Source organism: Mytilus californianus, unplaced genomic scaffold (genome assembly GCF_021869535.1).
Source record: "Mytilus californianus isolate M0D057914Y unplaced genomic scaffold, xbMytCali1.0.p SCAF_6, whole genome shotgun sequence".
NCBI lineage: Eukaryota > Metazoa > Mollusca > Bivalvia > Mytilida > Mytilidae > Mytilus > Mytilus californianus.
This window is the reverse complement of record NW_026262712.1, coordinates 32,376,687-32,484,500: the sequence shown is the minus strand read 5'-3', so window position 1 is coordinate 32,484,500 and position 107,814 is coordinate 32,376,687. Positions and strand designations below refer to the sequence as shown.

Sequence of the window (107,814 nt, the reverse complement as noted above, 5' to 3'; positions counted from 1 at the left end):
TGCTATAAGTAGTCTAACTACTGTATCACTAGCTTTTTAACACTGAGTTTGTGAGTTCGGATTCCGCACGTGGCAGATGCGCTCGACTCCAATCTTATATGAATTGGATTGTCAGTCTTCCTACCGAAGGTTGGAGGTTCTCTCCGAGCACTCCGGCTTCCACCACCAATAGAAACTCAAGGCCACGAAATAGCACAATAGTGCTGAAAGTGGCGTTGAACACTAATCAATCAATCAATCAATAAACCTCTTGCCAGACATTTAAAATGGTTCTGATCGTTCGTTAGTGATTCTCTCTTCCCACCAAAGACCTTTATATTATTTGAAGGTTTCCTGTTTAAGGTACAGTAGAAAATATTTCAGCATATTAAGCACGAAAGCAAACTGACAATTGATGCAATTGGTGGCTTCTGCAAAAGAGAGAAGAAAGACACCAGAGGGACATTCAAACTGAGAAATCGAAAACAAACTGACTACAAAGTTAGTCTACCAGGATGAATGAACTAGAGTTTATACTGACACTTAAAACAATTTTCAAGGGTTCTTAATCGCGTAACCAAATCTCACATGTGGCACAATTCATCCAATGTATCGTTCCTAGAAGTGGTAACGTATTTATTCATCACGCACAGTCAACCAGAGGTCCAACTATTACAATGTTTTACTGCTGGACGCGAGAAGAAAAAGGATAAAATTATTTCTATTTGCAATTCAAAATGATTTGAGCGACATAAAGAAATAGTTTTGATCTTTTGATAATTGTCTGATTATTATTTCTTTCTATTCATTCACTATTGGATCTTGTGATTTTTTGTACATGATATTGTACAGTCAATCCTATTACGCTTCACTGTTGCCTCTTCGTAAATGCACACTTCTTCTAGTGGATTAGTCTTTGGCTTTGTTCTTTTTTTTCTCTTAACAATTAGTGCAACTTAGTGGCTTCTGCAAAGTTGGCCTATCAGGATGAATTGTGATATCTAGTTTTTTTTACTGACACTGGAAAATGACGTAATGGTAGATAGAGGGGATGACTTTTGCCCTGAAACACGACTGGAACTTTCCCATCAAACAGTTTTACACGGGTTCTTAAACACGTTACCAGATCTTACACGTGGCACAAGTCATCCGATGTACCGTCCGTTCAGGCGGAAATGTATTTATACATCACGCGCAGCAAAACAGAAGCCCAATTTTTCAGTATTTTTAATGTCGGACGCGAGATATAAAAGAATGACCTCATTTCTATTTTCCAAGTCATAATGGTTTGAACGCCATTAAGAAATAGTTTTGACCTTTAATGTTTGTCTGATTATTATTTTTTTTTTCATCACTATTGATTCTTGTTCTCGCTGTTGCGTCTTAGTAAATGAACATTTCATATCTTCTAAGGGGAATATACTTTGGTTTGAACCTTATTTTATGTTAACAGTGGAGACGTTGGTTTGTGATTTCTTATCCGTTAATAAGAAAAATGTCATAAAGTAGTTTTTTTAAGGCAATCGCTATATCCCATGGAATCTTTGGTTGATTTGTACCACTGCGATTTGGGACAGCGACATCTTTTAGTAGTATTCCCTCCTTAAATAGTGAACATATTTTTTGTCTCAAATAAGAATCAAATAAGAAAAGAAAAAAAAATGCTTTTGATGTTTTAGCGATGGATTTGACAGTAGTGGAAAGGAACTTGCAAGGAATAAGAAATCAAACAAGGACATTGGAATTTGCAAGCGAATATACTGCAAAAAGAATATCGCCTAATACTTATTACTCTGAACAAGTTTGCAAAATAAATCAAATCAATAATAAATGAGTCAAAATACCCAGTATACAGCCATGTCTTCTAATACAAATTTAATTTGGTGTTCGATATGCTTGTAATATTAGCCAAATATCAAGATCAAAAGAGATTAACTTCAACGAGAAATGCACACGAGATACAAATCAAGTGTATCCCATTCACGGAGTAGAAGGAGGTGTTCCCTTTGTCTAATGCGTGGTATATAAGTACATAACGTTATCAAATGCAATCCATATTATGTTATACCACAGAAAAAAAATTGTAGCAATAACTTAAAATACTATTGAAAAATACTTCAGTATTGGTCTTAATCTTTGTACTTACGAATATAAACTAATTGCCGGAACCATAATGATCCCTTCCACTTGTCCTCGAATGTATTAACATCACCAAATTATACTTATCACCAAATTTGTACTTAGATCACCATCTTAAGTGTATTTCTCCGCTGTTAATAAAAAATAAACAAAAATTGCTGACCTCTGGCTTTAATACTATGGTCGACTATGAGAACCTCTAAGTATGGCAAAATGGCAAACGTTACATTGAACTAAGTGACATACCGGGCACCCCAATCCCCATCCTATACTGACATCTTCGTGTGGTACTGTGTATAGTAGAGATCATTCAACCTGCAATTGTGATATCTTTGAGATCTCTAAATTTGGCCGGTCGGCAATAGGCAAGTTAGACTATGTTACATACACGGTAAATCCTCAATCAACCCAATTACGCAAATCTCGTCACAATTTAAGGTGTATGTGGTACGATATATCGAAGAACTATGCAATGCCTACCTCTACCTCTAGAACTATGACCCAGGTTAGATCATCTAAGTATGGCAAGTAGGCAATATTTGAGTCGGTCGGGCAATATTACATTTGTGGTACATCCCTAACCCCATCAACCCTATACTAATGACTCGTGGATATCTAGTGTTTATTTGTATGTTATTGTATATTTTGTACGATAGAAGTTAAAAGCACATCTGCCGCTACCCCTGGTAATATGGATAACATCTTAGTATGTCAACTTGACAATTGTCAAGTAAGACTATGTGACTAACCGGGTATGCCCCTCATCCCACCCTTTATTGCCAGACTTGCAAGGAACTAGTGTTTATATTGTACGGTGCAAAGTAAGGGTCTCTTGTACAATGACCACTTAAAAAATCTCTCAATATGTCCAGTAAGAAAAAGTTTGTTACAAGTGTTAAGTTGGTCTATTGAATCGATATAAAAGTTACTTACCCCCTCCCCCCCTCCCCTTTACACATTCCTAATACTTCCAGATTCATTAGGGTCTATGGTATTTGTGTTACAAAGCTAAGTAGGTTCATGGCTTCCTCTTACTCTGGTACCATGACCCACGAGGAGAAAGTATTATACAAATAAGGAGATGAGGTATGATTACCAATGAGACAACTATCCACCAAAGTTAAAATAAAGTGGATGTAAGCAATTATAGGCGACCGTATGGCCTTCAACAATTAAAAAAAAAAACCATATCGTAATGTCGGCTATGAAAGACCCCGACATGAAAAATATGAAACAATTCAATTGAGAAAACTAACGGCCTAATTAATAATACGTTTATATTAGTACGTCAAGTCGGCAATAATTAAGTAGACTATGGGATATACCGGGTATCTCCCCCCCCCCCCCCCCTGAAAAACAAGCTTCCAAGTTTGAAAAGGTCAAGGTTATAGGTCGTACGGTACCTACTTCTACGTCTAATACAGCGGCCCATGTGGGGAATATTATACTACCGGTATGTCCAGTCTGTAATAATTTATTTAGACTAATTGACATAAATCTATCATCTCACCAAATGCAGCTAAACTCGTAAAGTTCTAGGGTAGCTGTGTTACGGTGCATAATACCTGTCAACTGAACCGGATTTTGCAGGTCACACCCGGGAATTTTCAAAAAAAGAGCTCAACCGAGATTTTGCTTTAGTTGCCCGGGTGATCAGATAACCCGTAATTTCGGTATTCGTGATCGTTTATGACGTATGTGGTACGATGCATATTAGAGGTCATTCCAACCACTGCCTTTGGTATCATGAGTAACGCGGAGAATCTCTTAGTATGGTCAGTTTTTTTTTGGAAGTCCATTCATTTAACGCTTTGTTAACAAAAAGTGTGAAATTACTGGACAAACGAAATTTCCACACTTAATTGAATGTGAAAAACCGTATAACCTCTCAACCTGACCTTTTGCGACTAAAATGTTAAAATTTCTTAACACATCGAGTCTTTTGCCTATGTTGTCAATATAGCAACATTATGTAACTTCATTGAATATTGAAAGTAACCAAAGAAAAATATCAAATTGAAATTGCCTTTTTTTTAAGTTGTTAAAAATATTCTTTTGTAACTTTCCTAGTCATTTTGTGTTATTTCTTTACAAAAAAAAATTTGATTAGAACAAATATTCTAAAAAAAAATTGTCACACGTAAATTTAAGTGACATAGATTTTCAAAGAGCATTTCATTAGCAATGCATAATTTCAATCCAAAAAAGTTCAAACTATGTATGTTATATTTCCAATTATTACTTTCTTTATACAATATCATTTTGTCATAAGAAAACGATTAAATTTTACAGGAAACAAGGTTTAAACATATTTTGTTTTCCAATTACAGTGAGCACAATCCTAGAAAACAAAGATACTACTTTTCTCACCTTGGGATTATCCAAGTCAAGAATGCAGCATCCAAAGCAACTACTAAAACAGAGAGAACAAATCTTTAAAATGATTTTTTTTGTGCCAGCTGGGTAAAGTTAATGACTTTAAATGACTTCTACATCCCCACATAGCACGTGGCATTCAGGAGTAAAGGGGAAAAGATCAACTCTTGATCAGAATAATTTGACCGAGTAGGGACGCATTTCTTCTTGCGGAAGGTTTATACCTTGTCAAATAGCAAGTTAAGAAAAAAACTGTTTCAGCATGTCAGTGTATTACAAAACATGTTTCTTATCATATTCAAAGTTTATCGTTCTGAAAATGTTTGCTATATTTGCTGCCTGATATTAAGCAGTCATCAATCAAATAATTTATCCTTTATATATTTCAACTTCTGGAAACTCTACCCTTTTTTTTTACTACCAACGAAACATATAGAAAACTTTAACATTAACGCTACAAGTTTAACTGTTCCAAAATCGAATTAAACGTTCCTGAGAATACAAATGTATGCTTGTAATATTTGCAGCTGGGTGTTGAACAGTCGTCAATCAACCAATTTATCGATTGGATATATGACTGTTGCGGACTAAAGTTCAATATGTTCGACTACCAAGGAACATTTAATTAGTTTTCTGAGATAAAGTGAACCGGGTAGCATTTCAACTGTGAAGGAATCCTTTGATTTATGAGGGTCTGGATTGGAGGGGATAATAATGTATTCTTTAAATTTGTAGGTCTATTTTCTTTTATCTTTAAAAAATAATTCTTATTTTGTAACATTCTAATGAAAATGCTTATAATTTATAGTTTCTGTAATTAGATTTCATAATTATATACATCGTTTGTTTCTGTAACCAGAATTGCATTGACTATTTTTTTTTTTTTTAATTATTCTTTATACTTTTGTACCCCATTTTTTATGAAATTATTTAAATGAAACAAAATAAAAAAGGGATTCAGTCATGTCATCTGATATTGATTGATTGATTATTATTTAACGCCACTTTCAGCTTTATTGGCTATATACTATAGCAGCGGTCAGTTTTTGTTAGTGGAGGCAGCTGGAGTACCCGGAGAGAACTGTGGCAAACCAAAGAATGAGTTAAAAAAAATGATACTGATTACAGATTAAAATAAGTGATATACAGAATAAAGAAATCATGTAATTACAAAAGCAAAATAACAGTAAAACCATTTTCATGAGAATTTATAATATGATTGAAATATTTGCTAAGTTATGTTAAACAAACAATTAAAAATCTAAAAAGAGGAATTGTTAAGCAAATAACAATCAATTCAAGACGAAGACCGTAATTGGAATGTGTTATATACACGAGACAGTCTAAAATAAAATATTCAGTAACAACAAACACGAGAAAAAGAGCAAATTATCCTTCACAAGGAGTATATGGACAAAGTTTGACGAAACATGTTGAATAAGGGATATCTTGCAAAAAAGAGACATTAATTGTAGTAGTCACTATCTTAAACAACTTTTTACTAAAATATTGCAAGAAAATAATCATTGACAACACCATTTGATTTAAAATGCATTTGTTTCGGCAAAACTTTGCTCTTAATCGGCCTCTGTACAGAAAAAAATCATCAAAATCTTTGGTAAAATTGATTGAATCATTTTAAATCGAATAAATTCCAATGTCATACTTTTATTTGTATTTATAATAATTTACTCTTGATAGTTGTGCCGAGAATGGAAACATCGATTTCAAACATAATTACTCAAAATTAGCTTAATTACCTCAGTTAAGGCGATTGGAATAAGTGACGCAAAAGCTGACCGGATTGTAGAATAAAATAAAAGAAAATTAAGTTTTATCAACAAAAAATCCACCAAAAGACCGAAATGACGCACAAGATGACCACTAACACTTAATAGAAACATTATTTAGGACGATATCACATCTAATTCGAGATAACCGATGCGTCACATACCCTCAAACAACGTTTGTGTTGTATTACGAGAGTGTCTTTTTATCATTCGGAACACTTCAGATAAATTGATAATTAAAACGACTTGAGTTTGTCAATCCTACTTATTAGCAATATTTGTTTTCACAAATTTTAGCAAGATTTCATCAGCTGACAATCAAAACGTGTAAATTAATTTGAACAGTAAATATAAAGATTCATATAAAACATAGGAATGTTTTGGACATTTCCATTATCGTTACGACTCGTATATACTTCACCACTGCAGCAGGAACCAGCTAACAACATAATATCGTAAGTAAGAATTTTATTTTTTTTCATTTTGAGATGATTTTTTTTTAAATAATCTATCTCCATCTTAGGTAAAAATATAGTGTTTTTTTTCCTTTGTTTATTTATAAACATTTGGATAATACGTAAATAAGAAAACAACCACATTTAGGAGAGTTCCGGAATAGTTGGTGGAGATAGATAAATTTGTATCAACGTGACATTTTTCTATGCACATGCCTAGTTTTTTTACACGGGCGAGTAAGGCAATTGAAATGTAATGATTTAAATGGATTTACACTTAAAAAGTGGACCACGCTGCTCTAGTTTGACCGCATCTCCCTGTTGAAAACCAATCGTAAGGTGACATCGACCATATATTAATGTTTTCATGCAGACGGTATTGTATTGGTCCCAACACTGTATAGACCTTTGACGTTATCACGTGACGTCTGTATGTAGAATGAAACCCGACATGGTAAAACAGACTATCTCTGAACTTAAAAATAATTACCGAAGACACGGAGATTTATTATAGCATATTGTCTCAAACGATAAACAGATCGTCAGACCATACATCCAAACAGTCGACTTAAACTTTGATTAATAAAATAAAACCATCTAATATCAAAATATATGCTCACAAAAAAAGCATCAATACCAGGCTGATAATTTCTTTCGCCAAATGCGCGTTTCGTTTACGAAAAAAATATCAGTGATGGTCGAATAAAAAATGTTTAAAGAATAAAAGAAAGTATAAAGTTTAAGATCATGGAGGGCCCAAAATTCCAAATTGTTTTGCCAAATACAACCTCGGTAATCTATTCCTGAGGTATAAAAATCTTTTCTATTTCGATTAGTTCGAAGTTTTGTGAACAGTTAACTTAAAATGATGACCATATCAATGATAATTCATGTCAACAGATGTACAATGTAATATTAGAATTTTTAATATAAGGGTGATGGGCAGAAACATTTGTTTTGCGTGTATGCTTGCTACTTTAATATTTAAGACTCTTACATAAAAATTGTTTTTGTAACCTTTTAACAAAGCATATTTTATAAAAAAAAAAATCCATTTACCCTTCAGAAATGTGTTTCACAGCCCCTGCTTAAAAAAATTCTTTGAAAGGATTCGGAAAATAATAAAACTATGCCTCACATCTATATTACATGTATTCAATAAAAGTATAATGTCGGTGAAAATAGAATATTTGTATCTTGATTCTTTGAAAACAGAGATAAACGTGAGGCTTGGCGAAAAAAAAATGTTCTTCATATATTCAGAAAATGAAGGTATATTTCTATTGTTTAATTGAATTTCATTGTTTTTTATTTCTCATCGTAGTCTTATTTTCGAAACAAAACAGGAAACAGTTAGATATCCAACTAGCTACCATTCAATATATTTGTGTATATTTACTTTGTCTTTTTTTTCTTTTCTTTTTAGTAAATAGAATTTCTATATATTTTCACTTTCATCCATACTTCTTACAATAGCAGTAATTAAGCATAGGAACACATTGAATAAGTGAAAATAAATTGATAGTTAAAAAAAAAAATTACGGAAAAATATTAAACAACGGAAAAGGGGGTTAATGCCCAAAGCGCCTGTTTAAATTCTGGTGTGAAAAAAATATCTGGAATATGAACGACAGAAAATCGTTATGGTCAGATATATAATCATCTGTATAATATTATAATTCATTTATTTTCTATTTTTAGAAAATGGCACGAAGATTGATCGTCGCACTTATCTTTCTCCAGATGATCATAGCAATATCAGCAACGTGCCAATCGAACTGTGGTCGTTCATTTCAGAGAAATTTTAACAATTGTTTGTCTCGAGGAATTATGGTTTCGAAATGTAGGGAGAAAATAACAGATGCGGTCGTACATTGTTTCAGATTGTGTGACTTTAAACAAGGCTGAATATTTCTGTATTCATGATGTGCTGACATCAAGAGGCATTTTATGGACACGATATCTCGTTATATCTCGTTATGTGATGCATGAACTCATTTGTTGAGATTATCTTAAAATCTTGTTTTAAGTTATTTATTGAAATTTCATCAGATTTCATAAACGATTTTATTTTGTTGCGACAATTCATTGTTTGAAGATAATTGCTGTTATTAGTATACTTCTATGTTTAAAAATGAATGTTCTTTAATAAAAAGTTCCATTTACTTATTTTAATAGTAAGTTTGATGAAAAATATCATAAGAGTTGACCAGGATTTTAAAATATCGCCAACCCGTAACTTATTTCGTTCGTCAGAAAAACCCTTGTTTAAGTAAGGCGTTCGTTTTTTTTCTGTGCAGGTTGTTTAATACACAGCCATGTAACGTGTTCATGCAGGGTGACAAAGATCTATGGTATACATTTTGTAGATAGGTTTAGATGGGGTTTACAGAATAGAGAGAAATGGTTAAAATAAATAATGAATAGAGAAAAATGAGCAAAAATAAAGAATAGAGAATAATAAGTTGCAAAAGTATAAAAAAATGATTACAGAAATGAACGATGCACAAAATAAAGAAAGCATGCACCAAATTACATGAAAATTTAATAATGTAATCATTTTCATGAGAATTTTACAGAATAAGCGTTATTTTTATGGTAACGAAAAATTACCTAAAAATTGAAAGAATACAGAAACTAAGGGCCCCCAACCAGAACCTCATAAGAGTCATAAGACGGAAGTACGTGCGCACGTTAAACAGGTTAAATCTCACACCATGGTGTGTTCGTCTCAAGGCAGGCCATATTTACCATGTGTTGTTCATTGTTGTTTGTTTTTTCCTGACTCTTTCAGAGGAGTCTGGTGTTGGGTTTGATGTAGTATGTTGAATTGTCGAGAATTATCAGCAATTCTTGTTATTTTTTATTTTATATATAGTATATAATAGAGAATGGAATAAACAGACACAGCAATGCTCACAGTAAAACCCAGATCGGTCAATTCCATTATTAGAACAGGCAACAGAAGAAACTAAGCTATGTCTACATGTAGACTGATTAGAAACAGGATATCTGTATATCAAATCAAAATATAATTTTCCTGAATATGCATGTAGTAGTATCGGTGGGCATAGGGAAGATACGTTCGACGCTTCCTGTTGGAAGAGAGCTACGCTCTCTGTGGACGAAAGAACCAGTGAAACAACTCTTTAAGGTGACCTGTTGCGAAGCAAAACCCCAACATACCCCCATTTTCCAAAGGCAGTAGAATAATCCGTCCATTTTCGGACAACCCACTTTTCAGAACTTAATCGTATGATTTATTTGTAGTGTGTCCTCGTCCTAAATATGCATGATGTATTTGCCACTGGGTGTTTAGCAAACTACAATCAATCTATTGGTATTTGTTTTGCTTTTAACTGTATGTTTGCTGTCTGTGTTATTGGTATTATAGAGGTGTGTGGTTTTAATGATATGATTTGTATTTTACGTCCTTATTTATATACCTCTTGTCTATTTCACTAATCAAGATAAATAGGGGGGGGTTTAGATATTAAGAATAATTTAACCCCGCGACATGTGCATATGTCTGTTCTATGCCAATAACTTCATCGATCCTTTGATGATATTGGATGGATATATAAAATTGAGAATGGAAATTGGGAATATATCAAAGAGACAACAACCCGACCAAAGAGCAGATAACAGCCGAAGGCCACCAATGGGTCTTCAACGCAGCGAGAAAATCCCGCACCCGGAGGTGGTCCTCAGCTGGCCCCTACATAAAATTGTGTAGTGGTTCAGTGATATATGCCTGTTTCACGTCCAGTGTCTAATTAAATGCATCTTCAGGACAGGAACATGATAACAGGATACGAATATAGACCCTGCTTTGTTCTGTACCCACACGCTGAGCCGCATTTTTTAGTGTGCTAGTATACAAGGTAACAGTCCAAATGAGACAGATCACCCTAACCGGACGCATTATTCTGACTCCGAGTCACTAGTCTTCACACTTACTCCTAAATGCTGCGTGCTTAGCGGAGAAGCAGCAAGTACCACTTCATACGTTTTTAGTTTGATCCGGACGGTGACCTCCGGTACTCAAGGCCGAGGATATTGGTATTGAAAGCCAAGTATTAAATAATCGCCTGGTACCCCGATTTTCTGACACCTCAATATATAGTACGACATCGTATTTGTCCAACATGTCACACCACTGTGATATTAGAAAATACACTTAAAAATTATGTGTGAACTTTGCTATTGAGCCACTCCAGCTGTTTTTCAGTGTAACAAAATAAACGGATTATATCATGTTATCTATTTCCTCTAACTTAGAAATTTCCTTTATATATGAGGACATCAAAAAGATACAAGGAGAAGTCTATGCGATAAAAGCACCACACTAAAAAAAAACTTGAGAGAACACATTTTAATTAAAAAATAAAAGAGGAAGGTTGTAAATGGTAAGATTCACTACTTATACGGAAAGTCGTATGGAAAATGGTCTCACTGTGACTTTGAAATGAAGAACAGGAATAAAAGCACTGTTCCTTTGCTTTGTGTGTTTTTTTTTTTTTTTTTTTTTTCCTTGCATGTACTGATTTTGTGTCATGGATGGATACCTCATACGTGTATCCTTTGTACTTTTTTATCAAATTAAAGTATCATTCTACAAGAAAAGAAAGAAAAATTGGTCTTTCCAAGCACGTTACAATTTCATTCATGTACGCTAAACACGCGAGATTACAGATCGTTAAACTGAAACATAAAGACGGCAATAAGATACTCTACTATAATCGAAAACTGCTCAGTTTAGGCATTCAAATCAGGTTAATAGTATGATATCGTGTTGAATGCTTCTTTTTATAATTTTATTGTGTGCAAACGCGTTGACGAAGCACATTTAGAATGAAGCGCGGAAGAGTCATTGGAGTTAACAAGAACACCACATCTTCTTTTCATTTATATAGATTCTTATTTTATTTCTTTCATTTTGACTTTTTTGTATGTAGTTGTTGGTTTGCTGTCTACTTGCCGTTTAACTAGCTATCACCTTTTATTCATATCAGTGGGAAATCTAGTGACAAAATATTACCTCCCCTGTAAACACTGAAAACTAGATCTTTACAATGATTGTCCAGTTTTTACAAGGACGCTATCAATCATAAATACAAGAGAAAACATTCTGGTGAATAGTTAAAATACAAAAAAGTTGAAATAAAAACAAAACTTTCATTTAATGTTATCATTTCCCTCCTTAAATAGCAAACGACGAGTACAGCAGACTATGGGAGCTTAATGTAAAATTGGTTTAAAATGTTACTATGCTGATAAATTCCTGAAGTACCAACTTCAATTTATTTTTCTACTGTCTGTATACCTCTCTGGAATATGCCAATTATCCGTATGTGTATGCAGCTAGATCAGAGAAGTTCAGGGAAAAAATACAAAGGAATCGATTGATATGCAGCAAAGATTGGCACTTTTGAAACTGAGTTACTAAGAAAATTCAAACGAACCTCATCCCAATGGAAACATTGAATGCGAATAGATCGTACAGACCGCAAAAACATGTATAAAAATCGAAACGACCTTTTCTTAAAATTGCATAAAGAATAGTAAAAAGATACCTACTTTATAAAAAATATTTATTTTTCATTTTTTTAACCTGCACAGACAAGATTGACAGACAGACTTTTAAATTGTTATATTCACGAAAAGACAATATTTCTATATTAAATGCTCATGTGACAAGAGCAGACCGGTGTACTCGAAAACTTAGATGTGAAAAATAAGTATATTTTAGGAAATTGTAACATGTTAAGGACTTTGTGGAACACTTTGAAAATTGGTGACCCGAAAGAGCTTTAGATTTTGTATGCACATGATTTTTTCCATTTGTTTTATCAATATGCAGCAAAGAATACCGTTTTTTAGATTTCAGTTTCGCACGCTTCTAATGTCATTATCTCGATAAATGCTGAACATAAAACATCGTGTATTTGCATATATATTTCTTATAGCACAGTCTACCAAATAATTTCTTTAAAATGTACAACTGTTATCTAAAAATGACTTTTGATCAGTATCGTCACCGGCATTGTTTTATTGTTGATTTTCTCGACATTATCATAAAAAGAATCAATTGTCTTTTGTTCTCGTTCACTAGATTTCCACTGATATTGTAGGTTAATTGCCGTTTAATTTTAGAGAATTTAACGGTTGCCATTATAGATTTTTCGTTCAGCTTTTTACATTCTTTTGAATATGAGACAATACAAATCTAATTTCTCATTTTCTCGGTACAGTGTTAATTGATTTTATGATTCATAAATATTGTCTGTCTTACTGCTATTATGTGATTACCCTTGGTTTCCCCTTTTTATTGCTTAAAAGGATAGTGGCGGGAAACATTTTGATTAAAAAAGAATAAACTATTTAATAAGAAGGTGAATAGTAAATCGTCAACATAAGTTTGTGCAAAATTACATACTTTGTGGAATTTTCTGTATGGATTGATACTTAAAACATTTAAATGGTTATGAAAAATGTAATCAAGTTGTTCTTCCTTTTAAATTACATTTTTATTACATGCTTTTTATAAACAAATAATAGAATATTTTACAGATGAATTTTATGCTAACAGTTAAAATTGATTATTTCTAAGCGAAAATGAAATTGAAAATGAGAAATGTTTTTTGTATATACACGTAAAAATATATAATCAGTAACAATGTTATAAATTTACTAATCAACGCCTTTCTTCTATTTTAAGAAAATACTAATTTTGTCATATTCTTCAAAGATCTCCTTATTTGAAAATACAAGTGTATGCCAAATACATGTATAGGTCATAAGTTGATTAATTACTTACCTCCTTATTAAGTTATGTCCAAAATATCATTGCAAGCATGTTTATCTAATTAAATCCAAAATATACTACAAGTGTTGATTTATGTAATTGAGCACGCGCGCTCTTCCAAACACCTGTTATAATTAATATCTAAGAAACATAATTATGTTTTAATTTGTTATTAATTAAAAGTCATAATCCTGAGTTTGAGTCTACTTTACTCGTATTAAAGCAACAAAGTAATAAACTCAACGAGATCTCCTTTGGTATTAGTTACACAAACATAAATATATATATAAAAAGAAAACATTAACCATTATACTTCATAAAAACTTGAATCAATATAAACTACAAAAATACAAAGATTATCAAAAGAGTACTTCTATTTGCAAAATGAAAGATAACATGTTGCTCCAAGAAAATTTGAACACAGTTGTTTCTGGTGTAGATGCATTGTCTATCTTGTCGAAGATTGTAAGTATTTATTAATTTATCTATATTTTCTTATTTACAAATACTGTACAACTTCGGATTTATTATTTTAGATTGAAAGAAAAGGCCTAAATATATTTATAAAAAATGTCAGGTGAAAGTTTAATATAAAGTTTGAACCAAATTCTACACTAGTTTCCAAACAATCCAATGACTCCTTTTTTTCTTAATCTTATTTGATAATAAGATTAATAATAATGTAATTGAATTTCTACATTCTTTATAGACTGATATGAGTGCATTTTCCACGCATATCTAATACTGAATAAGAGTGCATTTTCCACGCATATCTAATATTGAATAAGAGAAAACTTTTCCAACAGATATACGATTAAGACATTATTTTTTTCCACAAGACTTTAATTTTTCTCTATAATTTCAATATCTCAATATATTTTTTTCATTTGTTCCATAGGTACAAGGAAATGAACCATCACTCGAAAAGGATGAGGTTACTATGGAAACAGTTCTAAGACATCTATCAGCTGCCTTGTTGTCATCCCAGAAGAATAATTTGGACACTTCGAGCCATGTCACAAAGGAACAAACTAAAACAGACGTCTTTCGGAACAACATTAATTCAACAGAATGCTTCAGTACCGATGGAAACGACATTGACACAATATCACAAATGTCAATGGATTCAGAACCATGTGACAGCGATGACCAATCAGAACCGGAGATAGACTACGAGGAGGAACTACTGTCTAGAATGTTATACTATGGTCAGTTCGAAAACTCAGAGGCAGCCGCACCCCCAGCAGAGAAAAAATCTGTCCCGGCTTCTTCGTCTACGCCTCTGGCTTCATCCACTATTATAGAAGATTGTTCTGAATCCACACTCCGAAACAACAGAAGACGTAAAAACCGGTCTACTCCGATTGCCTCATCTACCATGATGGAAGATCTTATAGAAGACATACAACAGCAGAACCAGGACACACGTGCAGCTAATCCCGAAAGTATCGTGACATGGTCTATTGATAACAGCACCAATACAGCATCACTCAAAGAGTACTACAACAGATATTTTGGTGTCGACAGCAACGATTCCTATTCAGATTCAGACACCACTGGTATGTCAGCTAGGTTATCAAGCACATTTAATTCCGACGACAGCTTTTCCAGTGATGATGACTCAGAAGTGACGTCATCGGAGTTCTGGAACAGAAATCGCCATTTTCCTCGTACCAGTACCAGTGTTAACCTCAATGAGATGACCAATAATCCATCACCGCTAAAGAATTGCCAGAAGAAAAACACAAAAAGTAAACAACCAGTATCGAAGCTATTATTCTTCATCCGGGGCATCAAAAGAAATATTACGAGAAAAACTTCTTCAAAAGACAACAGCAGACGATAAGAAAAGGCCGGATCTGAACAAACTATGGAAACCATTTTTAAGTCTATAAATAGTGCTATATTGTTAAGTTTAAACTCATTAATTGAAATGACTAAGATAATAATAAATATTTGTCTAGACATTTTGTGTATTGTTTTTCAAGCAGGAGCTCAAGTGATTTTGCTTCAGCTGTTATGTGTCCTTTCAAGTCAAAATTTGTATTTGAATTATCTCCCCATTACGTACTTTGGTTTATAGATAACTATACAAAGCTAATAAGTTATAACAAGAAAAACATGCACAGAAATAAAACAAAAATCTGACTTTAAGTTCTATCAAAAATTACAAACTCTACTTTGAAGCCGATTGAAACTTCCAGAACCGTTTTGTTTGTTTTGATTTGTCTTGTTTTTAGCTCACCTGGTCCAAAGGGCCAAGTGAGCTTTTCTCATCACTTGTCGTCCCGCGTCCGTCGTCCGTCGTCCGTCGTCCGTAAACTTTTACAAAAATCTTCTCCTCTGAAACTACTGGGCCAAATTTAACCAAACTTGGCCACAATCATCATTAGGGTATCTTGTTTAAAAAATGTGTCCGTTGACCCGGCCAACCAACCAAGATGGCCGACATGGCTAAAAATAGAACAGAGGGGTAAAATGTAGATTTTGGCGTATATCTCTGAAACCAAAGCATTGAGAGCAAATCTGACATGGGGTAAAAATGTTTATCAGGTCAAGATCTATCTGCCCTGAAATTTTCAGATAAATCGGACAACCCGTTGTTAGGTTGCTGCCTCTAAATTAGTAATTTTAAGGAAATTTTGCCGTATTTGGTTATTATCTTGAATATTATTATAGATAGAGATAAACTGTATACAGCAATAATGTTCAGCAAAGTCAGTTCTACAAATAAGTCAACATGACTAAAATGGTCAGTTGACCCCTTAAGGAGTTATTGCCCTTTTATAGTCAATTTTTAACAATTTTTCGTAAATTTTTGTTATCTTTTACAAAAATCTTCTCCTCTGAAACTTCTAAGATGAATTTAACCAAGTTACGTTGTAAACAATCATCATTAGGGTATGTAGTTTAAAAATTGTGTCTGATGACCCCGCCCGCGAACCAAGATGGCTGACATGGCTAATAATAGTACATAGGGTAAAATGCAGTTTTTGGCTCATATATCTAAACCCAAAGCATTTCGAGCAAATCTTTCAGAAACAAAATTGTTCATTAGGTCAAGATCTATCTGCCCTTAAATTTTCATACCATTCAGGCAACCCGTTGTTGGGTTGCTGCCCCTGAACTAGTATTTTTTAGAAATTTTTTCAGGTTTTGGTTATTATCTTGAATATTATTATAGATAGAGATAAACTGTAAACAGCAATAATGTACAGCAAAGTAAGACCTACAAATAAGTCAAACATGACCAAAATGGTCAATTGACCCCTTAAGGAGTTATTGCCCTTTATAATCAATTTTTAACAATTTTCATAAATTTTCTAAATTTTTACAAAATAATTTCCACTGAAACTACTGGGCCAAGTTCATTATAGATAGGGATAATTGTAAGCATCAAGAATGTTCAGTAAAGTAAGATCTACAAACACATCACCATCACCAAAACACAATTCTGTCATGAATCCATCTATGTCCTTTGTTTAATATGCACATAGACCAAGGTGAGCGACACAGGCTCTTTAGAACCTCTAGTTTTTATTTTTCAACTTTGTTTCACTGGACAAAATTAAATTACGACTTCCGACTCAATTGCTCTTCATTGAAGTTTAGTCATCGAGACATTGTCTGATAGTGTCTTACAGAGAGAGAAAAACACACTATTCTGCAAACCACCAGAAAAGAACGTCGAACTTGTGACAACCTAATGTCTAGAAAGTAAAGAAGAAGCAAACTATGTTTATCCCGCCATATTCTGTGTATTCCCTCGTGAAATCTGGAGTCTGTAATTCAGAGGTTGTCGTTGGTTGTTGTCCGCCATATCTGTTTCATTTTTTTTAACATTACATGTAACCAGGTCATTTATTTTCTCTTTTGAATCGTTTCAAGCTTTGTTATGCTGAGGCCTTTTACAGGTAACTATACTGTTTGGGGTTTGTTCGTTTTTGAAGATCGTACGTTGACCTATACTAGAAGTTGTGAACTTCCTCATCATTTGGTTATCGGTTCAAAATTTCTCATTGCTAATCATCTAACACACGCATCCGAATCTCTATTTTACATGCATTACATTGTATTGCTTTCAATATCAAATTTTTACATCTAATAATTTAAACTAGACCCCAAAATCCTCGTTTAACTAATAATAATAATTGCGGTAACTTTTAGACACGATATATCGTTTGTTATTGAACCTATATAGATTTTTCATCTTAAGTTCTGTTCAATTATATAAGAACTTCGTTCTATTTGCAAATGTATATCGTTCCCTCAGCGCGATGCGAACTCAGTCTGTTGAGACATCAACACTAACACATATTTCACCTGAAATAGGTTCAGCCTCTGAAACCACTAGGCCAACTACGCTTTATTAAAGAAATATAGCCATCTTTGAACTAAATGTGACGGGTAGTAACTGAATATTTATAGATCGGAATTTTGTGTCTCTTGTCGTTTTTGTGTTTTTGTTATTTTCAACTTAAAAAAAGTTTCCAATTAATATTCAATGTTCGTTCATATGTAGTGCTGTTACACCACTGTCCCAGGGGGAAGCTGAGCGCTCACAGATCTAGACCACATTATTCACGTGCTTGTCCCAAGTCAAGAGCCTGTAATTCAGTCTTTGATTTCGAATTCAAATCATATTTTTGTGAGGTCCTAAACAGGCTCCCGTAGTTTTTCTAATCTGTTTTCGAATTACTATACGGAATATGTTTGGAAAATACAGCAACAGATATTAGAGTTGATTTGGTGTGATTTCTATACAAGCAGAGTAGTACTTTACGCTAACTTTTAGAAACCATAAGCATTTCTATCATATGCACTTTTGTTTATTTTGTACATGAGTTTTTGTCATCTATTATACCTACAACATAGAATTATGGAGGTATACATAGAATAAGGGTATAAACTCTGGAAAATCCGTGGAACGTTTGTTTCAATCGTGTTCATAAATATATTGGAAAATAAGGAAATAAAAAACACCGATTATTTTACACGCGCATTATATTTCTCTGTATGTGTATTTATGAACTGAGTGTGAAATTTAATAAAAAGGCAGGACAGGAGTTTTGAGTAAAATAAAAAGGCAGGATGAGTAATTTGGCAAAAAAGCAAGATAACAATTTATGTAAAAAAAAAAAAGTCAGGATAAACTAATAAAAAAAATGCAGGACCAAATAGAGTGAATAATAAAAAGGCAGGACAGAGATTACAACTAAAAAAAAAAGCAGGACAAAATTTTTCATCCTTGCCCCCCCCCCCCCCCCCCCATAAAAATCAAATGGTAGCTCCCTTAATGAGACCTGTTTAAAACATCGTAAATTCTTCAAACAAAATAGTTTTTTGATCATAATTTGAGTTTCTAAAAAGTGGATCATAATCTATCACAGTTTGCTATTGATCGCTTTCTAAATTTTTCCCTCCCTCAGCTCGTTACTGATGACCTTTGTTGTTTACCCTGTTGACCCAAACAGGAAGTTGTCTAAATATAAAAAAAGAAGATGTGGTATGATTGCCAATGAGACAACTCTCCACAAAGGACCAAATGACACTGAAATTAACAACTATAGGTCACCGTACGGCCTTCAACAATGAGCAAGGCCCATACCGCACAGTCAGCTATAAAAGGCCCCGAAATGACAATGTAAAACAATTCAAACGAGAAAACTAACGGCCTAGTTTATGTACAAAAAATGAACGAATAACAAATATGTAACACATAAACAAACGACAACCACTGAATAACAGGCTCCTGACTTGGGACAGGCACATACATACAGAATGTGACGGGGTTAAACATGTTAGCGGGATCCCAACCCTACCCCTAACCTGGGACAGTGGTGTAACAGTACAACATAAGAACGAACTATAAACATCAGTTGAAAGAGGCTTAACTCATCCGATGGATAAAAATACAAATACTACAAATACAAGTGGACGTTTTTTCCGGATTGGACTAAATAGCGATAAGGTGTATTGGCACTCATACCACATCTTCTTATATCTATATGTTATTAGTTAGGAAAAAAGAAAAAGAGAGGCGAAATATACCAAAGGAATAACTTAACTAAATATATAATAAAACCACAAACTCCCCGGCAGTTCCAGCTCCGTTCCGCATACTACTCTACACTAATTGATGGAGTAAATGAAAATAGTTCTGGAACGATCACTGTACGGAGTTTGATAAAACCATATAGAAATCTACGGACTGAACATCACGAACCCCACCAAAAACTGGGGATAATCTCATGTGATCTGGAGGGGTAAGCAGATCCTGCTTCACATGTGACACCCGTCGTGTCATTGTGATCGTTTTGGTTTTTCTTTCTTTTATTTGAAAGTACCTTGTGTACGGTGTTGATGAATGGGTATAAGTAATCTGTTCTGATTTTTTTCGTAATTTGTCTACACTCTAAGACGATGGTGTTGTCCTTTAATTATGGTTTTATTATCCACACTTTGATATCAACCTCTTTATACATCTAGTTTTTGATAACATTTAACCAGAATGATTTTGATGTTAAATAATTGTGTCAAACTATTGGGTTTCTATAAAATTGAGAATGGAAATGGGGAATGTGTCAAAGAGACAACAACCCGACCATAAAACAGACAACAGCAGAAGGTCACCAACAGGTTTTATGTCTGTGTTGTTATTTTTTCTGACTGGCTGGGTGATATTGAAAACTTGTGAAAAAAAACCCGATAAGGCCTAAAATCGATACCCAACTCAACTTCACGGATACAAAAATAAAGCTATATATTCTAATACATTTTCAATTAAGTTTTATACGTTTTTGCGGTAACTTTATATGTTTAAATGTTTACGATTTGATGTTTTAGTACAACTATACGTTTTTTATCCATATGTATTTAAATATCGGAACGGTAACTTTTTCCAGTTCAATGAAGGTTTCGGATGACAGTTTTGTCAAGAGTAGTGTCATGTCAAGATGTTTCTGACATAAGATGAAAGACTTATTCCTTTTTGTGATTTTCATTCCCTTAATTTGTGGTCAGGTATGGGATGCTGAGGTTTACTGGAATGGCAGATATGCTGCAAATGGGATAGATTACAATGCAGGTAAATTTTCAAGTAAAAACAATTTTTTAATTTCATTTTTTTACTTATAGACATAAAATTATAAAAGATGCGGATCCATAATTAGAAAAAAGAAGGGCCCCTAAACTAGACAACGTTTGGAGTAGACAATGTAAAAAGACTATGCATTAACTATGTATGTAACAATTTTATATTGTGTAACCATGGCGTATTTTAAAAATGAATCTCTGGCATTTATTTCACACGAAAGGTCCATTTTATAAAATCTTTGAATCTTTACTAAAATCTAAATATTAAAACTGTATGCGTGTTTGAAGTTATGATGAGATTGTGTCGTATTCTTGAACAGGTTTTAAATTAGAAATTGTTTTAGATGGCTTTAATGTAGTAACTGTTGTTATTTATTAAGCGAAATTTAATGTTGGCTATTTATCCAAAAAAAGATATTCGAAGCAAAAATTCTGTCAGAAGTCAAACATTTTTTAAAATTTTTGGTACCAACGAATTCGTTTTGATTTCGATTAACTTTGATAACGTTTAGAGGAATATAACATGGACATATTTAAAAGATTTTTTAATGACAAAATGGCAAAATTTAATTTATAAATAATATGAATATTTTCAATGAATAATAGAAAAAAAGGATATGGGGTATCCATCCATGACAAAATCAGTACATGCACAGCAAAAACACACAAAAAGCAACGGAACAGCGCTTTATTGCTGTTCTTCATCTCAAAGTCACAGTGAGGCCTTCAACACGGAGCAAACAAAAAACTCATCTCACTCCAAGTTTTAGATGGCCCCTAGCAGATTTTTTTAATCCAGTGATCCAGTGACAAAACGAATGAAACAGAAGCACCCCTTAATATGCCTATGCTTTTCGAAAAGAATTAAGTATACAATCCGATTAGACACCGATATGTTTTGCAAGCAAACTTAATGAAAAAGTCTATGAATTCAATACCAAAGATATTCATGATCAAAATACTTAGAAACAGATTCCACCACCAAATCTAGTGCAAAACGATATTTCTCACATTGTATATATTTAAAATTTACAAACTAATCGTCTCGAGTGGAGAAATCTCGTATCGCTCTCAATGCAGTTGTAGAATCTGTGTACAGGGTTGATGTCTAACTGTAAACATTCATCGTCTCCATTTACCTATAAAATAAGGAGATGTGGTATGATTGAAAATGAAACCGCTATCCAATTGAGTCAAAACGAAGCAGATTAAAACAACTATAGTTCATCGTACGTCCTTCAACAATAAGCAAAACCTATACCGTATAGTCAGTTCTAAAGGCCTCCACATGAAAAAAATGTGAAACGATTCAAACAAAAAAACGACGGCCAGATTTATGACAAAACTATAAATTAAGAAACAAATATAAAAGACAGCTTCCAACGACAACCACAGTGACTGAATTACAGGTTCCCGACTGTAGGACAGGCATGTATAATAGAATGTGGCGTGTTTAAACACGTTTGCATGTATATATAAAGTCATGATGACCTACAAATCTTTTTAATTTTATTTAACAGTAAAAATTGTAATCCGACCAGAAAGATGTTTCGACAAGTAGAGAAACTTTATTTAAGCTCAACTACTATAATTTGGTCGGGACTGACATGACAGTTCTTACCTTATCCTTAACAAGTATTTATTGTATTAGACATTTCCGAACTTTTGCCATTAGCTTTTGTCCCTAAGGGTTTCACCTACAGAATCGAGGGCATTCAAGATTTTTATGTAAATCTATCATATTGAGGCCGATGATAGTTAATTACAGATCAGCAAACCATCTATTTTTATTATCTTAAGAATTCTTTTAATTAGTTCATATGTTGATAAGTGGGTGTGGTTTGTGAACTTTCAGTTGTATATTTAAACTCTGTGTAAGTACTATTGTCATTAATCATGACCAAAAAATGCAAATATAAGGACTTGTCGTTTTAGTGTAAAAATATTTGGAAAACAAAATTGACCCATCAAGGCTAGGATGAACTCTCGTGATGAACTCTCGTGTCTCCAGGCCGAGCCAGCAGAACCCTTTTATTAGACAATATTTTGTTTATTATTATTTTTTTATCATCTATAATTAGAGAAAAAATAAAGCATAGTATTTTGTTAATTAAAGAATATGAAATTTAGGTTGTCCATCGTGTTCAAACTCCCCGGCAGTTCCAGCTCCGATCCGCATACTACTCTACACTAGAAAAAAGGAAAATAGTTCCGGAACGGAAACGATCACTGTACGGAGTTTGCATCGTGTTCTGAGACTGTTATTCTCTAAAAGCGAATGAATTCGCTCAATTCTGTAAACGTCATAAACATACATTTCAAAATTAATCAGGCATGCTTGTGAACAACCCAGTAGTTTATTGAATGATAGATTACCAACTTAAAAATTTATAATCTTCTAATGCTTTTTCAACATATTTTTCTTGATTCTGAACCGTATAAAGGTTTTTTTTTTAAATATTCTAACGGCGCATCAAATAATACATGAATATGAATTTTAATTATTATCATATTGAATCAACATTTTTCCAAAAAAAAGTTGTGCAACTACTGCAGCTAGCAATTACATTTTACTTTTGTTAGATAAAATTCAAATTATGAACACTTTAAAGCCTACTAAAGTTCTGTACAAACTAATATGAGGGTCTGGGGAGGGTTTACAGTATAGAGTATAAAAGGCCAAAAAATAGATGAAAATAGACAAAAAATAAGGAATAGAGAATAATTGTTTGCTTAAATATAAGGGAAAGAGAAAAATCGACCCGCAAAAATGAAGAATAGAGAAAAATGGGAGAACACCCATCCCGACCCTCTTATATTTGAATATCACGAATAAAGTTACTACTTACCAAAAGGTATTACAAAGAAGGTTAATATTAAATTATGTATGTAAACATTTATGTATACATACATATCTCATTTCTCTACATGAATTCATTAAAAATTCAAATATAAAAAGGAAATATTTAAATTTCCCATTATTAAATCATAAAAAATCAAATTGTGCAACTGACATGCTGAGATACATGTTTGGGCACTTCAAAAGAGAAAAATAATATCCGTTCAGGATTGTTAGTTTTCATTTCAAATCTAAATTGGCTTTTTATGCATTTAAAAACCCTTTCAATATAAATATAGATTATGTTTATTTTCTCAAATTTTATTCGTTTTCGTGGTAATTTACTGTATTATTTGCAATAATTTGTGTGGTATGACGAATTTTTATTCAATAATTTTGTACAAGTACTGGGTTTTAATTTACGTTGGAGAAATTAAAAGTTATACCTGATTGAACACTTGAAATACATCAAGACAAATTGAGAATGCGTAAAAAAGTTAACTTCCTTGTATTTTCTAATTTTCTCCATAAAAAAGTTCATGGTCAATGTATTAAAAACAATAACTCAGTCTAATCCAAAACTTCAAATATTGATATATAAATGAAGTCGTGACCGAACAACACTGATAGTTGACCCATGAGCTACGCGCATAGCGCATACCTGAATAAATGTGTTGTATGGTCACTCTTTGGATTTTTCCATATTTGAATTTTTTATTATTTATTCTATAATTATCAAGCTATGTATTCAAGCATACTTCCGCTAAGCGTAAAACTGTCTAAGGAAGGGGGAAGACCAGACATAGCACGAAAAACAAATCATCGGGTTTTTCTGTGTATAGATATCGTAAAATATCGATGTGCAGACAACCCGATTATCTAAAATGCATGCGCTTTGTGCATGAATTCCCTTCTTTTGTGTGTGTGTGTGTGTTTAAGTTTTGTTTTAAGATTTTCGTTGATATTTCAAATTTGTTTTCAAATGTTTTATTTATTTCCGTTAACGTTCTTATCCATTCCATACAATTTACAAGGGCCCTATATAAATTATAGTTATTGTAAGATTGTAGGGATTAGAGCAAGAACACATTAAACAAGGAAAAAGAACTTAAATTATTATATGAAAACTATCAAATTTGAAAAGCTTAAATGTAAAAACAAAACAAAAAGAAAAAAAAAGGGGGATGCCCTAAGCATCTGTGATGTTAGGCGGATGATTTTGTACGTTTTTTTGTTATAAGGAATAACGATATATTTTGAAATCTCCATGCAAACATTACTTTAACAACTATCCAGTCTATACCTAAATGAAGTCTGAATTTTAACAACAATAAGACTTTCTATTTTTACTATAATTCCAGTGATCAAAGCTTTTTTGTGTTTTCCGTTTTGTGTGTTTTTTTTTTTTTTTAAATGACTAAACTAAAAAATGCTCATTTCCGCGTTTACAAAGTATTCCCAATCATTTCTAAGGTATCTCTATCTTTAAATCAGATATTTAACATGCTGTTCTACTAACCTCACACTATTCTATTATCACACTTCAACATCAATTAAAAAGTGTTTGAATTTTGGTTTTTTTCTGTTGTTCTCTCTTTCTTTATCTTTTTTGCGTGAACCCCTGAGGGTTCACGCATATTTATTAGTTAGAAATATAGTCTATGGAGGAATATTCGGACGCTAAATTATTGTTCATTCGGAACACCTATTCATCTTATCTGTATTAATCTTGCAATTAAGAGCACCTCCATACGGTGTATCTAAGATATTTAAAACATGGCAATAAATAATTTTCACAGATCGCTAATTCACTTATCTGATATATGATAATAAACAATATATAGATCCTTTTCAAACATGTATATTTATTGTAAAGCTACATTTTATGCATTGCAAGGGTTTACTGACTTGGGCAAAGTTGACAGTTGTACCCTTTGATAAACAAGTGAAAGTTAAATGGTCAAGATTTAATTATAACGACCTATGGTATCAAAACATCTGTGTCTAGATATTCACAGAGAGACATTTTAAAAAAGTGCTGTGGTTCCTATATGAGTCATAGCTATAGTGGGCTTTTGGGATTTGATTTGTAACAATAAAATCATTATGCACACTTGTCATTTTGACAAATCAGATAAAAAAAAAATCTGTTTCAATTGAAAATAAAACAAGTAAAATAAAGACTGTTCGTTAATATACATTTTTACAACTTTTACTGTTTCCTTTTTACAGTATTCTCTATCAATTAAGTTATCTTGTAAGTTAATTAAATGTTTATTTAATTCATTGATGTCACTATTATTTCAGTGACCGCTGCAGAAAGTCTTGACTCGTTCAAGAGACTACTGCATGCGCATTAAATTTCAAGTCTAATGTTTTTATTTGGCCATGTATAAATGTTATGTTCAGCACAAATTATTTCCTTTCTGTTAAAATCATTTCTTGACTTGTTAAGTATGCAAGCGCACACCAAACAGTGACAGGATAGTCAACCAAATGACGGTGGTCACTTAGTGCATGGTAGAAGTAGAAATTTCTTTTATTATTCACACACTGTAATGCTCTTAAATTTATGTGTATTTTGGATGTACACTAGTGATTGGTAAATATTGATAGGTTTCTGTGTTTTTAATATATGTGACTTAACATCAAGAATTCAATTATTATGGAATCGTTCAATATTGTACACTTCGGTATCTAAATAGAGAGTGGTAAAAGGGAGAGTCTGAACACGGAAACACGTGAAATAATAAATCGCAAAAATGTTGCACGGAGAAAAAAAAACACTCTGGAAAAACGAAGTCGAGGAATAAAATCGTAAATATAAAGGAAAGAAGTACCAACAGTTATTACTCAGCCATTCTTGGAGATCATGCAGTCATTATAAATGGACCTGGCGACCCTGCATGTGGTCACCTTTTAGCGTCCGTTAGTTGCATCCGATTTATCATAGTAATATAATAGGCTATTAATAAATATCTTGGGACCAGTTTATTAGTTTATAATTTAAAACAATATTTGGGCTGACTTTGAATTAGTCCCGGTTTACTTTTTAATCAGGCAAATGCGGGACAAGCACGAGAAAATAAGAGTACCGACACGAAACACGGAAAATAATTAAGGGAAAACACGAAGCACGCACATCGAACCAAACACGAGAAAACGAGAAATAAAACGTCGAAACACGGAAACACGTGAAATAAAAAGGCCGAAAACGTTGCACGAAAATAACCCTTTACCACACTCTAAATAGGCCATACTAGATGTCGACACCTCATATTAGAACTTAAGTAGATGGTCAATTTCGTTTGCAAGGTTAAAGAAATCTTCAACTTGCTCTAATTTGCCTGTGAAGACCATAAAACCGTCATCCCTATTGATAGTGTAATTTGATGTTTTCTCTCCATCGGAACTTATCTAAGATTTTTTAAAATGAGTACAAATTAATAAGCCTGGTTGGTACGCTCCTATAATGTGTTTGTATAACAGTCCATTAAACTCAAATTCATTATTTCTAAGAATTAATTTAACAAATGCAGTTAAATCTATTTTGTTGAGAATCTTTAAAGTATATTCTCCTGTGTGTCAATAAATTCTAATGCATTGATAACAATTTCTTCTAAATTGTCAATGATCATATTTGTCTACATTGACGTACATCATAGGCAATAAGAATGCACACTTTTTTTACCTCGTGTGACTCTATTTTATTAATGAATTTTTTTGTATCTTGAATGTAAAAGTTATGCCTCTTCAATAATTGGATGTTGGATGTGTACTAATTGATAATTTAGTCTTAGATGCATGATTTTTTTAATTAGTTGTTAGTGGCTTTGAACTAGCTGTCAGTAACTGCGAGTACTCTCAGATCTGTGCTTAGTGTCTATTTGTTGTTGGGATATACAAGTACCCGGCCACGTCCACTCTGTGTAGTATTTCTGTTTGTATCCATCTGATGAGTTAAGCGTTTTTCAACTGATTTTTATAGTTCGTTCTTATGTTGTACTGTTACACCACTGTCCCAGGTTAGGGGGAGGGTTGGGATTCCGCTAACATGTTTAACCCCGCCACATTCTGTATGTATGTGCCTGTCCCAAGTCAGGAGCCTGTAATTCAGTGGTTGTCGTTTGTTGATGTGTTACATATTTGTTTTTCGTTCATTTTTTGTACATAAATTAGGCCGTTAGTTTTCTCGTTTGAATTGTTTTACATTTGTTATTTCGGGGCCTTTTATAGCTGACTATGCGGTATGGGCTTTGCTCATTGTTAAAGGCCGTACGGTGACCTATAGTTGTTAATTTCTGTGTCATTTGGTCTCTTGTGGAGAGTTGTCTCATTGGCAATCATACCACATCTTCTTTTTTATATTTATAATTAAATCAAGTAAGTATCTCTCGCGGGAGATTTACACTTATTGATGATTGGTCGGTAACGAACATTAATGTGTCCTGCTAGCTGACCAGTTCGCAATGCCTCATTACTTATTTCTAGATTAATTCAATGAATTTGTGGAAGAAGGTACATGTGTCCTCCATGTTTTGAATTATTATTATTCTTTAAGAAATTATACGTCTGGGAATCTTTTTTTTTTCTCTCCTTGCTTTAAATTTAACACTTCTCTCAACATGCCAAAATTGTAATGATTTATAATAAAAAGAAAATATTATCCTCCACACACATGGCCAAGATAACACTGATATATAATTTCTTATTCAGTTGAATTAATAATTAGAATAAAAAAGTTCTAAGGTTCACGTATTGTCTTTTTTTTTAAAAGCAACTTGTTCTTGTTGATAGGTGGACCAAGGATAACAGTACACACAATACTTTCGTATGCTTTTCAATTTCTAAAATATTTCAACAGTATTGTATGCACGAATAAATGCAATTTATAAGGTAGTTATAATACATGCATGTTTATAATTTTAAAGATAACCAATCCTCTAATTTGAAATTGAAACATCTTGAAACTATTTAAATACTTATAACACAGTCTCAGGTATCCTAAACCGTTATTCTTTTATATTTAAACAAATCAATACCTCAACAAGACATTACGTTCAATTCATCACATTTTATAAAAATCATTTCAAAGGAGTTTTAAAGGTTTTTAGTGCTTATTATTAAAATGCTATTAAAATTACGTAAAATATCTTTTTTATTATTTAAATGGGATACTATATGGGAAAGTCAATATAATTATATTTGAATTGGGCTAGACTTTTTAATTTGAGCATGTTTATGAAATGTAACTTGACTACACACAAAACATTTTTTTATTAACAGTACATTTACGTGTTTATATCATCTGTTGATATATTATGTTTATATATATTTATTTATTTTCTGTCATTTTATTTTTATAACATAAGAGTAAACAGTATATGTATGAACATGTCCAAAGTCAGAAACCTCGTCAGTAGTTGTCTGGTGTCACAAATAAGGTTTTTTTATTATTATTTTTTTGTAATTAGTGATGATTTTGTCGATCTTCTCATCATCAAGACACCCTCAAGACCAATTAGATACCAAATAATCATATAACTGTATTGTGTCCTTGGGTACGAAAAACAAAATGGTCTAACCAAAACATCCAAGACCATCTGAAGAACTAAACTCCAGCGCTGTGGAAATAAAGTATAGCGCTAAGGATTTAATCACCATCACCAATGCTGGACTTTGCATCTACAGCGATGGACGTTACATCGCCATTGCTTGATTTACATTTTAAATCAACAGCGATTGACTTTACATCCACACTGCTTGACTTGATATCTACAACGCTAGAAATTTTATATATTAACATTTGCAGCGCTGGAGTTTACCTCTTCGGCGTTGAATTTTACATATACAGCACTGGTCTTGACATCTCCAGCGCTAGACTTTAGATCCCAAGCACTTGACTTTATATCTTAAGCGTCTGAATTTAAAAGAAAACTACAACTCTTTATCTGTATGAAGCCAACAGGGCTCCGTAAAGTTGCACTATTGAAAATTCATTATTTGTTTTAAGTACACAGAGAATTCACAAATCGTTCCTACACTCAGAGTAAAGAGTTTATTTCTACTCATTGACTGGCAGAAATTATGCAAAAAGTCATGTTGTTATCACGACAGAGCCAAATAGACAAGTATAAAAAAAGAAATAAGGATATGTGATTGCCAATGGGACTGCTATCCATGCACCAAAGACCAAATGACTTGGATGTTGCATATAGTAAATATAGGTTACCGTACGGCCTTCAAAAATCATCAAAACCTATACCGTATTGTAAGCTATAAAAGGCTCCGAGTGAAATAAAGAAAAAAAAAACAGATTGTTTTAAACTAAACACGAAAAACAAATGACAGACAGCAACCAACGACAGGTTCCCGACTTGGGACAGGCGAAAAATGAATGTGGCAGGGTTTATTATTGTGACAGTCGTATTTTATACCTAGTTATGCGTGAACTTTCAGTGATGTCAGCAAATATCCAGGGGTTTGTGCTTTGCAGTACAATTTTTACGATTTTTAATTTACTAACGATCCCAATTTTCGGGGATACCCTCCGCTTCTCCCCTTTTTGAAAAACTTGATTCGCCACTGTGTGTATTTAACCTCTTAAAAATCTAAAACAATAATTTTTTTTATTTCTTTATTCATGTGCCAGATGATACAGCCAACGGAATGTGGTCAGATAATCAAGATGAATACATGAAAGACTATCCATTCTCTCGAACTTGTTCTGGTTGTGACTGTACAGTTCTTCCTAAAGATCAGTTATTACAAGCATGTGACGGTATAGTGTAAGTACATGTACTAAGATCTCCTTAAAGATCAATTATGACAAGAGTGTAAGAACTATAGTCATTCAAATTAGGATTGTTATTTTAATTTTAATTAACAAAGCAGGAGGTATGATAAGAGCCATTATTAGGCCATTGAAATGGCCATTTCCCGCGTATTTCTTTTATAGATATACGTAAATGAACATCTTCGAATACACATCTTGTATCAAAGTATATTTTTCTGTTGGCCTTTGCTCACATACATCTCAATATCAATGTAAAGCTCTAAAAGTAAAACTATAGTTTCGTACTCAAAGGACCAAAAAATCTTCATGACATGAAAAACACGTATAAGATATTATTTATTTTACAATAAGTGCTTGTTATTTTATTTTTGTGAATTTTGTGTTGTCATATTATCAATTATTTGTCTCTCGGTATCTCGATATCTGATCTCACATGCCTTAATACATCAGTATTGAAGCGGATCGTACAGGAAGCACATCTGCCTTTTATTTACTCTCTCTCTCTCTCTCTCTCTCTCTCTCTCTCTCTCTCTCTCTCTCTCTCTCTCTGGGTACATTAGTACTTTTATAACGGGCGTTCCATTTTGAAATTCAAACTTTAAATACATATATTTATCATTCTCAAATATAAAAAAAAAATGACCTTGCGGTTTATTTATCCAATGGTTTTATTTTGCATCTAACAATCAATGAAAGAAAGAAAACACTATCTGGTATAAAAGAATGACAAAGGACATCAGTATGTATTCTTATTATATCTACAAAATAGAAAATTGAACTTCAAATACATATTTATTTTAACGTTGTTTTTCTATTAACAAACATATTATTAACATGACCTTGTATTTTTTCAAAAAAAAATTTTATTTTACTCCTAACAAAAAAAAAATATTCTTCATTATAAATGAATGTCAAAGGACGTCAGAATATAATTATATATCTTTTGAAAATATGATTCATAAACATAAATCTGTATTAAAAAGTATGTTTAAAATTTACATGTTAATTAATTTTATTTTTATTTTTCTGTCCCCAACCATTCGTTTTTTTTTCCGTTTTATTGGATCATTATCAAACATGTCCATATATAAAATATGTAAAAATAAGATTAAAGGATAGATTTTATTACCATATACATTAGCAGATAGTTGAGAATCCAACTTTTATTCTTTTGTGGTTATCACTTCCTTTTATTAAATCGCTTTAATTCAAATAAAAAAGTTTTATCTTACAAATTCTTTAGATTGTTAATATCGTTTGACGGACAAACTATTTTGATTTTGTACTAAAATTGATTACTAAAGACCATCTTAAGACCACCATGTTAAGTTTTAGAGAGAGAAAACGTTGAAATAGGAATGACCTTTCTTACAGGTTAAAAACCATATTAATTCAAATCATTTCAATAAGATTCTGTTTATTTAGATTTATAGTGCTATTGTAAAAAATAATCGCTAGCGCTCTATAAATCACACCAAAAAATTTTGTTTTTGTTTTGCAAATATGTCATGTTATTTCAAAAGTTATATTTACAATTGAATATTGCCAATCCTATTTTTAATATACCAAAAAAGAATTCTAATGTCTTACGATTAATATAAGGAAATTATAATACGAAAAGAAGAATTTAAGGATGTACTTACATGTAGGTCAGGTTTAGGAATTTTTGTCCGCTGTTCGGACTCCTTGCTTTTTTTCCTTCGATACAGGGTAAAATATTTTGCCCCATAACACCCATTTTTCTTTTCATATAAGACTTCAATAGCTAATAAAAGGTCATTTACCAAAATTTAAGCAGATTCTAGAATTCTTTTCTTTCGATTTGAGACCCATATAATACCAATGCAAATATAACGTCAGCCTTTTCCCGCCATTTAAAAAAAATTAGATATCTCGATAAGGAGCTCGATAACCTATCAATACTTTTAGCTTATTTTTTTCCTTAACTAATGCTCTTCTGACTGATGGTATCAATTTTAAATTCTAGATTTTTTTAATTTCACCTAAGTACATCCTTAAATATTTGTCAACAGGAAACTAAAACCCTATAGATATATATTGTTAAGTATAGGTCTTTGACACTAGAAAAATACACTAAATAGCTGCACCAATTTGTTGACAAATACTTCAATTTTCCGTTTATTCACGAATAAATGCGAATTGAAAAATAAATATATATATTTGAAACATAATATGGCATACAGAATCAAAGGTTAATTAATCCTCGGAAGAGTCAATTATTGTGTCAATTAAAGATTGCATTAGCTTCATCTCTCTTGGGTATTAAATATTAATAAGACAGGTCTTATTCTTATTCAATAACTGCCATAATTTTGATTACTGTCATTTGTTATGATAAAAACATTAAATGTCTTATTTTTGTATGTATAGACGATTTTATCATATTAAATTCAAAGTGAATCATACCAGATTTAACTGCAATTTATGTTTTTCGTACTGTAAATTTTCCGTCACCAATGTGAAAGGATTGGTTTTTTTTCTCACAAAAGAAAAAAAAAGTATGCAGAGTACCAAGGCTTTCGTAGAAAGATTTACATAGAAAATAATATTTAAACGAATGAACAGAAACTATAACTGTGTATTTGTTTGTCCTTTTTTTAATTGTATACAATACTGAATAGGTATAAGAAAAGTTTCATAGTAAGAATAAACCCTTTAAATCAAAAGCTAGAACTGTATGCGTCAATGAAACAACAACCCGTCAACATAAACAACCGAATGACATCTTAAGGTCAATATAAAAAAAAGCAGAACTGGTGTTCATACTGAATAAATCTAGATCGTCCAGAGTTAACATTCTCATAAGTGAACAGGGAGCGCACAAAGCAAAATTTTCACGAAAACCGAAAGTAATTTTCACCCGTTTTTTGTGCATCCCGTTGCCACTCATGCGTGTACAATGTATATTTTCATAAAATGGTCGTCTGTCCGACCTTAAAAAATTGAAGTTTTGAGAGCACACACTAATAAACGATTGGAGACCATGAAAAACAAAATTGCCTTAACAGAACAGCTATTACCGTCCGAGATAAAATTTGTCTGAGGGAGTTACAAAAAAAGGAAAACCACGGACCGAAACAATCAAAATCCCTGAGTCGAAAAGAGACTGCACACTATGACCAAAAGTAAAAGCCAATAGACAAACAAGAGTCCACAAAACTCTTCATAGAAAAAAAAAATAGATTGAGCAACACAAACCCAACAAACATTCCTGTTTTAACGCTAAAGTTTTAGTACAGTCACATTAATCATGAACATAGGTTTACGGGAAAAAACTAACACGACTTGTGCATCGTGTCAAGACTGACGCACTAGCTGGTAAGCGGATGTCACAGTAGAGGACTGATAGTAAAACGGCAGCAGCACAGACTTGTGGCTTTGAAAAATCGCGTGATAATAATTTCCGTAACTATGCCATACTCGTGATTCTGAAGAAAAAAAACTTTCATCAGTTAAGCTTGAGGGAACCTGCTCTATTGATGGAATAACATAGACATCATATACCTGCAAAAGAGGCGGACCATACCAAAGGGATATTCAAACTCATGATCGTAAGTCGATGACAAAAGGACAACACCATGGCAGAGATAGAACTTCAAAGTAAAGTCTTGCTCTCTCGAGAGATGATACATTTACTCAAGATTACGTGAAATGGCATGCGCGTAGCTATGTTTACGTCAAAACGCCCGGGCGTGCACATAAAATTGGAGGAAAAGATTAGTTAAACCCAAATGAATTAAAAGAACTGATTAAAAGCACACGAGCCTTGTAATTTTTTCTTCAATGACTTGTAATTGAGTGATAAAAGACAAAATGGCGAAGTTTACTTTTAAATCAAATGGTATCATATTACTATTTGGTCATATAGCTCTGCAACTGTTTCGGTTCTTATACATCCTCGGCTTTAAGATATTCGGCTTTGAGTGTTGCTGATGAAGGTACTAGTAAATCCATAAAAGCGCTTCGGATGCATGAAATTAATAATGTGTTGTTTTCATATTTTATATTATTTATTTGTTCATTTTCTGTCAAAATCTTAATCCACTGTGAATTCTACTCAGTTTACAATTGTTTAAAGCAATTCATTAGCTGCTGAGATACGATGTGACTTGCATTTTTAAGTCACTGTAACAGTTCAATTTTTATTTTTTTTCGTTACACCTGACCATCTTTGAAAATTAATTAGGACATGTGTCCATTAATAAAATTTGAGTGTAAAAATGTGAGTAAATTAGATAAGGTCAAAAAATAAATAGAACGACAACATTGAAATGGAGACTTGATTTTTTACTATCTCTATTAAGTTTTGATTTTCTGTCGATTGATTGTTTATCCCACATCTCCTTTTAAACATATTTTTAAGCAACTGGTTTGGACATTTTTCTCTTAAAACATGACCATAAGATTCCAGATCAACACAATAACACATGACTGAATAAATTTAACATAAAAAATAGACTCTTAAAGAGAGGCGAAAGATACCAAAGGGATATTCAAACTCAGCAGTTGAAAACAAACTGCCAATACCATCGCAAAAAACAAACAACAACGAAAAGGCAAACAACAGTATACAAAACACACATAAAAAGAAAGACTGAGCAACACAGAAACCAACCAACAAAAACTTGAGGTGATATCAGGTGCTCTGGAAGGGTAAGCAAATTCTGTTCAATGTGTGGCACCCGTCGTGTTGCATGTGTAAGTACAAACCCAGTGATAAGTCTCATTCATAGGTAACATTCGGGGACAAGAGGTCGGGATTGTGGTAATATCAACAACTGGAACATATCCGTCGTCGTTAGCAATCTGTGAAACATATTCCATTACGGAAAACCTACTCGTGAGGTCGACCGTAAAATTTTCACGGTTCAGAAGCTTCCTTGTAAGCAGCAACCATCTATCAAGGAAATGGTGATAGGAAATGCTAGCTCTGGAATATCTTATCAACTGGGAGGTATAAACTCCATATGCAGATACTGCTGGAATGGTGTTACATAGAAAAGAAAAGTTCACTATTGGAGGCTGAATTCATCTCTTTTGTCGTAAAGTTGTGTTCTTAACCGACCAAATGTGTTGCTCTTGATGAGTTTTTTCATGACAATTATTGGTATCTCTTTCTCAATAACGCGTGAACTTCTATGAGGTCTTCTGCCCTGGATCAGCTTAGGGGACATCAAACCCCTCGATGAGGTTCGGACGTACACTTAAAAATGGCGTAGCTACGCCACTGAATGGTATTTAATAGAGCACCTTTATCAATATTACTGACATGTTACTCAATCAGAGGAGGTCTCCTCAAGCATAACTGCTGAAAGTTGTTTTCTTCAGAATCACGAGTATAACTCTATCTGACTAAGGGAAAGAATACTTGGAGAAAAGTTAATGTACTTAAACACGCACTTGTCTTTGATCTGATGATAAACTTTCAATGCAGACTTTTTTTTTACAGGCAGATAGTGTCCTATTCGTTTCCAAATATTACAAATACAACATTTGCTGCATCAACAACATCGATGTAAGTAGATGCAATTAAAATGTACACTTATTACCATAGCTTGTCATCCTCATCGTCATACTATACGGTACGGGAATATTTATTTTTTGACCCGTCCGTCAATTCGTCATTCAGTCAGGCCGTCAGTCAGTCAGTTCATCATTCAGTCCGTCCGTCCGTCTGACAGTCAGTCAGTCAGTCAAGTTCTGGATGCTAACTCAAATTCTTTATATTGGAATGCAATCTTATTTTGATGATATGGTCCATATAAGGAGAGAACGATCCCTGTTGATTATGTGGTCACCAGATCTAAGGTCAAGGTCATTGTTTCTAAAATAAAGACCGAAATTTGCGCAGCAAAATGGTTTCCGGATTCTAAATCAAATACCTTATGTTCGATTGCAACCTTTCTTGAATGTATTGTCACATATAATAAGAAGATCTCTTTTGAAATCTGGTCACTACGTCCAAGGTCAAAATCATAGAAACTAGAAGAAGAGCGAATTTTCTGCAGGAAAGTTATTCCGGATGCTAAATGATGAAATATTTTTTTATCAGATTGTAACCTTATTAAGGAAACATGGTCACAGATAATGAGAAGAAGGTCCCTTTAGTTTTTTAGGTCACTACATCTATGACCAAGGTCATAGTTACTTATAATTTACTTTTGTTACACAACATTAGTGTCTGAAATCCTAACAGAAAAGAATCATAACGGAAATGTAGTTGATAAACGAGTTATTCTACAATCATATTTTGTTTGGGAAAGAAAATGAAATACAAGAATATGCCTCAGTAAACCATTTTGTAGAAAACCAGTTTAAACAACATACAATGTTGGGTATACACGAAATGGTATAAAAGCGTATTAACAACCTAAGAAGCATAAAAATGCAAGAAGAAAAATACATTTTAACTAATAATTAAAAGAGAACAGAAAAATACATATCTGAAGACTAAAAATATTACAAGGGATATTGACACGGATTTCATTTAATTCTGATACTTTATCATATACACCCGTAATTCGAAAGAATAATACAATTGAGAATGGAAATGGGGAATATGTCAAAGAGACAACAATCCGACCAAAGAGCAGACAACAGCCGAAGGCCACCAATGGGTCTTCAATGCAGCGAGAAAATCCCGCATCCGGAGGTGATCCTTAGCTGGCCCCTAAATAAAATTGTGTGCTAGTTCAGTGAAAATGGACGTCACACTAAACTCCAAAACATATAAATGAACTAAAATTAAAAAACATACTAAACTAACAAAGGCCAAAGGCTCCTGACTTGGGACAGGCGCAAGAATGCGGCGGGGTTAAACATGTTTTGTGAGATCTCAACCCTCCCCCTATAAACATATCAACTTGTGTATTCAGATGTTTAAGGGAAATATTTGCAAGGACTATCCAATAGTTTTTAAATTAATGACATACTGAATGTTTATACTCTATGTTTGTAAACTGTGCTTGAATCATCTATTTCAGAACAATTCAGGACTGTACACCCTTTGGTATAGCAGAGGATGCCTTCACTAGTCTTACCAATTTAAACTCACTGTAAGTTGTAAATACGGCAATCTGGGTAATAAATTTTAAGTGACAAGCAAAGATAACAGTCACACACGTTAGCGGATATTAAGCCGTGACGTTTGGTTGTTTCTATTTACAAACAACGAAATATACAAAGTCTATTGTATTCTGAAATAACGACTTCTTTTAAAAAACTTTTAATAAATTCTGCCTGCGGATTATTGGGTAAAACACTGAAAAATTGAAAGAAACCATTACAAAATGAAAAAAATGTTATTCAATATGTTTGATTAATTTTTAATATTCATTGTGTAGTTTATGTTAGTGAAAGTTAAAATAAAGTCGATTCTTGGGAAATGATGGGCGTCCCTAAGCACCAGCGCTCCGTTACTTCCCAGGACAATTTTTTCTGTAACATAAAGATGTTTTTAGAATAATGCTAATCTGAGTTAGGTACAACAATTACAATTTCAATGGTTTGTTTAAACCCTTTGTACTGATAATTCCATCGTTCAATTACAGCACTATACAGAATTGCGGTATTACCACAATGCCATATGTTGAACTTTCACCTTTAACCATTCTGTAAGTAGTCTGTTCCTTTTTCAACGATATGTTTTTCAACATTAATAAAATGAAGCAGTCAAAGAAGATACTATGAGTTTCAAGTAATTATAGATAATACATCATGGATGATAACTGCCTAGACTAACAACAGGAGCATAGTGTTCGTTTTTACTAAATTCAGTTTTTTTGTTATGACAAGTGTTGATTAGTGATAAATTACTGATTTATTTATTATTATTGACTGCAATATTAGAAGCAGCGGACAGAGAATGGATTTCTCCATTCCTTTTTAATTTTCACTTTATTCCCCTTTCTACTTTCGTAAAATGCTAAATCAGAGATTTTTCTGTAGCATGGTTATTTTGCGGAGTTTGGGGCAAATCTTGTTAGCGGGAATTAATTTCGAGATTTTGCTATCCCTGATTCATATATTAAAAGTGAACACGTGGAGACCCTGTATATTAAATATAGGGTTAGTGGGCGTGTTTTATTCTATTGGTTAACAGTAGTATATATAGTAGTCTCAGTGTGAATCCATACATTTTTTTGCTTTTGATTTATACATGTATTATACGTGTAAAGAGACTTACTGAAAAGTTTCGTTTCATTTTCAGAAATTAATTATATTATTGATACAACTTTCAGAAACCTGATAAACAATGACATCAGTATTATTTCAACATATACAGGAAATCTACCATCCTCCCTACAATATTTGTAAGTATTCACATCCTCCCTTCTCATAACAATACACTGCGGTTAAAAGTACCATACATAAAAAAAATAGTAATGGTTTCTCCGCCTCAAAACAACAACCGCATTTAAACTAACATTGTTATTCATCCTTAATTTTACAAACACAAAACAATACCAGCGATAATGATGCACAATATGATCGATTGATTGTTTGTTGCGTAACGTGCGGTGGCAAATGTGTCATGCATGTTCAGGACGAGTATGATGCTTAATACGATTCGAAAGAACAGTTTGGTATCAAATCATTATGGCACATTGGCTTTTGTTAAGGAAAACAAAAGTATACAGCGTTTAAAAAATTGGTAGTTTGCGATTGCACTTTCCGTTGAACGTGATGCACAATATAATTCAAAACATGTTCAATCGAAAGTGCAATCACGCACTATCAATTTTTTAAACGCTGTATATTTTTTATTTGTAAATAAAAAGACAATGTGTCATTATAATTTGATTCCAAACCGTTCTTGGCATACACTTATACAAGCAAGGGTTAAAAAAGGAATGAATGGGGTGCACCATTATCACGTCAAAACCAGAAAGTCCGCGAATAATTATTTTTGTTGAATCCTTGCAATGGATAGGAGGGGTATTGGAAAACATGCAGCTGCAGGTGGTAGACTTTGATTCATCAAACGCGGGGTGAGTACTGCGGGATGAAATAATTCTATTATTTACACAGTTTACTAGTGACCTTATACGGTATATACGGGGTCAGTAATTTCCATATTGGGCGAGAGCGAGCAAAGCGTCGTTTTACCCATTGTGAACGAGTTTCGTTTTCCTCTGCCATTTATCTGTGAAGGTTTTATGAATTTGTAGCAGCGTCTGGTCGGAATGGTTTTGTTAACTCTGATGATGACTGTTACCATAGTATTGAGAGAGAGCCAAGCATCCAGAAAACACTTTTAAAAACACTTTGAATAAATAGTTGATGGTTGTATGGTCCCGTCAACTTTTACAATAAAAACCCTATTTTTAACGTATATATTTTTCCAGAGCTTTGACTCATAACCAGTTCCACTGGTTCCCGGATGGATTTATCAATGGTACTAATCTGCGTCTTGTGTAAGTTTAGCTATTAAGTTGTCATGGCTAACCAGTATAGCTCTCCAGTGCCATTGACTGATTTTCTGTTATTACGATAGTGTTCTTTCAAACGAACTTTTCGTTAACGTAGTCTTTCAAAAAAAGCGGGAGTTACCGAAGGGAGAATCAATACTCATAAGGGAACGACCATTTAACTTCAAGGGGGTAGGGGGATAAGGTTTTTTCCTAAAAAAATATTCTGATCCCCAATTTGATGAAAAAAAATATTGTGGTCAAGCAGATGACAAAAAAAAAAATATTCTGAATCCAGATTTCCCCCATACCTTATAGTGTTAAATTTTGAAAAAAAATAATTTGATTGATAGCGTCGAAAAACTAAAGAAAAATGTTTCTGACTCAGACAAAAAAACATACCCCCCTCCTTTTTGAAGTTAACTGGTTGCTCCCTAAGTCAAAGAGAGATCGACAAAATCATGACAACAAAAGAAAATCGAAGATAGAGATATTGAAATTGTTATTGGCAATACTCTAAATATAATTCGTAGATAACATTTAAACAAAACATGCAAGACAATTCAATCTTCTTGATAAGTCACCAACGAGAAATGCACACCATGATGGATTTGCTAAAAATATACAATATGTAAAAAGAAAACCAATGGAAAAAAAACAAAAAATAAAATTAAAGAAAAACATTGTTGAAACAAAAACGATGAACTATTATAAAAGGTGTAAAATAGACTTGCATTTAACATCTTTCATGGGGTTAAAAGATAAGTAGCATAACCTCCACCAATAAAAAGAATTTTGAAACTTGATCAAGGTTAATTAATTACTCGATATCATTATGTAAACTAAATGTACACATAGATGATTGTTTGTTGTTTACGTTATGTCCAGTGGTAAATATCACCTGCATGTTTATGACGATGTACACATAGAAACTTGTAAGCTATGAATTAACTTTATAGACAATAACATTTCTTTCGTAATTTTCAATCTGAAGGGATCTCTGTAGCCAAAATGGCTGTCGTAGTTCGTGTGCATTGATCAAGTATCTGTCAACACTGAGATAAAAGGTTCTAACATCTCTCTAGCGAGACATGTTCGACTCCGATCTTAACGGACAAAAATTGATAGTTTTCCTGCCATAGGTCGGTGGTTCTTTCCGGGTACTCCGGCTCCTTCCATAAAAAAACACTTACCGCCATAATATTGCCAAGGTCTTTCAAAATGGCGTAAAACACCAACAAACAAACAAACAATCAAACGAACATCAACCTCAAATGTTATAATATCATGTATATATGAACACAAATATTGTTTCAACGTTTTTGCAGGAGTCTTGGATATAATAATCTCACCAATTTCCCACTGTCAGGATTTGGAAGTTTACCTAATCTCATGTACTTGTGAGTCTTTGAATTACATTTTCTATTTTTTAACGTCATTTTATTTTTCGATGCATTTACTAGAAAATCGTTCACTCATATATAAACTTACTCATTGTTGAAGGTCGTACAGTTGCCTTCAATTGCTTACGTCCACTTCATTTGATCTTTGGTGGATAGTTGTCTCATTGGCAATCATACCTCATCTCCTTATTTTTATATTACATATATATATGTTGTGCTATTACAATATTATATTATATTGTCATATAAGCAAATACAAGCTTTTGGCAACTTTAATGAACTATATTAGCAATCACGTATGTATCTTATGTGAAATCATGAATGTTCTTCCCGTTGTCACAAAGCAGCAGGCTACTCTTTGTACATTGTGCTGATAATGCTATTAACTTAACAGGAATACCGCATAGTAATATACCCAACACACATATGTATATATATTGGTCTATTACGAAGTTATTGGACGCCGAAAGTGTCATTCCTAAATCTCCCAAGGGAACCTTGAGGTTTCAAACTTAAACACATTTTTTCTGACTAAGGGTACGACGTCCCACAAGGTGCGTCTGCGATTGTGCGGTATGTGTCAAATGGTTAACTCGTGTTGAGAAAATTTCACACTCCAAAAACAAAAAAAAATCCCTCCAGCATCCTTTGAACAGCACACTAATCATAGTGATTGCATATAATTTATTTCTTGTTTAATTCCCCCATATACCTTTTTGTGCCGCTGGGAATACAATGAATCAATTATTACTACATGATAAAGATAAGTGAAGAAAATTGCGTCACACGCAAGAAATCAATAAATTGTTATTTTCATTTACTAGCAGTGGGTTGATACCACTGCCAGTGGACTGTTAGTCCTCGGGGGTATCATTAAAGCAGAAAACGCACAAAATTAATAATCTGTGCAGTCGGTACTTCCGTACTATCATGATTCAAGTTTTTAATTCAAGCGAATTTTTTTCAGAGTGTATACATTTATGCAGAATCTCAAGCGACTGCAAATAATCGTCCAGATTTTCACTCAAATAAGCAAATTTTGATGAAGAAATTCAATTCATTCGTATTGTGGTATCAGTTATTAATGGACAAATGGTTTTCATTATTAACTTCGCGCGCCGTTAAGAAAAGTTATATCTATCTAAATGCTTTCTTCTATTTTCAGAGGTTTGGAAGGTAACTTAATGAAGAAGATTTCTGTGAAGCATCTTTCACCTTTTAAAACTGATACATTTGTACACGTGTGAGTGTCATTTGTGTTTCAGAAATGATTTTTTTTCTAAAACTAAAACAATCCTTCTCATCAAAATGCTATTCGAAATATTTGAAGATTGACTGACGCTGAAATTCATATTTATTATAATATTTCATTTGAATGCCATCTTTTTTCAAAAGAAGCTCCATGAAAAAAATTATTCAAAATATTCAATGGGTGGGTTGATTTGCATGTTCCCTTTAGTTCCAAATAGTATGTGCATATCAGGACAAGACCATTTTGATCAAGACATGTAACGTACAAATACACATGAGCTGCGTCGGATAGAAATCAACTTTATACAAGTTCACGTATACATGTACATGTATAAGACTTTGGTTGGTCTTGGAACATTCAAATACGAAATAAAAGATGAATTTTGGTCTGCTTTGTAAGGTTCTTATATAAACTCAATTTTCAAACAGTTACAGACTTTTCATAGAGATTTTTTTCAACCCTGAAAAAGTTTACACATGTATAATTGATATTCATTTGCTTAACATGCATATTTTTTATTAAGATTAAAGAAATCATCAACTAAAAGATCGATCAAACTGATAGCACTGAAAACATCTTCACATATTGAACAGTTTTGTTTCAATATTTGTATACTGTTATTATCTGATTGCTTCTAATAAACCGACTGTTTATCATTTGTGTGGTGGGGGCCACAAAAGATGAATTGTCTCTGCTTTCTTACATCTATCATTCTTTTTTTTTCTATGCAGGAACCTGAGTACAAACTTGATAGATTATGTACAGCCTGGTGCCTTCAGACAACTAAACAACTTAAAAATAATGTAAATATTTATAGAGAAAACATCGATTACTTTCAAAAAAACCATTGAAAAGTAAAATAACAAAAATACCGAACTCTAAGGAAAATTCAAAACGGAAAGTCCCTTATCAAATGTAAAAATCAAAAGCTCAAACACATCAAACGAATGGAAAACAACTGTTATATTCCTGACTTGGTACAGGCATTTTTTTGTGTAGAAAATGGTAGATTAAACCTGGTTTTATAGCTAGCTAAACCTCTCACTTGTAGGAAAGTCGCATAAAATTCCATTATTTTGACGACATTGTGTGAACAAAACAAACAGACATAATAGGTAAGAATTTCAAAAATAGGGGTACAGCAGTCAACATTGTGTTATAATCTTAATCACTATAAAAACAAACAAATATTTTAATAAAGAAAAACAAAATGGCATATAGATAAAGCACATAAGCAAAAATGAAAGACAGGAATACAAAAATTCTGAAAATTCTTCCTTATCAATAAAGTTGTCCGAGCATTTAATATAAGGTGTCGTTGTGGGACGTTAAACACCATTGACTATCTATAAAAAGATTGTAATTAGATTGTATGCAACGGAATATCGCAATTCCCAGTCAAATTAAAACCGAACGACACTCAGATACGCGCATTCGAGAATTAATGTGGTGTTCGTTTATGAAGTCTTAACACTAAATCCTTTGAATATAAACTGTTTGATATTTTAGTTTGAGAAAACATTGTTTATTCATAAGTTGCAATTGGCTTTGAACTAGCCATTAGTAACTGCGAGTACTCTTTGATCTGTACTTTGTGTTTTTGTTAAATTGTTTGTTGTGATTCATGCCGATATAATGCGTCGAGTCTTTGTTATACTGTTACACCACTGTCACAGGTTAGGGAGAGGATTGATCGCTTGCAAACATGTTTTACCCCGCCGCATTCTGTATGTGTCTGTCCCAAGTCATGATCCTATATCTAGTTGCTGCGTTTGTTTCTGTGGACCATATTTGTTTTCCGTCTATTGTATTACGCATAAATCAGGCCTGTTGTTCATTCTTTTGAATTGTTCCACATATCATCATGCCGAGGTTCTTTATAGTTTTCTATACGGTAGGAGTTTTTCTCATTGTTGAAGGCCTTACGGTCCTCGTCCATGATCTTGTGGATAGTCGCCTCATTGATAATCAAACCATATTTTTTTTATTTTTATAGCTACTGGTATAAAATTAAGTATGCAGTTTTAAAATAACAGACATGTGTCTATACAATGTCTAGCTTTACATCATCTGAAGTCTGGATTAGATAGTTTGTAACACAAAATAAATCAAGTACAAAATGTAATAAATTTTTCATTTATTATTTCAGAGAACTGCATACCAATTATCTCTCATTCTTACCACGTGGGACTTTTGAAAATGTTTCTCTCTTAGCCCATTTGTAAGTATTATTTAAAAAGTTGTGTTAGAATTTGTTTGTTTTAAGCATTATGTATGCAGTTAAAAAAGCACATTTAACAGAAAAAGGGACGTTTAACCTTGATATAATACATTTTTGTACAATTATCTGGCCAATGTTAGTTCACTGTTACCCAGTTATTAAAATTTTCAGCCGTATCAGTGAAAAAGATAAATACTAATTATTGAACGATTGATACAAAATGTTGTTGACAGTTCAGTCCTCAACGGCTTTATTGGCTAGGTGGGAGACCAGAAAAATGTAATTGATATTTCAACAGCAACATTCATATCGAAACTAAACATATATTATAAACAAATACAATTTTCTGTTTCTTGTAGAGATTTACATGGTAATAAATTTGAAGTTTTCAACACCGAAGCTTTAATTGATTTGGAGAACTTGGTTGAATTAAGGCTTCACTCACAAGATCCAGATATGACAACGATTCTGTTTAATTCCATGATCAACATTGGTAAATCCTTGAAAAATTTGTAAGTATATAGACTAAAGGTGTATTCTGGAGTTAGATTCCAGTACATGGTAATGTTGATATTATTGTTTGTTTTTATTCATATTCTGATAATTACATTACATGTATGTTTCATTATAATACGTTGTTTTGATTGGCTAACAGCAATCTCGCGTCATTCTGAAATTAACTTTCATTTCAAAATGAAATGTAACATTCATGATGACACGAGCTTCCACAATAAAGTGCACAGATAAATAAAAGAAAACTTGACAGAAATCGTGTTTTCATGACCTAGCAAAAAAGTATTGAATGCTTCTTTAAGTAATTTTATAGGCTTGCGCGCTTCATACAAAATGTACTCGGTCAACGCTTTTACACCCCAATAAATTTACAAAAAGAAGCATTTAATTCTAAAATAGTATAAGAGATATGGAAAACTTAGCTTTTTGCATAAAAATTCACTCTTACATCAGAATAATGTCCAAAAGCACAACATCAATTGCTTAAATGCTTATGAAAAATATTTAATTGTTTTTAAATCTTGTATTTGAAATTTAATAAACTTGTGATCAAGAAATTGTTCATACATTTCGTTTGCATTGATTGTTTTGTAGAGTCAAAATCAAAGTTTTCGTTGTCCCATATTTAAATTCAAAATTCAAATTTTTTTATAAGAGTGTAAGATATTTTAGCCACAGACAGAAACGTTCATACTTAAGTTTTTATCCTTTCCATATGCCGTCTAAAAGTACCATTGATATTTAATTATCGGATTACCGATAAGCTATGCGTTTATCAATTCCGAGTGTAAGATTAAATGATTTTATATTGTCTCTAATTAGTGTTCAAATAGAATTTCTATTGTGTTTAATTTCACGTAGAACATCTTACCCACAATAGAAACGTTTTCGAAGTTGCATTGCAAATGGAAGACTATAAGTGTATAATCTATTTACATTGAGCTTTGATAAACCGAAGATTTTTCAGTTGCATATTTTAAAAACTACGTCAATGGCCATTTGGCTTTTAAATGGTCAGTTAAAGTCGTAGGAGGAGTCAATTTCAGTTAAAAAAAAACCAGAATTTGCGTCCAATTGGACACAAAATTTCATTGGTTTTTGATTTTTTTGTATTATAAAAGATGTGTTGTTGTTTAATAACTTGTAGATTTATCAGTGACAATGCCCTGACACATTTGCCACATCAAGTGTTTACAGAAGGAGAGTTTCCATTACTTACTGATCTGTATGTATATATATTGAATGTTAATCTTCAAACGTACAACTACCTATATTGTTTGGTAGTAGCGTACTAGCTTCAAATGCGAGAGGTTATGAGTTCGATCAATTTTGTGGGGAACTTTAATTTAGATTCATATATGTTGCGTCTCTATCAACAAATCACTAATTAAACAAGCAACATTTAGAAGTAAGAGCGGTGACTAGTTTGCTCAGAGTTTTTAGTTCAATGTTTAAGTAAAGGTATACTTATTTGGCATTGACCAGGTCGGTGAATTATATATTTTAACGCGTAATATGTATATTTGCCGCCAAGTTTTAAGCACGAAACGATAAGTTTATCTAAACACTTGTGTTATTTGAACTCACCAACTTCTCTGTCCATTTCATATATTTGATAAATAAAAAAATCAACTTTAAAAAATGGGCATGTCCGAACTGCTTTTGTGGAATAACTTTTATTAGAGACGCTGAAAAGATTAAGGATGTCAATCTTCGAACAATTAATCACGTAAATGAAAGAGGTTCTGATAGCCTACCGATTTTTTTCTGTGAAAAATCTTTATCAATTGTTCAAATATATGTTCTTCAGCATAACTTGTGGCTACTTTTGCATTTTTCTTTATCTCTAATATGATTTAAACAGATTTAATACGCAGAATATTTCGTTTGCTAATTGTATTATAAAATAGTACATGTTGTAAATGTAAATGTAGTACATATAATGTTAACAGATTTGCATGTAAGGTGTTATGTCGTAGGTTCGATCCAGACTGGGTCAATCTAAACACTTGAAAATATGTAAGACCCATTGGTGCCCTCGAGCTGTTTTCTGCGCTTTGGTCGAGGTGTCTCTTTGATACATTCCCCGTTCCCATTCTCAATTTTATGAGCACTGCTTCTTCGCTAAGCAAACAACATTTAGGAGTAAGAGCAAAGACTGGTCGGTTTAGAGTTAAAATAATGTGTACGAGTAGTGTGACGTGTTTTTTTTTAAACCTTGTTACCTTGCGAACTAGCACAATAAACATCCGGCTCGGTGTGTCGGTCCAGTACAAAGCAGCGAGGGTTCATATTCATAGCATAGTAATAATTTTTAAAGGTCAAGGTACGGCCTTCAACACGGAGCATTGGCTCACACCGAACAGCAAGCTATAAAGGGCCCCAAAAAATTAGAAGTGCCTACAGATACATGCAAATGAGTTTGTTAACCATTTTATTGAAATATCTTACTCAGACATGCTGATCATAATAGCATACAGAATATAACAGATTTGGATGAGAAAGGGTATGGTGTTACACTACGTTCAACCTTCCTTCAGCGACAGAAAAATCTTATTCCATTTGGAAATACAACCAATATAAGAACAATGTGAGTAAGCTCTGCTTCAACTAAATAAAAAAATACTTTTAATCATATAATATTAGTTTTATTCACACACATACGTTTCTAGATAATATAATAATAATAAATTCTTTATTTAACGAAGGTAACTCATTTAACATACAATTGTTAATCTCACACGAGGCCTTCACACATTAAAATGAACAATTAAAACATATAACAATCAATGCATATAACACAATAATCAATAGAGATGTACACAATTACAAATTTATATACACAAGCATGAAAACAGACTGTAGAACTAGCATGGCAAGAATGTCCTAAAAAAAAAAGTCAACTAAACTGATTAACAGCAATATTTGCACGCTTATAGATTCACCACAAAGAAAAATATAAAAAAAAATTTTGAATTCTATCGAAGACATTTCAGATTATGTTTATATCACAATGAACGATCTAGTAAATGATCAATTTACTTGTGTATATGGTATGACCACATAAATGTAACCAGATCTATATATTTTGTCTCATCGTTCAAAGATTTACACACAATAATTGTACATGCATTTTTGGAGATTTCTAATCATTACCTTTTCGGAATGTTTGGTTCTCAATGCTCTTTAACTTCGTACTTTGTTTGGCCTTTTAAACTTTTTTGATTCGAGCGTCACTGATGAGTCTCCTGTAGACGAAGCGCACACAATTTTAACCCGGTATCTGTGATGAATTTAATAATACAATCTACAAATATTTTGAACAACAGTGCGTTGTGAGTTCTTATTTGTGTATGATGAATATAATGCCCGAATATTACATAGTTATTTAGGCGATGTCCGGTCAGGTAAAATTGATACCTATATTCACTTGGCTCTATTACAGGTATTTGGAGTACAATAGGATTGAGCAAATCAATAACTCTGATTTGTGTCAACTTATAAATTTGCAAACTTTATATCTACAAACTAACAGACTACATGAAAACAACATTGAAGAGGATGCTTTCAAATGCTTGCCTAGTTTGATATACCTGTAAGTATCCATTTACTGTAACCACAGAATCAAAGGATAGAATTCTTAAACACTTTAATATGGTTGTGAATTTATTTGATACTATAAAAAAATAGCGCAAGTGCTTTTATGAAAGAAATTGAATCTTTGAGTAGATATCTATAAAATATTTCAATGATTCAAACAACCATCGTGAGTGTAAATCGAAGACCATTGAGAGATTATACCATCATTTCAGACTAAACAATGGCTAAACACAACTGGATACGTCTTCTCATCTTATTACCTAGTATGAACATTTGTAACGTCTAAGATTTATAGAAATTTTCATATATGTTGCGTTGATTTGATTTTCAAAAGTGCATACATAGTGCATTTATTAATAAATACAGAATAAGTTGTATGCTTTTAAGATGATTTATCTTTCCTCCTATACATTTCTAGGAATATCATTGGTTAAAAGTGACCGCGTGGAGACACTGTATATTTGATATGCCCGGGGTTAGTAGGCGTGGTTTATTTTAAAACACGGTATGTTATTGGTGTTACCTCAATTTAAAAACATCACGGCGTTGAGGAAAAATCTGAAACATTTCTCCCAGACAATAGTTGAAGAAGTTGATGATAAACGATTGAAATAAATGAAGAAAACACATTAACAGCTAACAAATTGTTATTGTTGGCGTTTGTTTTTGTATAGACCAATGGAAGTAGGTTCTTTATATTGAAGACTTGATCACTTTGCTAGGCCACTAGTCTAAATGCCACATGAAGATAGTCGGTAAGATAAATCGTTACACAGTGTGCTAGTGACCTAATACGATAAATATGGGGTCAGTTAATTCCATGTGGGGTGAGAACTTTAAGCTTCGCTCTCACCCAATATGGAATTTAATAACCCCATATATAGTATATCGTATAAGTTCACTAGCACACTGTGTAACTAATAATATGCCAATGCTAGAGCAACCTACACAATCACGTGAGCCACGCGTTTTGCTAAAAAGAATCCGACAAACATATGTCTTTTCATTTCAGAGATCTTGGTGGTAATTATTTAATGCAGTATGTTCCAGTAGCACTGACAACACAAGAAAAACTTCCTGCCATTCAAACATTGGGACTGTATGGAACACAAATAACATTTATAGAAGCAGAAACATTTTCAAATATATCAACACTTTTAAACCTGTAAGTTCATATCAATGATCAAGCAACTTTCGTGTATTGAAAGCAATATTTAAAAAAATGGATTTCAAACGCCAACTGTCAATTGATCGTGCTTGCATTCATGCCATGTTGTGTTAATATAAATACATATATCCCTCAACTGAACTCGACTTATAATATAAAGAATGCCTACAGGATGTCTAGTCATCATCATTTTCTTCCCCCTGCATGTTTTTTAGCCATTTATATTATCCTTACAAAACTTTGTTTTAGTACCTAGTACCCTAATAACACAAAAAATATTTAATCTGCCACATTTTGGTGAACCTGTATCATGTATGCTTATCGTTGCACGCTTGTTTAACAAAGAACATCCGGGTGTCTTTTGCAATTTCATTTATTTGTTTTCTTTGTTTTGATTGGTTGTGTTCTCTAAATGAGGTACACCCTATCTTTCCATTCATACTTCATTGTTTCGTGCGATACCAGTAATTCTGCTTATTATCGATCACATGACGTCATCTATTATTGAAATTGTATCAAGTATGCAAATAAAAAATGTATATTGACATTGTGTGTCTATCGAATCATTACAGACAGTTTCCATAGATGTCTCGAATAAAGTTCGACGTTTCCGATGACTTTCGTTACTTAATCACTAGCATCGTAATTTATTTAGTTATCACATCGTATATATATAGTACATATCCTTGATGAACATTTGTATGCCATCTTATGAAACTAGGAAAGAGGCATACTGTTTTCCGACCAGTGCAGCCATTCCATCCTTCAAATTTCTCGATTCACTGAATTTAGAACTGGACAAGCGGGGTATGGAGTCCTATGAATTCCATGAGTGAGTACTTTCAGTGTCAGCAAGGGGATAATACTGTAACATATTTGTGTCAACTTACTTGTATATTTCAGAAAGATGCAAAACAACAGAATTGTTGCTATAGAAAACAACGCATTTCCATTACGTCTCAGAACTCTGTAAGTTGGACATTTCATCTCCAGCAATCATTTTAGGTATCAACCATCAAAAAGTATAGACGTAAAAGAGAGGCAGAAGATATCAAAGGAATATCCAAACTCATAAGTCTAAGACAAACTGACAACGCCATGGTAAATAACGAAAAACCGCCACAAGACAAACAAGTCAACTTAACTCAACATAGAAAAATAAGGACTGAACAATATGAACCTCAACAAAAGCCAACTGTAAAATGGACAATTCTGGTATTTTAATATCTGTATTCGGTATTTCGAAAACGACATGCATACATGTGCACATACTGAAATACTAAAATTGTAGATTAAAAACACCAGAAATGTAAGTGTCTAAATGTTTTGCTTTTAACAACATTCCTAGCAGGAGAGACAAAAGTCTATATTTTGCATACCACACTACAAAATGAATGTCGTAACAAAACAAGCACATTCCATGACCAAGAGGAATCATTTAAAAATGCCTGCAAATTCAGCATAAATTTTATTATGAACAAGTAAACATGTTTCGATGTTTTAAGGTCAAAGTTCATTTCTGAGACACTTTCAATAAGCAGGTCTCTGTAGCCATATGCAATCTACCAAAAGCTTTCAGATTTGATTTTGTTTCAACTTCATTTACAGTCCATGACAATTTTTCACAATTATGTTAATATTTACAGTGATCTGTCTGGTAACAGTTTCCGGTTCATTCACGAAAATCAGTTCACGTTCTTGTCAGATTTATCAAACCTGAATCTCGGGAACAACGAGATCGATTATCTACCAGATGAAGTCTTTACCAACTGTGTCAACCTAACAACATTGTAAGTTGACTATATAACAAACCTCCAAAATGGCAAAGGTAAAAATGACTGAAGAGAATGTAAGTAAGTTCGTAAAAGATTAACTATCATTGATGAATAAAGTGCATTGTTTCTTTTGAACTAACAAAATAATGATCAGTGGGTTTTACTAAACCGTCTCTGAGATCTTGTGGCAGCATGCTTGCCGCGAGCGCTGTAGCCATGAATTCAGTTACCGGTAGACTAAATCAATGCGACAAAATTGGTATGCTTTTCTTCTCTACATTGTATCAAGCAGGTGTCATTTGGGAAAAGAACATATAGTGATGTCAAATTAATAAATCTTGGTTGCGTGGTTGCCTCTTGGAGGAGGTTACAGTAAGTCTCTGTATTGTACAAGATAAAATCATGTCATAAAACTGAGGAAATTTTGTAAGATTGCCAATGAGACAACTATCCACCACAGACCAAATTACGTGGATAACTTGTTTCGTTTCTGATTATGCATATATAATATTTAACCCTGGACATTTAGCATCTTTTAACAAATCCATGAATACTGAAAGTGCTGATTATGTCTATAAACTTTGCACGATTTTGCAAAATCTCTTGCAAAGAAGCAATCCCATCTCTATGGGACTTTTTTTATTTTGACTTCTATAACTCAAAGAAACGTACGTTTCACTTCATTTGAACTTTAGTGGATAGCTGTCTGTCACATTGGCAATCATACCACATCTCCTTTTTTTTTACATTCTGTCAGTAAACATGAAAAACTACTGCAAATTTTTAATAAGAAACTAACCTAATATAGAGCTCTACATGTAAAAAAAAACACATGTTTATGATAACCTTATAATGCTTTTATCGATCTGATGAGTTTAGCCAATTTCAACTTAATTGTATAGTTTGTTCTTATGTTGTGGTGTTACACCACTGTCCCAGGTAAATGTGAGGTTTGCTCCCGCTAAAATGTTTAACTCCGCTATATTCGTTATCTGCCTGTCCCACGTCAGGAATCTTTAAATTCCGTCGTTGTCGTTTGTTGCTGTTTATCATATTTGTTTTTCGTTTATTGTTTTGTACATAAATTATGCCGTTAGTTTTCTCATATGAATTGTTTTACATTTGTCATGTATAGGCCTTTCATATCTTGCTGTGCGGTATGGGTTTTGCACCATGTCGAAAGCCGTATGGAGGTCTATTATTGCTGACTTCTACGTTATTTGGTATAATGTCATGCTTCACATATTGCAGTTTTATTTTTTAGGTATCTTAATGGTAATAAAATTCCCCAGCTAAAAAAAGTACACCTTCAGAATTGTCCGTTAACAGGACAGGTAACCTTTGCTGGTAATCATATTGGTTGGATTGAGGATGGAACATTTTCTCACATTTCCGACATGACTTCTTTGTGAGTAATTTTGTTATTATACAATAGGCATAAGATTTATTACATTCATACATATGCGAAACAAGCAGAGTGACAAACGAATTTAAAAAAAAAAGTTGTTATATAATTATCTTTTGGACAGCACGAGATTCTTGAATGTTCTGGAATAGCCTTCAACAAGAATGTTTGTGGTCAAAATCACGGAAATCCATAATTATCAACTGTTTGACAGCATAAAAATCATTAAGGACCTTAACACAACATTCAAACCATTTATATGTGGAAAAATGCTTGGAGTAAAAAGAACGACAATAAATTGCATGAAATTAAACTAACTTTATGCAAACCTTTAAACAAATTTATAAGCAGGAAATATCAGTGTGTTATGTCTAGATATCGTATTGGTCATGCTAGAATAACACACGAGTATCTTTTAAAAAACGAAATTCAACCAGAATGTATACCTTGCGATTGCAAGTATACAATAAAACATATTTTGATTGAATGTATAGAATTTTCCGATATCCGGCAAAAAAACATTTTTATGTAAATAATATGTATGATTTATTTAATAATATTTCTGTTGAAACAATTGTTTCTTTTTTAAAGGAAATTGGAATATATTCCAAAATATGAATTTGTTGTATTAGTTTAAAATGATTTTAAGTTTTTATCATGTTGTCTTATTGATGTTTTTTTTTTGTTTGTTTGTAAATAAGTATTTTCGCTTTAAACTAAAGTTTTAGTAAATTGAAAGATTTTTTGTCTGTTTTTAAAAATAAAAACGTCTTATTATAATATTTAAAATAGCTCTCGCCGCGATGTAGCCTTTTTGTGCTGATGCGGCGAAAGGTAATCACCAATCAATCAATCAATCAAAACATCTAGGGTCAATTTTTCCCGAGAGTTTCACCATATAGTTGAGCACAATTACATAATTTCCTATACTGTTTCCCTAAATGCACATATTTGGTAAAGAAGTAAGGATGTAGTTGTAGAAATCTGATGGCAAACAGGATATCACGTTTTAATCTCAACGGTAATGTTGATTAAGAGCTCGTTAGTTAAGAACATAATGATCTTTTGAGAGAAAATAAATTATTTAAGGAATGACTGTAATTTTTTTTCTGTCTATGAAGAAATAACATAAAAAATGTGGTGCACACTGAATAACCCGCGTACCGTGTTATTTCGACATAGATGACGTCACGGTCGCATGACAAAATAATGTCTATGAGCTGATAAACAAAACACCGTCAGCCAATCAGAAGACGCGTTACATCCAAAATTAAATTATTCTGAAATGTTATCAGTTTTATATTGTAGTAAAATCTTTGAATATTGTCTTTTTTTCGATTTTGTATTTAACAGATTAATAAATAAAATATTTGGCTGTACATTTATGTGCTTATATGGTCCCACATCCTGTCGACACTTATGTTTGTAGCGATAAAAACAAAAGTCTTTATTACAGTTATAAACTGTTATCTTTTAGTACAAGTTTTTCAAATGATCGATAAGTTTATAATGTCTTTTATTTATTTCGTTTGTGCTTTGTACGATTTATTGAATCGAACCGTTTCCGATGACTTTTAAATGTATACAAAAAGCAGATGCTTCCTCTATCGACACACTTAGGTTTGACCCGTTTTGAATTCATGCGATAACCTCGGATATTTTTTTTTATTAGTTAAAATGAGTAAGCTACTGTTGCCTCTTATCTAAATCAAGCTGACTCAGTTTAGATTTTTCTAAGGCTACTCTTGCCTTGCATTTTATTTATTTTCGAGTTATCCTTTTTACGTGTTGTTTATTATTTCATTTGTAGATCGCTATCACAAAATAGATTGTATTGGCTACCAAATGCAGGAGACTTCAATTCTTTAACAATTCCTTCCTACACGCTTTCGTTTAATGGTAATAGAATAAGCTTCATTCCACCTGGTGTCTTCGTGAATTTATCTACTGGATACTTGTAAGATTTAATTTTATTTGGATTTAAGAATAAATGCATGTGATTAATAAACATGTAGTTGACGTCACACGACTCCATTTGTAGATTACCTCAGCTATATTTGGCAAAAACTTTCGTTAATTTGGGTCCTTATTGCTGTGCAAATCGTACTTTTTTGGCCGTTTAACTTTCATCATTTGAGCGTTACTGATGAATCTGTTGCAGACGAAAACACGTGTCTGACGTACAAAATTATAAGCCTGGTATCATTGATGAGTTCTCTTGATAAAGATATTTATTATATACTTAGTAGTAAATACAGATAAATTGTATGTGTAATACAATCATTGGCAAGCGTGCTGTATCAGCCACCCGTGATTATATCGATATCAGCACGGTTGCAAAGGCTTTATCACACCTTTAATCTGTATGACGTCACGTCATCGATTACAGTCACTGTTGCAAAGGATTTATCAAACCCATAATCTGTATGACGTCATGTCAAACCTATAATCTGTATGACGTCGTTTCAAACCTCCTTACCTGTATGACGTCATGTCACATAAAAATACATCTACGTGAGGTATATGTATATAATAAAGTGTATATGATATGGCTTTTTCAATATCACACACCGTATCAACCCTCAACCAATATAATCCCTCGAGCAGAGCTCTTGGGATTATATTGGTGTCTCGGGTTGATACGGATGTGATATTGAAAAAGCCATATGATATTCTCTATTTATCACACGGAACAGTAAAAAAATTAAAAATTTTACTATCGAAAGATGCAAAATATTGCAGTCAATGGGGTTGAATGGTATAATCTGTTTCTCTTGATTTTATCAAAATAAATTGTTTTGAATGTTCCTGTATATACGATGAGTTTATTTCTTAATGGTCCGATTTTACACGAGAAATGTGGTTTATCGAAATTCATCAAACTGCGTAGAAACGGTATAAATTGATACAGAACTAATGTTTCAATTCATTGTTTTGAGCTCACCTATTCAATTATAAGATTAATTTGAAGAATTTTTCCAATGATTGATTGAGTGTAAAGAGAAAAAGTTACAAATATTGCACTGACGATGAACTTTTTTAAAGAATAAGGCAGTTCCGGGATACGGTTTTTAGACGAATCTGTCATGTGACTTCCATCACCAAGTGACAAAAATGTATGCATCGTCACTTCCAACACATGTTGAGCAAACAGATGAAAAAGTTTGATTTTATACTGTACAAAATATTTGGGAAATTAAAATCTAATAAGATGGTCATCCTCCCTCAGTCGTACGGGAATCAAGATTACGTACTTACGGAACATAAATTATTTCTATACTACCTTACAGAATGACGATTATGAAAGTGCTGGAAACCTTTAATAGAGCAAGGATACAGGCGCGCCTTCTATCTGGTAAATGACGTCATAAAGGCGTGCAAAATTGACGATCTTTTCCGGTGAAAGACATGATTCTAGAAATGACGTATTGGAAGCTTCATTTTGTAATTCTATAGGGGTGTAAAGGTGTTGACCGACGCACATTTTGTATGAAGCGTCACATGATTAACAAGATATGAAGCATCACATTAATAACATGATATGAAGCGTCACATTTAAAACAAGATATGAAGCGTCACATTTAAAACAAGATATGAAGCGTCACACTTATAACAAGATATGAAGTTATGCAAAACTAATGTCATTATCCTAATATTACTCGTATTCATTCTTTTATATCTACAGGGATCTAAAAAATAATAGAATTTCATCAATAGGCAGCCATGCGTTCGATTCTGTTACTGTGACGTTTGCGTTGACACTGACGGGAAATCAAATGCGTGAAATTCAAAGTAACGCATTCACAAATGTCATGTGTGATACTTTTGCTATGAATGACATGTATCTAGAGACATTGCAGTCTTTTGCATTCAATTCTTTCTCTGCCAACGAAGTTGACCTTCAGAACTCGCAAATATCAGATATCAGACAGAATGCGTTCAATGATTTCAAAGTTACCGGTACAAAAGGAAACTTGTGAGTATAGTTATATAATATGAATGCGTTCGATGGTTTCAAAGTTACCAGTACGAAAGGAAAAGTGTGAGTAAAGTTATAACATTTAAATGCGTGCAATGGTTTCAAAGTTAGCGGTTCAAAAGAAAACATGTGAGTAAAGTTATAACATTTAAATGCGTTCAATGATTTCAAAGTTACCGGTACAAAAGGAAACTAGTGAGTATAGTTATAATATTAATATTTGAGTGTTTCATTGAAGGTATTCGTATACGACAGCTACAGCAATGTAATCGAGATATTTCAGCTAATATTTCCAGTATGCCATGTTAAGCCTTAAAGTGATTCATAAGTCATCGTGTGGCAACTAAAGTTTATACATGATCAAAACATTTCATGACGCACGAGTATGAATTTATAACAAACAAAATTATTGTTCGTGATTTGATTCATCTAGAGATAAATTAAATGCATTTTATTGGAATTATAAATATGATTTAAAAGAAATGTGAGATGTTTACGTCAAAAACATATTCCTTATGACATCTGCATGATAACATAAAGTTCTGGACTGATAAGCATAAAACCACTTAAGTTACGATATATTAATTTATCGTAGAACATGTAGAAAAATCCGTTCGTTCGGAACAAATCTTAACTTAAGTATCTTTATACATACGGGCCCTGAACAATTTAGAGGTATCTATACTCACGACAAGCTCTAAATCGTCCCAAGTCTATGCAAGTAGTGAATTATTTAAACAGAAACTATCAAAGATCTGTCGACACCAAATTCCACAAATAAATTCCAAAGAATTACAAAAACAGGTTTTTATTATTGAAAAAAGTTAAATCACAAAAATACTGAACTCCGAGGAAAATTCAAAACGGAAAGTCCCCAATCAAATTGCAAAATCAAAAGCACAAACACATCAAACGAATGGACAACAACTGTCATATTCCTGACTTGGTACAGGCACTTTCTTATGTTGAAAATGGTGGATTGAACCTGGTTTTATAGCGCTAAACCTCTCACTTGTATGACAGTCGCATCAAATTCCATTATATTGATAACGATGCGTGAATAAAACAAACAGACATAATAGGTAAAAATTGATTGATTCATACTTTCACTCACAACCTTAGCATAAAGTCCTTCTGCCTTGATTCTGTATGAGTTGACACTTCAATAAACGTCTTTAAATATTTCATAGTATACATTTCTGTTTTTCTTCTTTGAGTCAGTTTTCTCTTTTACTACAAATTCAGCATGTAGGTTTTAATGTGGTATTACAAATTGTTCCAAATTGTTTTTATATTATTGTATCGTTCAATTCAAATCATTCGCCTGATTTTATTTATTTTTGCTTCAGTTATCTTAATGACAACAACTTAACAGCTTTAGAGACATCCATATTTGGAGGTACTTCGGAAGTAACTAATTTACATCTAAATGATAATGGAATGACAACAGTAGCTACTAATGCCTTTCGGAATCTTACCGTTTCGTCTGTGTACTTATTCAACAACAGACTAACAACATACCCTGTGGCACTTAGTGAGGTTAAACCAGTAGAAATGTTAGTAATAATTATTCACATGAGTTTTTTTTAATTTGCTTGCAATTACTGATTGGCTGATTTAAGTTTAGTTTTTGACCTTTTTTGGGGAGTTAGGGGGGAGGGGGGTGCGGGGAGAGATACTTGGTTGTTTATTTATTAATATCAATTTTAATAAATAATCTAACTATTTGCATGATTAAATTAGATTTTGTTATTTGTTACTCTTGTGTTCAGTTCATAGTTCATGTTTATGAGAACGTGCCATAGTAGACAAAATGATTGAAAGACCAAAATGAAGATTAAATAATGAGTGCACGAAAATATCAGTAAACTTTAGACTGTCTTGTCAAACTTCGGATTTTTGATTGTGATTAAAATGTCTAAAGAAGATTTATACCATTTACAGTACTGCTCAACATTAATATGATGTTAATTTAATAAAACCTTTTGTGAGATTAAAGTTAAACGTTTATATATCAATAAAATATTTACTAAAAGTTTTATATTTTAGACACTTATACAGTAATCTTATCAGTCAGATACCCACAGGATCCTTATCAGGACAGACTCAGCTACGATTAATTTACGTCTACAATAACTCACTTACAGCAATAACATCTGACTTGTTTAAAGATGCAACTAGTCTACAACAAATGTAATTATGCTTGATAATATATTATGATATAACTAGCAATCTTTGCTTATTTTTATCTTTTAAGGAGGAAGATTTAAGTCAAGGGACATATCTATTAAAAATTACTGAAACGTTTGTGTCAACCATTTTCATAAATATATTCTACGCTTCTAGAATACATAGATTATTTTCCTTCTGTTTCAACTAAATACTTAAAATATATTAATGAAACTGCCTAATGCAAACGCATTTGTTGATGTAAAGAGTTATCTCCTTTAACAAAGGTCTACCCACCTGATGGTCGTATTTCGTGCTTCACATTTATAGTGCAAAATAGTTGTTAAAATGTTGGAACACTGACAGTATAGTCAATACTCCAAATGAAAAAAAAAATCTTTTCTTGTGGTTGAAGAATTGTGCATATTCACATGTAACCTTAATCTGTTTGTAAAATACAATTGACATTGACTCTAACAGTTTTGAACTTGTGCATGTTGTGAAATGGTACAATGTTAGTGAAAACATGTAATAAAGGAGAGGTGAAAGATACCAATGGGCCATTCAAATTCATAAGTCGAAAATAAACTCACAACGGCATGGCAAAAAAAGAAAAAGACCATAGACAAACAACAGTATACAATACACAATATAGAAAACTAAGGACTGAGAAACACGAATCCCACCAAACACCGAGGTGATCCCATGTGCTCTGGAAGGGTAAGCAGATCCTGCTGCACATGTGGCACTGTCGTGTTGCTCGTGTACAAAAAAATGATGCAAGTACAAACCCAAATAAGTAAAACGTAAAAATCAAAACCAGGAGAATTGAATACTATTTTAGATCGCATTTTTTTACACAATGTTTAAACTGTAGAAAATGGTGCTTTTCAAATAAAAAAAAAAGCCAATCTTAAACACACTCTCAAAGTAAAAAAAAATGAAATACCAGGTCTTAGTGGTGGAGCGATGCTCAGCAAAGTAAGCTCACTCCTGCTACATGTATTTCAATGTTAAAAAAAATCTCATGAATGGTTATTTCATAGTCTTCCTTACCATAGCATGGCATTGACGTATCCTGGTTACTATTCTATATTCTTCATTTTTTTTTCTAAAACAAAATATGTTTTGTGCAATGATCGGCCTTTGGTATGACGCAATTGTCACTGTTATTTGAAGGTCATGTGTCATACCTTTTCTTTTTATTTTTTGTCTAATTTGATTTCTATTTTATTATAGTAATTATTGAAATTTTGATTGAAAAGAACACATTTTATTGAAACATTTGCATGATTTGGCTGATACTATAAAAACAAGAGGGTGTGGTAAAATTACTCTAACTCGACAACTATCCTTAAAGACCAAGGATAATGGCAAATAAAATTCAACGAAAAACACTAGATTACAGGCTTTTGGCTTAGGACAGGCACATTCAAAATTAATCAATCGACAGAAACTGACAACGATATGTAAAAAAATGAACGACGACACTACATAGAAAACTAAAGACTGAGCAACACGAAACCCACCAACACTTAGATTGATCTCAGGTGATCAGTGGTTTAGAAGAGGTTTCATATTGTTAGTGATAAACCTGTTTTCGGAGCCTCTATAAGTGTCTTTCCTTTGTGTCTCAAATCAGTTAATTTCTTTTTGCAGAGACATGCATGATAACAAGATACAGAAAATAGACGAAGGATCTTTTACAGGACTGAGTAACCTACAGATAATAGACTTAAGCGACAATGAAATTCCATATTTCCCGGCTATCACTGATCTAGCGCAGCTTCGAACACTGAATCTTCGAAACAATCTAATTCAGACTTTGGGTGGTATTTTTACTCCGAATATTATATCAAGTCTGTAAGTGTTGTTTATTGAAAGTATTCACTAACTTATTTTCGTGTAATTTTTTTCCTGAAATTTTCTTTAAATACTACTTTATACTACATACAAATACGGATATGATAAAAATTTGCTGTTAAAAAACTTTGGAAATTATTTTAAATCTAGGAGTATATATCCCTCATGCAAATGCCCGTTTTTCCTTTTGGTTTATAAGCTCTTCATCTTTTTTTCAAAGTTTTGTATTTTCAAATATTTTGGCTTTGGTCATCCCTGAAGAGACATTTATTGACGAAATGCGCAAACGGAGCAGAAAAATAGGTACCATTAATGCTAGTATACTGCAACAACTCCAATCGATAAATGCTACGGATTCCCAAAAGCACGGACATGCTATACTTATTCAACGAAAATTTAGGGTGAAATTAGCATGTTGACTCGTCAACAACCATTGAGTGGTTAGTTACTTTTACCCGGCTTTTAATGATACAACGCAATATCATTTGAACCGACTAGATTGGTAAATCGGGAGATATGCATAAACTGTCATGTAATCTATTTGATTAATGTGTGGCGGGAACATACGCGTGTTGGACGTGATGTCTTCTCATCTTTTGGGGTTTTTTGTTACTTGTAAGCAATTAGATTTAATAAAGTCTTGTCTTTTCATTTTGGATCATTAGTGACCGAGTGGTCATATTAATTAGTAGTTCAATTACTGTATCACTAGCCTATCCTGCAACCCCGCACGTTGCAGGTGCGTTCGACTCCAATCTTAATTGACTAGGATTGTCAGTTTTCCTGCCGAAGGTCGGAGGTTCTCTCTGGGCACTCCGGCTTTTTCCGCGAATACAAACTTACCGTTGCGATATATCCAATAGTCTTGAAAGTGGCGTTTAACAGCAACACTTAATCAATCTTTTCATTTTAATAGAAATCTTGACAATAATCCACTAGGGTGCGAATGCAGTACAACAGGAAGTATTTTCAATGCGATCGGTGCTGTATCATCAGAAACACATTGTTCAATTCCAACAGATGTAGCTGGCGTTTGGTTTTCTACTGCAAAAGCAGCGGATCCATTATTTTATGAGAATAAAGACAGAACACTATTTCAATGCAGTAGGTGATATTTAAGATAAGTTCACTTCTCTGGATGACATGGTGTTATATTATCTGACCAACAGTACAGAATCTAATTTAGGTGTTATACAGGATAATTATCAAATAACAATAATGATAATAATAATAATAATGATAATAATAATAATGATAATTATAATAATAATAATAATAATAATAATAATTATAATGATAATAATAATAATAATAATGATAATAATAATAATGATAATAATAATAATAATAATGATGATAATGACAACTTTACAATAAATGTAGCTGGAGGAACATAACTTTAATGTTTACGTAATCGATATTTAACAAATAGCAATGAATTACGCAAATATTGAAAGAAAAAAATGTTATATGACATGATGATATTAAACCTGACCGTTATCATGGTTATTAAACATGTTAAACAATAAAAAATAAATATGGCGTAACGAATTATAAGCCTTGTATCTTTGAATGTTTTTTTTTTATAAAAAAAAACAGTTAAGATCCCATTCTTTTTGTTTAGAACGTTAGACACACGTCTACAAAGGACTCATCAGTAACGCTCTTATCAAAACAAGTTTCAATCAATAACGAAGTTGAAAAACTAAAAAATTGTGACAAATCTGGCTAATGCCATATATGCCCGGGGGTAGAACACCTTATTGTTTAAAATCATATTTACATTCAATGAACATATGTAACATCTTATTTACTACATGTAATGACAAATACTGCGAAAGAGAATAACTAATAACTCTGTAGTAGAAAACACTCTTTGCTTTAGTACTTTTTATTATGTCGATGGTTAAGATAATAATCATTTTTTCTACGACTGACGAAAAATAGTCAAGATTTTTTTATACAGGTACATGATATGAATATCTGATGAAAAACAAAAACAACAAGTAATCCTGTGTTAGGATGCCAACACAAAAGTCTCCAAAACGGCCCCAACCATTGTTCTGCTGTTTCCATGGTAACGGCAGCCATTTTGAAATTTCAAAGTCGGATAGCACATCTACACATGACAGGTCACATAACGTACAAGTTTCATAAAAATTGGACCAATTTTCAAATTTAGCCATTCGTGTTTCCATGGTTACGGTGGCCATTTTGGAAATTCCAAAGTCAAATGCCACATCTACATAAGACAGTCAACATTTGTGTAAAGTTTCATTTAGTTTAAAGCATTTTGAATTTTTTGACATTTTTGCAGTTTCCATGGTAACGGCAGCCATTTTGAAATTCCAAACTCGGATGGCTCATCTACACATGACAGGTCACATTACTGTCAAGTTTCATAAAGATTGGATCAAATCTAGATTTTTCGCATTTTTGTTGTTTCCATGGCAACGGCGGCCATTTTTGAAATTCCAAAGTCAAATTCCAAATCTACATATACTCGTTAACATCTCTGTAAAATTTCATTAAATTTGAAGCATTTAAAAAAAATTTCACATTTTTGCAGTTTCCATGGTAACGGCGGCCATTTTAAAAATTCCAAAGTCGAATTACAGCTACATATGGTGCTACCTGTAATAATCTATCATTAAATAACATATAAAGTACATTGGAATAATTCAACACTATCACATGACTATCACATGACTATTGTTCTAGAATGTTCCATGAAAATTCACCCCCTAAAATAATTCCAAGATGACCCCGGGCTGAAATAAAAAATGTGGAATGGATACCTAGACATAGGTCTCTTGTATTACACAAAACTTTAAGGTTCTACCAGTAGCGAATCCATAGTTGAAAAATAACCCCACCCATGTTCCGGCCCCCAAATAGTGCCAAGTTGACCCCCATTTGAAATAAAAAATAGCGAATGCACCCTTAGGGATACTACCCCAACATCATACCAAATATAAAGTTTCCATCATTTAAAGCTTGGAAGAAAATGGTCGGACAAATTAGGGTTAAGAATAATAATAATAATAATAATAATAATAATAATAATAATAATAATAAGAAACGGGACAAAAACATAAAGTCCCCAAAACTCCGTTTTGGCGACTTAAATATCTGATTTGTCAAAAGAAAAACACTTTTATTGCTATTCTTTATTAAGGTCGTTCTTAAAAGATGATCAAAATTTCAATGAACAAGTAAATTCTGTGTAGAAGAACATGTAATGTTTTAAAATGGTCATTTGTGATATTAGGAATAAAATGCCCGAATTAATATTAAAAAAACCACGACGTCAACTGAAAACTAAAGTCCGCCTACAATTTTTGTCACTCCATTCCGACAATTTGTGTAAATATTTGTACCTTGAAATCTTTTTTATGTTTAGGTGCAGGAAATATTAAAGGGACTGCTGCCTCGAGTACAAGTATGACAATAGAATGGACAAGACCTAGATTTTTGTTCGAAATTTTTGGAGACAATTCAACAAGCTCTTTAAAAAAAGCAAATGCAAACACAGAAACAGTATGGTATGTTAAAGAACCACATGCCTCTGCTTTGGTGTTGATGCTTTGGTGTTGATGCTTTCTAAAGATTTATGTAGTAGCCTTCAAAACCTTTTCAAGTAAACCAATTGTGAGCTGAAACCGCCATTTTGATCTGAACAGCTCTACAAAGACTGATTGATAGATTATTAAGTCGTGTTCATAATATAAACTCATCATACGTACCAGGATTACAATTTTGTACGCCAGACTTTTTGTCAACAATAAACTCATCAGTAACGCTCGAATCAAAAAGTTAAATCACAAAAATACTGAACTCCGAGAAAAATTCAAAACGGAAAGTCCCTAATCAAATGGCAAAATCAAAAGCACAAACACATCAAACGAATGGACAACAACTGTCATATTCCTGACTTGGTACAGGCATTTTCTTATGTAGAAAATGGTGGATTGAACCTGGTTTTATAGCGCTAAACCTCTCACTTGTATGACAGTCGCTTCAAACAATTCAAAGAGGTCACATAAAGTACGAAGTTGAAGAGCATTGAGGACCCACAATTCCGAAACTGTGCTGGTGATACCTTCTGGGAGAAAACCTCTACCAGCAGTGTCATTGACCCAGTGATTGTAAATAAACTGATCATAGATAACAGGATTAAAATTTTGTACGTCATATTCGGGCGTTTCGTCTACAAAACACTTGAATCAAAAAAGTTAAAAAGGTCAAATAAAGTAAGAAGTTGAAAAGCAATGAGGACCAAAAATTCCGATAGGTTTTGCCAAATATAACTATGGTAATCTATTTCTGGCGTAGAAAATCCTATGAATTTTGAAAAATTTCAAAGTGAGGTAAACAGTTAATTTATTATAAACTCATCATATATACCAGTATTAAACATTGTGTACGCTATATGCGCGCGTTTTGTTTAGAAAACATTCATCAGTGACGCCTGAATCAAAAGATTTATAAAGCCAAATCAAGTAATAGGTTAAATAGCACTAAAGACCCAAAATTCAGAAAACAAATAAGATAGACATTGACCAATTGATAATATTGAAATACAATTCGACTGTAATAAAAACATTTCAACAAGCTTGATACACAAAACAACCGGGGTATGGCAGAGATGGTAAAATGGACAATGATTGATCAGAAACATAACATAACACGTTTAATGTATGTACAAATACTTCTTTTCTTGTTTTCATTTAAGGGACTATATAGTAACATGTACAAGCACAACAGCAAGTACGCTACAGAAAATTGTTCGTGTTACAGTTGATCTACCACCGTACTGTTATGCAACTTTTTACAATAGGACAGATTGCCTTGATCCAGGGTGTCTATATTTTGATACTGCAACCGACGCGGTCAAATGTAACAGTCCGTGTGTACCGGTAACTATTGACATGACTCCTATAACAACAGCTGATTGTACGGCAGATTGTTTATTACTGAACGGCGCCATCAGTAATACTGGTTGTACAAGATCTTGTTCAAGAACATCAGCCGATTTAACCAACTGCTCAACTGTGTCCTACCACTCAGCGGAAGTCACGGTTACAGATGGTGATGGACTGTTGCCATTGACAACATATGAATGTGATATACAGATGCGTGTTGATGATTATACGAGTGCAAATAGTATTCCAGTATTTGTATATACACCAGCCACATCTACAACTGGAGGTATATAAGATAGACTTTAAATTTTATTCCTTGTTATAAAGATGTATTTTTTAAATATAAGATTCTCTTTCCTCTTACTTTTACAGATTCATATGATTAATTAGCAATATATCATCTGAGCTGCATATATCATATTGCAGTCAAATGTCTGTATCTACCTCAAATTGTTCTTTAGCTGAAGTTGGGCCTTGCAATACGACCAGTGTTACATGTGTAGCGTACGTCATATCATGCCAGTTTTTGAATAGTAATCGTTTGTCTAGTTCTTTATAATTATTTATGTTTGCCTGTTGTTTGATATGTCTGTTTTTGGTTGCTTTAGATTTTTCTCGTTGAGGTATTATACGCTGGGATTTGATCTTTTTATTCCTCCTTAAGTATATGTGTTCTGGACCTACTAGTCAATGACTATTTCTTATCATCAATCTAATATTAGTTAGGCAACCAACTTTCAATTTGCGTGGTCAGATTCATAGGGCCTCCCTAGCTGTATAACGGAAAAGTTTTTGATCTATTGAAACCGAATTTCTGGGTCTTCAATGCTCTTCAACTTCGTACTTTATTTGGCCTTTTATTTATTTTATTTGAGCGTCACTAATGAGTCTTTTGTAGACCAAATGCGTGTCTGGCATTCACAATTATACGCCTGGTATCTTTGATAACTTTTATTTGTGTTAATGTTTTCATTATTTTCCCTAAAAGTTTGTGTCTTTTTATGTTTTTCAGGTACAACCGGTGCTACAGATATACTACTGAACGTTACTTACTACGACTTCAGTGCTGGAAATGATGATTTTTCTAGTGCTAGTGGTTTATTACCACGGAGTCCATATCACATGACCAGTCCTTTGGGCTCCTGGTTGGCTATTTCTGATAACCCTACAAGTGATACATTTTCGGACTGGTTCCGATCAACGTCATCAAACTATGTGAAGCTTGATCAAATATTGTTGCAACATGATACAAGTATCACTTCTTCAACTATTCACAAGTAGGTTTTAAAGCTATATAAAACATGAAAAGAAATGAAATCAACACATGCATTCCAAGCGCTTTTCTGAATTTACCTTCTACATGAACGCACAAAGCCGAGTATTTGAAAGCCAAGGATCTATAAGAGCACACACGATTAAAGAGCTATATAACCAAAATGAAGTGTTATTTGAGAAAAAACGCACCGAATTAAGAGATCGAAGTAAACGTATTATACATTTGTTTTTATGAAATACATTCAACTGAGCTGAAATAATCAGCATTACAATTGCTTAGCTATAGTTTTATTGAGAATTGCAAAGACTTGGATTTAGATATTCATTATCAAAAATTTTGTAGATTTTGGTCAGACACCTTTTATCCAGTTGATGACTCTGGGTATGGATCAGAAGGTCAAACTGACTGTTCGGGAGGTTTACATAATTTTATGTAAGTTTATTTATAACTTTTCTCCTTATTATTTCAAATGCTACAGATAACTACATTTATTTACTGCAAAATAAGTTATCCTGAAATCCTTTAAAAACAAGCTCAGTAGTAGTACGTGTTTCCAAAAAAAAAACAATAACCTAAGACTTCTTTTCAAAGATTGTTTAAAAAAAACCATCCAATCATGTCAAAGAGGTCATGAGACTCATTCTGCTGATTGAAATAGAACAATGTAGTAAAAACATTGGAGTGACCATAAGAACGTATATTTTGTACAGACATTAATTGTTGAATTCAAACCAATTCTCCCTAACGTTTACTCACATCTATGTAGCTGTATTGACTCATTTTTATCGCAGTTGCCTACTTTGCAATCAATTGTACTTACTCAATATGCAGTTTTACTTTTAGATTCACATCTGCTATTCGAACCGGACTGAAATACTTAGGAACAGAGAAAATTACTATTGGAGGTGGAGAGGAACTATGGTTATTTATTAACAAACACTTAGTTATAGAATTGGTGGATGATAGATCATCAGCGAGCATTGGTTGTCAAATGATCGATCTTGCTAATGCTAAAGGTATGATATTTACTGCAGAACATTGAATTTAAAAGATACTTTTACAGCTTAGTTGAAATCATCTACAAATATAAACGATTTAACAAAATGGATATGCCTGTACCTAAATAAGAGGTTAAAATTGAGAGAACCGAGTGATATTTCAATAAATAATATGACATACAATGGCCTTTATAGAGTTGCCAATCTGATCTCCAATATTCATATTGTATTTGTCTCTGGTTGAATGCATTATTGGAATATATTTCAAAACATGTGACGTATTGACCACTTGAAACTGGTCATTTTATTTTAAGATATGATTAAAAGCCATTCAAACAATTGCTAAATGTATCAATAAATCTCCGGTAAAACCTTTTGACTTGTGTGGCTCAATCTCTATTTTTAGGAAAAGTGTCGGCTTTTAGTCTTTTTTGCTATTACTGTCCTTCCAACATTAATTTTAATTACCGCCATAATGTCTTCTTTTACATTAACCGAGTACCGCCTAAGCATATTTGGTTTCAATACCTGAAAAAAAAATTATGAACCAAAATTGAAAATGAACTTTTCTAGGAAAATTAGCATCTGTGTAAATTTTTTTTATGCTAATAGATGGTGGACCAATCATACCACAAGAGGGTGTCATTGTCAACGGTGAATGCACTGGTATGTCTCCTAAATCAGCATCTTCAGTCAGTTTGACATTAGAGGTATGATGAAATTAGATAGATCATGCATTTATAGAAAATTCATACAATCAAGGCCCATCATAGAATTTGTGATTACAGAACACAGATGTCGAGTCACATCAATATACTATTATTTCTTGATTTCAATAATCAATTTTCAAATCAATCTCTTTTTGATAACTTTGAACTACTAATAGAATCACTCCTCCCCTGTGGAACCTGATGTAAATACATCATCTATGTTAACAACTGTCGGATAGCACCATAAACAACTATATTATCAGTATTAATAAAGGAACTGAACTTACTTTATAAAGTATGTTCTGGTTATATTGTGAATCTAAGCATGGGGCGTAAAATCTCAGTTGAGAGGCATTCATAAACCTGTCATCATTTATACATAAGGTATAAACATAGGCAGGGTTTCCTCTCTCAGTCAATTTTCTTTTTCGCCACCCCTTTCGCTAAAATTATATTTTTTTCTCGACACTTTCAACTTATTTTACTCTTTGGAAACAAGCTAAATTTCATTTCAAAGCCATGTCCATCTGGGAGTAACATTGAGTCCCAGTGTACATAAATGCCTTATCTCTATTTGATAATTAACATTCTGATGAATAATCACTGAATTAAAACAATAATTTTTATTCAAATTTATGAATTCTGTATAATTACATTACAAAGGCATTAAAACGGTCCGCTTGTCATTGCATCGGAGTGTCCATTGTTATATTTGTATCAAAAACATCAGCGTCTTCAATCTATTTATTGGAAAATTTCTGTTTAGTTGAAGGTCTTCGAATAAAATCAAAGATTTTGATCAACTGTGTAGATGTTTAAAAAAACAGCTTTCTTTTCCAAAATGTGTTAAAAGTTAGATCGTAAAACTATGTTTAAAACATGAGCGCCAGACTAATTGCAAAGTGCCAACTTCAAAACTATTATTTTGTTTTGTCGACATATTTAATATTAAACAATACAATTAACACCTTTTACTGATTAGTTTATTGTCGATAGCTATCGAATGCTTGCACCTTTTTCCAATTAGCTGATTATTGATTTTCTGTCAAGATCGAAACGTGTGACGAGTTCAAGGTTAAAAAGCTGACTGATTAGGAAAAAAGTCACAGCTGACCGAAAAAATAAACAAAATGAACGATGTCGAACCGCTTTATTCTTTCGTAAAAACACTTTCGCCAATAATATTTTTTTTCGCCAAGTGCAAAAATGGAGAGGAAACCCTCCACATACATTTAAGTATCGGATATTTGATGTACTTGTAAACGGAACGGAATCATCTCCCGTTTATCAGAAAACATCAAAATGAAATATTTAAAGTAAACATTTTTAAATCGCCCATAAAAAATTCAGTATGCGTTTTGCCGATAAGCCTGATACTTTAGTATAGTACTACTTGTTCGTTTTATTTTTTACGAATTTTAAACACTCTGCAATATATTTTGATCATTTCAATAGCAACACGTTAAATGTATCAAATACATTATCTTTGTTACAGTTTTAAGTTTGTTGTTTTATTTCTATCAGTCCTTGACTTAATTCTCTATGTTTAACAGGTTTAGTATGAAACTACTTAATATAAACTTTTTTAATATCATTTTAGATAGGAGAAACATACCTATTTGAGATATTTCATGTTGAACGAATGGCTTGCTCTTCGGAATTTCTGGTTCATTTAGAGGATGTTTACCTTTCTGTGAATGAAAATGACATTCCTCCTTTTCATTACAAGTTTTCTGTATCGGAAAATCTCAACGTGAATGGAATCGTAGGAACGTTTCCTTTATGGGATATTTTCAAAGTAGGACCAACGTTTTCAGTGGAACTTCTTGCTGGTAAATTTTAATACATTTTCAGATGTCTATTAGGATAAATTCACTTCGTATTTCTTATCTGCATAAATTCACTCATTTGTTGGAACTCTTTTTTACTCATTGTTATACTTTTCTAACCAATCATCCTGACTATGTAGACAAATAATAAATTCAAAGCTGATTTTCACCGAGACAGTTACATCTGTTCATTTTCACATAAAAAAGTAAAATAACAAAAATACCGAACTCCAAGGAAAATTCAAAACGGAAAGTCCTTTGTCAAATGGCAAAATCAAAAGCTCAAACACATCAAACGAATGGAAAACAACTGTCAGATTCCTGACTTGGTACAGGCATTTCCTTATGTAGAAAATGGTGAATTAAACTGGTTTTATAGCTAGCTAAACCTAGCAATTGTATAACAGTAGCATAGAATTCCATTATATTGACAACAATGCGTGAGCAAAATAAACAGACATAATAGGTAAAAATATCAAAAATAGGGGTACAGCAGTCAACATTGTGTTATAATCTTAATCATTATAAAACAAATAACTGTTTCCTCCATTTCATTACAAGTTTTATGTATCGGAAAATCTCAAAGTGAATGGAATCGTAGGAATGTAATTATAAATAACTACAAAAAAGTAAGGACAAATATAAAAAATTTTCATTTATTTCGTTTTCATGGGATTTGTTATCATTACCCGATGATTTTTCTGACAGAACTGATTATTCTGCATTGATATTTGAATACACCAAAAACCAAATATGGACAAAGAACAGAGGCTGGGTGTATAACGTTTAAAGAAACAGATATGGATGATACACATACTTTGATTTCAACTGATTTCTATGTCAATTGTAATACTTACATTGTTGTAGCAGACACTTTCATGACATTTTACCAATAACTCTTATTTATTCTAGGGAATGAAGCTAGACATTTTACTTTAAAAGATGACACGACCGCAAATAAAAATCTAGGAACTACAACAGCTCCGCCAACATATTCATACTTTGATCTGTTTGGTACCAATATATCATTTGTAGGTAAGCGTTACTATGTTGCTCAGTCTAAACTATTCAATGTTGTGTTTTGTATACTGTTGTTTGTCTTTAAGTCGTACTTCGATCGTCTTTTGCCATGGCGTTGTCAGTTTGAATATTCCTGTGGTATCTTCCGTCTCTCTTGTGTATGCCAATATTAGATCAAAAAGTAGTAACGTAATGTTAAGTTAAGTATTCTGAGGCACAATAAAAATAAACAAATGTGAGATAAGATAATTGGAATTTCAAGTACTTCAAACAGACTAAGGGGCATCTACAAAATATACTCTACAAATTGCATGCATCGCCCATTATAGAAATCCAAAGAGGTATCCATAAGCAGTTTCAAACAAGTATAACAAAAATACCGGACTCCTAGGCAAATTCAAAAAGGAGAAGGCCAATCAAAATGAAAAAAAATCAAACGCTATTAATCAAACAAATACTGCTGTTCACATCCAGTCAACGGCCATGATCATTACTGATTTTGTTGAACCAGATTTCAACCTTGAGAGAACATGAGATGAAGTATGAACTAGGCAGCTGTTTTTTTTTTCTTTTCACATGTTGGCATCCCGGGCATTATAATAGATTACTTTACACTATGGGTTTTATTCATAATTTAAAAGCCGTAATGTGACTTCTACATTTTCGAAGATTTTTCCTATTGTCCATTTGTCTAGCTGTTTCATTCAAAATAATATATATAGTTGTCAATTATTTTTTAAATTTACAAAATTTGACAAGGACTGAAATTAATTACTGTTTTTTTTAAAGATCCCTTAGAATTTTCAAACTTTTCTCTTGTAAATAATGAAGTAAATAATGAAGATAAATTCAGATATAAATGATTACAGTGATAATAATATAAGAGGTGATATACTTTTCATTGCAGAATGTGCAGGCACTAATATTCTATTACCAGAGCCAAATACACCTGGATCAGAATCTTTCACAATATCCACATCAACTGTTTTACCTGCCTTAAGTACAATTTTGGACTTTGAAGTTGCTACAGAATACATTTTGGAAATGGATATAAAAGACATGGGTTCAAATCTAGAAGGGTCTTTAGTTGTAAAGGTATTACTTTTTGTCATATTGAAAACCACGATATGGTAATCGATCGCTAATTCTTCACACATTAAACAATAATCAATTAATTAATTTCTGATGTGAAGCGATGGATTTAAGAATTATAGCTTTAATAAATCTCCTTAAAGCAGTTTTCAATGGATGTTAGAGAGGATGGAAACATAAAATGTTTAGGAAAGACAAAAAATGTGAAGCTTTATATATAACAAACCAAGGCTTAAAAGGCATAAATATACTAAAACATGTATAAATAAAAGCAGACGTATAGTATACTTAAATTGGACAGCAGCTGTATTATCAAATACAACATGATTCTTAAAAGTGTTTTGGGTTTCAAAGGAAGATGTGTGTCGTCTGTCGTCTCAAAATAATATAAGCAGAAACGGTAGAGTCCATGTTTTAGTACGGGAAACCCTATATATCAAAAAGATAAAAAAAAATTTAAAAATAGCAGGTGCACAATTTCGTATCCTTTGGAAGAAGATCTGCAAGTTTGGTTGCATTGTGTAAAGCCGCTTAGAAGAAGTTGAGGATTAATAAAATCATATTATACGAAATGTCTGAATCCATGTTTGGTATAGGTAACCTAACAAATCACTTAGTTCTTAAAAATTAAAGTAGCAGGTGTGCAACTTCAAGGTTGGTTCAATACCGTCTAGCCATTTTCAAGGAGTTGAGGAGAAACTATGTGTTTCATGGAAGATGATGATACAAGACGACATATGTTATGTCTATGTCCTGGTCAAGCTGGACTCTATCAGGCAACACAACAGGTTAAGCCACTTTTAGAAATATAGGCCCAAACTTAGGTAAAATGAACAATATACCATCAGATTCAACCGAAGTGTAACTCATCAATGTTACAAAAAACGAAAGAAATGAACAATATTGTGATTTAATTCCATAAAATTATTATCTAGTTAACCATTATCTTAACCATTATCTTGTGTTTGTTGTTTCAGATTGTTGTAACAGACTTCAATGACCATTGTCCATTACTATCTCTAACAGATGACGTCTTTATTACACCACAACCTCTCTTACAAATTCCTCCTCTGTTGACTGTAAATAGTTCTGATCTGGACAGCGGTATAAATGGAGAATTCTTCTTTTACGTGTCATTAGTACATACTGAAAGGTGATGGCTATATTTACCATAAATGCACATAAATCGAAGCAATTGATTGGTATACGTCTATAAGGCATCAAACAATTAAGGGACCGACCGTTTAGTTCTGAGGGGGAGGTTTCTTTTAATTCGAAACATTATGTTCGTACCACTCAATCTTCAAATTATTTTTTTACCGCTTGAAGCGCAAAATTGTTTTAAGGACTTAACATAAATTTAATGTCAAAAAAGTTCATTCAGAAAATTAATTTTTTTCTTCTTCCTGATCAGAATATCTATTTTTTCAAAGTGGGGAATATTTTTTTTAGCGAAAAACCATAACCCCTATCCCCCGTAGGGTCAAATGGTAGTTCCCTGACATACAAAACAAATAAAACATCTAGAGGTCGACCTCCTGTCTACAGCAATATAGAAGAGTATATACAGTATGTCACGCTCTAAATCGACCTAATCTGGAAACGTCCAACATAATTTGACATCAAGACCACCTGCCATACTGCAATTTTGACTGAGTCTATTTCTTATCGTGGTTGACTCATTCATAGTAGAATACCTTGTATTGAATCCCGGTCTTGTTTGACTTGATTTCATACGATTCTCTCATTTTTTTTATTTATCTTTGTGTATTAAAAACGGACTAACGAGTTATGAAAATCGTAAACTACTACTACATCTCACAAAAAAGACATCTGAAGGTTGAATTACGATATTAACAGTAAACAAGGGTTATACTATATAACTATTTTTAAAAGGCCACGTGTCTTGAAAGTCGCAAATACTTTGAACAAAGATTATCAAAGATATGACAACACCAAATTACTAAATTATAATCTATGTAGATGTACATAACGAAAAGCACAAAGATCAAATAAAATTTAAGTACTCACTGAAAAGAGGACAGAGGGTTGAAATCGCTGATGTGATTGATTGTTCACTGTTTTATGTCAGTTATATTAACATTTGATCTCTCCATCTGAAACAGTCCTGTCATAAACTATGATGAATCGCTAGATATCAGAAGAGAAATATATAACGACACCACAGAGCTGACAGTTACCTTGGCAGTAATTGATGGAGGTATCCCACCAAGAGGTAGTGCCATCAATATCACAGTAAATATCAGTAACACGTGTCTAGTCAACGAACAGTTTGAAAAGACTAACTTTACATTCAGCGTTAATAACAAAACTGGAGAGTTTTACCTCAGAGTCCCGGGATATTGGACTGTTGATTTCCGTAAGTAATGAGACAAATGTGGTTACTATCATGTTAATAAAAACTCAACAAAGATATCTTGCTTATAGTTAGTACGTCAGACGCGCGTTTCGTCTACACTAGACTCATATATTGCGCTCGAATCAAAAAAGAAAAAAATACTTGACTCTAAATCATTGTCTGATCATAACATAGCCATGGTTAATGAAGGTGACTTTATACTCCAAAAAATCAATCATTACTGTAAACCAACTAATTTTCACGGATACATTATTTCGCGTTAAATCCTTTCTAGCCCATTTCGCGGCGATTTAATTTTGCGATTTTCAAATTTACTTGGTGTAGTTAAATAAGGAAAGATGTAAGTTTTACAAGTTCGCGACGTTTTATGTCCGCGTTATTTTTCTACTCGCGAAAGTCACTAAAACAAATCGCTCGCGAAAATTAGATGGTTTACAGTATATATCTGCTAATTTTAAATACAATACAACACACTGTTTTCTTCTATTTCTTGACCAGCACATTATCGGGTGTACACTTAACACAACATATCGTAAGTACATAGAATTATAAAGATACAACACGAGAAAAACCACTGCAGTTTCTAACTTGGCCTGGAACAAAACGAATAATTGGCGTGGTTAAACTGGTCGTTGCAGATCATAACCGTTCCCCTTTTATATCACGAACAGCAAATAACAAAAAGTATACAGAACATACATTTAAAATCAATAAAAAAGAGAATTTTACTCTAACTAAAAGATAGAATAGATAGCAAAACATGAAAACAATCAGAAAAATAAAAACATATTATTTTACCATATCAAACAACGATCTCGCTAACTGAAAGCAAAAAAAAAAATACAATAAAGTTAAAAGCCTTGACACATTTAATTGTCAGCATTTTAAAACATCATATTAGGAATTGGCAAGTTTCAGTATTAATTAAAGATTCAAATTCTTCATAATGTATCTTAAAAATTAAAACACTTCATAAATCATCCGTCTGAAGCGCTTTTCTGGATTTAACTTTTTCAGGAAAGCTCAAAGCCGAGAAATGTGTAACAAAATGCTGTACTGTTTTAGTTTTTCGCCTGAATTTACTCATCATCAATGTATTGAATAATATTTGCTATATATATCTGACTGATAATTAGAAAAGAAATAATTATTTCTTAAACAATTTGTTATGTACATTTTTTTTAAGAATGCTTGGATGACATTGGATTATCAAATGGAATTGTTCGGGATGAGCTTATTACTGCATCTTCATCAGGAAATTACCTTTCAAAGCCAGAAAGAGCTCGCCTTTGGCTAAATGCTTCAGCACGTAAGATTATTTTTATTCAAAGATACTCTTTAAACTTATTTAAATGTTGTTCTTTTTTTTGGTTTCTTGTAAAATGACCCAAACCTTTGACAAATATTTTTATTTAAAGTTGTTTGACATTTTGTGGTGTTCCTGAAAGAATGTGTTTAACAATGAATTAATTTTGTAACTACAAAAAATCAGATTATGCACTTAAGTATTGCCAGTCACAAATTCTATAATGGCAGGTTTTATATAATATATTTTAAAATTAGTTACATTCTTTCCTAAATAATTTGTCTTTCACAATATTGATCCAACTGTTTAGGTGTGTTTGACTTCATTTAAGTTTGAGTGTACCTTCTTAAGATTGTTACATATCAAAGACATCATGCAGTCGCGCTGAAATTACCGGTAGCTTATAAATTCAATTTCCAAGTGGTATTTGAATATACAAAATATAGCATTATCTAATTATATTTATCTAATTTAAGCTATATATGGACCTCTGACGGGTGGATGGATAGCTGATGATACGGATATAGCCCCATATATTCAAGTCAATTTGGAAGATGCGTATAAAATTACAAAAGTCCATCTACAAGGTCAACAAGACGAACCAAACTGGGTACAATCATTTCAGATTACCTCTTCTAATGATGGTGCTGTGTGGACTTTGTATCATGATGATTCTGGGGAATATGTACGTATAGTTTTTATTTAAATTGTTGTCCAGTATCTGAATCTAAAATAAAGATGATTACAACCATGTTCAATGGATTTGTATGACGTAAATTATTAGTATTTATGCTTTTCATTTTTGTTTAGAAATATTCTTTTTTTTCATTTGTTCTTTATTTGGGTTGGGTTGGTGTCATATTGCAAGAATCAGAATTATGTATGCAACCATAAGGAATGTAACTTCGGAAATGAGCAGGTCGGTCAAAATAACTCTGAACCTTTGAATATTTGTATTCGGACATGAAATAATTGTTTCCACTTATTCCAGATGATTACTATATAGCAATGACTACAATGTATAAGCACGCAACGATTTTTAAGCTGTTTCCCTTCGGATTAATTTTAGATTTTTCTTGGAAACAATGACCAAAATACTGTCAAGACATTAGTTTTGTCACCGCCTATTCTCGGACAGTATATCAGAATTAGTCCCAGAAACTGGACGGGAAGTGCAGCACTACGAATGGAACTTTCAGGGTGCACACAAGCGGAACAATACCACTGTATGTGTTTATGTTTTAATATGTAATCAACAAATGATGTTTTTGTTAAATGACTGTTAAACCGCATCGTATGATCCATCGATCTGGACTTGAAATACTAATATAACATAGATTTAAAGTTTGTAAAGTCAATTAAGGAATGACTGTAATATTTTTTTCTCTCTATGAAGAAATAATATCAAAAATGTGGAGCACACTGAATAACCTGCGTAGCGGGTTATTTTAAAGTGTGCACCACATTGTTTATGTTATTTCGAATAGACAGAAAAAATATTACAGTCATTTCTTATAATTTAATTCTAAATTCCATTTTATACCTGAGTAAAACATGAAAAAACGTTGATGACGTCACGGTCACATGACAAAATTATGTCTATAACCTGATAAACAAAACAACGTCAGACAATCAGAAGACGCGTTACATCCAAAATTAAATTATTGACCAATAACAAAAACAGGTAGATGCATAACCAAAAGTCCGTAAAAAAGTCAAAACCATCAAAGAGGAAGTTTGCCGAAGAATTTCAAACCATTTTAAATCACCACGAGTATTTGTCTAATAATTTACAATTATGTTTTATATAAGAAGGCTTTTTAATTTTAACAAGAATTTACCACTGAAGCACATGTTTTTATTTCTTATAATTTTGGGACACTCATATTGAAATCCCTGTATATGCTGTTATGAATTCGTGTGCCAATTTTAGATTAATGACAATAAAAATGATAAATGTGGTGCAGCTTAGCACAGTGCAGCTGCCGACAGGTGGACCATTAACTTTAACAAATAACTAAAAAGTTTGGAAAGCAGCGTCAAAATGTGGTTTTTACAGCATAAAGCTGTTTAAAAGGGAGGCAGAAAATACCAAGGGGGTATTCAAAACTCATAAGTCTAAGAGAAACTGAGAACGAGCTTGTAAAAAACAGTACTTAATTAAGAGAAAACGAAAAGACAAGCAAGACCATTAAACACTACATAGGAACTAAGGACTGTGCAATTCGAACCCCACCAAAAACCTGCTCTACTAGTGACACCTGTTATGTTTTGTGGTTACGACTATTAGAACATATCTGTGGCCATCTACGACACAGATAGTCCATAACGGTCAACTATCTCATGATGACGTATGTGAAACTTTCGACGGGTTGACTTCCAACTATATCATTTGGAACCCTGATTTCAACAGCTTCTCTGTAATTTGGTACAATTTATCAAGGTAATCATGATAGGAAACGCAAGGTAAGCTAAGGTAGCTACAGTTGTTGGTTGGATAATGTGGTTAAAAAAAAACAGAAACAACATTCCTAAGATGTTTCATGATGTCTCATATAACATTCGATTGAATTCGGTAGTACTTGTGAAAGACAAGTATGTATTGAAATGTCTAAACCCTTCTGAAGAAGGAACTATTTTACTGTCTTTGACGAGTGTAGAATAATTTCAGAAATTTTCCGAGTATAAATTTATCATTTCTTTGTGTTTGAGTTATATTAGTGACATAAAAACTAAGGGTTGGGTAAAAAGTAAAATAACAAAAATACCGAACTCCAATGAAAATTCAAAACGGAAAGTCCCTTATCAATTGGCAAATTCAAAAGCTCAAACACATCAAACGAATGGAAAAGAACTGTCATATTCCTGACTTGGTACAGGCATCTATGATTTGAGTAATACCTTCTTATATTAGTTTTTCACCAGAAACATTTAATTTACAGATAAGATTTAAGAATATTAATATTAACACCTGACAGACTAATGTTTAGTGAACACCTGAAAGATGTTTTCAAGAAAGTTTTACTTTGATTTTCTATATCGATGGAAAACAAATGGTTTCTTTTAGAACCACCAATGATTATGCGATTATCTAGTAGACCATTTTCTGCAAATGTGTGATAAATGGAGTTGCTTATATACTTTCTCACACATACAGAAACATTTTAATACTTGTAGTTGACACGTCCTGTGAGAGATGTTACACTTCATATTACTGCCTTGGAGACAGCGAGACCCACATGTGTGGAAGATGTGAAAATGATACAATTACATGTGATAGGTCACCAACTGAACATTCTTTTGGGGCAGCCTCTGAATGCGTAACATGTCCAAAGGGTTGGGTAAGTTGGAAAATATCAATCAGAAACGTATAAAATTGCTTATAATCATAAGTTATAACTTAACCTAATAAATATACTTAAAAGCATCACAAAGTTTTGCCTGTGTAGTTTTACCTTAATATTCAGTAGTGAAATGGAATTTATTTATTGAAAATTTATTAATTGAAACTGAAAATTAAGAATAAATGGTAACTTTTAAAACTAGACCAGCACTGGAGCATTAGCTAAACCATGATATCTTTGCATCTTAAGTTCTGACATTGTTTTAGATATGCAAAGATGGCTATGCAACCACATGTCCTGAAAATCACTATGTAGAATGTAATGACGTGAATTGTCCAGACACTTGTTCCGCGTGTGAATCTGGTTATGCATGTAGAGATGGACGAAGATACATTTGTGAACCAGGAACTTATTCAGATGGAACTGTAGGTCAGTGGTATTTTATCTATGTTTAGATATAAATAAGAAGATGTGGTATGAGTGCCAATAAGCCAACTCTCCATCGAAGTCACAATGTATAAAAAGTAAACAATTATAGGTCAAAGTACGGTCTTCAACACGGAGCCTTGGCTCACACCGAACAGCAAGCTAAAAGGGCCCCAAAATGACTAGTGTAAAACAATTCAAACAGGAAAACCAATGGTCTTATCTATATAAAAACGAGAAACGAGAAACACTTACGAACCACACAAACAAACGACAACCACTCAACAACAGGCTCCTGACTTAGGACAGGTCCATACAAATGCAGCGGGTTTAAACGTTTTAACAGGCGCCAACCTTCACCCTAACCTGAGATAGTAGTGTATCATTACAACATAAAAAGACACACTATAAAATATCAATTGATTGATTGATTGATTGTTGGTTGCTTAACGTCCAGTGGCAAATATTTCATGCATATTCAGGACGAAATATCAATTGAAATGGCTTAACTCGATCAAAAAGACATATAAACAAAAACAAGTAAACATACAATGAACGAATAAGTTTGATCTATGACACAAAATAAATACAATATCAATAAAAAAGATGTAGCAACAGTGTTAAAAAGAAAACTCTAACCTAGGACAAAATGGCGTAAAATAAAATAACGTACACCACAGGTAATGTATGAAACAAACAAAAATGTATTATGCAGGCTGTTCACATGTACTGCTTAAAGGTATGTTTTGTACATATTATAATTTGAATCGACTTTTTGTAAAAGTTATCAGTATTTGATACATACCTTCTCTCACCCGGTGATTAAAGTTAATCTTTAATTATTTACCAGCTTGATCATGTTGATGTTTTACTCACATATTTATATATTTCAACCTTAAATTCACCACTGTCCTCTATGACATTAATCTGCATAAGAGGACACCAGATTAAGTTCGACTCTTTATATATTTCATAGTCTATACCCGATTCTTAATTTCCAACATATCTTATAATGTCCGTAAAAAACTTTGTACCAGTGTTTTGTATTATGAGGCTATTAGTAAGAAGCCATGTAAATATGACAATAATAAGGCAAATTGAAGACAGTTTGCTATCCATCCATTTATGTTAACTGGTTAGCAAAATACTTGTAACTTGTACAAAACGTCTGTACTATTTATATTTGTTTTGAAAAGTTACAATTTGTAAACAGCATATATATATGCTGTTTACATTAAAACATCCGTGACAAATTAGTGACATCTGTATTAGCAAAGCAGCCTACTCCATCTCCCGGTTGCTACAAACAATGTGGTCGAAGGAACTGCTTGTGTTGTAAAGCTGCCAATACAAGCAGTTCTTTCATCAGCTCCGTTACTAAACAAAATTATACCATCTACTCAAATTCCAACTGTAAAACGGAGAACTCAATTTATATATTAACATGTGACACTTGTGGCATTCAGTATGTGGGAGAAACAATGGACAAATTTAATATTCGGCTCAATAACCATCGTTCATGGTACAAAACTAACAAAAACTGTCCTCTCACAAGACATCTTCGTTCAACGAAACATTCTTTTGATAATGTTACTTTCCAAATCATAGAAGTCAACACTGAGTGGGACACCACGGCGAGAAGGAGAAGAGAAAATCTTTGGATCCACCAACTCCACACTTTAGAACATGATGGTCTTAACGAAAAAGATGAGAAAAGATACAGGAAAGATAAAGAATAATTTAGTACACAGCATCGTCCTTTTTATCCTGTAATATTGGCCAATGGACGTTGCTAACTTCAACTACCAATTTTGTAAAAATCTTGAACTTCATCCAAATTATGTATTATTTTCAAGGCAGCTAAATTCAAGTGCAACATATACATTGAGCTGCAAAAGTTTCTTATCATCTAGATCCGATTTCACCTGGATAGATGCACGCTTGATAAAGCTAGTTAGTCTAGCGAAATATTGCGTTTATTTTTATCATTTTGTAAATATTTTAAACATTCTTATATTTACATACTAAATAGTGTGTTAAAATTACATTGTTAGGCAATCTATAATTTTATTTGTGTAATTGAATTAATCTCTGTACTGATTAATCCACACTCCCATAGATTTGTATGTCATGTGCTGCTTTTTATAGGCACTTATATATATATATATTCATATATGAATAGGAAATTATATGATTTTATATAATTTTTAAACATAAGTATGCATGTATAGAAGGTTGTGCAATTGTATAAACTTTGTACATAAATAGGTGCATTTATGGTTATTTATATGTCTGTCCTATGCAAATTTCAGTAAATAAATATAGGCTATAGGTTTTGTATCAACTCCGTTCTAATAACTTGATAAACATGTGTTCGTTTGTTTATACATGTACTATGTATATATAGGTGAAAAGGTTATTTAACTTTCTATATTGTATGTGTAAATATAATGATACATAGTTGAACCAACTAAAAGATTTAAAACAAAGTTGAAACTCGCAATTCGAGATTCTAAATTGATTCGTTCAGATCTTCGTAAATCAAAACAAATCACTAAACTAATCAATGGTACCCATGTACTAGAGGAATATTTCTACCAAATATAATGCCGAAGTTACAAAGCAAGTTTTAATTCATATCAATCTTTTCACTGCTTTTGGAATGAATGAAACATTCGTTCTTTAGGATTTGAAAGTGACAATGCTTAACAAACAAATGACACTTTTCCTTGCAGAATTTTGTAACTTGTGTACTGAAGGGACGTATCAAGACATTTCTGGACAGGACAACTGTAAACCCTGTCCAGCAGGTTATTATAGTTCAACATCCAAAGATCGTTGTAACCCTTGCGAATCAGGAACTTACTCAATTGGAGATGGTTCAGGAGCTTGTCTTGGTTGTGCTAGCGATACAGAATGTCCTTGTAATGTAGAAGGTACTTGTTTCAGTCTGGATTTATGTGTAAACACTGGTTCAGGTGGATTTCAGTGTCTTGGATGCCCAACAGGATTTATTGGTGATGGAGTGACGTGTTCAGATATAGATGAAGTAAGATTTTACAAATTTTTAGGCATTTGAAGAAATTATCATATTAGACATATAGTACGAAGCTTTGTTATTAATATATTCCCCCTGTAAGTTGAATCATATTGAATTGCGCATTCACAAAGATAGTAGACAGTTTTTACTTAAATATTCCATACAAAACAAGATAATATGTATGTCTCTGTTGAGTTATGCACTGGTATATTCTGGTGATATTTGGGTTTGTTTGTTTGGAGTTTTTTTTTACCTCGTGTTTGTCCTTTCTTTGTTCATTTTGTTAGGAGGTTTGTATTTTCAGCATCTCTAAATTTTAGAGGATCACCATAGCAAAACATTGATTTCCACATTTTAAACTTTTTTGATGTGTTCAAAGGAAAAACCATCTTCCGTAACCTAAACCAGTGTATGAATATGAATAAACCATTGAGAAATATTGAAGTACGAGTGGCATGGTGTATTCATAATCAATCTCATTGAAACTCATGCTTTCCTACAGCAAAACATTGAGTTTGCTTCACCTATAAAATATCGAGCGCGGCTTGTGCAGCACTTCCCTCATTTCTTTTTCACTTCCGCGTCAAATTTTTAAAGTAAATATTAACCTTTCCAATACATGCAATAGACAATGAAAAACTATCATAATTTCAATGTTTCATTTTGAAATTTAGCTACCACTCATTGATAAGACATTTTTCTCGTTATATTAATGGTCTCTTTTGTAATCATTAAACATGTTCTTTAATGACATTTCTCTTAGTTCAAGTGTTTTCTATAAATCATTGGCTTTAACCAGAAACTGTAAAAAGTTTCAATCACCACAAATATTGGATTGTCAAAACCATTCGCATTGACATCTTTGATGATTGTAAGTATTTGTCAATAAATTTTACATCGACTTTCAATTATTTATAAGCTAAATATTATGACTTGATTTAGAATATTTCAATTACAGTGCGCTTTGTATAAACCTTGTTGGAATAACTCTGCCTGCCTAAATACTGCACCAGGGTACCAATGTTTGGCGTGTCCACGCGGATATCACAGTGGCACTTACGAGGATGGTTTGTCCATAAACAATACCGTCCGTGTGTTTGAGTTCCACAATGAAGTCCTTTCTCCTACACAAGATCAGATGTGTTATGACCTTGATGAATGTCTAACTGATAATGGCGGATGTGATTCTAATGCACCATGCGTTAATACCATAGTAAGATATTGGCTCATAGAAAGGCTAAAGAATTATAATTCAAATCTATTCCTGACATTTATTCAAAGTTTATATTCACTTGTATATTTATAAAATGTAATATATTGTAGCAAACATGTGATTGTATGTTAAGGGGTTTATATATTCCAGTTTTTAAAAGAATCGCGTTTTGATAAAGATCAATACCTCCTGATTCTCGTTTTTTTATGCATTACTTTTATTCAATCAAAACTTTAAAACTATCTTTGATGGACAATCTTTTTCTAGTCTTTTCATCTATTTTTTTTCATCACTTTTAGTATATTGTACAATAATTACCAGTATCAGACATCTATTTGAAGAAGAATTTTCTTTAATAAGTGAATGATTCTCACTTTTGTAATTTGATATATATTATATTCTCTGTATAATTAAAGGGGAGCTATTATTGTGGAAATTGTGGAGAGGGCTATACTGGTATACCAAACATTGTCTGTTATTCTACAAACTATTGTCAGACAGGACAACACAAGTGTGCTGCGGTTGCAACATGTACTTATCTTAGACCAAAAGAGTATAAATGCGAGGTATGTACCTTAATGGTCAAGAAAAAATCCGTAATTATAGGAGAATCAAATAAACTCACCCTGTAATACCCTCCATGAAGCAAACAGCAAAGCATCATTGCCAACACTTGATTTGTATCATCTGAAAGTCACTAATCAAGGCTATATACATCGGGAAGTATCAGATACACTGGCCGAGTACATTCAAATGTATAATATTAAGCCATTAGGGAACGGTAAGGGTTTGGCGCCAGCAAACATGTTCAATTGTTTTATTGCTTAAATAATTATTCATATTTGGATTTATACAATATATATTAAAAGACACATGAAACGAAAACAAAGACAGGGGAGTGTTTAACTAGGTCGAAAACTTGTATTATTGTCTCAAGATATCATATGTTAAGCATGCCATAAAGGGTAATGGTAAGGATTGTTTTTTTATTGAAAGTAAAACAAAGGCCAGGTAGGCACACATGGCATCCCAAAGATACAATTTATACATATTCCAAATATTCAAATATTCTGATGTTTATTACTATTCGTGGGGTACCAATTTTTCAGGATTTCGTGAGTAACGGTTATTATTGAATTTATAGCAATTCCCTATTGCCTGGAATGCATGATAACTTCTATATCAAATATCAAGGAAAATTCAACACTTCCTCATGGGTGCACAAAAATTGGTACCAACGAAAGTAAATGATTCAAAAGCATAAGGAAAGGATAGAAATGTTTCATGTATTATTCTATATAGTGTCCAGTTGGTTATAGTGGAAACGGAAGGCATTGTGGAATAGATACAGATCTAGATGGACATCCAGATGTGTCTTTATCATGTTCCGACTGGGGATGTAAACGAGTTAGTATATCATAAACATACATATACTTTTTTTCAAATCTCCTAAGGCAGTCTCTATCTAACGATATTTCATGCGTACTACCATGATTTTTTTGTTTTTTGTTTTATTCTTTATTGGCAAAATCAATGCAATAGAGCTCTTATAATACTGTACATTAACATACAGTTTAAATCAAATAATATGAGGTATATGTAACCTATGAAAGAGGATAAAGGCCATGTCATAATTGTATCAGAAAAAAAAGGTATATTACATGCATTTACAATAAGAGAAATGCATCATTCAAATATATTCAGTAATGGTTATATGAGCCTAAACTGGAAGTGTTTTCAGAGAGATTGCTCTGATGAATGGAGTTTGTAGATTATTTTTATGACTGTTGTTGGGGAGAAAAAAGTTTAATGATTTATTATTATTTCTATACAATAATTTTAAAATTTCCCTCTAAGAAATAATTGTCTTAACATTGTCTTATTTTCTTTTACTACCTGTGAAACAATGTGGTTCAAATGTGTTTTTATATGATCTGCATATCTTTGTACAGGATAATTGTCGTACAATACCAAACTCAGGACAGGAAGATGTTGATGGCGATAATACAGGTGACGATTGTGATGATGATAAAGACAATGATGGAAAAATAAATAGAATTGTAAGTTAACATTTTTCATAGAAAAGCATACATTTATTTTGGCAAATTCATTTCGTTTATCGGTTATATAAACAATGTTTAACGTTCTGATAAAATTCATCGATAATGGTACGGGCGAAATAATTTGAGGTCTAACAGTACTTGTGTTCTTAAAAGTCTTAATACAACTATACAGCAAAATACCAGTAAGTTATATTAATACGTTTAAGGTGTATGCCCCTATATTATTTGAGTTTTGGAGAGGTGCGTTCAATAAGTATCATGTGTTTGTGTCCACCCCACATATCATGTTATTCATGTTGGTGAATTAATTGGTTAAACATGACTGCTAGCGTCCAACCCTCTCCCACTTTGGGACAGTAGTGTGTCAACAAAACAGAAGAATAAACTATAAAAATCAGTTGAAAAGGGCTAGACTCATCAGATCGACACAAAGCACACAAAAAACAAAATAAAATAACTTAAGACACAAAGTACCGATCTGAGAGTACTTGGAGATACTGAAAGCTAGACCAAAGCCAATAACAATTAAAAAAAAATATGTATCCAAGAATAAAATATAAATCATTACGAATACAACGGATTTAGCATAAAGACTTCATAAATAGTCAGAGAAATCATGACCTTGAGCAAAGCCAATAAGTTTATTTAAAGAATCAACAAATAGAAGAATAAACTATAAAATCAGGTAATTTTACTCTTCTCTTCGTGCTTTGACCGAGAAAAGAGTAATTTATTTGTTGGGGTTCCTTCAGAAACTTGTTAAAAACAAGGAGGCCAAAGAAGCCAGATCATTTAATTTAACATTCAGATATATTGATGATGTTCTTTCTATTAACAATCCAAACTTTTCTGATTGAGTTCCATTTACATATCCTCCAGAACTAGAAATTAAAAAAAACACAGACACGGCTTCCTCCGCCTCATTTTTAGACTTATACATCGAGTTTGACATAAGCGGTCATCTCAGTACCAGAATCTATGACAGACGAGATGATTTTAATTTTGAAATTTTGAAATTATAAATTTCCCCCACCTTAGCAACAATATACCAACTTCACCTGCATATGGGATATACATTTCCCAACTCAGTCGGCATTCAAGAGATTCCAGCTGCTACTCTCAGGGTTTATGAAACGTCACCAGTGTCTGAGCAGAAAGTTGATGAATCAGGGCTATGTCAAAGAACGTCTCGAGACGTCCTTTTTCTAAAAAAGTTCATCGGAAGATATCAAGACCTTTTTGATAAATATTCCGTATCAACTTCACAAATAATACATGATTTTCTAAAGGTATAGATTTTAGGCACTGACGTTGTTTATCATCTTAATTAAGTGTTAAAGTGTTCTTTTTATTTGTCTTTGTATATTTTTAAACCTTACTGTATTACTCTGTATTTACACATCCCGCCACTGTGTTTTTGTGCTATGGACTTTTTTGTATTCTTGTCTTTCATTTTTGCTTATGTACTTTGTCTATAGAGTGTCTCTATGCCATTTTTTTTTCTTTGCTGACAAAGTTAATTGTTTTTATAGTGATTAAGATTATAACACAATGTTGACTACTGTACCCCAATTTTTGACATTTTTACCTATTATGTCTGTTTGTTTTGCTCACACATTGTTGTCAATATAATGGAATTCTATGTGACTGTTATACAAGTGAGAGTTTTAGCTAGCTTTCAAACCAGGTTTAATCCACCATTTTCTACATAAGAAAATGCCTGTACAAAGTCAGGAATATGAAATTTGTTTTCCATTCGTTTGATGTGTTTGAGCTTTTGATTTTGCCATTTGACATAGGATTTTGTTTTGAATTTTTCCGGTATTTTTGTTATTTTACTTTTTATTCCACACCTAGGATGTTTTAAAATATTCAATATGAGCTGGTAAGAGAATCTATTCTTAAAAAGTCATTATGCACGAATCTTCTTATATAGGTTAATGGTGAACAGAAAGAAGACTATGACAGAAATCACTAAAAACAAAATTTTAAAATATAACTATAGTATTTATCAGTCCTTAAGCAATGCAAACAGAAAGCAATGACAGCATAACAATGTATAACAACATTAACAGGTTCAGACTTACCGAGGGTCACTGGGGAATAGAAATATGGTCACAAAGTCTTCTTCCAACCGGCAGAAAAACTGATGTCAAAGTGGGGCGTCCGTTATGTTGTTCGGGAAATATAAATTCGCAGCCACGTCCGAAAAGAATGGGGACGTTAAATCCGATGCTTCGTGTAGAGATAGTGCCACGATTTCTGCACCATTTTAACAACTCTTTAAGGGTTCCATAGGTAGCCTTTTGCAAGGCGTAATTTCAGTCTCTATCCAATTAATCTCATTTTCCAATGCAGTCCAAATTTTTGCCCGTCATCCCGGTAGACCCCGTTTACCTGACCTACCTAAGGTATCATATGTATTGTTAATTTGTTCTCGTCCTGAACATGCATGTAATATTAGCCATAAGCAACAAACAATCACTCAATCCATACTTGTAGGATAATTGCCCGTTCAAATACAGTTTTAGCCAAGTTGACACAGACGGTGATGGTGTTGGGGATCCATGTGATAACTGTCCGTCAAATGTCAATCCAGACCAGTTAGATACAGACGACGATGGAACTGGTGATGATTGTGATACAGACGATGATGATGACGGTAAAGTCATGACAGAAGTTAGATTTAAATAACACTATACATTTCGATGGTCCGAAGCGCTTTTCTGGATTTACCATCATCCATCATCAGGAACGCTTTCACCAACATATTTGAAAGCCAATGATGTATAAGACTAAACACGTGAAGAGCTATATGACCAAAAGGGACCTAAAATAATATCCAAATTCATCTAATGCTAAAATTTTCCATTGGGAGTTGGAACCTCAGTTGCTGAATGATTTCCTAATTTATCAGATCAAACATATACTATGGACAAAGCAAAACACTTAAATGGGTTGTCTAATAGTAATGACAAAATGAAATTGTATTTCAATTTACAGTTAAAAGAAATAAGACAGAAAACAAATGTGATTTCGCATCATGAATTCGGTATGAATACCTTTCATGTATATACATTAAGGAAAAGAGACTGATATGATAAGGAAATTAACAGTATCACTTCTTCAAGTTCATAATCTTGTGTACTTAGATAATAATTTGAAAGGTGAAAGGCTAATTGAAATTGCAGGGATGATATATGGAATGATCCAATTCGTCTTTACTAAATAAGCATTTTCATTGCCATCCAAATATAAAATGTTTTCATTTTTCTAATAATATTTATAGAATAATAATTGAAGAATTCAAATATCGAAAAATATTCAACGAGTGACCGAACAATACATTAATTCACGAATGCGTGTAGCGCATGCGATAATTATCAGTGTTGTTCGGCCACGAGTTGAATATTTTCGATATTTGAATTCTTTGATTAGTCATTCTTTTTTATTACATTGACATTAGGCTTTTTAATTGAATTAAAGTAGAAAATGCAAGGAACTGTATCACTTTCTACCCATTCACAGTTTGCTTTGATGCGACATCATCGACAACGTCTTGACAACACCTATTGTTGTATGACGTCAGAGGAGTGAAGTCACCGAGTTTATTTAACATGTGAAATTATCGGTTTTTATATCATTGGGAAATCACGGCAATTCATTGCAACCAATGTAATAGTATACAATTATGGCCCGATGAGAAGGTGAATATCCAAAATTGTCAACCCTTACTCGGGTTGACAATTTTGGATATTCACCGACTCAATTGGCCATAACTGTTTTATTATACCGAACAAACAATTAAGTGTAAAATATTGCCTTATAGGAGAAAAAAAAAGATTGTCAAAACACTTATGTAAGAAAATTATTTTGTGTCTAAGAATTTCTGGTATGTACAACAAATGTAGACTCATTCTGTAAAATATTGATGGCCTTGAAAAGGACCGTTTACGAGAGATATCCTCGGAACTAGATGATTTTCCAAGTCTTGTTTGATCTTGTTTCCTTGTTACTTCATAGGCTTCTTACCTGGTCGTTGCCATTTTGTTTACAGGCGTCAATGACGTCATTTTTTATTATGGGAGATAACTCGTCCAAAACCCAAGGGGCTGAAAAGGTTATTCACCGGGGAATAATAGGGTTGTTCGATGGAGGCTTCAATTTGTCGGGTTATTCACCGCTCCTACCAATTTTTGGAAAAAACATCAAAATTAAACTATGACACGTGATTCCGTATTAGCCAATCAAATAATTACTATATAATGTAAGGTATAATAATAGGTTTTACACATAGAAGTTAATAAAGGTAACTTTCCAATTATATATATTTTCAAACAATTAAACCGCTTTCCAGATAAACAATAAATGCAATGTATATAAAAAAACTTTTTTTTTAATCAGTATAAAGTAACCTATCATTTAATGCCAGAACAGATTTTGAATAAACCAGATGTTGCTAACTGTCTCCCTTATTTCATATAAAATGTATTACAAACCAAATATGTTTGGAGTCATTGGTAAAAAAAGTGACTTTTTCAGTAATTCCAGGTTAGGTGAAGGGTTGAGGGCTCACAGACATGACTGTATGACATTCTCCATGTATCTGTTCCAAATCAGGAGCCTGAGATTCAGTGGATATCGTTGGTTCATGTCTGTCATATTTGCTTTTCGTTTATTGTTCTGTCATAAATCAGGCCGTTAGTTGTTTTTTTTTTTTTTTTCGTTTGAATTGTTTCACATTTCAGGGCCTTTTTATAGCTGTCTTTACGGTATGATTGTTTTTATTGTTTGTAGATCCATGGCATTTGGACTCTAGTGAATAGTTTTCGCTTTGGCAATCATATAGAATCTCCTTAAATTTATAAAGTATACTAACCTTTGAACTATAATCTTTTTTTTTTATTTTCAAGGAAATCCTGATACCTCGGATAATTGCCCTCTTGTAGCAAATGCAGGACAAGAAGATGCAGATGGAGATGATTTTGGTGATGCTTGTGACAATTGTCCTGCTATTTCTAATAGGAATCAAACTGATACAGACCAGAACAATGTCGGGGATGCATGCAATCCAATTGGTGGGCTTAATCAGGATAGGTAAAATTATGCAATCATTTTAACGCAAAAATATCACTTTGTAGATTATTAATACATTTTTTAATTTTTTTACATTCATTTAAGTATATTCTATATATTAAACATGGTTGTGAAAATATTTGTCATTTATTATTGCCTATCCTTCCATTTGGAACCCCGTCAGTGGTTGTCTTCCGTAACATCTTCGTTGTTGGTGTCTTTTACGAAATTTTGTATTGATATCTTTGATCGTGAAACTTGTTTACCATTGGGATGAATTGTAGCTTTAGGATCTGCTTACCATTCCGGAGCACCTGAGATCACCCCTAGTTTTTGGTGGGGTTCGTGTTCTCAGTCTTTAGTTTTGATTGTTGTGTTGTGTACTGTTGTTTGTCTGTTGGTCTTTTTTCCTTTTTATCCATGGCGTTATCAGTTTATTTTCGACTTATGAGTTTGAATGTCCCTTTGGTATCTTTCGTCTCTCTTTTACATATGGTTAAACACACTTTTGTTTTTTTTTATATTAATTGAGATTAAAACACAATGTTGACTACTGTACCCCAATTTTTGACAATTTTACCTATTATAAAATTGAGAATGGAAATGGGGAATGTGTCAAAGAGACAACAACCCGACCATAGAACAGACAACAACAGAAGGTCACCAACAGGTCTTCAATGCAGCGAGAAATTCCCGCACTCGGAGGCGTCTTTCAGCTGGCCCCTAATCAAATATATATACTAGTTCAGTGATAATGAACGCCATACTAAACTCCAAATTGTACACAAGAAACTAAAATTAAAAATAATACAAGACTGACAAAGGCTAGAGGCTCCTGACTTGGGACAGGCGCAAAAATGCGGCGGGGTTAAACATGTTTATGAGATCTCAACCCTCCCCCTATACCTCTAGCCAATGTAGAAAAGTAAACGCATAACAATACGCACATTAAAATTCAGTTCAAGAGAAGTCCGAGTCTGATGTCAGAAGATGTAACCAAAGAAAATAAACAAAATGACAATAATACATAAATAACAACAGACTACCAGCAGTTAACTGACATGCCAGCTCCAGACTTCAATTAAACTGATTGAAAGATTATGTCTTCATCATATGAATATCAGGCACAATCCTTCCCGTTAGGGGTTTAGTATCATACCATCATAACATATATGAGAAGAACATAACCCGTGTCATGCCAACAACTGGTTTTTAAATAAATGTGTTTAGTGCCGATGCAAAGACCCTATAAGTGAATCAATATTAACGCCAAAATATGCAATCTTTAATGACCTGACAACAGTATCGTAACTATATCCCTTCTTAATAAGTCTATTTAAAAGTTTTGTTAGCTTCAGAGGTGAATACTGACATTTTTGTGCTTTATAGAGAATATTTCCATAAAAAATTGGATGTGAAATACCTGAACGTATAAGAAGTCTGCATGTTGAGCTATATTTACGAATGATGTCCTTATACCGATGATAAAATTTAGTAAATGTTTTGACTAGTTTGCGATATCGAAAACCCTGGTGTAATAATTTTTCAGTAATACATAAATTTCTCTCGTTAAAATCTAAAACATTGTTACATACACGAGCGAATCGTACAAGTTGAGATATATAAACACCGTAAGATGGTGACAAGGGAACGTCACCATCTAAAAATGGATAATTAACGATAGGAAATGAATATGTCTATTTGTTTTGCTCACACATTATTGTCAATATAATGGAATTCTATGCGAATGTCATACAAGTGAGAGGTTTAAATAGCTATAAAACCAGGTTTAATCCACCATTTTCTACATAAGGAAATGCCTGAAACAACTCAGGAGTATGACCGTTGTTTTCCATTCGTTTGATGTGTTCGAGCTTCTGATTTTGCCATTTGATAAAGGACTTTCCGTTTTGAATTTTCCTTGGCATTCGGTATTTTTGCTATTTTACTTTTAAGCTCACCTGGCCAGAAGGGCCAAGTGAGCTTTTCTCATCACTTGGCGTCCGTCGTCTGTCGTCGTCGTCGTCGTTAACTTTTTTACATTTTGAACTTCTTCTAGGGAACCACTGAATAGAATGAAACCAAATATGGCATGAATGTTCCTTATGAGGTGCTGACCAAGTGTTGTAACTCTGTAGGCGATCCATCATCCAAGATGGCCGCCTGCGGTGGACTTTGTTTAATATAGGACACTATTGACAATACATACAAATGTCTTCTTTTAGAGAACCACTGAAATGAATGAAACAAAACAAGTGTTGTTACTGTGAAGCCGATCCATTATCCAAGATGGCCGCCGATAGCGACTTTGTTTAACATAGGATCCTATGGGTAATACATGCAAATGTGTTGATTTAGAGAACCACTGAATGGAATGAAATAAAGCATGGCATGAATGTTCCTTATGAGGTGCTGACCAAGTGTTTTTACTATGAAGCCGATCCATCATCCAAGATGGCCGCCAGAGAGGGACTTCGTTCAACATAGGACCCTATGGGAAATACATACAAAAGTCTTTTTTTAGAGAACCACTAAATGGAATGAAATAAAACATGGCATGAATGTTCCTTATGAGGTGCTGACTAATTTGTGTGACTTTGTAGGCGATCCATCATCCAAGATGGCCGCCAGCGGTGGACTTCTTTTAATATAGGACACTATTGACAATACATACAAATGTCTTCTTTTAGAGAACCATTGAAATGAATGAAACCAAACATGGCATGAATGTTCTTTATGAGGTGCTAACCAAGTGTTGTTACTTTGAAGCCGATCCATCATCCAAGATGGCCGCCGATAGGGACTTTGTTTAACATAGGATCATATGGGAAATACATACAAATGTCTTCTTTTAGAGCACCACTGAATGGAATGAAACAAAACATGGCATGAATGTTCCTTATGAGGTGCTTACTAAGTGTTGTTACTTTGTAGGCGATCAATCATCCAAGATGGCCGCCAGCGGGGACTTAGTTTAACATAGGACCCTATGGGAAACACATACAAATGTTTTCTTTTAGAGAACCACTGAATGGAATGAAACAAAACATGGCATGAATGTTCCTAATGAGGTGCTGGCCAAGTGTTGTTACTTTGTGGCCAATCAATCATCCAAGATGGCTGCCAGCGGGGAACTTAGTTTAACAAAGGACCCTATGTGAAATACATACAAAAGTCTTCTTTTGAAGAACCACTGAATGGAATGAAACCAAACATGGCATGAATGTTCCTTATGAGGTGCTGACCAAGTGTTGTTACTTTGTAGCAAATCCATCAACCAAGATGGCTGCCAACAGGGGACTTAGTTTAACAAAGGACCCTATGGGAAATATATACAAATGTCTTCTTCTAGAAAATCGCTTAATGGACTGAAACCAAACATGGTATGAATGTTTCTTTTGAGGTGCTGACTAAGTGCAGTTACTTTGTAGCTGATTTGTCATTGTCCTTATAAAGTCATTTTCTACAATTTCAATGAATTTATTGGTAATTTCTGTAAATTTTACAAAAGTCTTCTGCTTTTGATTAAATTAAACCAAATTTGGCCTCAATCATTATAAGGATATCTGTTATGATTCTAATCTATTTTTACATGATTTCCAAAACCAAAGTAGAATCAGGTGAGCGACACAGGCTCTTGGGATTCTCTAGTTGGTTGTTGTTAAAGACAATATGTCTATTGTTGTTTTTATGTGTTGGATTGCTGCATCGTTGATGCTACCTCAACATCTTTTAATGAAAACAACCATCGACGACACTTTTTGAATGATGCTCGCCAAAAATTTCAAATCAATAATTGACGTAGATTTTTTAAGGGAATGTCAACTTTTTGCAACAAAAAAAGTTTTAAAACCCTAAAGCATCATATAGTTACTGAACTAGTTGACACTTTCCAACTCGATATATATCTTGTGAAATAAATTCCATTGAATGTGACCTGAAGTACATTAGAAAAAGCTGATTGCAGATGAAATTCATATATCAGGTCAGTTGGAATTAATTGGTCATGCTTGTTTTGTTTCGATTCACAGAGACGGAGATGGTGTACTAGACAGTCTTGATAATTGTCCTGAAGTTGAAAATGGTGATCAAAGTGACATGAACAGCGATGGCACGGGTTAGTAAAAATAATAATAATTTCTACTTACATATCAATGTATGACACTGATTTCAGAACCGAAAAAACACATTAGTTAACTTACTGAATTGATTGTGGATTCGCATGGCAATTTATGCATGCATAGCAGAAGACACTTACCCTGTCAACGCATCCACTTTCGCTTCTTTTACCTACATAAGCAAGATGACGGTAGTCACAAGTGATGCAGAAACTGCTAACCGCTACGGAGACCTGCTTTCTTCAACGATTTCTGGTGTTGGTGGTGTTTTTTAGTCTTTTGTTTTCTATGTGGAGTTTTATGGACGTTTTTTGCCATGGTGTTGTCCGTTTTGTTTTTCGTCGATTGTTGAGTTTTGAGTGTACCTTTTTTTTAGAGTTCATACAATTCCCTAAGCTTTTATTTTTTACTTTGATTTTTATCTTCTTAATGGATTTATGAAATTTAAACATCGGTCAAATACTAGTACTGTTGGCTCTATTTACTACTTATAATTCTTACTTTAAAAATAAATGCACAATACCGATTCAAGAACACACACCCACAACTGTTTGCCAGCATAACCTCCACATCTTACATTTCTGACCGAATATTAGCCGAAAAATCATAAAACATTTAAGAGCATAAGCAACAACAAAAAACAAATCAACCACACAGTTATTAAATGAAATAATTTCAAATTAAGCAATGTATCTCCCCTATGCATAGCTCTGATTCCTTGTTATGGTTTGAATAATACTTTTTTTATGCTATGAGCTCTTCAAAGTTTGAATTAAGTTTGGATTGTTTATTATGTTGGCCTCAGGCATCTCTGCAGAGACGACATTAATTGTTGTAATATGCATCTGATGCAGTGAGATTGGTATCGTTGATGTCATTGTATTATTTGCAAAATATCATAGTACTGCTTAGGTCAGTTGTTGGACCACTGTGGTCTCCACGTAAGGTATGAGCTATTTAGTGCATCGGAACTTCGACTGCTAAGATGAAGAACAGCGATGAATATAATTTCCATAGACGATTGTTTATTTCTTACGATAAGGGCATTGTTTAATTTGTTAGTCATAGTCTTTTAACATTATACGTAATTTATTGGATTAAAACTTCTTGTAGGAGATGCATGTGATACAGACAGAGATGATGATGGAGTCATTAATGAAGAAGACAATTGTCCATATTTTGCGAATACATTACAAACAGACATCAATGGCAAGCTTTTGTCTTTTATAAAATATAGCTTATATATCATTTTAATCAGTTGCAATAAAGATGTGACAATACATTTCATTTTATAAGCCCATAAACAAATATTTTTTTGATAAGGATTCTTATTTATGTGTAAAGAAAGAAACTGTCATCAAATATTTAATTAAACAACACGCAATTCAATCAAAATAACTACGCATTTATAGTGTTGTCCGGGTGCTTTGTACTAATGAAAAGTTGTAAGCACTCATTCTCTGCTTTTTAAAGCTTAAAACCGTTTCAAATCACTCAATGTTTCTGTTATTTGCCATATAGGCTTTATTTAGTAGAATATTTTACTTCAAAACTAAAATATTTATTTTGTTTTTGGTCTGGTTTGACCGATCGATTACTTTACATTTAGAAGTCTCAACATTAGGAAATGTGTAAGGTAGAATTTAAACAAATTTTGATGAACGAAAAACACTGTAGAACAATTTAATTATGTGAACAAATTTCGATGACTCACTATCATCTAACACATTCACAGGTTAACAAATTGGTAAATAATTTAACATAAAATACGTATTACGGTATGCACAACACACGTTTCAGTAAAACATTATCAGGTACACTCAAAACCAAACGTTCAGAAAGCGAACAAAACCGTAAGCTAAAACTTTATTAAAACACTGAATCAAAATATCCCGAAACTATCTGTTAAGAAAATACTTAATGCCGACAACAAACCATTTGTATTTTAGGCGACCTTATTGGTGACGACTGTGTAGTTGATTCTGATGGTGACGGTGTTGTTGATAGCAATGATACTTGTCCACATAACCCATACATTTCCTCAACATCCTTTCATGACTATTCTGTGGTGGATTTATATCCGGGATATAGCACGACAGCTGCACATTGGTGGGTAAAGGGAGCTGGAAGAGAAATTTATCAACTTGCTGATACAAAGGGTCCTTCTATGTTAATTGGTGAGTTCTGTGTATTGCTTCATGGTTAATTGGTTTAATGTCTTTGTTTAGCAAATTGAATCGTAATTACTCCGCAAATATAGACACCTACCATGCTTATCGTCTAGTACATAACCAAACAACGTGGACATATTTAAAGCTTAACATTTTTAAGTGCACAAATGAATATTGTATTTTTCATCATTGCATGTTCAAACTTTTGAAAGCGGTTCAAAAATTCTCTTTATATGTTGTACAACTGCAATTGATTTTTCAACAGGATTCATAAATAAAAGTCTTTTGATTGTACCAAAATCATAAAAAAGAAACACGTTATTTTCTATTCGTTTGATGTGTTTGGGCTTTTGATTTTGTCACTTGATAAGGGACTTTCCGTTTTGAATTTTCCTTGGTGTTCGGTTTTAATGTTATTTCCTTTTTTTTAAAAAAGGGTCATAAAAAATACAAAATGAATGATATATAACAAATTGGTTAATTGCCATGGCATTGTCAGTTTGTGTTAGACTAACGAGTTCGAATGTCCCTTTGGAATCTTTTGCCTCTCTTTTTATGATCTTGATTTCTATATTTTTTCAATTTCAGGATCTCAATCTTACAGTTCAGTCAGCTACAGTGGAACAATATATGTGCGTTCAGATATTGGAGATAACTACGTTGGTATTGTCTTTGGTTATAACAGCAATAGGAAATTCTATTTGGTTTCATGGAAAACCAAGAATTATAACTTTGATTCAAAAACATACCAAGCAGGAATTAAAGGCATTAATATGAAGGTATATAATTTTATTTGGTATAAGTATATATAAAGATAAGAAGATGTGATGTGATTGCCAATGAGACAACTCTCCACCCTAGACCAAATGACATAGAGGTTAATAACTACAGGTCACCGTCCGGCCTTCCACAATGAGCAAACCCCATACTGCATAGTCAGCTATAAAAGGCCGCGAAATGTAAAACACTTCAAACGAGAAAACTAACGGCCTAATTTATGTACAAACAATGAACGAAAAACAAATATGATATATAGCAAGAGACGACAACCACGCTGAATTACAGCCTTCAGACTTGGGACGGGCACATACGAATGTGGCGAGTATACTAGTTTGCTGGTGTCCATTTACTTGTTATAATCGGTGTCTCTATTTAATGATTACAAGCAATGTACTAGAAATCAGTTGGAATCGTATTTTTGGAATATTTTAATGCCAATGTAATGACCCTTGTTAGAGCTTTTTTAAGAAGACTAGTGGTGATATTTGATAGTCTCTGTTGAATTCCATTCCTATATCTTTCCTAGACCTTGGACAATTAGAATCTGAACTCAATGTATATAAAATGACAGTTTATTGAAAACCGTAAGTTGACCTTTGGACCCTTTATTTCATTCTATTATATTGTTGGATTGTTTTCATAATGACCACAAGGGTGTCTGGGGAATAGAAATATGGTCACTACAAGTCTTCGTTCGACCGGCGGTAAAACCCTTACCAAAGTGGGGCGTCCGTTTGGCTGTGCGGGATATACAAGTACGCAGCAACGTCCGGTCATAATGGGGACGTTTACTCTTATGCCTCGTGTAGAGAGAATGCCACGCTCTCTGCACGTTAAGAACCATTGCAACAACTCTTTGTGGTGTCCGTAGGTGGCCTATTGTGAGGCAAAATCTCTGTCCCTATCCAATATACCCTCATTTTCCATTGGCAGTGTAAACTTCCTCGACCTTCAACCCAGACGGCCTCTATTACAGGACATACCTATTTTATTTATTGTAAAGTTCTTGTCCTGAACATGCATGAAATATTTGCCACTGGATTTTAAGCAACCAACAATCAATCATATTGATGTTTACCCAACATATCTTTTTTATTCGTATCACAAATTTTCGTGGGTGTAGAAAAAACTTTGTTTTTATGAATATTTAACGGCATTACTAGTATTTTGCCAAAGTCTATCTACAAGTCTACAGAAAATTGATACTTTGATGATTATGTAAATTCGTGTCTTACCCGTACCCACTAAATCCTTACAAAATTAGTATTACGCAAACAATAATTGAATCCATAAAGTAAAACTGAGTTGAAATATTTCTTAGGTAATTGATTCTAACACTGGACCTGGGATTGATTTAGCATATGCTCTATGGCATTCCAGTTCTAAAGAAAATCAAACGACAGTGTTATGGCATGATGACAATATGCTACAATGGAGTAATTATACATCGTACAAATGGTTTCTAACACATAATTCTGATCTCGGAAAAATAAGGTAAATCTTTTTTGCAACTACATCTATGTAACAAGGAAATTAACTTAACTATATTTTTTGTCTCCCTTATTCTACGATTTCGTGAATCTTTTATCTAAACTATTGGTTAAATTTAATAAATATGGTAAATTATAGACTCTTGTACTTTTACAGTTTTTCAGTTCAAATTGCAAAATTTAGAAATATTGTCATCGGTGAATTATTTTCAATGGTTTAGTTAAAATTAGGAATAATATAGATTTTCTCAGTCATTGTTTCAGCAAAGATACACAATTTTGAACATTCAAACTAGAATCTGGTCAAATGATTTTTTTATATTCTATATTTTCATGGTCTTTTTAGCATAAAATGTAATTATAAAAAATGAATGCTTCTTTTTGTAATTTAATTGGGGTGTAAAAGTGTTGATCGTGCACACAATTTTAGACTAAAGGGCTTCCGCGCTTCATACAAAATGTGCTTCGGTCAACACTTTGACACCCCAATAAAATTACAAAAAGAAGCATTCATTTCTTAATAATTGAATACTGTTTGTTGTCCTCTATATTGATATTTTTTTTTCATTGAGGTGCAAACACATTTTAATATATTCCAGATCTCTCTTTATTTATATTCAATGTTTCATTACCAGATTCCAGCTGTACGATTTAACATCCATGTTGGCAGATAGTGGAGATATATACGATACCCGTATTACGGGTGGGCGTGTCGGGGTATACCAATTTGGACAAGAGATGTCACTATTTTCTGATATAAATGTGCATTGCGTAGACAGACAGAACATGGCAATGAAATTTAATGGAATAGATAATTATGTGTCAATAACAAACGTCACACAACTGGAAGTTGATAAAAGGTACATAAATTTAGGTTTCCGTAATAGCCTGTGTAAAACCGCAGGATCAAATATAAAACAACAAAGGCGCTGTTCGCAATGAAGATACAAATACAATGAAGATCCAAATAACATGACATCATAATGAATAAGCTACCAATCACAGCTCATGACATTCCCGGTTAATGAGGGTGGTAAAGGGTTACTGATTTTCGTGCAACGTGTTTTGCCATTTTTATTTCATGTGCAGTCGTGAAAAAGGTTCGTTATTCGCCGTGTTTCGTGAAATCGATAAAAAGATCAACGTGCAAGAGATTTTTTATTGTTCGTTCATCGTGAAATGGCAATTTTATTTCGCGTTCTTCCGTGCAGATCCGCCCCCCCCCTCTTTACGCCCCTCGTTGATTGTTTGACACAATGCATTTTTTAAAATTATTCTTAACCGTCTATTTGAGTGCTGTACAAAAGCGCCCGTAACTAAAACTAAACAAATTTACCGAAGTTCAAATCTCATAAATTGATAGAAGATAGTAAAACAAATTTTGTGAAAAGATCAATCATAATTCGAAATCATCATGGACCTCACGATAAATCATAAGCAACAAAACTTCATCTTTCAAATATCTGTCTAGAGAGTGTAAATATCATTGAATATGTGTCAATTCATTCTGTGTCATTATGTTGCTATTTCAGCGGGTTTTTTTTTTCTTGTGTGCTGTAAAATATGAAGAATTGGAAAAATGTTGTAATTAATTAATGAAATGATAATTTCAACCAAAGATGCATGTGTTTTATAAAGCAGTAGTGGCAATATAACAGATATAAAACTTAATTTAAACGTTTAATCTGGTAAATACTATAAATGTTGAACGTAGGCGCATGCGTTATTTTCACTTAATTATTTCGTGATATTGTAAAACGTGCAAAAAGATTTCCCCTCGAATACATTGAAAGCGACAATATTGAATGGTGGAGCAATGCTGCGTAAATTTGCGCAATGTTAACAGATTATGAAAAATAATAACCTGAATAAACATCCACGTTTACAGTATTTGTTTCTGTCTTCTTTCTTTTGTATAAGCTTCCTTTATTAGGAACACCCCCTATTGGGTCAACAAAATATTTAAACAGATTGTTAATGGAACAAATTTCTTATTTAAAAAAAAACCCTTATTTTAAAATAGGATTAAACGTGATTCAGTAAAAGTACTCTGTATAGTTTGTGCAATGATAAAAATAAAACATTTACTCAAATAAAAAAAAGTTGTAGCACGCAAGTTTTGTTTATTTACAGTTTCACATTTGAAGTGTGGGTTAAAGTGGAAACTGGTAGTCCGGTGACAGCAATGCCAATATTTTGTACTGAATCTCAGAGCATATGTTTATGGTTGGAAAATTTAAAGGCAAATGGACAGTACGGAAATTCCACTATAAGTACTACTGTGACCATTGGTACTGATGTATGGAATAACTTGGTACTGCAATATGATGAGTCTGGTAATATATTTGCAAATTAGAAGAAACCCAACCCTACTTTGTCATCTTATGTCACTAAAACCAAAAAAGATGTCCAGCAAACATTACAAGAAACATTTTAAGGTCCTTTTAGTAATAAAGCTCTATAAAGTTTTATATTTTTTTGTCTTTCTAAACTATCGGCCTCAAGCATAGCAAATGAAGTAAATCAAGAAAAAAGTTGTAGTTTCCACCATTTGCAGTTATTTTTAAACACATAACATTAACGGTACCAATTTGTCTGCACCATTTGAGCATCTCTTCAATAAATGTCTCTTCAGTGATGCTCGAGGACAAAACATTTTAAAATCCAAAATTTATTAAAAAAAAAACATGAAGAGCTTATATAAACCAAAAAGAACAAAAAGTAAAACAAAGCTGGGCAAGGAATCAAAGCTTTACACGAGGAAGAAATATTCCTTAAATTAGAAAGTCTTGTCAAGTTAAGAAGTGGGAGTAATATTGCAATCACTTTGTTCGTCTGTTAGTCCATCCAATCGTCAAACAAATATTTTCGTGGCACTAATACCAGGTACTACTGAATAGAATTACTTCCTATGAGAGTTATGGATTGCAAAGTGCGCTCGCTTTTCTGACCTTCCAGTTGCTAAATCTTTTAATTTTGTTGCGTATGATAAATGAACTTAATGTTTTCGTAACACAGTTCTCCATGAAAAATTACTGAATACAATGATTATAGTATATATTTGACACATAGCTGAACAATTGAGGAATTGTAACGTACGTTAAACAGCTTTTCGGATCTGTCCGCGTATATTCTCTTGCATTATTATATACTATTAACTTAATGTAGGTATCATATCATTTGGTATTAGATGGATAATACTGATGTTTTAGCTTTCATATAAAATTTTTAAATACATTTCTATTTTCAGAATACATTCTGAAGATATACCTAAACGGTGTTCTATCGGCTTCTGGAAGTAGTATACCGCCAATAGATTGGGTAGATACTTAAAGATGTTGCCTTATGTTCCCATATTTTCAAATTTGTTGATTTTAATGAAAAATAGTTTGAAATTTTTATTTTGAATATTTTACCACTAGTACTTTATCTGTCTTTTTTCCATTTGTACGATCTGAAACAGACAAAAAAAAATTTCTCATTGCCGATTGGAAATTCAAAATGGTCGTTGCTGAGGTCAAATTTTATATGCACCCACTGAAATTCAATATTGCTTTTCTTTTCAATAACAGGTAAAAAACATCGTAATTAAATATTCAATTGCTCAAAAAGAAGTATGGATTTTAATCATAACTATTTGGTAAAATATATGTTTAATAAAAAAATGTTACTTCTACAGAGTACCTACACTGACCAGTCTGACATCTTTTTATATCTTGGAAGGGACAATACCAATTATTTTCAAGGCTTTATGGATGAGGTATTTGTTATCTATATCATTTGTACAACTTTAAAAGTAAGAACTAAAATTCCAATCCCTCAAAAGACTAGACTGACAAAACAATTGGGGATAAAAAAAACTGCGCAGACAAAACACGTTTCACAGAAAACTAAACATAAAGCAAGCTAGAGACCGTCAAAAAACGTGGGTGAATTTAGAGGCTCTGAAAGGGTAAGCGGTCACTCTTTCCATGTTGTGTTGCTCATAAATCACGTTAAAAAGACATTTGGTGATAAAAATATTTCTGTTCAATAAAATTTGACACAATTTCAAAATAAACGCATCATAGATACCGTGCAGGATTGAAATTTTATACAAAAGACTCATACGTTCGTATCAAAAAAATTTAAAAAAAAAAGCCAAATAAAGTAAAAAGTTGACGTGCATTGAGGACCCACAATTCCGAACGGTTTTGCCAGATAAAGCTAAGGCAATCTATTCCTGGGGTAGAAAATCCTAAGTATTTCGAAAAAAATCAAAGTTTTGAAAACAGTTAATTTATAATTATTACCATATCAATAATAATTCATTTCAACACTAATTTTGGTCAACAGTTCTTTTAAAAAAAATGGATTTTACAATACATTTTGTACAATAAAATAATGTTTAATTTTTTACTCTATTTTTTTTTCGCATTCTTGCATTATTGTATCTGTATATGTATATTGATACAATGGAATTCATACAAGTGAAATACTGAATTATATCTTATTAAGGCTGTCAAGTTTTACTAGAATATGTAGCCCTACGTAAATTGGCATATGCTTCCCATCTATAACTATAACAAGAACGTTACCAGCAGATCTGTGATGTCACTGAAATGAACACTGAAACATGTTCAATTGCCATCGAATCAACTCACAGTCAATAGCTGGAAGCTTTTAGGAAAACTATATCTTTCTTTCAACAGGTGAAATTCTACAGTGTGGCTATAATTGATGCAGAGATAGATGACCACATATACTTGGCATCTTTGGACAAATATCCAAAATACCACAAGTATGGACAGTTACACTTCAAGATGGATCAAACAGCAGGTTCTCAATACCTCCAGAATGATGGTTTAATAAGTTTAATTACAAATATCCATGGCAATTCCACTTTTGCAGAGGTATGAAATGGATTTGAGATTTGAAACATTTATTTAACAAGTTTTGAAAATAGTTGTGAATATGGGTACATTGTTGTCATCTTCTTGGTTACCTGTTTGGCGTGTTTAAATAATTAATTACTTGTTTTTATTAGTACTGTTGTTTTCTTTTCGGCGTTTTTCGCTTTTTGCCATGACATTTTTAGTTTGATTTCGACACTTATGAGTTTGAATTTCCCTTGGGTATCTTTTGCCTCTCTGTTACTTAATATCTATTCTTTTTTCCAATAAATGTTGTCCACTGAGTGCAAATATCGCTTTAAAAAATCATCATGTTATTCGATATTTAAAAAAATGATAAATATATAACGGGATTGCTTCCCTTGAGAAGTAGATACTTAGTCAGTCATAAATGGTTGAGCCTATAGAGAAGTCGCCCTAAAGCTGACTTGACTAGAACACAGGGGTCAAGGATTTAATTCCGCAGTTGACAATGTTGTTATCTTTTTCTGAGAGTCATGCACTCTTGTTACAACAAAAACGTATACTCAAGCAATCAGTAAATTATGTGAGAAACGTGTGAAATGTTAGACTAGCAGCAGAAGTCCTCGCATTTTGAAGATGCAAGCCCGAGGATGTCAGAGGCCAATTATTGAATTAGATGCTGTTCATGGTTTTCTTTTCATATTTATAAATTTTACGAAAATGGACAAAAGGAAAAGCTGCTACAATGAAAGCATGACAAAATAAATGTGTAAATTTTGTGTTTTAAATATATTGAATTAAGTAATTTTAATAATGGCGAGCGTGGTTTATACATAAATGAGACAGCAACCCAACTCACCGACACAAATTACCAAATGACATCAGGATGACATTTTAGTCTTCATAAGTAGACAGTAGTCTTTACAATATGCAAAGCTTGTAAAAACAACGATACTTGCACTGTAATTTTCTTTTACAGAGTTCTCAAGACTATTCCAGATTCCGTTTAACATATCCGAACAACTGATACAGATATTATATTTGACACCGAGTTTTAAAAGACCATTGAAAGTTTTTTTTTATATGATTATTTCTTCGCATGTCTCGTTGTATATCTCGTAATTGTTCTGTATGTAAACCTAAATAAATGTCAGTATTAAGTGTTTGATACATGTATACCACAGCTGGATTTTACGTGAAATATGTTAATTCATTAGGTATATTAATGAAAACTTGATCACTCTTACGTTGAAATCAAGTAGCCACGCCCATAATCTATTTCTCCTGGTCTTTGTTCAGATAGTTAACTTTGAATGGTACTTTCAAACGCATTGTGTTGTTTTGTTAATGCATTATCAAACCTGGAAGGTTTTAGTTTTACATTCAAAAGAGTATAGAAGCAAATAAAAAAATCATGCAACTGTCAACGTCTTGCACGACTTCAAAGAAGTTATATATATATAACTACGTGCAGACGGACTTAAAATATTATCATGTAATTGTGTCCATTGAATAAGAACTATGTTTGATTAAAATGGAATCAATATCGTTTAGAATTCCAAAAATAACTTTGTTTAGAAGCAACTGTTGGATTTTCTCATTCATTTCTTATAATTATGTTTGTACAGAAAGTTATGAGTGCTTTCAAATTGTGTCATTTCATCCGACCACAATTATTACTAAAATAGATAAATATTTGGACAAAGTCCAATAAAAATAAAGTAAAAATAACCTTCTTAATGCTGTTATTGTTTTATGAATTATGTTGTATATATAATATATAACTGCACTGATAAAATAATATTAAATTCAAGAAAAAATGTTTTTGGTGAAATGTTATTACTTATATTTGTTTATCTGTGATATCTGTTATTGTTTTCATTGTTAATGTCCAATATTTTTACAATAAAAATGTTTAAAGTAAATAAGGTGGTATTATAGTGTTATTATTTTTGCCTTCCTCTTATCTTGATTGACTAGGAGTGTCGCTTTTCCTGCCTGTGGTTCTGTCAGAGTACGTCGGACCCTCCACTCATATAAATTAACTGGCCGCAATGATATAACCGAGAATGCTGAAAATGGCATTTGACAACAATAATCAATCAATCATTATTTTTGACTTAACGCTACTGAAATGGATGATTTTAAGAATGCAATCACTTTCTTTAACATATGATATGGGGAATAGATGCTGCGTGTTCTAGATAACCAGTCGACACTATTTTACGAATCAGTTCATCATGTCACCACTACCATGAGGTTTCAGTTGGGTAGTATGTTCACATGAACAAATCGGTGGCAGATTTGAGATTTTTGAGCGAAAAAAGGGTCAAATGAGATACTGTTTTAGAAGAAATACATGTACAGGTGGTTTTGCTAATCTACGCCAGCATTCTAAAGCGTTGGGCCCATGTGAATTATTTATAATTGATTAATTGGCGTTATCGCCACTTTAAGCACTATAGTGGTATTTCGTGGCGGTCAGTTTTTGTTGATGGAGGAAGCCGGAGTGCCCATAGAGAACCACCGACATTCGGAGTAAAACTGACAATCCTAGTCAATTATGATTGGAGTCGAACGCACCTGCCACGTGCCGGATTCGAACTCACAACCTCAGCGTTGACAGGCTAGGGATACAGGGGCGT

General features: G+C 32.8%; 1 protein-coding gene across 2 annotated transcripts; it reads left to right on the top strand.

Moving 5' to 3' along the window:
- The first annotated feature begins 20,454 nt into the window (after nucleotides 1–20,454).
- Nucleotides 20,455–107,097, top strand: LOC127704992 (uncharacterized). Of its 2 annotated transcripts, XM_052209236.1 has the most exons (59): nucleotides 20,455–20,634; nucleotides 30,134–30,269; nucleotides 35,748–35,813; nucleotides 37,282–37,353; nucleotides 37,849–37,911; nucleotides 38,539–38,610; nucleotides 39,646–39,714; nucleotides 41,037–41,108; nucleotides 42,277–42,354; nucleotides 43,095–43,166; nucleotides 44,513–44,584; nucleotides 44,944–45,096; nucleotides 46,245–46,322; nucleotides 47,553–47,687; nucleotides 48,543–48,692; nucleotides 49,710–49,862; nucleotides 50,769–50,834; nucleotides 51,512–51,655; nucleotides 52,905–53,048; nucleotides 54,856–55,002; nucleotides 56,731–57,021; nucleotides 58,374–58,580; nucleotides 59,074–59,217; nucleotides 60,853–61,056; nucleotides 61,973–62,160; nucleotides 64,460–64,601; nucleotides 65,792–66,267; nucleotides 66,994–67,258; nucleotides 67,600–67,689; nucleotides 68,101–68,273; nucleotides 68,868–68,965; nucleotides 70,566–70,797; nucleotides 71,707–71,829; nucleotides 72,722–72,909; nucleotides 73,884–74,059; nucleotides 75,033–75,286; nucleotides 76,473–76,595; nucleotides 77,069–77,277; nucleotides 77,662–77,818; nucleotides 79,770–79,933; nucleotides 80,203–80,365; nucleotides 83,098–83,411; nucleotides 84,361–84,615; nucleotides 85,032–85,181; nucleotides 85,918–86,022; nucleotides 86,568–86,675; nucleotides 89,181–89,340; nucleotides 91,592–91,775; nucleotides 95,786–95,871; nucleotides 96,986–97,081; nucleotides 97,822–98,049; nucleotides 98,632–98,822; nucleotides 100,145–100,317; nucleotides 100,949–101,173; nucleotides 102,447–102,649; nucleotides 103,564–103,634; nucleotides 103,993–104,073; nucleotides 105,005–105,205; nucleotides 106,149–107,097. In XM_052209236.1, exons 1-59 carry the CDS (start codon nucleotides 20,520–20,522, stop codon nucleotides 106,194–106,196), a joined length of 9,003 nt encoding a protein of 3,000 aa, XP_052065196.1. In that variant the 5' UTR covers nucleotides 20,455–20,519; the 3' UTR covers nucleotides 106,197–107,097. The 2 variants fall into 2 exon arrangements, with proteins under 2 accessions (XP_052065196.1, XP_052065197.1); XM_052209237.1 differs by lacking the exons at nucleotides 20,455–20,634; nucleotides 30,134–30,269 and adding an exon at nucleotides 30,975–31,016.
- The last annotated feature ends 717 nt before the right edge of the window (nucleotides 107,098–107,814 follow it).

What these genes read in the sequence shown, in the direction of transcription:
- LOC127704992 (XM_052209236.1), top strand. Translation starts at nt 20,520, where the DNA reads ATGAAAGACTTATTCCTTTTTGTGATTTTCATTCCCTTAATTTGTGGT. An exon ending in CCGACTGGGGATGTAAACGA is followed by an intron (nt 86,023 to 86,567) that starts GTTAGTATATCA and finishes ATCTTTGTACAG; the next exon opens with GATAATTGTCGTACAATACC. An exon ending in GGTGGGCTTAATCAGGATAG is followed by an intron (nt 91,776 to 95,785) that starts GTAAAATTATGC and finishes TTCGATTCACAG; the next exon opens with AGACGGAGATGGTGTACTAG.